Raw genomic sequence first — 144,179 nt, forward strand, 5'->3', positions numbered from 1 at the left:
CCAGAGCAAAGCAATAGTTGAATTCCAATGACTAAATATAGGAACTTCCATTTGATAATAGGTAAAATAGCACCTGCTACAGCAAACTCTCTGCAATGCTGGAATGCACTTACCTGAACACTGCACTGTTTATTAGTGTGTTGGAGTCAATTATGACCAATTTCCATAAACAATCAGGTAAGTTAGATTAGTCCTACACAAAGAAAGTGTATAAAGAAAGCAAAGACCCTAGCAATGGAATATACAGAATGTCAAAAATGCAAAAAAGCATATAACGGAACTCTACTGTAGTTAAAGTATTAAACCCATCAATCTACCCATTTTCTAAATCCGCTTATCAAAAGCAGTTTTGAGGGGACGCTGGAGTCTAACCCAGCAAGCTTTAAGCATCTGCCCTTCACAGTATCAATGAATACACGCACACACTGCTTATTTACCTAACCTGCGTGCCTTTGGACTGTGCTAGAAAACCAGGGAACCTGGAGAAAGCCTATGAAGGACATGGGGGAGGGGATCATGTAGAATTCATGCAGGGAGCATCCATGGCTTGAATTCCAGCCTCCTCGTTGCAAGGTGGCAGCAGGACTACTGTGCCATTGCGCCACCCATGTACTTAACCTCATAAAACACAAATCCATTTACAGAATATGACCATAACTGTAACTTATGAAGCAGAGGGTTGCTCTGCTGCTGTTAAACTGTTCAAGAAGCTAAAATATGACACATGTAATTGTCATTGCTATTAGAAAATAATCTGAATATAAACTTTAAGTACAAACAGAGGACAAAAAGGAATATAATCTTTGTTATTCCTAATACAGTACTGTATTACTTACAAAATGTACAATTACATCTAACTGTGCATAATGTAAGTAGTAAATAAATAGGGAATTGCTACATAGTATTTATACTACCTAAGATTTTAAAAGTAATCTACCCTTATTTTTTTGAAGTTTTATTAATTTTATTGCAATCATTCCATACAAATCAATCCATTTTTATAAAAAGTAAAATTGAGTTAAGAACAAGTCGAAAGTGGAACAAGTGTAATCTACACTTTTCTGACTATACATTATATTTATAATCTAAACAGCTACATTAAATTTTCAACCAAATGTAAATGATGAGTTGCAAAAACCACACACACACATTTTCCAATTTTATTTACTTGAATAAACATACAGTGCTACTGGAAAACAGACTACAGTTTGTGATTAACTGGAGTCAAATTAAAGGCACTTAATTGAGTTAAAACAAAACATATACTTTGTTTGATAAAACAACATTCTTGTGTTGCTATTAATATTTGTAATATTTTGATGATATGAAGTAAAAATCAGGAAAAAAAAAACACTTAGCTTTGGTTTAGGTTTCAAAAAAATATTTTTCTTTAGATCATGTAATACAAGGTAGGCAAATGTTCTCATTTCTGTTAAAGATGCCTGTTGTTACTGCTCAACAGCTTTGGATAAGAAGTTCCTATGTATCTTCCATGACGGTATACCACCACTTCAAGTTGGTACTCATCCACCCGGACAATTTCAGCTGTATATTTATCTTGGGACTTCAGGAAGATAATGGTGAAAAGTGCAAATTCAAATTCAGGACTGACCCCAATGAAACTACTGCCCACAGGCTTCACTAGGCCTTTCCAACTAAATTGTAAGTTCAGAACATGATCATCTTCATCAGGCTGAAAATAACAACATAATAATCATATAACTGAATTACAAAAGTACCACTTTATTTCATGCATTATTTTGAACAAAGTAGCCATTTCAAGTACAAAAGCACAAAGCCACTAATGTTAAAGTATAAACCTGCCAAAACTGGCAGGTTTCTTTCTTTAACCTGTGCTACCCTCAGTTACCTCAACATCTTCACTATAGATATCATTGGTCTTTGCTTAAGATTCCCAAAATCGCCTAAATTAAACACCTAGAAATATTTCTAGGCCATTAATTGAATTGCCACATAGACAGTTCCATTGACACCCTCAGAGGAAAGCATGAAAAATATACAGATGGTTGCTAATATAGACTCTGCCAAATTAGAAAAATACATGAAATTCCACTTACTGTGTCTTTGTTATCTCTTGCTTTATATCCTTTGTAATCAACATTGTTCAGTTTTTCTTGTAAGTAAAATTGAATCCAGTTGTGGAATCCAATTATTTCTTTGCCAAATTTTGTTTCTCCAACAAAAACATGTTCAAATCCACAAGAGTCAGCTCTAGGGGAGAAAAAAACACACACACACACACTCAAACAGTGATCTTAATTTTCAAAAAATGTAAATTAAATGCAAAAACCAAGACATTTTACAAACTGTAAAGTTCAGTTTAAGTTATCTTTAAAAGATTATTTTTATACAAACATTGCTGTGTTACTGAAAAACTGCATGATACACATTCAGACAAAAGAGTTTTGAAAGTGTAGCCCCTTCTCAATTTGTAAGATTACATGTGAGTTTTGTAATGAACAGTCAAATCTGACACGGTTTCCAATTACTTTTAATCTTTATTAAACATCCAATGACTTAAATGATGGGATGAACAGCTGTCATTAGTCAAATCTAAATAATGTTTCAATTTGAATGTGTAATATGTTTGAGTTAATGTTATACAATAAGCATTATGCTTACTGCTAAAATATATTAATTTGTACTTCTTTGCAAAACATTTTTAATTTTACATTGTCTCTGTATAAAATCTGCCAACAGACAAATTTTCCCCTTGTGCCTAAAAATTGAATTTAACAAATGATATTTCACAGCTAAAGTATGTGGACTCCTTAAAGCTACCAGTTTAGTTCACTTAAATATATTAAATATTTGTAATGAAATTTCTCATTAAAAAAATACAAGTTAATTAAGAAACAATAAAATCAAGACATTGTTTTACAATACATACCCACTTCTCCTGTCTCTGTTATAAAGTCGAAACCATATGTCATGGAGTTGAGTTTTGAAATCCTTGAGACTTGGTTTTGCTTGATTCTTACTAACCAAATACTGGTGAGTAAGCTATATGAAAGAAATATAAAGTTATTTTACTTACAATAAAAAAATTCAAAATTGTCACAATATACACTTTTTCCCAGATGTTCCAGAAGTGAGTTTCTTTTGTTTTTTCTTTGAATATAAAAAGCTTTGTAATAAAAGTACAAAATTCCACACAACTACCACTGTTTATTTCTCTTAGATGGTGGAGAATACTATGCAATGAATGTACAGTACAAAAGTTTCATGGTGCTAGTCCTTATAACTTAAGCATATTGTACAGAAAAACGTGCATCTGTCTTACTCTATCTATTCTAATGCAGCCAGGAACATAAATACTAAGGTTGACAATTTTAATGGCCAACATTGCAGTCCCTGGAAAAAAACAAAAAACGACTGCAGCTGTTACCTGGAAGAGAAAGGCAATCTGAAAACTTAAAAGGGAATGTTGTAAGGCTGAGTGTAAATAGAGAAAACCTAATTAATGATCCACTTTGAAATGCTAAAGCCTCACATTAACAAATATATCTTACTTTGATTTGCAAGATTATCCTGTTTTTTCAAATTTATAAGAAAATTCTAGAATCTTGTTTACATCCAGTGACTGGTTTTTCCACCCATCCAATTTTTTTATTTTATTGATCTATTATCCAACCAGCTATATCCTAACTACAGTGTCACAGTGGTCTACTGGAGCCAATCCCTGCCAACACAGGGTGGAAACAAACCCCGGGCAGGGCACCAGCCCACCGCAGGGCGTGCACACACACACACACACACACACAAGCACACACCAGGACAAGTTAGAATCGCCAATGCACCTAATCTGCATGTCTTTGGACTGTGGGAGGAAACCGGAGCACCCGGAGTAAATCCACGCAGACACAGGGAGAATATGCAAACTCCATGCAGGGAGGACCCTGGAAGCGAACCTGGGTCCCCTAACTGCGAGGCAGCAGCACCACCAATGCTCCACCATGCCGCCTATAACTCAAGTTTGGCCCGAACATCTTTACATGGATCAAACTACTGTATACTAATCCAGAAGCTTCAGTTTGTATTAACATTTGTTCAGACTACTTTAAACTAGAATGTGGTACCAGACAAGGATGCCCCTTGTCACCACTGCTGTTTGTAATCGCCACTGAACCACTGGCAGTTCACTGTCAAAATGCATATCAGAAAAAGGGGATTATCAGAGAAGGACTGGAATAGAAAATTTCTCTATATGCAGATGATATGGTACTGTATATAACAGACCCAGAAAATACTGTGCCTGCAGTCTTAACAGCACTTACAGAATTTCTAAAGATCTCTGGTCTCAGAATTAATTTGAATAAAAGTGTACTCTTTCCAGTGAATTCTCAAGCATATAATATTAGATTGCACACCCTACCTTTTATCATTGCAGATCAATTTAAATACCTTGGGGTAAATATCACAAGTACACATAAAACTCTTTATCAACGAAATTTTGCCATCTGTATGGAAAAAATTAAGCAAGACTTGCACAGATGGTCAACCCTTCATCTCACTTTAGCTGGAAGAATTAACGTTGTTAAGATGAATATCCTTCCTAAGCTTCTTTTTTTATCTCAAAACATTCCAATATACATCAACAAATCATTTTTTAAGCAATCAGATTCAACCATAACCTCATTTATCTGGAACTCAAAACATCCACGTATCCAAAGAGCGACTCTACAAAGACATAAAGCAGAAGGCCCTACCTAACTTTCAGTTTTATTACTGGGCAGCAAACATACAAGCTATACAAACCTAGACACAAATAGATTAAAATACACAGGCTTGTCCGCAATAGAAGTAAAATCCTGCAGTACTTCTTTATATTCCCTGCTTTGCGCCCAATAAATGCAAGCTTCCGCCAATATACTAATAACCCAATTGTGCTTCACTCACTCAGAACATGGAACCAATGTAGAAAGCATTTCAAGATGTAGAATCTTTTATCTGTGGCCCCTCTGAAAGAGAACCACCTCTTTCAACCCTTGCAAACATATGCAGTTTTTAATATCTGGAAAAGATTTGGGATTAAATTGCTTAGAGATCTTTATATAGACAATATTTTTGCATCCTATGAACAATTACATTCCAACTTTCCAGGTACACATTTCTTTCACGATTTTCAAATTAGGAACTTTGTTAAACAGAACCTGGCCGATTTTCTACATCTCGCACCCTCCTCCATGCTGTAAAAAATATTGCTCAATTTCGAGGACACCATTTCTGCAATATATAAAATTATTTTACAGTCTCTCCCTTTCAAAGATCCAAGAGAACAATGGGACAAAGACCTCTCAATTAATATATCAGATAAGGAGTGGAAGGTAGCAATGCAGAGAATTCACTCGAGCTCCATATGCGCAAAGCATACAATTATTCAACTCAAAATTATATAATCGAGCACATCTGTCTCATTTAAAATTGTCCAAAATGTTTCCAGGGCAAGATCCAACCTGCGAAGGCTGCAATCAAGTCCCAGTCTCACAGGGTCACATGTTTTGGGCCTGCACCAAATTAACACAATTTTGGACCAAAATTTTTAAGTGCCTTTCAAACAGCCTCGGTGTCACAGTCCCTCCTAACCCATTAACAGCTGTGTTTGGTGTTCTTCCAGATGTGTTTAAAGTGGAGAAGGACAAACAAACAGTGATTGCATTCACTACACTTTTGGCACGCAGACTTATTTTGCTAAATTGGAAGAATCCTAACTCTCCTCTTTTAAGTCAGTGGGAAACCAATGTTTTATACCATTTGAAATTGGAAAAAATCTAATTCTCAGTTAGAGGATCTGTACAGAACTTTTTCAAAACCTGACAGGATTTAATCAATAATATTTTAGAATTAAAATTAAAATAAAAAATAAAATAAACAGTGTAAAGCTGTACGCCAGTAAGGATAAGTGAATAGATAAATTAATAAATGAATAAAGATAAATTGCATAAAAGAGGGGAGAGAACCGGCTTCCTCAGTTTAAATGCTTATTCCAAAATGTTATTGATTAGATCCTACCAGGTTTTGAAAAACTTTTGTACAGATTATCTAAGTGTGAATTTGATTTTTCCCTCCAATTTCAAATAGTATATAACATCAGTTACTCACTGACATAGAATAGGTGAGTTAGCATTCTTCCAGTTGAGCAAGATAAGTCTACGTGCCAGTAGTGTAGTAACGGCAATTACAGTTTGTTTATACTTCTCTGCTTTAAGCCCATCTGGAAGTAACCGAAACACAAATGTTGCATCGTGTGAACAGTCATTAGAACACTCGAGACGAGAACAGGCCATTCAGCCCAACAAAGCTCGCCAGTCCTATCCACTTATTTTTTCCAAAAAAAGTCGAGTTTTGAAAGTCCCTAAAGTCTTACTGTCTACCACACTACTTGGTCGCTTATTCCAAGTGTCTATTGTTCTTTAGCAATAATAAATGGTCAACTATTAACTAAATTTCCAATTATATTTTAATGTACAAAACCCACAGCTTTATTCACATTATCATTCATTAATCAGATTTAGAGTGTACCCAACACTGTTTTAGTTACTGCTGAACAATTTTAAAGTTAGGGGATTAGGAGGGATTGTGACAACCCAACTAATTCTATGTAAAAAATCTTTAAATTGTCAGTGCCTAAATGTGAGGCTCCTGCAGCCTTCCTTTAAGATAAAGTAAACAACCTAAGATATAAAATAGCACAGACCTCAAGCACAAACCCAGCATAACCTTAACATAGTGAACATATTTAAATAAATTCCTTCACTAAAAAAATTCCAAATTGATGTTCATAAAACAATTACTCATTTAATACCACATACATGTCCTTGATTCAACTCCTGAAGGTTGTTTTTTTTAAGATATCTTTAAAAGTGTCACAGTGTATTTGATATAGTTAACATGTTCACTGGATGTGGACATTTTCCCTCGGTTCTCTGAAAACCGCTGTAGTTAATCCACTACTTAAAGATAATCTTGATGCTTCTGTCTTGGACAATTTTAGACCTTGTGTACCCCTAATCTATCTTTAGTAAAACTTATTAAAATTATAGCAAAAGTTGTTTTTCCAGCAATTAAATGACAAATTGGATAAACATTTAAAAAAATACCTGTTCTTTAGTTTTTACTTTCTTTTCTAACTCTGTTAACCTATTATTATTGTAAAACACTTTCAACTACTTTATGTATGAAAATGTAGTATAAATAAATGTTATGTTTATCAAAAGAAAATAATATCTACAAGATGAGTGTTTTTCATTTCAACTGTGACAATGTCATTATCTCTGGCTCTTCCCCATATAAAAACAAATTTAGCCCTACTTTCATATCAGTGGCTTACTTTAAGATTTAATGAAGGTATAAAGGTATACAAAGTTAAATGCAGCTCAAACCACACAAGAATTATTGTTTGTGCAGTGAAACACTGTTCCTTAGCAATTAGTGTTATTTTTTTCTCATTTAAAAGACAGAACAGAGAGCTATGGAAAAACATGAATCACATGCCTCTGTGTTATTCTCCCTCCAGCAAAGTCTTCTCCTTAGAATGCATTACATATACGATTTTTTGCACTTGATACAAAACAGACTGATGTTAGATTTAACTTATTTTTCTTCTCGTGTCTAGCATCATGTATTTGTGAAATGAAATAACAGACTACAAAAGAGAGTTCACTTGTTTGTATTAACTGAAAATATGCCAAAAATTTTGTGACCATTTATGACTCAATGTGTCTCTTTTTTACTGCTGTATGAGTTGTTGATAATCGTTATTGCCTAACACCTAGCTGACACAAGACATTCAGAATTTGGGAGTAGATTATTTAGTGTTTTAAGAAATGTATTATAAAACACTAAAAACAATATTACATATTGTCAAGAGTATGCAGAAACTAATAAAAAGTGGACACAGGACAAGATTGTAAGGGATCCCAAAGTAGTCTGTCAAGTGCCCATCTTCTTCATAGACAGTCTGGAACTTAAAATTTTGACCCAAATTTTATAAAATTAAACAGTAACACTTTGCACAGCATTAATATTAAGTGTTATAGGTTAGGTCATAACAGAAGAAAAGATTGCAAATCTATCAGATGCCTTACTCAATTATATAATACATACCTTCATAATTTTGGTTTCTAAAAGTGCATCAAGAAAAGAATTACTTTCTTCCAATTCTTCTTGTGTAACAGTCTCTGCAACACCAGTGGACATTTCATAGTTGTCTAGCAATCGAATAAAGGCTGGACATCAAAATAAATAAATAAAATAAAATAAGCAGACACAATATCTTTCAAAATACTGAATTTGCAAAACAGAGAATTCTGAACTGATTGAAAAACAACATTCTATAAGTGGAAAAACTAAGAAGGATAATTTGAGCCTAGATTACTCCATGAATTTTCCTTGCTTACATTCAGTGAGATCTGTTTTACGTTTAATGTTTACAAAATATCAGTTAGTTATGGTAGTTTTCTAATTCATTCATTCATTAAAATACTAATAATGCTTAATTTTATGCTTAAGAGCATTGATGGTGTCACACACATGCGACTACGAAGACATTGTATGGACCAAGCAAAGGTAATTCCACGCCAGACCAGGGGGTGGCGGGGTGCACTAAACCTCCCGTTATCTCTACAGACCAGCCGCCGGAAAACCTGTCTGGGTTAGAACAGATGATGTCACTTCCAGTTCCGGTGCCCAGAAGAATATCACTTCCGGCACCTACTCTGACATCTGAAGAACATCACTTCCGGTTCCCTTACATCACTTCCTGTTCAATCCCTTAAAACCACCATCTTGACAAACCATCGACAGTTCTGTTTGGAACTTGGTATTGAGAATACAATCTATACTAATAAAAGGCAAAGCCCTCACTGACTCACTCACTCATCACTAATTCTCCAACTTCCCGTGTAGGTAGAAGGCTGAAATTTGGCAGGCTCATTTCTTACAGCTTACTTACAAAAGTTGGCCAGGTTTCATTTCGAAATTCTACGCGTAATGGTCATAACTGGAACCTATTTTTTCTCCATATACTGTAATAGACTGCAGCTCGATGGCCGTGGGAGGCGGAGTTGCATCTCACGTCATCACGCCTCCCACATAATTGAGTGCCTGCCCATATAAGGTAAAGTAAACTAAATTTTTTACTCCTTTCCCTGAGCTATAGCCTAGACAACTGCAAACAAGGGATTCCATTTCTAGACCGCGGCAAACTAATATTAAGGCACTTCGCACTTTCTTTTGCATGTATACGATTATTAGGTCGTCAGGTCGGATTATGAAGACACACACAGTAGTGGAGGGCCGACAGTGCCATCCCGGCCAGTTAATAGCAGGGCTGTCTCTCCAGTCTACACGAGACCCGCCACGATGCTTCCAAAAAGGCGCTCATATCGTCAGTGAAGATGTCTCTCTACACTATATAAAAGAAAAAGGCAAATTTCCTTTCTTTACACCTTTTTTCCTTTTATCCCAAACCAAAGCCTTTCTCTCTTAACACTGCTGAGGACACAAAACTAAATTTTCTTTAATTGCTGGTAATGCCGGTAAGGCACATTACCACATGCAGAAATTTGGACGTTCACATAGAAAATGTAATTTCAGTACCACAGCTGTGTAGCGCCTTTCAAAAGGGATCTACAGTAATCCCTCGCTATATCGCGCTTCGACTTTTGCGGATTCACTCTATCGCGGATTTTAAATGTAAGCATATCTAAATATATATCACGGATTTTTCGCTGGTTCGCGGATTTCTGCAGACAATGGGTCTTTTAATTTGTGGTACATGCTTCCTCAGTTTGTTTGCCCAGTTGATTTCATACAAGGGACGCAATTGGCGGATGGCTTGGAAGCTAATCAGAGCACGTATTACATATTAACTAAAACTCCTCAATGATATAAGATATGCATCCCGCGCGATGCTTGATTGTTTGCTTGTCTCTGCCTCTATCTCACCCTCTCTGACATTCTCTGCGCCTGACGGAGGGGGTGTGAGCAGAGGGGCTGTTTGACTAGTGGATACGGACGCTTCTCTAAGAAATGCCGCTTTATCGCAGTGCTTCGGCATATTTAAAAGCACACGTATTGATTTTTTGATTGTTTGCTTTAATCTCGCGCTCTCTCTCTCTCTCTCTCTCTGACGTTCTCTGCGCCTGACAGAGGAGATGTGAGCAGAGGGGCTGTTTGCACAGAGGCTGTTTGCTTAGAAGATACTGACGCTCCTCTAAAAAATGGCGCTTTATTGCGGTGCTTCGGAATACTTAAAAGCACACGTATTAATTTTTTGATTGTTTGCTTTTCTTTGCGAGCGCTCTCTCTCTCACTCTGAAATTCTCTGCTCCTGATGCGGGCACTCCTTTGAAGAGAAGATATATTTGCATTCTTTTAATTGTGAGAAAGAAGATCTCTGTCTTGTCATGAAGCACAGTTTAAACTTTTGACTAAAGGGTGTTATTTCATGTCTAGAGGGCTCTAATAATGTTAACAGTGTGGGAGAGTTTATAAGGGCTTAAAATATATAATAATAACCATACAAACATATGGTTTCTACTTCGTGGATTTCCAAGTGGAACACAACCCCCGCGATCGAGGAGGGATTACTGTACTACCGAGAGATGATCGATATACATTGTAGCAGCTGTTAGTACTACTTACCTGTTGTGTTATACCGTCTTTAAAATGTAGCTTACCCGAAACCACTCCAGTAGTGCTCAATGTATCTTTACTTCTTAAAACGTTAATGTTTTACTGTTTAGTAACTTATAGACTACATTTTATTTTTTCCCTATATATATATATATATATATATATATATATATATATATATATATATATATATATATATATATATATCCGTTTGCTCCACAATCCAAAGACATGCAGATTAGGTGGATTGGTGATTCTAAATTGGCCCTAGTGTGTGTGTGTATATTATTATATATATATATATATATATATATATATAGATAGATAGATAGATAGATAGATAGATAGATAGATAGATAGATAGAAAAAATGTAGATAGGTGTGTGTGTATATATATATATATATATATATATATGTATGTACAGTATATGTATATGTATCGCGGTACATTTTCTGATGCAGCTAGACGAAAACAACTTCGTGACACTGCCGCCAAATACTCACAGAAAAATTCACAACTTAATAGAGATGCTGCCGCTAAATGCTCACGTAGCGATTAGGGTATTGAACAATTCGATGAATGAAACCGGTTATCTTTACAACGGTTGACAAACACGGAATGTAACTTGAACACAACACGTCCTCCAAATACGAACCTGACTGAAAGAAATAATGATAATCAAATCTTTGATGATATCAACACTCATAACAGTGACAAAACAATTACTTTGACAATCATGTTACGTTATTTTTAAAAATGTTTCCTTTTCTTTTTCATTACTTCTTTAACACACTACTTCTCCGCTGCAAGTTTTCTCAGACTAATAATTTCTCTTTTTTTGTGCTAATGCGATGTTTACTTTCTTTGTTTTGACACTGTCGTTTTTTCTGCTTTCATATTCTGTATCTTGCTCTACATGTGTTGCCCCTACTTTTTTTTTTTTTTTGTTTTTCTTGAGTCTTTTGAATTCCAGTTTTAATTATCTCTAACCTGCTCTGCATGTGTTTGGTCCCCTTGTTTTTTAACCTCTTTATGACGTTTTACTTTGTTTTCTACTGTGTCTTTTATTTTTGACCTCGCTTTGTCCCGCTTTTTTTAAATGACACCTGGTCCGTGGTGATTATTTTCCATTTTTCGAGTAATAATTTCCATTTGTTTGCGCTACTGCGATCTTTACTTTCTTTTTGTATACAGTACTTTCTAAGTCCACTGCTTTCATAATCTCTAACCTTCTCTGCTTGTGTATAGCGCCAACGTTTGTGAATGTCTTTATGAAGTTCTACTTTGTCTTTTAATTCTGAGCCCGATTGGATGTGCTTTTTTTTCCAATTCCACTTGTTCTGGGCTGATAATTACTTTCCTTATATTCTGAATTTGCATCTTGATTATTCTTTTTCGCATTTTTCTTCTCTCCAACGCTTTTGAGTCTCTTTTTTTTACGCTACTTTTTCTTCTTCGCTTAGTCATCAACGTTTCATCCATAACGTATTCTTCTTATATTCTTCTTATATGCTTTATATGCGCTGAGAGCCCTGGATCTGTGTGTGCTCAAAGCCTTACACTCACACGATTGAGTGTTTACTGCCCGTTCTCTTATTTGATACTGGTTTTAAGTAGGGCATGTCTTGCAAGAATCTCATTGTCCTGGGTCAATCTCTTGGCACATAGTCTCATGTTTAAGGTCCCCGCGAGATGCTCCGTGGCCATTCTCTTTCGTTTCACGGGTCTTTAAAGTGTCTTCCGTGATCTTAACGTGAAGAGCACGTCTCATCTCCAGTCTCTCTCCCAGGATTTTTTTTTTATGATACAGAGAAATGTTAAAATGTACAATTGTGTAACACACTCAAAATTTATATTTCTTGAAATGAATACTAGTTTTGCTGTCTTTTACAGAAACACTTTACAAAGCTAAAGTTACTCTCTATTCATTCATGCATGTTCTCATTTGCTATCCCAATTTTAAAATTAAACAAAAATTTAAAGTACATTTGACTCACCTGCATATGTTTTTATGCTTTTTAGCTTGTCCTCATTAACGTAAGTAAACAAAGGAGATGAAGCCTTATCTGCCGCATTGTTGCTGCCAGGAGCTACATATCCTGCCTTTCCCTTACGTAAAAGAAAAAAAAAAAACCAATACATTATAGCTTTTAAGATAGTTAACATTTAACAAATATAAACTGGTATGCTATCAAATCTTCCGCATTTGCTCTATTTACTGTGTTAGTCATCTTCCAGTTATGAATATTACCAGAAATGATGAGACCTCCTCTTGGGAGAAAGTGAAACTTCTCACTGAATCTTGCAGTGACAATAATTATGTCTCTCAAGCTCAACAAAATTACACAGTGTTGATAATGGCCTTCAGGAGACATTCACTTATTTACATTAATGAGACGGTTGTGGAAAAAAGTGAGCTTCTCTAAGTTCTTATGGTTATAGACCACTTAATATCGTTCAACACTAACTAGCTAATTGTTCCTTCAGTTTTTAGGAAAATGGAAGATTTTTTTTGTCCTCAGCAACCCCCGCGTCGAGGAGGGATTACTGTATATTTTTTTTTCCATTAAGACTAGAAAATAAAAAAAGAAAATTTTGTACCAATTAAATATAGTTTTCTTTAAAATAAAAAGTCTTCAAGTGATTGACATTTTTCTATGTGGCCTATTTTTTGGCCTGAAGTTTGGAGTGAAGTTGAGAGAGACTCACAAATCTGCGTACACTATGTATAAACTTCATGACACATATAGGATGTATTGGGGGATATGGGACAATGGCTCTAAAGATCCCCACTCAACTATTGAAGTAAACTAATCTTACCCTTCAAAGACATTCTTTCACTTTAGACACCATTTTTTAAAATTAATTACAGCATATAGCATGTATGCCCAACAAAGAACAATAAAATATTTATTTAAAGGTAAAAACACTAACCCATTATTTCAGAAATTTGAGACAAAAGTAGGTTTGACCAGTATGGAAAACTTTTGGCTTTGTGGATTATGCTATCACTGAACAAACAAGCAAGTCTACTTACTGTGACCACACAATTTAAAAAAAAAAAAAAAACAGAAATCCAAAATATCAGATTAAAAAATAATACCACAATACAGGTATGTTTCATTTATATTTGTATCGTTAAGATAACAAAGGGTGATTAAAAATCTGCTGTATTGCAAATTTACTTATCTTAGTGTGCATCTATATATTGGCAATTTTTTTTAACTCTAAGAATTGGTAAATATAATAAATATAAAAGAAAACATTTCATTACCCATGAATTCCAAATAAATACACATATATTTTAGAATGGTAAAATTCTTAAAAGCTGCGATTAGCAAATTTATACAGGTACTGTACAGGTATATGTTTAGCACATTTACATGCACACAAAAAACTTAGTATATGCTTCAAAAAACAGGCGTTTACATGTTTTTCTACAAAGCATTAGTGTTGTAATTATGTCTGTTAGTCTGTGGTTCAACGTGTTTTTGTAAACAAATGTCTCTTTTGTCAAAGTCATTCTTTAGGCTCTTTTTATTAACTGCAACACTTTTAGTATGAAAATATATACAATTCCAAAACTCAGTATAATTTGTGTGCACACACACACACACACACACGCACAAACTCAAGGAACAGCTCAAGAGAATAAACAGCTGATGAAACTATGATATTAACGCCCCTTTGAAAACACTGCATAACAACTTCATCATCGGAAATATGCTCTCTTGCTACATCCTGCACTTTGCCTCCTGCAAATGGATACCAATGAGATCGGATTTAAATAATGCATTTGAGTATGGCAGAGAGTGGATAGAATAATGCCTAGGGCAGTGTGTAGAAGCCAGTTTCTACCAGGGCCAAACTAACAGGTAGATTCAACAGTTGTTTGAGTAGGAGAGGTTCAGTAGCATGAAGCAGGTTAAAAAGAAAAAGGAGAGGCTACTATTGCAGTAAGAAACAAGGTGTGCCAGGCATTAGAGGGGAAGAAAGAGGATATTGTTATTTAATGCCCTTTATGAGGTAGTCAGGGCAATTTCTGTCTGAAAACTGGGTGGTGTTGGGACACTATGTACATAAAAAATAGTACTATGATTTTTTTCAAAGAAAAAAAAAAAAGGTAACTCTAACCCTGAAAAAAGAAAAGGTTAGGTTTACCCATATTTCTTTCTGCAAACCTCACATTAATACAGGCTAATAACTTATATTAAATTTTTAGGCAAGCAATGTGGAGTAATGGCTATAGCTCTGGATTGCAAAGCAAGGTGGATGTTTCAATTGCTGCTTCTGAGTCACTGTGTGACATTGTGCAAGCTACTGTGGCAGTACTATAAGGAGCTTAGGAAATATGTTTACTGTACAGTAATAATTAAAAAAAAAAAGTTGTTTTTGCAAGATAAGAATATAAGGACGAGCTATAATACTCAAGAATAATTTTGCATGGTAATTTTCTAAACAATGACAGTAAACACGAACATATTCTCCACCCAACTTAAATATTACTAGATGACTCACACCTGGAGACAAATCCTGTAATCCACACCAGGTTTCAAACGGTTTTCATCAGCAGCCCAAAGCTGATTCAGGATTTTAGATAATTCTTGATTTACACCGTGTCTATTAAAATGAACAAAAGCAAATTTCTAGAGTTATTGTTTTTTACTTTACCAAATAAATCATTTAGTACAGTAGTTAGTGTTTGTTCACATTGTCGGTTTGTACAGATAAAGTAAAATAAAAACATGTAATATGTCTATTTGTACTGATTAAGTTAAAAAATAAAAATATATACAGCAGTCTGTGTGTTTTTGCTTTGGTAAGGAGAAAAACAGCAGTATTGTGGTTTAATAACAGGAAGTGAGAAACTTAAAAAATAAATAGCAGAATCTAATTTCAATAACAAAATCTGAATTCAATGCATAGTAATATAAATAAAAGTTTAAATAAAAAAATTGCAAGCTTAATATACAATACTGCACATTGAGAATAAATATGAAAAAAAGTTTATCATTTAAACTAGGACATTTAAAAGAAAGAAAAACATGCAAACTCACCCACGCAAACTCAGAGCACAGTCAGGAAGTGAAACCATTTTTTTTTCTTTGTTAAATGTTCTTCACTCTTTGTTATACATTCCCAAGACAGATTTTAAATATAATAAATATAAAATCATCTAAGCACTTCTAAAATTAACAGCCATTTTGCTGAACTTTGCATACGTGTTCACTCATCCCCTATATGCCAACAGGTTTCCTCTAAAAGGCTCTATTTCTACTCATGAAACAAAGAAATAATGTCAGATCTATTGAAAACTCTTAACTGTTGTAAATGTGTGAGTGAGTAAGGTTTGAAGTAGCCTGGCATCCCATTTGGGTTTGTTCTTGTCATGCTGCTGCCAGGACAGGCTGGTGTTACTAGCAATGCTAAACCTGTAAGAATTTCAAGTGTAAGGTAAGTAACAGAATTCTGTGTAGAAAACACATGTAAACCAAGTGGAGATTAGGTTTCCAAATCAAAAATAAACTTTTATTGTTGAGAGTGCAGATATTAAAAAGTCATTCCATTTAAACATTTTTCAAATCTGCTTTAACCCATTTTTATGCGGTATCTTTTGCATGCTTTGACGATTCATTTTATACAAATATAAAATACAGAAGTCTGAATTGAATTTTGAGCAAAAGTTTTTTTTTTAACGAGGCTGTACTTAAAACGCTCAATTAGCATATACATTAGACTGTCACAACTTCATCAAGAGTAAGCACTACTTTATAGTAAATGAGTTAACCAACAATTTCTGAAGATACTCGAGTAACATTATTTGTGAACCTTTAACTGGTTCGTCCGCAATCTTGTCTTATTATTATGGTCGTTGGCAGCCTGAAACATCGGGGGGCAAGACAGCCGCAATGGGAAGCCAATCCAGTGCAGGGCACCGGTACGCAAACCGGATTACCTAAACTATAGACGAGGAGAACACAATTTTGTACAGCTCCTCAAAATACATTTCTCTGGACCTTCCAAGACACTCCCAGCTACTGTGCCGTCCTGCAGCCCATACATAACCTTGAATTTTAAGAAATAACATAAACTCATGATGGATGCAATAACGCTTAAACTAAAAAAAGAATGACAGTCTGAATTTCAGATATCTTTCTTCGCGTACTTTTTGAAAATCAGACAAGTTTATAAAGTCTACTCGCGACCCCCTTGTCTTTTTCAAGAACTCCATTGTTTACAACTACTGCTCTATAATTTAGTTAGAGTGAAGTAAACCAAGTTTGGATGTTTTCGCTCTGCTACACTGTATGAAAACGATATTCCACTTCAGAGTATGCATTCACTTTGATACAAGCCAATTTAATATCTCCAATAACATTAAAGAAATCAATTTATCTTACCCTTTAGCCATTTTATGTTGCTGCTAACCGCGGCTTTGGAGTGGAGCTACTACGCAGGAAGATTACATGCAAAAGATAGCCGTTTTTTTACTGAGTGATGGGCGTTGCGGGGGCGGTGACGACTTGCCTCTTTGGTCTAAACCTTGTCCAATTACATCCAGACATGGGCAAGGGTACATCTGTCACTCTTCTGCAGTTATTGTTAGCCCCTACAAAGCATATACATAGAATTACTAGACGCCGCATAACCAGCAGAATCGTATGTGTACGTCAACGTCGCCGCCATATTGCGAGTGGCACTGCTGTGGGGTGAAGTAATGGATAAAAGATGCCTCACGCATGTGCTGCTTGGGATTGTACAAACCGCTGTACGCTCCAAACCAGATCCCTGGGGATTACATTTTATAGGTACGGCTGAACAATTGTTTTGGTTATATTTGGCCATTAGACAATCCCGTTTTATAATATTAACTTTAGCTATGTCAGGCTAAGCTAGAAAAACTATGTATTTATGTGCTCAAGCGAGCCTCCAAACAACGTTTTGGCTAAACGTATTTAATCACTATGTAGATTGTTGTTAGCCAGAGGTGTGACCAGAACATAATGTGTGGGTGGGTATTTGGTTTGTCTGGGGGGGGCAAAAAATATCCATCCATCCATCCCCATTTTTGTAGGGGGGTCAAATAATAATAACAACATAGTTTTATATACCATATAAAAGCAAAAATTGTGGCATAAATCATAACCTATTGTTCAATAAAATTAACAGAGGCAATGGAACTTGTATTATTATTTTTTGTGAACAAATATAGAACTACATCTACAAGGTAAATATCAATAAAGTCAAATGTATACAACATATGAGAGCAAGAACAGAAACGTGGCTCATTGTAGTCATTAGGGAGGCTATGGGATATCAGTTTCCAGTGTTTAACCTGGATATTATCTACAGGACCAGTCTGCAGTTACTCTTGGCAAATTCTGAAATAAATTCATTCATGTCTAGATTTTCTGTGATGTTTTCCTCATGTGCCAGAATGACTACATTTCTCTTCCTTGAATGCAGCATTGCTCGGCAGAGTGAAGTAAGAATGCGGTTCAAAGTAGAGAAAGTAGAGAAAGAGGTTTCGCATGCAGCTGAAGACACACCAATGATGAGTGCTGTGACATATCGTGAATGAAACATAGGGAAGGCCTCTTTGTACTGCTGAATGCATTTGCGTGCTTCAGAGAGATTAGCATCAGCTGGCAGTTTATTGATCAATACTGCTTTTGCCACAGTAATTTCATTTTGCAAGCTCATGCTGTTTTGCTCTGTGCCTGCAAGTGCCTGAAGTGGTTTCAGGAGAGAATGATCAAGAAATAATTCTGATTTTGGCAGGAGAAGCGATGTGGCCCTCAATAATTCAAAATTTCTCTGAGAGAATCTTGTCACCATTTCTACAATAGCTCTATCAAGAATGCTGAACATAGCCCTTTTAAAAGTTTGATAAGGAGCAATTTGTTCATTACAGTCAACATGACCAAGCGAGATGGGTGTGCTCTAGGTGACGTCAGACGCCAGAGACTTGGCGGAAAAATTTTGAATGAACAGCGAGGAGAATTTGGAAACTCTCCAGGAATACATTGACAGATACTTCGAGGCTATAGTCATGAAAAAACACCAAAATACATCATCCCCAGCCAAAGACGGGACCCCGTCCTCCAAAAGAACTCGTCCAGCAGACTCCCTGGATCAACATCCCCGACGGGTAAAGACTTTGCCGACATTCTGGATTCAATCGACCAACGGTTGTCCAGCTTCGACGCAAGGTTGTCTCTGGTCAAGATCTTACATCGTGAATTCAAATCCCTGAGGGAATCATTGGAATTCAGCCAGCAGCAGGTGGAAACACTGGCTGCAGAAAACGCTTCACTACGGGACTCGGTCAAGTCTCTAACTGAGCATATGACTCATCTGAATGAAGAAAATAAAAAAATTAAAGAGACTATTATAGATCTCCAGGCCCGCAGTATGAGAGATAATCTGGTGTTTTCAGGTATCCCCGAATCTGCTGAAGAGGACACAGAAGCTACGGTTAAAACCTTTATCAAGACTCACCTGAAAATACAGGAGGACTCCATGAAAAAAAATCCGCTTCGAAAGAATCCATCGGCTGGGAGCCAAGAGGCCTGGAGCCCAGAGGCCGCGTCCAATCGTGGCTAAATTTGGATATTTCAAGCAGAAGGAGCAGGTGAAGAGCCGCGGCAGGGAGCTGAAAGGAACAGACTTTAGTGTAAAGCGATCAGTTCCCCAGCGAGATCCTGGAGCGACGCAGAGTTCTGTTCCCGATCCGACGCAGCTTCATCCAGAAGGGCTCCCGAGCTGTCATCGCCGTGGACCGGCTCTACGTGGACGGGCAGCTCTACCGCGACCTCAACACCACTCCCTGGTTATATTAACACCAGTCCAGATAAGATATACTATTATTATTATTATTATTATTATTATAATTATTAGTATTATTATTAGTATAATTTCTTTTTACTCCTCTCCTTCTATTACGCTAATCTAGTTTATCCATGTCATTTCGCTAAGTTACTGCGATACATTACCGTCAGTCTCCACAGCGTTCAAGTGCTGATAATAATGATGTTTTCGTTTCTTTCTAGTTTTTTTTTTCCTTCATCATTCCCCACTTGCCCCTTTGTACGTTCCTCTTACTTCTCCTTTCTTTCACTGCACCGATCACCTGATTTCCTACTCAGTCACACACAACATCCTATGTATTTACAAATCTGCAAGGCACGACCACGAACATATACACCCAGCGTCAACGCATCCACTCCGACCTCACAGCGCACACAATCATACAGGACATACACGCACACTCGCTCATATCTCATTCAGTTGAACATCACACGCAGCGTGCAACATTAGCTACACACACACATCTATGGGCAAGCCTAAGGTTCGTCACATGGAATGTGAATGGAGCTGGCTCCAGAGAGAAGAGGTTAAAAATGTTTAGCCAACTTAGAAACCTACAGGCAGACGTTGCTTTATTACAAGAGACTCATAGACCTACCTCAGCTGCAGATGAACTTAAAACACCTGAGTTTCCTAATGTGTTCTCAGCCTGCTATAACTCTAGGCAAAGGGGGGTAGCAATCTTAATACATAAAAATGTTAATTTCAAAGTACTCAACACAGTCACAGATCCAGAGGGTAGATTTCTAATCATTAAATTATCTATTCTTAACAAAAAATTATGTATTGTCAGTATATATGGTCCAAATGTTGATGATCCCTCATTTTTCCACGCTTTTTTCACTGCACTCTCTGAACACCTAGATTGCGCACTTGTTCTTGGGGGTGACCTCAACTTTGGGCTACATAAAGAAATGGACAGGCTCAGTACAGTTGGAACTCAGCGCAATTGGGAATCTATTAATATATTTAAACAGTACATGAGCGACTATGGACTTTGCGATGCATGGCGTTCTCTTCACCCCAACCGTAGGGAATATACTTTCTTCTCACATGTCCATCACTCTTACTCTCGTCTGGATTATTTCTTAGTCAGCAGCTCACTGCTGAGTGACATTTCAGACACAGAGATACACACTATAGCTATCAGCGATCATGCTCCTGTATCTCTAACTCTAATAAATAAGAAGGCCATTCCACCAAGTAAAACTGGAGATTTAATACATCATTGCTTAAAGATGTAGATTTTATTAACTATTTCAAAAAAGAGTGGGCTCTGTATTTAGACTATAATGACCTGCCTGGAACATCAGCATCAGTTCTCTGGGAAGCAGGCAAAGCTGTGATGAGAGGTAGAATAATTTCATTCTCATCACATAAAAAGAAAAGAGAAAGTAAACGTATTCAGGAATTGGAAGAAACCATCAAATTCTTAGAAGAAGCCTACGTATCCTCTCAGAAACGGGAAATGCTGAACAAAATATGTAAAGCAAAACTAGAATTAAATGAAATTATCAATAAAAAAACTCAATTCTTAGCACAAAGACTTCGGTGGCAAAACTTCGAACATAGTAATAAGTCAGGTAAATTTCTAGCTAATCAGTTAAAAATAAATAAAGAAAAAACAACTATATGTGCTGTTAAAGATTTATCTGGGGAAACAGTATATGACCCTGAAGGAATTAACATCACTTTCAGGGACTTTTACAAATCTTTATATTCACCACAGATAAACCCATCTAAATATGAAATTGACCAGTTTCTTGATAATATAACTATTCCAAAATTATCAGATTTACAAGCAATGGCATTGGATTCACCTCTGACCTCAGATGAACTCCAGGAAGCCCTGAATAGTATGCCCAATACAAAGGCTCCAGGTCCAGATGGTTTTCCAGCAGAATTCTATAAAGAATTCTGGACAATTCTGGCACCAATATTCTACAGGATGCTGCAAGAAGCCAAGAGGGATGGCATTCTACCACCAAATATGAATTCTGCCAGCATTAATCTCTTGCTAAAACCAGGAAAAGACCCACTATTACCTACCAGCTATTGACCAATATCCCTTATTAACGTTGACCTTAAAATAATCTGCAAAGCTCTGTCAAAAAGAATAGAGAAGATAATGCCTCACATAATTCATCCTGATCAAACTGGTTTTATAAAAGGGAGGCACTCCTCAACAAATACATGTAGATTACTTAATTTGATCGACTATTCGTATAATAAAAACCTTCAAACTACAATATTATCTCTAGATGCAGAAAAAGCATTTGATAGAGTCAACTGGAATTTTCTATTTGCAACTTTACAAAATTTGGTTTTGGAAACTCTTTCTTAAATTGGTTAAAAATAATATATAATGCTCCAACAGCATGCGTCAGGACAAATGACCAATCATCTTCCAGCTTCTGTCTCAAGAGGGGCACCAGGCAGGGATGCCCTCTCTCTCCCTCATTGTTTGCAATTTTTATTGAACCACTAGCAGCAGCGATTAGACAGGCGGCAATGATTAAAGGCATTAAATGTAAAAATATAGAACATAAAATCAGTCTTTACGCAGATGATGTGTTACTTTTTCTCCAACATTCACAAACCACGCTCTCTGAGGTAATCACATTAATAAATTCTTTCTCAAGTGTCTCAGATTATTCGATAAACTGGTTAAAATCTACAGTTCTTCCAATTAACTGCTCCTTCCAGAACTCTTCTTCCACTGCACTTCAATCTGGAAATCTATACTAATAAAAGGCAAAGCCCTCACTCACTCACTCACTCACTCACTCACTCACTCACTCACTGACTCATCACTAATTCTCCAACTTCCCGTGTGGGTGGAAGGCTGAAATTTGGCAGGTTCATTCCTTACAGCTTCCTTACAAAAGTTGGGCAGGTTTTATATCGAAATTCTACGCGTAATGGTCATAACTGGAAGCAGTTTTTCTCCATTTACTGTAATGGAGATGAGCTTCAACGCCGTGGGGGCGGAGTTTCGTGTGACATCATCACGCCTCCCACGTAATCACGCAGTCCATAGAAAACCAGGAAGACCTAAAAAAAGCGCTGAAGAAAACATGCATTATATAATTGAGAAGGCAGCGAAACAATAAGAAGCGAGCGAGTGACATATACAACCATATTCATGAGTTCTGCTACTGAAACAAAGCACGATGTAAACCTACACTTTAAATTAAGTTCATAGACAGGCTGTCGCTGGCGTTTGTAATTTAGTGCCTGCCCATATAAGGCCGTCCGTCCGCGGCAATCCAATAGCAAACTCCCACTAAATATTCACGGGTTAAGGACTGTGCTTATGCAGAGGAAGATGAGATGGTCAGGGTGGTGTTTGGTACAAACTCAGCGAAACTGCGACAGAAAGTTTTAAGTGCCAGGACTAAGGTAACATTAAATACAGCCATGGACATAGCACGAGATGGCACCAGCACAGCTGGGAAACTTCGATGCATGTACACCGAACGGCTCACGTGAACTGAGGCAGTGCACAGATAAAAAGCAACAGTTCCAAAGAGCCTGAACAAAAACCGAATTACACAATTGAAAAGGCAGCAAAAAATATGAAGCGTCACATACATACAAGCATATTCATAAATCCAAAACAAAGCACACGTTGGAAAAAGTCAATGTCCCGCTAAAGGAAGACAGTGTAAAAAATACCGTGCATGCAGTGTGTCAGGTCTCAGATAAAGAAGACGAGCTGTTTATTGATGCAGTAAGAAACGAATCGATGAATGAAACCTGTCATCTTTACAACGATTGACAAACACGGAATGTAACTTGAACACAACACAACCTACAAATACGAACCTGATTGAAAGAAATAATGATAATCAAATCCTTGATGACAGCAACACTCAGTAACACTCACAAAACAAATACTGTATATTGACAGTCATGTTACGTTATTTTTAAAATGTTCCGTTTTCTTTTTCATAGCTTTTTAACACACTACTTCTCCGCTGCGATACGCGGGTATATATATATATATGTATATATATATAACCCGATCTACATACTCGAATAATGGATACTTAATTCGCCATCAATGATTGTTTTGGTAAAGCCATACTCAGTGTATTCATTAGATGAACGGTAAAAAGTAAGAGCGAGGGGAGGATGACTTATTGAGGCATGCAGGCTGTAGTGCGCGTCAACTCTATCTGAATTGCGCGATCACATTTGAAAAAATATATCTTTTCAAGTTCTATTTAGTCCATATGTGTCAAACTCAAGGGCCGCGGGCCACATCCGGCCCGGCGTGTAATTATATCCGGCCCGCGAGATCATTTTATATACTGTATTATTGTTATTAAAGCCCGGGTATATGAAGCTGGTAACACAATAAACTACAGATCCCATAATGCAGCGCTTCAGCTGCCTTGCCGAACACTTACCGAGTTAATCAAGTTATTGCCAAGCTAGCTCACACGATGCTGGAGAGAAAAGTTGATTATGAAAATAGAGCCTTTAAAAACCGATGGGAGGCTGAGTATATGTTTACTAAACCCGTGTGTCTCATTTGTGGAGCTAATGTGGCTGTAATTACAGAATTTAATCTAAGACGGCACTATGAGACAAAACATCAGGTTAACCTGAATGCAATGCAGAAGATACAGAAAGCAGCATAATTAAATAAGAATCTGACACTTCAGCGGACGTTTTAACCCGTGCACAATCACAAAGTGATTTCAAGTGAAGCTGCTTTTATGGGAGACACAAATGCACCAGTGCACCTTGCCTCACTTTCCCTGTTGCCAAGTAATGTTGAACCAAGTCGTCACTACGGTGTTCCCAAATACGCACTTTGCTGATAAACTGAGCGCACTGAGTTTGCACGGCGCTTTGGTGACTTCGAAGAACAAAAAAAGTCCGTCTACATGCGGCTCGAACCTTATGCATTCATTATGTTCATAATATCCACGCAGACTTGCACGTAAGAGCGGGAGTTATCCGTTTTAACAAGCAGCGTATTGCACTGATACGAAATAGCTGTGTGTGTATATATGTAGATATGTATGTATATGTATATATATGTTTATATATGTGTGTGTGTGTATGTATATATATATGTATTTGTGTGTGTATGTATGTATATATATATGTATTTGTGTGTGTATATGTATGTGTATATATGTAGATATATATATGTATATATATATATGTGTATATGTATAGATATATATATATATATGTTTATGTATGTGTGTGTAAATATATATATTGTAGCGACCCGTGGAGGAGTCTTTTAAGATTTCGAGCCGAACTCTGCCGTGCACCTCTCCGAAGCTGTCGGCTAGCGGCTTGCCAGCGTCATGCACGCAACTGCACCCAGCTCTTTAAGAAAGAGAACACTCGTGCCCCATACACCGCACGACTCGAGTGTCTCGGTAGTTTGCTTAGATAACATCTTAGCAAATAAACAGCTCTGTCCTGTTGTATCTTTTTATTACAGAAGATAGTCAGAAACAAAAGCTCAACATTATTGCGGCCATTGCCAAGGTCAAGCACGAAGACACATTTCAATAAATTGGTACTTTTTACAAAATAAATAACCCCCGGACGGCGATAACCCAAACCCACCCAACCAATTAAATACAAACACACCATTATTTACAACACAAATGACAATACGTAAATTCCGACATACAATAAGCTTTTTATAAATTACCCATAATTTCCCCAAACTATTTACATAAATTACCCATGAGGCGTCACTCCGCCAGCGCTTGCTGCCGGGTTGTTACACAGCCCCCTCCTAAGAGGGTTAGTGTCCCCACAACCCTACTCATCACAGATAAAATCACGTAAATGTCCTGGCCGTCGACGGACACGCTTTGTCCTGCCGGAGGTGCCATCACTGGTGTCGGGCTCAGTCCTGTCACTGTCTGACTCGGTGCCGGGGGTGGAGGTTGGAGAACCGCTTATATTTTCGAGTTGTTGTTGCTCTGGGGCCAGTGGGTGGTATGGTGCTAAACGGTCCTTGTGCAGCACCACCCGCCTGCCTCGTCCAGGCATTCGGACTCGGAAAACTACCTCCGATATTTTGTCCAATATTTCTCCCGGTCCTTGCCAATGGTGGGCTAGTTTTGGGGACAATCCCGTTTCCGCGGGCAAAATACCCACACTTTGTCCCCTGGCTTCAGCGCCGGGCCATGAGCCCGCGAGTCATAAGCCCGTTTTTGGCGTGCTCCAGCTCCCTCCAGGGCCTCCCTGGCCAGTCGATGAACGGTGTCCAGCCGCTCTTTTAGCCGTCTAAAATAATCCATTTCGGGCCCACCAATAATCTCAGGCTCAGGGGGTGAGCCAAACACTAAATCCACCGGCGCGCAAGTTCCCTTCCAAACATCAGCCCGCTGGCGTGCATTGGCTCGACTCCTGCACTGCTGTCCGATATGCCCATAGGACCAAAGGCAAATGTTGGTCCCAGTCCCGCTGGTGTTGACTGGTCAGAATTGCCAGTTGAGTGGCCAGGGTGCGATTAAATCGACCGACCAATCCATCACTTTGTGGGTGAAGGGGTGGTCCGGTCTTTTCACCCCAGTCGCTGACACACCTCCTGAACAAACGGCTCTCAAAGTTCCGCCCCTGATCGCTGTGGAGCTCGTCCGCAACTCCAAATCGAGTGAACATTTCATCCACGAGTTTTTGGGCAGCTGTGGGGCACTCTGATCCGGAACTGCATACGCCTCTGGCCATTTGGTAAAGTAGTCCATTGCTACCAAAACGTAGCGATTTCCGGCTTCCGTTACAGGAAAAGGACCCAGTATGTCCACGCCAATTCTCTCCATGGGTGCCCGACCAGGTATCGTTGCAATGGCGCGTGAGAACGTTGACCAGGTCCTTTTTGTGCAGTGCAGACGTCACAGCAGTGGACGTGTAGCTCTGCGTCTTGCCGACACCGGCCAATAAAACCGCTGCCGTAGTCGACGACTGTCTTAGCGTTCCGTAATGTCCGGATCCAGCCGCTCCGTGGACCCATCGGAGGACCTCGCGCGCAAAGCCTGGGGAACCAGAGTTGTAGCCGGTCAATTCCTCCCCGGTGCGTGCCACCGCCTGTAGATTACGCCATCGCAACTCCAAGTTGCCCAACTGAGAGTGGAGTATTTTGAGTTCAGGCCCCTGTGACGACACGGTTTGCCAGTCGGGACGTTCTTGTGTCTCCAACCAGCCCTTTACCTTTTCTAGTGCTTGATCGTTCGCCTGTAACTGCCTCAATTGGTCAATAGTGTACGGCTCCCCTACTCCAACAGTGTCATCTATCCTTGCGGATGCGGACGATGGCCCCAGCCCCCTTTCTTCCTGTCGGCGGCAATATCGACATTCATTGCTGAGGCATGGACGCCTGGAGAGGGCATCAGCGTTGGCATGCTGCCGTCCCGGTCGGTGCTGTATCTCAAAGTCATATTCTTGTAGAATCTCCATCCACCTTGCCACCTGGCCCTCTGGTTGCCTGAAATTCAACATCCAGGTGAGGCTAGCATGGTCAGTCCGCAGTGTGAACCTAGTGCCCAATAGGTAGGGCCGAAAGTGCCGTCCCGCTAGGATCACTGCCAACAGTTCCCGCCGAGTGACACAGTAATTCCTCTCCGTCGACTGAGGCTGCAGCTGTAATAAGCTATCACTCTTTCTCCAGCCTCCCCCTTCTGTGAGAGCACGGCCCCAATCCCCACATTGCTAGCGTCAGTGTCCACCACAAAAGGTTGGTTGGGGTCAGGGTACGCCAGGACGGCGCTGACGAGGGCAGCCTTTAACTGTTGGAAGGCGGCTGTGCAATCCTCCGTCCACCCAAACTGTTGGCCCTTACTCGTTAGTCGGTGCAAAGGGCTGGCAATGGTCGCAAAGTTTTTTACGAATCTTCGTAGTAGGAGGCTAAACCCAAAAGCTCCGCAGTTCAGTGATATTGGCTGGTGGGGCCAGTTGCTCACGGCAGTCACCTTCGCGGGTCTGTAGCCACCCCACTCGCTGATTACGTGCCCTAGAAACTGAGTCTGTCGGGCGAGAAGATTGCATTTCTCAGGGTTTAACCGCAACCCGGCGCTACTGAATGGCGGTCAGGACCTCCCTTAAATTGTGCACCGCCTGGTCAAAGTCTCTGGCATGAATCAGCAGGTCATCTAAATAGACCACACAACGGGTTCGGGGAATGTCTTTAGGACCCGCTCCATTAGTCTTTCAAACGTGGCCGGCGCATTACAAAGTCCAAACGGCATTACCTTAAACTGCCACAGCCCTTGTCCGATGGTGAATGCAGTTTTGGGTCGGTCCTCTGCTGCCAGTTCTACCTGCCAATATCCACTGCGCAAGTCCAAAGTGCTGAACCAACGGGATCCAGCCACATAGTCCAATGCATCATCGATGCGAGGCAATGGGTAAGAGTCTTTTCAGTGACTGCATTTAATTTACGAAAGTCCACACAAGGCGCCAACCCCGTTTTCTTCCGCACCATGACCATGGGTGCGCCCAGGACTGTCAGAAGGCTCAATGATGTCGTTGGTTACCATCTCGCGAATCAATTCTTCGGCAGCTTGGCGTTTTGCAAGAGGCAATCTGTGGGGGCGCAACCGAATGGGGGCGGCGTGGCCAGTGTCAATGTGGTGTTTGACTAACGAGGTTCTGGTGCAGTCCTCTTCTCGAGCCGCAAAATGTCCACAAAGTCGCTCAATACTTTCTGGAGTTGCTCCTGCTGTGGCGTGCTCAGCTGTTCACCACTTCGATGGCCCAATTCCTCCACAGCAGCAACCGCCTCAGTGGATGGGTGGTCGTGTGAGGAAAACCGTTGGGGAGCACTGGTCTGAGCTGCAATACTCTCCTGGGGGTCCTCTTCAGTCCCTGCATCTTCCGAACAACGGTCGGGAGCCGGTGAGCCGTGGTGTCCAGGCAAATCCAAGCTAACAGCCCTTCCAGGATGATTCCAGCCCGATTGGAGCGACACAGTCTCATTACCTACGCAGAGGATGGCCCTGGACACATCAACACATGCTCCCCAGTGGGCCAGCAAGTCTAACCCAATTATGCATTTGTCTTTAATGTCCATGAGCCAGAATTCGTGGCTGGTCTGGCTCGTCCCTACTACTACAGTCAATAGTTTCTTTCCGGCATTTTTGTCCGCTCACCCGTAACCGCGCAGTTCGATGTTAGAAGGAGTCCAGTCTTTTGGAAGAGGACCAGCTGTTTCGGGCAACACTCCTCTCTGTAATAGACAAATAGTGGACCCCGTGTCCACTAAGGCACTGCATGGCCGTCCGTCTATAATGCAGTCTAGGTACAGTCCACCTGAAAACCCACAGCCCCACTTTAGGGCAGTCATTGCGGAGGGATGATGATGGCTGGGCGCGACTGACCTCCACACCCTCAGGTTGGTCCCTTTCTACCACTCGCCAACTGCTCGTTAGCGGCTTGGGCGTGATGATTGACGTGCCGGAGACCCAAGCTGTAGTACCTCTTCAGCCCGTTCAGCCTCCCGTAGTGCCTCACTCAAATGTCTGGGCGACAGCAGACAGACATGCTGGACGGAGACGCTCTGGTGTAAGGCCCCGCAGGAAAGCATGAACACTGAGTTCTTCCCTTGCTGCTGTCGAGAAAGTAGGGTAACCTTTCCGTACATAGACCCTGATGTCAGCTGCAAATGCTCCCACACTCTCACCTTCACGCCGATGTCGGTTTGTCAGCTCCTCCCTGTTGTGTTCCGCTGAGGTTCTCTGTCCAAACGACGGGTGAGAGCATCGGTGAGGGCCTGAAGATCACGACACTCCTCAGGCGGCAGGTCGATGAGTACCTGAAGTGCGGGACCCTCCAAGGCAAGGGCCAAGTGTGTTGCAGCTTCCTCGCAGCTCCAACCATTGTGAAGAGCAGCCAGATCCACTTGTGCAAGGTATGGCTCTAGGGCGCCAACCCGCTGTATCGTGGCAGCTTAGCGGGTGACCGTGGGGAGGACCGGCCGACTGGTGATTTGGGGTGTCGCGGCAGCTACAGGTTCATTCCGCCGTGCCTAGAAGATCGCAACACTGTCCGGGGAATACTGGCACCCTCAGGCCAGTTTGTCCTTTTTCTCCGTGCAGTTCTGCTGATCAGGCGCTCCAACATAACGCTATTTTCCGAGATGGCACGCTCTATTTCTTCAAGACTCTGTTCCATGACGGCGTCTTCTTAACAGCCTGGTCTCCCACTTCTGACACCAATGTAGCGACCCGTGGAGGAGTCTTTTAAGATTTCGAGCCGAACTCTGCCGTGCACCTCTCCGGCTGTCGGCTAGCGGCTTGCCAGCGCCATGCACGCAACTGCACCCAGCTCTTTAAGAAAGAGAACACTCGTGCCCCATACACCGCACGACTCCGAGTGTCTCGGTAGTTTGCTTAGATAACATCTTAGCAAATAAACAGCTCTGTCCTGTTGTATCTTTTATTACAGAAGATAGTCAGAAACAAAAGCTCAACATTATTGCGCGGCCATTGCCAAGGTCAAGCACGAAGACACATTTCAATAAATTGGTACTTTTACAAAATAAATAACCCCCGGACGGCGATAACCCAAACCCACCCAACCAATTAAATACAAACACACCATTATTTACAACACAAATGACAATACGTAAATTCCGACATACAATAAGCTTTTTATAAATTACCCATAATTTCCCCGCAAACTATTTACATAAATTACCCATGAGGCGTCACTCCGCCAGCGCTTGCTGCCGGGTTGTTACAATATATATATGACAACAACACTCATCACTCACAATAGTGACAAAACAATTACATTGACAATCATGTTACGTTATTTTCAAAATGTTTCCTTTTCTTTTTCATTGCTTCTTTAACACACTACTTCTCCGCTGCGAAGCGCGGGTATTTTGCTAGTATTAAATATTTAGGTATTAATATTTCACCTAGGCTAGCGGATTTAACTAAATTAAACCACATCCCACTCTTAAAGAAGGTGGAAGATGATTTGGCTAGATGGAAGTCTCTACCCATATCACTCATGGGAAGAGTAGCCTCAATAAAAATGATGATTTTACCAAGAATTAATTATGTATTTGCAATGATCCCAAGCAAACCAACACCGGACTGGTTTAGATCTCTGGACTCCTCCATCTCTAAATTCCTTTGGAAAGATAAACCCCCCTCGTATTAGCTTAAAAACACTACAAAAGACTAAAGATAAAGGAGGACTAGATTTGCCTAACTTTAACCACTATTTCTTAGCCAACAGGCTTCAGCACATCTCAGGGTGGTTTAAACATACCCTCTTAGATGAACCTTGGCTAGACATAGAAAAGGCACTATGCAATAAGATAGAGATCTCTGATCTGCCATTCTTTAGCATAAACATTAAACGACACATATGTTTCAAAAGCATCAGCATCAGCTCCTCTCTGATGGCTTGGTGGGAGTTTCTAAAATTGACTAAGTCTTCATTAATCCCATGCAAACGCACCCCCATCTGGAACAACCCTGACCTACTACAAAACAATAATATGATAAACTTCCCAGATTGGAGTTGTAAAGGTATTAAGTACTTAGAACATATATTCGAAGGAACAGACTTTATTTCGTTTGACAGATTAGTAAAACAATATGGGATTAACAAGAATAGATTTTAGAATATCAACAAGTAAAATCTATAGTAAAAGGAAATATAAGTTTAATCAAATCAATTGCAAATACCATCAGGTGTGGCAGAACTATTAAATTTCAAACCCCCTAAATTACTGTCTAAAATATACAGGACACTCTCCAAAATAGATGAATCGGTATCCCTTCCTATTGAAATGGGAGGCAGATTTATCAATCAGCTGGGACCATAATTTCTGGTCCAGATAAGTTTAAAAGTCTTTAAACTGATTAGAAATCCCAGTTTACAATTAATACAATACAAAATCCTACATAGAGTGCACTATACAGGTCAACGGATGTTCAGGATGGGTTATATGTCTTCTAACAACTGCTCTCACTGTCAAGGCGACACACCTGACATCTACATCCACACTCTTTGGTTCTGTCCACCTGTTCAGAGGTTCTGGAACAGGATTTGTGAAGACTTATCAAAGTGTCTGAAATGCACCATTCCAACCTCTTCTTCAGTCTGCTTGTTGGGCGACCTAGACTGTGTCACCATGGAGATTAATACAATCCATATGGCTTATATCGCCTTATGCATTGCTAAGAAGACTGTTCTCATGAACTGGAAAAATAAAACAATCTTAATATCAACCAATATAGAGACCGTTTGTTGGACTATATTAGTCTTGATACAGCTTCTGCCACCACAATCTCCCTGGGCTCCTTTGATCGGTTCCATTACTTAGTGGGGGTGGGGATCGCGGCTCTGTCCCACTTTAGTCTTTGTTGTTGATGTGGGGGGGACATACAGGCCTGGGGCATCTGGGGGCTCACGGGGGCAGGTTTCTTGGGGTGTCAGCGCTGGGGCTGTGGTCCTGGCCTGGACGGGCATAGGGGCTCTTGGATGGTGCGCCTCTGGTAGCTGCATGCTTCGCACTGGCGGAGCCTGTGCTGGTGGACGGGCTGCCAGCCTGGTAGCCGCCGCACCCGGGAGGCTCCGGGCGGCCTGGGGTTCTGGGGCTGCTCCGCCTCTGGGCTGGGGTTCTGGCTGGGGCGGGGGGGCTTGGGTCCTGTGGGGTGTGTCGCCGGGGTTGTGGGTCAGTGAATATACTTGGGCCCGGCCCTGGCGCGGGGGCTCTCAGCGCATCGGCGGAACTGGGGGCCTCGTTAGCTGGCGGGGAAGTTGTTGCCATCTGTCTGCAGGTGGTCCCTGCTTATGAGGTGCCCACTCTGCAGGCGGGGGGAGCCAACAGAGGTGGAGGATGGACTCGCCTGGGTTTCTATTGTCATATGTAGTTTGGGAGTTGACTGAATGTTGGGATGGGCATAGTTTTTGCATGGTGGTGGGGGCCGGAGGGCTGCGCCGTTCTCCGGGTCGCCTGGTGGTACCGCTGGCGTGGGCCCTGGTCTCTGGGCCTGGGCCCCCTGCCCTGGATGGTTTCTGGGGAGCGGGGGTGCCTATGGGGGTCAGCAGGGGAGCTGGCACCGGGGTGGGGGTGGCATTCCCCCCCATTCTTCCTTTCCTTCCCATCCCTTAATGCTCCCCTTCTCCCGCTCCATCACACCAACACTCATGTAGGGCCTGGAGGTGCAGGTGAGTTGCTGGGGTGCAGGGAGGTATTCCTCCTTTGTCCCCTAGTGACCACCTGTATCTCTATTTTAATTCACAAATTAGACATTCCCATTACCTACCCTTTCATGACACATACATATAGGGCCTTGGGGGTGGACACACTGAATGGTGTCAAGAGGGCGGTCTGTTCATTCATCCTTACCTCTGGCCAGTGTCTACTTCTCAATTTTAAATCACACATAGACAGTGAGGGTTCTCGGGAGGAGAGGTGTTCAGAGCCATATCCTCCTCCTGTTTTAAAAGCACTTCAGAACAACACTCACCAACATCATATTAGAGCGGAGAGGCGGGCCCGCTCTTTCTGTTCGCCGGCTGGGGCTGGGGGCTGAGAGGAGGAGCTGGCCGTCGAGTCAGGTTCTGGGCTGGTGGGCCTCCGGACTACTGCGGGAGCTGGGGCGGTCCTCCTGGTCTACACCCCAGAGGTAAAGTATACATGGGGAGTGGGAGTGTGTGTACAGTGTTCATTTTTGTATGTCTCCATGTTGGATGAGTGTGTGAGCGATTGTATACGTGCACATGAAGGTGGGAACGTATGCTTGTGTATACGTGTGCCTGTATGTCTATGTCTTTGTGTCAGGTCAGATCTTAGACTCCACCTCACTCAAAACATCGCAAGCTCCCTCAGGGAGGGGCCTTACTCTTCCAATCCCCCACTCCCTGCCGGTGGATGATCCCCCCAACCGCTGTTGTGTTGGCGGTTCTCAATGTCCTGGGCTGGATACACGGGTGGGTGCTGGCTCACTCCCGGCGATTGCTTGGCGGGACCTGGACCTCACAGCAGTGTCAGGCCCCTGCTGGTGGGCGGGGGGCTCTTGGATCCGACTGCCGACGGGGCCCGCGGGCTCGCCACCATGGCCCCCCAGGGCTTTGGCACAGTGGCTGCTGGATGACCTTTCTCCGGGGCTCTCCTCTGCTCTTTTCTGAGTGGGGGCTGCAGTCATCCCTGCGTGGATCCACCTAGGACTCCTGTGTCAGGGAGTTTCTCTGGATGTCTGGGGCACGGGTCTCCTACATATCTGCTTCGGGTCCTGGGGAGCGGGCTGCTGTTCCCACACACACTATTACACTATTAGACATTTACATGGAAGAACCTTATGAATACAAGTGCGCTCACATATACGGGTGTGCACACAGGTGAACACGTGTGTATAATCAGGTAATCACAGACACACACTGTCTTGCCTAGTGGCTCCCTCTAATCCTATCTTGTAATATTAGTACTATGTGCTGTTCAATAACATTTAATATTTATTAATCACTGTGATTGATACAGATGTTGGTTGCTGTGTTTTTGCCTGTTTTTTTTTTCTCCTCTCAACAGGTATTGAAGCAGATTGTCGTGTTTTGTTTTGTCTCCCCCTCTCTCTCTATCCTCCTTTTTATCTTTTCTTCCATTGTCCACCATCTGACTCTTTCCCCACTTTCTTCCTTTTTCTTTTGTTTTTGTTTTCCCACGGTCCTGTCTGTGACTATAACAAACCTATTTAAAAGAAAAATAAATATATATATATTTAAAAAAAAAAGCCATGAATGATGACAGCACAGCTACACATACATTACATATGCATGTGTCATCTGTGTTACTGACAGGCTGGTAAAAAAAAAAAAAAAAAAAACATGAATAAGCGTAGACACGACAATACTATCATCAAGCTGTGAATTAATTTTCCATTTCCTTTTGAGCGAATTGGTAGGCCTACTTTCACACTGAAAGAAATGCTCAATTGCATTGGCTGGTTTCAGCACACCAAGCACATGAAGGGGGAATTTTCCTGTATTGAAGAAATTCTGCTTTTTTAATTGGGTCAAAAGACCACATGCCTATATGCAAATGTTAAAAATGGGCAGTGTCAGCCTCTGCTACCTCTGAGAGAAGCCCCCTTAAAGCTTCCTCATTGTTGACAATGGACTTTGTGACATCATAATGACTGGTCCATCGTATTTCTAGAAGTCTTTTCAGTGTGGGTGTATCGTATGTGTGTGAAACATAATGTCTGTGACAAAATGTGTTCAATGAATTTGACCAGTCAAAGAACTTCTTAGCCAGAGGTTCTGATTCCATTGCATGTATCACCGCTAAATGGAGCTGGTGGTTGTAGCAGTGTACATATGGAATGTACTTACCAACTTTGTTTTGTAATAAAGCCTGGGCACCACGCCTTGCCCCAGACATGACAGAAGCACCATCAAAACACTGACACACTAAATTGTATGGGTTGTAACCTAGCTCAGAGAGATGTGACATAATTTGGTTACAAATATATTCAGCATGAAGCTTATTTAGTTCAATTAAGCCAATCAGGTGTTATTCAGGGATGGAGTTGTGGACGAATCTAATCACTACAGACAAATTCTCAATGTTACAGTGATCCCTGGTACCATCACTTTTAATGCAAAGTCCAGGATATTTCATATTTGGTCCTGATATGTTTTACCACCATTTTGGCAAGAGTCTCAATTATTTCATTTTGAATTACATTGGATGTGTATTTTGCGTTGTCTGGGATGTATTTTACAGTTTCTGCAAGTCTGGCATGTTTTTTGATTGTGTAATCAAAGAAGTTAAGGAAAAGTCCCTCCTCCTCACCTACGTGATTGTGACCACGCAGAACCAGTTCATTGACTGCAAGGAACTGAACGGCCTCCCCAATGCTTTTCACATAATATCTATTCTTTTCTATCTGGGCTGGACCCAGTAGTTGAACTATGCTTTCACCCGTCTCTGCCCGGCGCCGATACTTTTGCCATGTGTAGTGACTTTAGAATGGTTGCTGATGCTTTAAGGGAAGACAGACACAGCAATACTGTATTCGGATTGTGCCATTTATTCTACAAAACAAGCAGTAAGGGGCACAGTCAGCACACGCAACTTCAGGTGCTTTCTCAGTCTCCTATAGCAAGGCAAACAATATGCTAATGAGGCTGGATCTCCGTTAAACCAAACACTTTTAAAATCCATTTCTGCCGACCAAAAGTGACGACAGAACATCAAAATACATCAATAACGCTATTACGTGATGTTTCCATGCAGTTTCAGACAGAAAACACTAATTCAAAACTTGTCAGCTTACACGAGAGACGGAGAGTATTGAGAAGCGCCTTACCTGCAAAGGCATCATCAAACTTTTGCCAGGAGTCTGCTGTACACTGCATGTGTGTCCTATGGGTGTTGCATTAATTAAAGCCCCCCCCGGCTACAACAGGCAAACAGGAACTATATACAAAAGATACAATGATTGCATTCACATTAAACAAAATTCACAATATATAAAACAGAAGAATTTCAGTATATAAAAAAATAGTTTTGAGAATGTTCACAAAAATATCTATATATATAATTCACTAAGGCAATACAACCATGGAAAGCACGCCGGAAGGGGCATGGATTCACTAAGCCGCCAACAAGTGAGACACCTATGGCGCATGCAGGAAGGAGCCACGCCCACCAACTCCAAGACCATTGGATACGACGACAATTCGCAGGGCCACGCCCACCAACTCGGACGCAACAAGACAGAAAAAATGGCGTCATTTATATTCGTCTAACATAGAGGCCACATGCAGTGCAGGTCAGGTTAATGTCATGTGCATGTCATGCACCTCCAAGCTACGTTGACTGTTCATCGAAGTAGTGATGGGCGGAGTGAAGCCTCATGAAGCATCAAAACGTTTGAAGCAATTGTGTCGGAAATCGTATCGAAGCTTCGAAGCATTTGACACTCACCTCTCTAGTGACCCCTCCTGGCTATTTTCATTAACATTACACAAACTCATGATCCACTTCAATGACGTCTGTTATAACTCTTATTGCTTTTATTTTTTCGCTGCTACAGACTGACAACGAAGAGAAGGGTTCGTCAGCAACTTATAGTGTCTGATCTCTAAAAAATATAAATATATATATAACTAACGCCGACAAGCAGAATGCAATATACGATAGCAAGAGTTAAACAAAATAAGACGCCTCACTCATGGATTCCCGGCTCTTTCAATTAGTATTTACTTTTGCACTGTATCATTATAATCGCTCCTGTTATTAGTATTAGAATTAACCTTCATCTTTTCTTGAGATCACATTTAATAGCCTTAAATGTTTTCTTTGGTTTGACTTAATTAAAATGGAGTAAACGGAAAATAAAGGTTTATCCCTGTACTTTGCAATGATATAGGTAAGCACATTTGAGAAAGAAAAGGTGAAATCCTTAAATCAGTTGTTATTATTCGATCAAGTATTGAAATATTTCATTTATTAATACTTTACAATATTTTGTGGAGCACAAAAGTAACGAATTAGCTACAAAGAAATGACGCTGTCAATGGCTCAACTAACTAAGGTAGTTGCTTTTCAAATTCTGAGCATAGTGCTAGCCCGCGTTTGATCCGACTTAAAGACTCATCAAAATTAACAATAATAAAAAAAATGATCAGAATTTAAATCTTTATAACCAATTTGAACTAAATAATTTTGAGAGATACTGTGGAAGGATCACATAAGAGATCTGTTCGGGAATCACCAAAATCGCCATCAAAATGCGATGTCTAATTGCAGATGGCAGCTCACTTATTTACATTAATCCATTTCTATTCATTGCCATTTGACGTCCATGAACCCCTCCATTGAATAAGGCAGTGGTTCTCAACCTGTGGGGCGTGAAGTAACAAAAAGGGGGCGCGAAGATGTGAAAAAAAGAAAACATCTGCTGGAACCAAAACAAATTAACTTAAACTACATTCTGATAATAGAACAATAAATACTGTACTGTATAGAGTTAGATAAATGTCGATAAAAGTTAAGTAGGTATAATCAAATATGCATCTACATTTCAAAAAAATGTTAGGGTTGGCGCGATTAAAACTGTTATGAAAACTCGGGTCGCAAATACTTAAAGGTTGAGAAAAGCTGGAATAAGGTGATAAGAAACCCACTGTGGTAGATCAGGTTGAATTTGCTCTGCTGCACCAAACATTCAAAGGTGTCAATCCAGAGCACATCAGAGAGGCTGAGAGACACGGCGCAGATCAGTCACCGGCACACAGACACACACGGGGCACTCCAATGTGAGCAGTGCACATATCAAGGTCGGCATTAGAGATTGAGTGCTGAGGCAACAAAAAGCAGCGGGTAAAAACATCTGGATCTGATGTTGAAAAAACATTTGCTTTTAACAACAGCATCCCTCCCTCGTGAACACATCTTCAAGGTCCGGACAGGTGATCAGTAAAAAGTTTTTTAGTCACAGAACAGTACAATAATAAAACATTTCCTAAAACATATAGTTGTCCAGTCTGTATCATTCCTAAGCAATCTTCCAGTAATAGAGGCACAATCCCAGTTACTAACACATTAACACTCAAAGTAAGAACACATTCCACCTTATCAATTTAATATTTAAAAATTTAAACTGCTAAACCTGCCATCAACAACTACAAAAACAGTTGAAATCGTTACTCAAATATATTTTTTGTTATAGACATAAAACAAGATGCACATTTCCATTTGATATATCTTTACTAGTGTTCTCGCCTTGCTTGCTTCCGGTCCACGCTGGAATTTGCTGTTTAATAAAAAAAAAAAAAAGAAAATCAGACTCTTTTGGGTCATAATTCACAGGGGGTGGACGTGGAACCCGAACCCACGTATGTTTTATTATGAAGCGGTAACGCTACCGCTGCACCACCACTATTTTCAGGAGGATGGTATATAATGTATGTTTTTTAATGTATACATGAATGTATGTACTGAAGATGAAAACAATTATATATAGATGTATACTATATGACATACCTTCAGTGTTGTATGAAAACGTTGCATGAGGCGAAGAATGGATATTTCTGAGAGTATTATAGTGAGAGATGTGTCGTCACCTGTATTGCTAAAGCTCTTTGCAGCATTATGCATTCAACAAGTCAGTGTTTGTATGATGTATAATTTATAATTTTATTTTTTGCCACAACGTATTATCGGGCACGATCATTTAACATGTATTGATCATCTACAAAATTTAATTTCAATGGGAATTCTGTTGAGTTTTTTAACTCTGTTGATTCCATATGTACTTCAAACAGGAGCTCGATGAATAAATAATGAGTCGAAGCTTTGTGCAGAGTACTGAGATTGCGTCATGACGGGCTTTGAACGGGGCTCCGAAGCCTCAGACATGCGTACTACTGAGATCATGATGGGGCTACTGAAGCCTCAGACATGCGTACTACTGAGATTGCGTCATAACGGGCTTCGAATGGGGCTCCGAAGCCTCAGACATGCGTACTAATGAGATCATGACGGGGCTACTGAAGCCTCAGACATGCGTAGTACCGAAACTGGATCATGACAGGGCTTCGAGCAGACATGGTCACTGGTTACTGAATCTTTGTGAAGCCTCAGCACACTGAAAGGCATTGACCTCTATATTTTGAGAGTCTATCTGACACTTAACTCTCTAGTTACATTTTGTAATTCGTATTGACATTACACATTTCAGTTGATATGGTTAAGCTACAATTCAGGTAGTTGCTGAGAATTAATTATTGTTCTTGTGGATTGCTGTGATTTCCTTTGTCTGATACATAGTGTCAAAGATATATTGTCATATATCAACTTTATATATATATATATGAAAAGATTAGGTAAATCGTTCAACCTTTTTATGGAACACTTAATTTTGTTCAAAACCTTACGTCATATAGTATACATCTATAAATATAATTTTTTCGTCTTCATTAGGAGAATACAACAATGATACTCTCGTATCAATTAAACCATTTTAACGTGCATATGTTAAACAACATATTTCATCCGCCGCAGTAAGAACAGTAGTAGTAGTTCAGTTGTGCAGAGCTCGTTAATTATCCGGATTAGGGAGAAGGGTCTGGCTGCAGCCTGCAATACCTAAGAATTTAGACACGGAACGCCCTTCATATCACGGAATGCCCCCCAGCACTAGTCACGGAACGCCCTCTGATGTCAGTTTCGAGACGTCATCATTGTTTTTGTCGGAGTCCAGAGGAATGGTGGACTTAGAATATATCTTTCTAAAAGAGTTTCGAGGAAAGAAGAAGAGTTTGTGTTGGAAATTAAGATGGCAGTGAGTTTGTTGCAAGTTGTACTAGTATTAGGTAATATACTTTACTGCTAGGGTACGAATTATACCACAGTGTAATAAAGATGTTGAATCAACTTTCAGGTTCCGTGCAGTACTAAGCGCTCTAAGAAAGTATTAACAGTTAAACAACAAACAGAATGGTTTGTGTAGCTAATTGTTACAGGGCTAATCGGAATACTCGATTCTGAGTAGTAAATCGACGGATTCAGCAGTCAATAATTTTTTATAACAATTGTTATAATATGCAATTGACCGTTGTTGAGTATAATTAACCATAGCGCAGTGTAACGGACTGTAATCAAATATAAGTGACCGTGATTAAGTACTTATAATTGGCAGAATATCATTCACCATTTGTCCTGTATATCACGTATATGCAAGTTAATCAGAAGCAAAACCAGTAACCAGTAACCTGTTATTTTAGATATCAAAATATATTTCAGAAAGACAATACAGAGAGATTGAGCCATTATAAGGTAATGTTCCACAGAAAGTTTATTGTTTGCATAATTTTCTAAGACAAATACAGTTAATAGTGGATAAACTGGTTTTTCAATTATAGTAATGTTGGTAGTCTGAAGTTTGAATATACTTAGGTCACTTTAGATTATCTTTTTTCATAGTTCTGTATATATATTTACAGTACATAACTGAACATTTTAATAAGTAGCTACAAACAAAGGGCAAGTGTGAATGCAATATTCAATTTCCTTCAGTTCAAGAAAGTTCAAATTAGATTGTAGACAATAATGAGGAAAAGAACAGCCAGGATAGAATCATGTTGTTATTGTTGTTATTATTATTATTATTATTATTATTTATTTTATAAAATTCTTTCAATGATAGTACAGTTTGTTTGAACTCTTAAAACAATATTAAATGTTTCATGCCCACCTCTCCTGCATTCTTCAAAAATACTGCTTTTGAAGTTTTTTTTTCAATTGAAATAAAATAAAGTGATTGTCCTCGTGCATGTTTGTCAGTTTTAAGAACTTTATATTTATTTTATATTCACCAGAGACACATAAGTATATTGAAGACCACAGAGGAACCTCCAGTTGTGTTTGGTGCTCAGGAGTTTGCTTGTCTGTTTTGCTATAAAAGATCAGATCATGTAGGCATCATCAGCCACTTACAGAGCCACAAAAGGACAGTAGTTGTTCATGGAGGTATGTGAAGTGCTCTAGAAGATATCTTGTAACTTGTAAATTTTGATTAATTGACACTTTTAATACACTTTAATGCAGCTAGATATTCACCTTAACAACATGATTTTATTTGACAAAATAGTATACTGTGTACTTTTTAACCTTTTGAAAAGCTAGCTTTGAATAATTTTATATTAATTCATGACTGTGTATTAACAATTTTCTCTTTTAAAATATTTAGTAGAATATGACAAAGATCATACTACAAATACTTTAATTTTTCAGAATGTAAGTGTGGAATTACATTGCCTACAATTGACAGGCAACATATAGTATATTTTCATAAATTTTTAAAAGCATCATTGACAGAATCTTTAATTAGTTTGTTCTGTTTAAAAGAATAGTAGGACAGGATTTGCTTGTTTTAACTCTATTAAATTTAAGGATTATCTGAATTTCTTTCGTTAAGTTTTAAATGTTTAGCAAAATAATTCTGAATATTAACCTTTTTTTTCTTTGTACTGTTTCAGGTTTTAAAATATACAAGTGTTAACTGAACTGCCAGGGATCAGGCCACTACCATTGCTGTTATTGTCAGAAAACAGTAGTTCATAAAGATCAGTTCCTCAGGCACTTGTCAGATTGTGGTAAAGGTCCTAAAGTGCTCCCTCTGCCCTCCATGCCTATGGCACCGGTCACCACCCAGCCTCTTCCCTCCATGCCCACAGCACCGGTCACCACCCAGTCTCTGTCCTCTGTGCCCACTGCACCAGTCACCACCCAGTCTCTGTAATCTGTGCCCATGGCACCGGTCGCCACCCAGTCTCTGCCCTCCGTGCCCACTGCACCAGTCACTGCCCAGTCTCTGCCATCTGAGTTCTAGTTCGTTGTTCTTGATCTTTGTTCAACTGTTCAGTCCCAGCGTTCAAAAGTTTTAATGTTCTTTTTTATATCTTTGTTCATATGTTCAGTTCACTCAGTTTGAACCTCAGCCCAAATCTCCCAAAATTAGCATTTTAGCAGGACTGTTCCTTATTTACTCTGTTATTTCTGTTACCTAGTGATGACTGCTGCCCATTTGAACTATTCTTCTTTAAATAATTTGATCCTAATAGTTTTCACTAGGCGGCACGGTGGCGCAGTGGTAGCGCTGCCCCTGCGTGGAGTTTGCATGTTCTCCCCGTGTCTGCATGGGTTTCCTCCCACAGTCCAAAGACATGCAGGTTAGGTGGATTGGCGATTCTAAATTGGCCCTAGTGTGTGCTTGGTGTGTGGGTATGTTTGTGTGTGTCCTGCGGTGGGTTGGCACCCTGCCCGGGATTGGTTCCTGCCTTGTGCCCTGTGTTGGCTGGGATTGGCTCCAGCAGACCCCCGTGACAGTGTGTTCAGATTCAGCGGGTTGGAAAATGGATGAATGGATAGTTTTCACTAAGCTATTTTGGAAGAGCTGTGTAAATAATTCATAACGGCACAGCAGTAAAACATCCTCAAGGTTCTAAAATATTTGTAATAGTGTGCTGTGGTCTCATGTGTGAAGCCAAAGTCACTCCCTTTATAAATTATTTGTTCATTTAAAAGTTGCTAGAGATTCTATTATCTGATGTTCACTATTTCTCTACCTGTTCTATTACTAATAATTCTACTCTTGTAATCTGAAATGAATATCATTATCATAAAAAGTGATGAAAGGCTCCAGCTACATTTTGGTTAAGTAAATGTTTCTTCTGTGTGATAAAATTATTAATTGGCACATTTTCAGAATTAAATATTATTAATCCAGTTCTACAATGATATTCCATCTGCAAAGTTCATATCAACTTTGTTTTTAATATACATTAATATAATATAAATCAATTTTGACAAAACAAATTTTATCTGTAGGAAAATTGACTCTAAAATAATGGCAGGTAGCTGGAAAGAACCACAGAAGAAGGTAATGTAAATATAAATATGTGCTGCTAGTATAAGACAGAAAACACAAACAGATATCTCCTTTACTAATCACCTCTTCATATGATCGAATCTACACACACAGACTGACAGCCTGGACTGCTCAGGGTAAGTGGAGGACACTCTGTCAGTAGTAAGATGTAAATGTTGATTTAAAATAATAACGTGCTTTGTCAGCTTACAGTATTTCTAAAATTTTTTTATCTTCCAGCCAAGACTTCGGTCTTCACTTTCCACACGAGAAGAAGGACATTCTGTGTACCATGGACAGTGCTTCGTAATTATCAGTTGAAAAGTTTTCTGACACTAATTTTATATATTAGAACTTCACAAAAAGACTTTGACCAACTGGTCACACAGCAGGTCTCCGGTGAGGCTGTCAGTAACTTGTGTCTCTCGTCAGCCCTGTGGTGTGTCAGTGGCATTATGGGGGCAGAGAATGGTGGTCTTAAAAATGAGTGTTTTGTGTGCTTGTGCTCTAACTGATTTATTAAATGGCAATTATTTCTGCTTCCAGCAATTCCAGACAAGATAGGAAAGAGCGAGGACTTTTCTCCCCCACCCTTCTTTTCCATTACTAAAGAATATGAAAATGTTGACTGAATTATTTATGCCAGTACAATCATATTAAGCATATTTATGGTTACATTTAGTTAGCAAATTGTACCTCACAAAGGCACAGTCCTGTCAGGTATGTAGTGAAATGATTCTTACGGCACAGCAAATGCCTTAAAGGTGATGACTTTCTGTTTCCTTTTCAATATCATTCAGAAATCAACCAAGCTAGAATGGAGTGATCATTTGCTTCAGGTAAACACTTTCCATTATGTATAACTTTTTAGATGTAGCATTTCTATTGTAATATGTTTGGGTGAATGTTTCAGCAGTTTTTAAAGCATGCTTACTAAAATGGGAACAATTAAATTACATATTATTTGAAATGATGATATTTGAAATGATGAATTTGGCCTTCACAAGTGACAATGCTGTGGTATTTGGACTCTTTGTCTTTCAGGGACTCACTACAGTACAATTCCAGTAGACGTTCAGATTGAACTGAAATGGGTCTTACAGCAATGTATTAGTAAATAAAAATGAATGCTTTTTTCACTACAGAGCACTTAGTCATTTTGAATTATTTGTGCACTTTCTGAATGGTTTCTAACTGGACATGACATTCCCTTGAAGATGAACTGCTATGGTTGTACACTGGAGTTTATTTTTTTATTTTTCACTCTACCTCATGCCTACAGGCAGTAGAGACAAAAAGCGAGAGAAATCAATTGAGCTAAGCATTCCTATGACATGCTGTGGTCATATTGGTGTGTTCATTTAATAAGCCAATTTGATTGTTCTTTGGGTAAAAGTGGAGTTAATATATTGATATTCCTAATAAAGTACTTGGCAGTATTTTTTTTTCTTTTTCATAAAAAAAGTCTTCATTGATCCAAAACATCCTAACTGCTTGTGACTGGCTGGATGCCAACAAAGACCAACTTGTTAGGACAGTCCTCCGGCCAAGAATTCTGGAAATGGACGAGGATGAAGTTACATACACAATTGAAAAATAAGAACAAAGGAGAGACGATGAAGAGACTGAAGAAGTCATGTCCACCTTCTTATTTACTTTTGAATGCCTGAAGGACATGAACTTTTTTCTTGATGAGATACGGGTTAAAAAAATTCCCATCAGTTGCTGCTGTTCGACGAATTAGATTTTTGTGTTTTATTTTTTTTCATGTGGAAAAAACCTACCATGATGTCATTTTGTTCAGTGGATTTGATCAGTGATTCACTGTAAAGAAAAGTGGGGATGGACTGGCTTTCTGACCTGCTTCAATAGTTCATTGTCTACTGAAATGACCAATGTAATGGATGGAGGACACAGATGGATGTCCCAACTGGGATTGTGTGCTTTATTTCTTTAAAATAAATTCATATTTGAACCTGGATCTTATGTGTGTGTGTGTGTGGTTGTGTGAAGGGTTTGGGTGCTAAAATGCCCCCCACAGGTTACACTCCCCTATGTGGTTAATTATAACAGTGTGTTTTGATACATCACTTTAATTTTCAAAACCTATACTGTTGGCTTGCAAGTTCAAGAAGGGAGTCTAATTAAAAGCAAAAATTAGTTGGGGAAAAAATGTACAGCCCCTGGGACTGAATATGGGAACTACTGTATGAAACAATGCCATGTTACAAATCAGGATTATTATATATATATATATATATATATATATATATATATATATATATATATATATATATATATATATATATATATATATATATATATATATATATATATATGATAATGTGTGTGTCCGGACACCACACCAGCTCCATCATTAAAAATGCTGCTGACATCACCATCATAGGCCTGATCACCACCAATGATTAAATGGCTTACAGACAAGAGGTCTACCTGCTGACTCGGTGGTCCCAGGACAATCTGACCTTTCATGTCCAAAATTTAAGGAGCAGGTCATAGACTTCAGAGAATGGATTAAGCTGTGGTTTGTTTTTGTGGGGTGCTGTGGAAATGGTGAGCTTGTTTAAATTTTGTACACTAACAATCACTGATGAATTGAGGAGGGAACAGCATGGTTTGCCTATTGCCAAGTTCACCAATGCCTTCCTGATATGTCTCACATGTGCTGTCTGGAGTCCATCTTCACTGGCGGCATCACATCCTGGTAGGGCAGACACGCGAGGGTGGTGAATGCCACAAACTGTTACTGGCACCCAGCTGCCTTCTGTCCAGGATATCTAGAAGACATTCTGCTAAGATTATTACACACTCGGCCATCCTGCACAAGTGTTTTTCTTAATCCTCCCTTCTGGCAAATAGTAAAGAACCAATGGCGCTAAGTATGGCTTGAAAGAAGGTGTTTAGTTAAAGAGTTACTGAACAGCCAATCATAATAAGAAACATTGTAAGAAAAAGACGAGGTATAAATATTTGTAATATCTCTACTGTAAATTGTATTCTATATATTTGTTGTGTTTTATTATATTATTACTGTTCTGGAGAGGCATGTACAGTAAATAACAATATTATTGTACTGTATGCACAAGACAATAAATACTGTATGTTTAATGATGAGATCACCTCGGGATGATACACTACTGAATGCACACTGTAACTGATCCACTATTTATTATTATTAGTAGTTGTAACAGTTTTTGATATTTATAAAAATTTTACAAAGACGACGACTAAAACACAGTTTGAGTTTATGTTGGTATAAGTTGGGTCTTTGCAATCAACTTAAATGTTGCACAAATAAGGTTTAAGAACAATCACGATTGTCTCAAACTGAAAAGTTAAAAAATGGAAAATTATATAAAATCTACTGGCTGTCACATGCCTTTCAATTGATATGGACATGACATCCAGTATTTCACACATGCAGCTTTTAGTAATGAAAACGTTGATGGATCAAATCAATAAATAAATGACTGTTTCCTAAAATGTTTCCTTGTCAGTTTTAAAACTAATTTTATATGTAGCGCTGTTTTTGAAAACCTTCTAAAAATAATGAAGCTGTATTATTGTTTCACATGTGTATAATTTGCTAGTGGGAATATAAAATACATTTATAGATTGAAAATCTATAGGTATGAGTTTCATGAGGCACATTCCGTTTGAAACACTGGATAGTAATAAGATTTGTTACTTTTACTATAATGTAACACTTCAGGGGAAAACGTAATGAACAACCATTCAAAATAGTAAAAAGAAAAAAAAAACATAAAACTGTACTTTATATCGGCGAAGTGTTAGAATCATGAAAGAGCTTAGAATGATTTGATAGCATAAGTATGAAACTGGAAGTCATTTATGTTTGACCAGATAGAAAACTGTTGTAATTTGTACAACTACAGCATCTACAGCATTCTGTACAACGAGCGCGTCAACACTGTCTCGCAGAGGGCATGATACGAGTGACGCTGGGAAAGGGCGTTATGATAAATTGCGTCATTACATGCGTGTGTACTACTGGATGTTGTGCTCTAAAGGGCGTTCCGTGACTGAACCTATGGGCATTCCGTGATATGGAGGGCGTTCCGTGAGGTATTGCAGTCTGCAGCGTGACTCTGTTGGGATTAGGTGGCTCAGTGGTGTTGTTGCTCAGGTGCTGATCCTCCTCTTATGAATTTTTTTTTTCTTTTCCTCCATTGAACAAGCTTGGACGGATAGCGAGCGAATCGAGCTATCGAGGGAAGGTTGGGCCACCGTAGTCGGGCTGGGGTCACACGCCCCTAATTATATTGTGTAAGTAAAGAATTTCACTGTAAAACGTAATAAACTTCATATTTGTGTGTTTGGATACCCTGTTGTCGTACTGAATTTGTATTGTAGAAAAACAAACTACTGTCCAGCATGCCTAAATGTGTCTTTTCGTGTCTGATCGCTATACGGCACTTCCAACTTGGGACAATTCGCTATAAACAGTTTCAGCCAACCAGCGCCTTCTAAACATGCAGAATGACAGTGTGAACCTTAATTGTTGCGGCGCAGCATCTTCGTTTCAGTCAGTCATTGTCCTGTTAGACTATTTACTGTTAAGTTCTGCTTGAGCTACCGTTTATAGTACAACAGGTGGCATACGTAGTTCTTAAATCGATATTGAAATGCACACACAAGTCTCCTAAATTATTTATTGAAATACCTACATTTACAGTGTCCGTTTTAGGAAGTCGTGGTTTTTACTTGTTCCCGTTATTAGGAATTATAATTTCTCAGTGTCACATATTATTCGTTACTACTCGCGAGTCCCGTATCATTTAGATTCTGTTTTATATTCTGTATAAGGAAACTTTTTAAAAGGAGCGTTGATTAAACTGACTATAGCAGACTTGTCATCTTCTTAAAATTACTTTATTGATTTGATATTGACAATCATAAGGTCAAACATCAAGGAGGATTTGAGTTTGCATGGACTGCGCTGTTTCTTTTTTTTCGTGACATCGTGTCAGTAGAGAGTGCGTCACGTTAACAATGCATTCTGTCCTAAATGACAGCGCACATGCTTTTTTATAACTCCTAAAGGCCAATCTGTCTCAATTTGCTCATTAATATATTTTGACAGTTTATTTTAGTGAGAATGATTATAAACACATTACCCATGTTCATTTCGTAGATATGTAACGTTTGGTGAGTATAAATAAAAAGTAACAACACATATAATAGTTATGTTGCATTGTTTATGATTAACAAAATTCATCGTTTATCGGAAATGTTCTACTTATACAGTCGATTTATACCACTTCTGAAGGTGTACATTGTTGGTATTCTCCATTGCATTTGCCCCCCAGTGTAACGTGTGCCAGTGTAACCAAGGGATGGCAGACGAGCTCACGTAATGGGTGACAAGGAACATTCGCACCTTGATGCCCAGGCTCTTGTCATAAATATTCCCATCTTGTGCTTTTTTCTCGTTCCTGCAAGTTTACTATTATTATTGGACATGTAGAGGAAATGTGTTTTATTTTATGTCTATGAAAGGAAGGACGGTAAAACCTTAAATGAAACTGAGTGTTGATGCTTTGGGTAACAAGACAGGTTAAGGAGCAGGGAACATTGAATGTGACATTGACTGCGGGGGATTGTGTAACTGGAAGATGGTTTAAGAATACAGAAACGACAAAAACTTAGTCTTTCAGTAATTCTATTTACGTCAATTTTTTACTCTGTTGTGCTGCACTTCGGAAGATAACTTATTTACCCCCACACCCATTCTAGCGCAGCCTTTGATAAGATGAATTCACAAGTAAAGGATGTTGCTGACAAAGTCAGATGCTTTTTTGAAAGTTTGGCTCCAGATGTGCTTATCCAGCTGCTCCTTCTTCTCAGTACTTGAGTGATCTTTACGTTAACCTCTGGATAAATGCGCAAAGTTTCTTTACAACTTTTTTGTCTCATTAACGCAGAAATCCCGAGACTTTTCTAAAATTGCAGAAGACACTGTTGATGGCGCTGATTCTGTTTTAAAGACAGTTGTGATTAGTTATGCAGAACACGCTTTTACTCACATTGCTTTTTGGAAATCAATAATACAAATCAGCAACAGATCTGGGAATCACTGAATAGTAAAAACGTTTAATGAGGAATGTCTTGCGCATATACTGGTGTAATGACCACGTCGGCTTTAGTGAAGCATTTCTTAGCCTCTGTGATATGATCGATATGGGGTAGAATAGATTCTGGATTGTTATAATACGTGCTACCTTACGCAAAATATGCTCATCGATTTGTTACAGATTCTTGGTGGACACGATTCCACACCGAGGAAAAAGGTGCTCCATATAAATCGTTCATAATGTCTCCAAAATATATTTGTAAACTTTCAGACAAGTACTACTTAACTGTTTTATACAAAATCCTTATTTCAACATATGCGAGCCCCAACTCGGATTAGCGTATTTTATCAATATAGCACAGACAACCGCTTTTACGCTTTGAGCCAAAGCACTTCAGCAGACTAGTTACTGACCAAATCGACTGCTGACTGCGCAGATATCAATGACGTCATTACGCTAGCGTGCTCAAAATCACGTGACGGGCGCATTTGAAGCAAGGCTGGACAAGCTCGACACAGTGTCGAAACCTGAGTATCGAGTGGCCAATCACTACCGTGTACGCCCTGGGTTTTGTTTGTTTGTTTGTTTGTTTGTTTGTTGTTGCCGTGAAGAATCTGAAGTTACCTGCTAAGAATAGACACGGTGGTCTTATTTAAAGTGTCCAGAAACAGATCGGAAAATGGCATCTATAGTGCGTCATGTAAGTAATAACACAGCTGATATTGCAAATGTTTGCGAGTGACATCGAAGTCATATATGATACGTAGTTTTGCGAAAACTGCAACTGTTTTATTTTATATTTTTGTATAGAAAAACGCAAAGGGGAATTTATATGAATCATACACTTTAAAATATCTTAAAATGTCTGTACATTAAAGGAATGCTGTCATTGGTGGTCTTATGAAAAAAACATCGTCCACCAACAGTACATACCGTGGAGTGTATTGCAGCTAGTGCAAGTAGTCTTATTACATTGTAATAGTTGAAAACAGTTTCATGAAACTTGTGGACTGTTTTTGAATTTGCAAATACTTTATTTGTAGTTAAGATTGTAATTTTTTGAAGATATTTTGCAAGTCTTCCCAAGGGCCGTCCTGGGCTATCTGCGAACGTTGTATGTTGTCGCGCATGAAAGTAAACTAACTGGCATCTTTTTCTTTCCTGCCGAAGCATATACACACACAATATACACACACGTACCGGACACTCAAGCTCACATGGTGACAGGACTAGGCTTTATTTTGAAGTATACGAGAAACTGTTCCATTAAAGTGTGACTACTAGCAAAGGCAATACGTTTTTCATTCTTTCCACATACACAATCTGACAAAGAAAGGACCTTCAAGAAGAGAGCTGCACTTAAATTTTAATGCTGCTTTAATCTTCAGTTGCAAACATCTGTAGAAAAAGGAGTACATTATCAGAAGAAGATTCTCTAGTTCATTTTAATAATGTCAGAAATATGTAACCATTTAGATAAGTAAGCATGATAAATAAATCAATGAAAATAAATACAGTAACATATGTAAGGTTATTTATAACATATGTAAGGTTATAAACAATTTACTGTATTTGTTTTATATATTTTTCATTTCAGATGGAAACATCAAGTTTTCTTCCTCAAGATTTTAAAGGGTTCTGTTATTTAAATAAATAAAAAAAACTGCACCATAGTTTTATCAAATGATGAATTTTTCCTCATAGTAACAATAGATGCATTCAAAGATGTGGTGTCTTTCATTTTCATGATAATTCATGATCTGTGCTTATTTTACAAATTATCAACTAAACAGTTTATGGCACTGTAAACCTTTGCTAGTAGCTAATGGTACGCATCCGTTTAGAACTTAATGATTTCTGTTTTCATTTCTTCCTGTTAGATAAAGCAAAAGCATCAAATTGGACAGTTAAGTTCTTGAGTCTGCCTCTTAATTAGTCCAGCAGTGGGGAAGAGTATTGAAAGCAAAAGAATAATTTCTTTTTCTTTAACCGTTACAACTTCATGTGTTGACTCAATACTTTGCCTTCTGAGTCTTTTTGACTTGATTCTGACATGCCTTGTTAGGCGTGCTAGACATCAGGTTTTTCATCCCAAACCTATTTTATGTTGATAGACCATCGTTAGCTGTAGTAGTGATGATTCTAAATTTTAGAACATATAACATTTTGGTTGTTTTACTGGGTTGTAAACAAACAGAACCAAAAATGGAGGGTAAAATCCACTAAAGTAGATATATAATAGTACTAGGTGGTTTGATTTATTGTCAGCTTCATATTTTGAACATCTACTAATTCAAACAGTCTCTTTTCAGTGGTATGCAGTAATTCTTTTTATGGTAGACTTTGTCATACATGGCTAACATGCTTCTAAAATGCATATGTGAAATGATTTTCTTCTGTGTTTAATTCCCCATGAAGAAAAAGTTTTTATTTCTTTCAAATAGGCATCTGGTTGCTAAAAAAGATCTATAATATGACTAATACCTATCAATATTGGAAATGGATGATCTGGTTTAGTGTGGAGATACAGAGGGCCAAATTTGCCCTATAGCACAAACAACATTTTTTTCTTTATACAGTTTTCAACAAGTCATATTTTGGCAAATGTGCTACTGAGGACCATCTATTTTAGAAGTTGAAAACAACTAATGATAAAGAACTGTCCATGAAAATATCATGCATCTAGCATTAAAAGTTTAAATGTTATGGAATATTGTCATTTTTTGTAGCAGTGGTTATTTGCAGTAAAATTAGGTCCACAGTCCCTTTTTAAAGCCTCCATATGTTACAAAGTATTGAAGATATAAGCCTAAAATTTTGTACACTAGTTATTGGGTACAAAGACATTTTAAGCAAGTAAGAAGTGAATCACAGATGGTCAGTCGGGAATATTTCTTAAAATCTGTTGATTTGACATGGATTGACTCAATAATATTTTTATGTCATGTGAGTATGAGCCAGTAGCTAAGATGCTAAGTTCCATCCATTATCCAACCTGCTATATCCTAACTACAAACAAATGGTCACAGGGGTCTGCTGGAGCAAATCCCAGCCAACACAGAGCACAAGGCAGGAAACAAACCCTGGGTAGGGTACCAGCCCACTGCCGGGCACGCATGCACACACTAGGGACAATTTAGAATCGCCTGACCTGCATGTGTTTGGACTGTGGGAGGAAAACGGAGTTCCCAGAGGAAACCCACGCAGACATGTGGAGAACATGCAAACTCCACGCAGGGAGGACCCGGGAAGCGAACCCAGGTCTCCTAACTGTGAGTCAGCAGTTGTAGAGATATCTAATTATACTGTACTGTTGAAATTAATCAAATAAACCTAGGATAAAATAAGATTATCGTAGCCTGTATTAGCTGTATGATCACTAGAAATTGAATTACTTACATTTTTATGAAAATTCACGTACTGTTGTGTATTTTTAAACAATTTTTACTTTGGTAAACCTCATTATACGTATTAACTTGCGTGCAGTGACTACAATAATTTTGTTGTCAATCACCCATCCAACCCTGCTTTTCTTCCGGGTAATATGCAGGCTACTACAGTATAGTTTGGACCATCTATGTGTTTATACTGTGATATTGAATGCGATTCACATTATATGTGCTCATCCACACTTGGAGCAATGATTTTTATGTGCATGCCAGTATGCATGAATGCAGCTTACTTCACCATTACCTCACGTGAAGTGGTATGTCAATGTATAAATCTGTGTATTGACTCACTCATTGTAAGGGCATTTAAAGTTTGGTGCAAAGTTTGAGAAAAGGTTAGTTGTGATATACCTATTTCAAATCTGCATTTTCCTTATGGCCAAAAAACTAGCATATGTAATATATCATTCAGCTTTATTTTCGGCTGATGGCGCATGGCTTCTCAGCGTAGATGGATGAATCATTAACATACAAGCTTTATTAGAAATATTATATCATCTCTGTCAAATCAGTATCTTTTAACAAGTTCATTGTTGTCTGGATTTACCAAAATATTTAGCTTTTCCTGGGAAGTGTGTGACGATCTGTGCCCCAATGTCATCTTTGGCAGCTCTTGCCGAGTTAAGACAGCTCACAAGCTCTCCTAAATCAAAGTGAAGTTAAGGGCAGTTTTTTTATGTTAGGAGAATATATATAAAGATTTTACTCCTCACAGTAGTGTTACTATGAGAATTTTGAGCCAGTTAGGACCATTTTCCTACTCTGAGATGCTTGATAAATAATATGCACTGGACTAGACACTCCAGGACAAGAACTGTGTAGTTTTGGCTTTATGCTTGGGGTTGTTGCCTTGATGGAAAACAAATCTTCTCCTAAGGTGCAGGATTCTAGCAAACTGCATCGTATTACCCTTTATTTTGCTGCATTCATTTTATCCTTTTTATCTTCTGCCAGGGCTTGAAGTCCAGCTTTAGAGATCTCAGAGTCTCCATTAGGCATTTTGTCAAACTCTTTTATGTCACAAAACCAACCAGAATGTTCAAGCAAATTCTAGAAAAAAAGATCTAAATCCGTTAAGTAGTTTTCTCATTCACTAGCTAAGTAAGGATGTAAGATATGCCCAGAGGCTGGCGCGTGAGTGACGATGGCATAACTTATCCAAACCAGGTATTTCACTAATTCAATTTTATCAGTTGTTCGGGATTTTTAAAGTGTTATTTTGACTTTGATTTTGAGGGATTATAATTTGCAAATATAGCTGGAAATAGTTCATTTTAATTTCCAGAATTTAATATGACAAAAAGTAAGTATTTTGACAGGGTATTTTTAATTTTCTATAAGGCACTGTGAAGGTGGTGCTACTTCCTGGTCATCAATCAAGTGGCATGCTTGATTAGCAGTACTTGTCTCTAACTATCCTTAATTGATAAAGGAACAATGAGGGGTATACTTTTCTTTTTCACATATGATTTTTGCATATGGGTTCACTTTTTCAACTAAAGAGTTGCAAAATAAAATATTTTACTTGTCACCTGGAGTTAAGTGTATCATGTCTAAAGTTTAAACCACATAGTGAACTTTTCCCATACGAGTGCAACTGCATTTTAGTTTGGGTCATATTGCTATTATGTTTTCATCTGTACAATATACCTGTATATATTTATGCTATACATCAGGGGCAGTCAACCTTTTTTCTTGGTGCTCCACCCCCTGGAGTTGAAAGTACCCTCAGTGCATTGTACAGTACTGAACTCTTTATTATGTAAAACTAAAGGTGATATTTCTTTATTTTCCCCCCTTTTCATTTTTATTGTATGCACATATTTTTTTTTATAATTCTTTTGTTAATTTATAGTTCTGTATGTTAAAATGGAAAATATTTGAAAGACTAAATTTTCCATACATTTACATAATTTACAAAAAATATCCAGTTCAGAGCTGCAAATAGGGATTTTTTGGCTTTGGTTAATTTCAGTGTAAGGTTCATAAACAATGAAATGATCATCACAAACTACCCTGTTTATCTTACCATGTGCATGTACAAAATGTATTCACATAAAATTTATATTAACCCAATACAATACAATACAATACAATACAGTTTATTTTTGTATAGCCCAAAATCACACAGGAAGTGCCGCAATGGGCTTTAACAGGCCCTGCCTTTTGACAGCCCCCCAGCCTTGACTCTCTGAGAAGGCAAGGAAAAACTCCCAATAAAACCTTGTAGGGAAAATGGAAGAAACCTCGGAAAGGCAGTTCAAAGAGAGACCCCTTTCCAGGTAGGTTGGGTGCAGTGGGTGTCAAAAGTAGGGGTCAATACAATACAATATACAGAACAGAACAATTCCTTAAGACAGCATAATAATAAAAATTTTAGAAGTACGGTTTAACAGTAGATGATATGACATAATTAGGTTTGGATATTTTTAGAGTCCTGGAGACCTCATCCATCTAGCTGCCTCCCCATTTGGCCATGCCACGGCTGAAACGTTGCTCTGATGAAAGGACCCCTCTTTCCCATGATTCCTGTGATCCTCCATCAGGGATGAATTTACCATAGGCAGGCAAACAACTTGGCAGGTGGGCGTGGCACCAATGCCAAATTTGGGTACCGAGAAAAGAAACAGAATAGGTGAGGGTTAGTATTCAAATATAATTATCATGTTACTTATGTTATAGTGCTAATGACTAACAACAGAGATGCAGTATGTACAGTTAATCAGCAGCTCTAGTCAGGATATGCTAAACTGAAGTAGTGAGTCTTCAGCCGGGATTTAAAGGCTGAGACTGAAGGGGCATCTCTTATGGAAGCAGGAAGACCATTCCACAGTTTAGGGGCCCTGTAACTAAAAGCTCGACCTCCCACTGTTATTTTATTAATCCTTGGAATCCTAAGCAGACCGGCATCTTGAGATCTTAATGTGCTCAGGTTTGTAAGTCATGATAAGTTCAGACAAGTAAGCGGACCTTGGCCATTTAATGCTTTATATGTTAAAAGGAGGATTTTGAAATCTGCCCTAAACTTAACTGGGAGCCAGTGTAAAGATTTAAGAACTGGGGTTATGTGTTCATATTTTCTTGTTCTTGTAATAATTTTGCAGCGCATTTTGGATTAACTGGAGGCTGTATAGAGAACAGTTTGAACAGCCAGTGAACACCGCATTGCAGTAGTCAATCCTACTAGAGATAAATGCATGAATTAATTTCTCACAATCCTGTTTATTTAGAAAGCCTTAATTTCCTAACATTTTTAAGATGGAAAAACATGTTTTGGACGACTTTGTAATATGCTTTAAATGACATGCTAGAGTCAAAGATAACTCCTAGATTGCGGGCTGATTCAGTAAAATTAATTGGGATTCCAACTGAGTTAAATGACGACAAAATATTGCTGTGATCAGCGTCATTCCCTCCAACAATTAACATCTCTGTTTTATCTGTATTTAAAGACAAGTAGTTCTCATTCATCCATTCCTTTAATTCACTAACACAACTAATTAAAGACAACATCGGAGAAACTTCATTTGATTTAAATGAAAGGTATAACTGGGTGTCATCTGCATACGAGTGAAAATTAACATTATGTTTCCTAATGAGAGATCCCAGTGGAAGCATGTAAAGTGAAAACAGTAAAGGTCCCAGTACTGAGCCCTGCGGACACCATATTGAACTTCTGTGTATAATGATGGAGTACTGTCTGCACATTTCTGTACATACTGCAATCGATTTGATAAATAAGAACTGAACCAAGCGAGCACGGGCCTGTAAGCCCAACATCGCTTTCTAGCCTGTGCAGTAAAATAGAATGGTCAATGGTGTCAAATGCTGCACTTAAGTCCAACAACATAATTACAGTGGAATTTCCTTCATCAGAGGATATCAGAATGTCATTTACAACCCGTGTTAGTGCCGTTTCTGTACTATGACCAGTGCGAAAGCCAGACTGGAATTTCTCAAATAAATTGTAATGCGTAAGGTGTGACTGAAGCTGACTGGCGACTACTTTTCTAGTATTTTAGAGAGAAATGGTAAATTTGAAATAGGCCTATAGTTATTTAGTATGTGTGGGTCTAGGTCTGACTTTTTAAGTAAAGGTTTAATGACTGACACTTTTAGTGCATCAGGTACTGTGCCATGCAGTAATGAACTATTGATAATGTTAGAATAGGGCTGCAAGAACATCCATTGCACTTTTTACTAGTTTTGTTGGCACCGGATCTAGGGAACAAGTAGTGGGCTTCATTTTAGTAATTAAAGTTAAGACTTCCTGGTGAGTTACAGGATTAAAATTATTAAAGTGCTGAATGCAATGTGTGCAGGGTCTGCTAAGCTAGTATTTGGTTTGTACTGTGATGCTGAGATCTGGGATCTTATATTTTTAATTTTCTCATTGAAGAAGTTCATAAAGTCTGTACTGCTAATATCTGTTGGTATTTTGCACTGTTGATCTGAATTCCCATTTGTTAATTTAGCCACTGCTCTAAAAGTACCCTAGGATTTTTATTATTGCTATCTATTAATGTAGAATAGTATTCTGAGCGAGCTTTAAAGAGGGCTTTTTTATATTTATTTACACTCTCTGTCCATGCAATTTGAAAGACATGTAGCTTTGTTGTTCTCCATCTGCGCTCCAGTTTTCGACACTCTAATTTAAGAGCTCGAGTATTTTCATTAAACCAGGGAGAGTTTCTATGTGCTTTGATCACTTTTGTTTTAGGGGAGCCACTGTGTCCAGAGCATCTCTCAAGGTCACATTATAATGTGATATTAGCTGATCTAAATTGTTTTCCACGTTTACATTTGATGTTAACTGATCTAAATGGTTTTCCACAATTACACTCGACTTACTCAAGGTATCTATAAATTTTGAAGCAGAATTACAATCTAGATGTCGCACTGTCTTTGTTTTAATCTGCGAGCGCTGGCATGGGCAGAACTAAATCAAATGTAATTAAGAAGTGATCGGAAATAACTACATTTAATGGAGTAATATTTAAATTTTGAATTTCAACTTTGTAAGTTATAATTAAATCTAATGTATGGTTATGATTATGAGTTGGACCTTTGACAATCTGACAAAATCCTACTGAATTTAACAAATAAGTAAAACATTTGCTAAAAGTGTCAGTTTCCACATCAATGTGTACATTAAAATCCCCCATCAGAACTACGTGATCATAATTTATAGCCAAATCAGACAGAAGGTTGCTAAATTCAGTCATGAACAATGAATATGGCCCTGGTGGTCTGTAGACTAGCACTATAATTGTGTTGGAATCTGTTTTAATATTTAAAATGAATGCCTCAAAGGATGTAAAGTTGCCTAAATTTTTAGGAGTGATTTGCATTTTGTTACAATGAATTATTCCAAGGCCTCCTCCTCGACCAGAATCTCTAGACTTATGAAGGAACGAGTATCCATCTGGTGACGCCTCAGCTAGGGAACAGTGTCACATTTACTAAGCCAGGTTTCAGTAAGAAGACACAGATCAGATTTTGTACTTAATATTATATCATTTACCAAAACAGCTTTAGTGCCAAGAGAGCGAATGTTCAATAAACAGCATTTAAAACTGCATAGTTCTTTCTGAACTGCTGATATATATTTTTTGTTTTAATTTGAATTAAATTTCTATTACAGATGCCCCTGGTGGAGTGTCTGGTTTTATCCCTTGGTCTAATTATACACCTTATTTTTTGGTTATCAATTAATTTATGGTTTGTATCAAGACTAAATTTACTGGATGCCCCACAACAGGGATTATGGGTAACAGCTTCAGGAAAATAACAGGTGGGATAAAGAACAGCCTGTGATTTAAGATCACATGACTGCGGCCTGGATGGTGCTCTAATCAGTCAACCAGGCAGTTTTGCTGCCATATTTTGGGATAATACATAAGATCCCCTCCAGTTAGGATGAAGACCATCTCTTTTGAAAAATCCAGGCCTTTCCCAAAAATCATCCCAATTGTTCACAAATGCTATGCTTTTATTTGCACAGCAGTGAAAGGAATGCAATCTGCTATAAATCACATCCCCTCTATATAATCTTGGTAAGGGACCAGATACAATTAAATTCCGACATTTTGAATAACAAACGCTGCTTAAAATTAATACTAAAAATTTTGATATTGATATATCATTGTCTTGTGAATTAATGAATACCAAAATAATCAGGATATTTTAATTTACAGTCTTTTTAAAGCTGCTTTTACAGTATAATAGCATACTTTTTAAATCAGAAAATCATATCCGGCATGATCGCATTTATAGCTTCAGTGATGCGTTCCTACAGATCATCCATCGTTGCGGGTAGTGGAGGTATGTAAACTGTCTTTCACGTACCCCCAAAAGGAACAAAATGGAATTGTTAGTTGGCGGATTCACATGATATTTGTGTCTGAAAGCACACTGCACAGTTACAATACTTATAAACATATTCCAATAAGTTTTGATTTTGTAACCATTTAAAATCAAGGAGTGTTTTTGTGGGCACCCTGTACTTTGTTGTCTGTTGGCCATAGTTTAGCAATTAATTAATGAACAGATATTGTTGGTATGTATTTATGTTAGTTTTTACTTAGTTTTCAGTGTGTTTTTTTACAAATATATCTTTGTGTGCTAATTCTGTATTTAGTAATTTGTAAAATCTGTACTTGCATTAAGTTGTCACAGCAAAAATAAGGTGAATTGAATTGAATAATCTAGAGTTTGCCACTGAACTGGACGGCAATAATTTTTCTAATCCTGAGTCTGCATCCCATTCACATCCGTGCCATCCAAATATGTGTCATTGGTGCTTTCACCATGTTTGGCACATTTTGCCACAGGATTATATGCTTAAATTGTAATTACACCAGCTTCTCTTTTTCGTCTCTTCTCCCCCACCTTTGCTAGCTCATGCCTCTCCCCACATTTTTGTTCCCTCATGTACCACCAAGTGAGTCCTCGTATACAAGCTGAGAACCACTGCTGTATATCTATACTAATAAAAGGCAAAGCCCTGACTGACTCGCTCACTGATTCACTTATCACTAATTTTCCAACTTCCCATGTAGGTAGAAGGCTGAAATTTGGCAGGATTATTCTTTACAGCTTACTTAAAGTTAAGCAGGTTTTGAAATTCTACGCGTAACGGTCATAACGTTCGACAATGTCCGCCATGTTGAACTTTCTTATTTATGGCCCCATCTTCATGAAATTTGGTAGGCGGCTTCCCTGCGCTAACTGAAACCAATGTACGTACTTATTTCGGTGGTATGACACCACTGTCGGCCTCCATATTGAACTTTCCAACTGTCTTTGTTACTTATGGGCCCATCTTCAAGAAATTTGGTACACGTGTTCCCAACGCTAACTGAATCCTACTTAAGTACATATATACGTCCATAGCCTGCAGCTCGGTCACCGTGTGAGGCGGCGTTGGGTCCCCCATCCCAACGCCTCCCACGTTTGTTGGCTGCCTGCCTATATAAGGCCGTCTGTCGCTCCCGTCTCTATATTCCCTTCCATGCTTCGCCACGGAATTCACGTCTCGCTTGATATGAGTGTTGTTCTCATATCTTTCTCTCTCTCTCTCTCTCTCTCTATATATATATATATATATATATATATATATATATATATATATATATATATATATATATATATATATATCTCAGGGCTCTAGAGTGCGACCTAATTTCTCAATGGTGCGACTAAAAATAAAATCAAAAGGTTGCACCGGTGCGACCAGCCGTTCGAGGGGGAAAAAAAACGAAACTCCGTGACTCTTAAAGTTTCCCTGTTGTTCAACAACAGACACACATTAGGCCCATATCGTGGTCTAAACCAATCAGAGATAGTGAAGGGCGGATCCCGCCCCCCCCTCTGATTGGCCGTGGTCCAGATATTCCTGTACGTGTGTGTACATTTGAAAATGCATGTGATGCAGTCAGACAGAGAGAGGTGAGTAGCCCATCAGGTAAACGGTGGATGTAGCCGCGGATTATGAGAGAAGATAAAGAAAGATTGACAGCTTTTTCGTTAAGAATGTTAAGTTAGGGCCTGATCCGTCCAAAAATCATAACCAATGCTCTGACACGGAGCCATCAACCTCCCAAGTTATAGCAAGCCCTGGTCCGGAGACGGCATTAGATAATGAGCCACATACGATCGAGTCCGAGCCCACTGAAATTAAAAGGGGTAAAGTGTATACATTTCGAAAAGAGTGGCTTGACCAGTTTCCCTGGCTAAGATACAGTAAAGCCGATAATATAATGCACTGTATTTACTGTAAAGAGAATGGGAAGACCATGGCCAGCAGTAGTGCATTTGTGACTGGTTCTAATACATTTAGAATTGAAACTCTGAAAAAGCACAATGCATCTATAAAACACATTACATGCTGCGATAAATGCACTGCTCAAGTGTCCCCTCTCCCCACTGCCTTTCAGCGGCAGGCAGCAGCAAACAGATCATTGGACGAGGCCGAGATGATAATTAAGTTTAACGTTGCCTACAATATTGCAAAACAAGAACTTCCCTTCACTAAATTCAAGTCCGAAATAATTCTTATGAAGAAAAATGGCTTGAACGTAAACCCGACGTACAGCAATGATGTCGCGTGCGCCCAATTTATAGGAGTCATCGCAGATACATTGAAAAAAAAGAGAGATGTGTTTGCTGACGATATGATCGCCTTTTGGGGACAGTCGCGGTGGGTCTTGTGTAGACTGGTGAGACGTCCCTGCCATTAATCGGCTGTGATGGCACTGTCAGTCCTCCACTCCTGTGCGTGTCTTCATAATCCGAGCTGACGACCTCATAATCGCATACGTGTAAAAGAAAGTTCAAATCGCCTTAATATTACTTTGCCGCGGTGTAGAAAAGGGTTCCTGTGTTTGCACTTGTCTGGGCTATAGCTCAGGGGGAGGATGTAAAAAATTAAAAGTGCTCACTTTGACTTAAGGCAGAAGCGCAGTTAGCATCTCAAAGGCCGGCACAGCTATGCGCGCGCGCCGGCTGCTCGACTTTTGCTGTGCAGGAGACCCCAGTTTTTGCAGACACGTTCACGATATCAAAAGTCTCAGCGCTCTTTTGGAGGTCATTTATATATATATATAGCAAAATACCTGCGCCTCGCAGCGGAGAAGTAATGTGTTAAAGAAGTAATGAAAAAGAAAAGGAAACATTTTAATAATAACGTAACATGATTGACATTGTCATGAGTGTTGCTGTCATATATATGCCTGCCTAAATAAGTCGCCCTCTTTTCGCTGTTACTTTTTTACTGTTCATTTAATCATGGCTAGTGGCGGAAAAATTATTAAATGGAAGGAGGATTACAATGAGTATGGCTTTACCAAAACAATTATTGATGGCGAATCGATTATTCATAAAGCTTGAAGTGGTGATCTGTTTTTCTGTGTTAACCTCATATTTTTTCAGACTTCTTCTCAAACCAAGGTGGTGCAAGGGTAAAATGAATCGGGATGCGCTAATCAATGTAATCGTGTACCAGGAAATCATGCATTGACAAAAGTTCCCCTTTGCTTGTAATGCAAAGTGTGATTAAATGCATTATTTTTTAACGCGTTATGGAGCACATGCATCAAAGCTTCTCAGCTGGCCTTGTGCTAAGAAAAGGAAAGATTTTAAAAATAATGTAACACGATTGTCAATGTAACCTTTTGTAAATAGTGCCTGGAGGATTCAGTGTGGAGAAACTCTAGAGACAGCGTGTGTATTACTTTTGGATTTTTCTGGGAGTAATTGGTGGCAGTGTGACGAAGTTGCTTCGAAAGACGGCGTTAGCCGTGGAGCTCAGCTTAGACCGAAATGAGGTAAATGGGAGGGGAGATGATGACGTGACTCCCCCACCCGCCTTAAGTGTCAATCCCCCACAAACACAGGCTCTCAGAATTTGCATAAGCACACTTCTTCACCTGCAATTTTAACTTAGTTACAAAGTGATCAAAACTCTCGTTTATATCCTGCGTCCTCTCATTAAACTTGTATCCTGCATTACCCGTGGGCATGAGAAACACCAGCGGCAGCCTGTCTGTGAACTTAATTTAAAGTTTAGGTTTACACCTTGCTTTCTTTCAGCACTCATGAATATGGTAGTATATGTCACTCGCTCGCTTCTTATTGTTTCGCTGCCTTCTCAATTATATAATGCATGTTTTCTTCAGTGCTTTTTGGAGGTCTTCCTGGTTTTCTGCGCACTGCATTGACAATCAGTTCACGTGATTACATGGAAGGCGTGATGATGTCACACGAAACTCCGCCCCCCACGGCTTTCGAGCTCAACTCCATTACAGTAAATGGAGAAAAATACCTTTCAGTTATGACCATTACACGTAGAATTTCGAAATGAAAACTGCCCAACTTTTGTAAGTAAGCTGTAAGGAATGAGCCTGCCAAATTTCAGCCTTCTACCTACACGGGAAGTTGGAGAATTAGTGAGTTTGTGAGTGAGTCAGTCAGTGAGGGCTTTGCCTTTTATTAGTATGGATGACTGGGACAGGTTCAAGGTGTGGACTGATGATGGTACAGGAGATAATTATACTACACAGGAGCACTATAAGAGTGAAATGCTTAAGCCCTTCATCTATGGTTCTGCATGTGAGTTGATGACTGCCACTGAATTGTTCGGATGTCGCTTTCAAGTGTACCGAAATGGCCAAATATTTTACACCTTTCAACAACCACCAATGCCTCTTAAACATCTTAGATTCACAGGTGACGATTTCAGTAGTGGACACTTTGATATTTATGAATGTTTCAACTCTCAAAAGCTGGATACGAAGTTATTGATGAAACCGGTTGTATGCTTACAACGATTGACAGATGCCGAATGTCACTTCAACACAAGTCGGGCAAATACTGTTGTAATTGAAACAAACCATGAATCTCAAACCGATTATGACAGCAGCAATCCAAGCTGTGAGATTTGAAACAAGATTACTGTTCACATGGCCAACTGTACGTTGCATGCTCAAGTGCAAGTTCGGCGCACAGCTTGGTCATATTACAACCGGAGGGCCGACCCGACAATGTGGTATACAAAGAGATCCATAAATTATTATTGGTATATTTTCCCTCAGTTTAAAAATGTTTAATTTTCTTCTTAATAAAAATTTTAATGCAGTACTTCACCACTGCGAAGCGCGGGTATTTTGCTAGTCATATATACATTATATATTAAGGGTGGGCATGAGGTAAGTTTGCATTTGATTAATACAACCATGAATATTAATAAACTGTTGCTTAACTCTGATTGATGAAGAGTCTCTTGAATGGTAATGCACAAACAGAACAGCCATATCCATTTTGGCTTTGAAAATCAAACTATATCCATTTCACCGTATTGGGTACATTTTCTAAAAAATTTGTTATTTATTTTCATATTAATCATACTTGTGCCTGAAATGTGTTTTATTTCTCAAGAAAACGTAAATTGCTTGTAATTTCTTAGCTATTTTAACTTATTTGTGTGGATGTATCTGTTTGTTTTATATTCCAGTTCATTGTAAGTAAAAATTTGAACAAGTTGCAATTTTTAAAAATGCAAAATTTCCTCATGTACTTACTGTAGTAATTTTCAGTTCTTCATTAATATAATACCATTTTTTTTTTTTTAGATTGTTAAGTCTATCCAAGATGCAATTTATGCCTTCTTCAGATTTTTCTTCCCAAAGAAACAGCCTGCAATTACGCTGAAGGATCCTAATGTGAAATACCCTCTCAAACTCATAGATAAAGAGGTAAACATTTGTACATGTATTTACTGTATGTAATCAAAAGCTCAAGCAAAACAATAGGCAGTTTTTTTGCCAATAGATATTTGTATACTTCGCAATAGATACAGTTCACCTGAATCAAGTGTGTTTGTGATGAATTGGATTAAAGTGCTTAATTTTAGTAAGTACTTGTCATAGTGCAGGGGCTGGCAGTGTCGGTCCTGGAGAGCCACAATGGCTACAAGTTTTCCTTAATTAGAAACCAATCCTTGCCAATCTCAGACCTTATTTAATTGTATGGCTTTTTAGTCTGCAATGTAAAGTTCTTATATGGTAGAGTTTTTTTCCTTTCCAAGGATATTATCCAAATGATTTGAAGCCTAAAACATATACTGTATAATTTTCAGTCTGTCACTTTTATATTAAGGTTTTTATTAAATCAAACCGTGCATGATGAACACACAAATGGGGGGAAAAAAGCTAGATGGAGAACTGCTAACTGCTTTGACATTTACATCCTATTGTTAATAAGGAGCCATTCCAACACTGAATGCAGCCTTTTAAGATTGAAGTAAACAATGGTGGGGAACCTTAACAAGTGAGACCACGAAAATGAAGTACGGTATCAAAATGACACTTAAGCAATAAGTGCTTCATCAGCAATAGTTGACTTCTCATTAAGAAACTGGGTTGGAACAAAAACCTGCAGCCACAGCAGCTCTCCAGGACCAACATTGCCCACCCCTGTCATAGTGGTTATAAATCTGTACTAGGTGAGAGGTTTATTAAAACTTGATTAGATGAATTAGATGTACTATTGTTGAAATAAAACAAATATGCACACCCTTTGTTACTAGACACCTGGTACAATACGTTGATAGAAAATGAAGCACAAGCATTTTAGATTGTATCTTCTAAATGTAGCAACTGACGAAATGTTAAAACGAACTGACATTGAGAGTTTAAATTATGTATGAATATTGCAGATATTAAAATAAAGTTGAATGAAGCCAGGTCAAAACTGTTTAACTTTAAATGGTTTTGGTAAATATTTTGTGTGACATTTAAGTTTTTATAATGTATTTTATTTCATTTTCAGATTGTAAGTCATGACACTCGCAAGTTTAGGTTTGCTCTTGAAAACAAAGATCACATTTTGGGGCTTCCTATTGGTAAGATATAAATTCTTTAAAACCCATGAAGTTTATGTATATTTGAATCACATTGTATTTGTTTGTATACACAATGATATTCTGTTATTCAGAATAAGTATTCTTTATTAATTATATAACCTCTTACAAGTGCCTCTTTAAGATGAGTATTTTATGAACTGGTCAACATAATTAATAACAATAAAAATAAAAGTGTTTATATATAAACATGCACATTTATTAAATTGTTTTTAATGTGAGGGTTTTGTGAACAGTATAATTAATATGTTTTAACATAATCATCAAGCAAAACTTTTAAACTGTGCACATTGAGTTGCAACAGGGTTCAAGATGGAGACATTTGTATGACACTGCATTCATTCACAGGTGTAGTTATATACTATATATACAGTAATCCCTCGCTATATCGCACTTTCGCGGCTTCACTCTATCACGGATTTTAAATGTAAGCATATGTAAATATATATCACGGATTTTTCGCTGGTTCGTGGATTTCTGCGGACAATGGGTCTTTTAATTTATGGTACATGCTTCCTCAGTTTGTTTGCCCAGTTGATTGCATACAAGCTTAGAAGCTACCCAAACAGAGCATGTATTACATTTTAAATAAAACTCCTCAATGCTATAAGATATGCTTTCCGCGCGGTGCTTGATTGTTTGCTTGTCTCTGCCTCTATTTCACCCTCTCTGACATTCTCTGCGCCTGACGGAGGGGGTGTGAGCAGAGGTGCTGTTTGCACAGAAGCTGTTTGCCTAGTGGATACGGACGCTCCTCTAAGAAATGCCGCTTTATTGAGATGGTTCCGCATACTTAAAAGCACACTTATTGATTTTTTGCTTGTTTTGATTTGTTTACACACACATACAGTATATACATACTGTATATGCTTTTCTTTTGAGCTATATATATATATATATATATATATATATATATATATATATATACATGCTCATCCTGTTCTTCCTTGCCCAAAGGAGCAGATACTGGTCCTGCTGATGGGTTATGGGCCTTCTATGGCCCTCTCCAGCTCTCCTAGAGTAACTGCTTGTCTCCTAGAATCTCCTCCATGCCCTTGAGACTGTGCAGGGAGACACAGCAAACCTTCTGGCAATGACACGTATTGATGTGCCATCCTGGAGAAGTTGGACTACCTGTGCAACCTCTGTAGGGTCCAGGTATCGCCTCATGCTACCAGTAGTGACACTGACTGTAGCCAAATGCAAAACTAGTGAAGAAACAGTCAGAAAAGATGAGGAGGGAAAAATGTCAGTGGCCTCCACCTGTTAAACCATTCCTGTTTTGGGGGTCATCTCATTGTTGCCCCTCTAGTGCATCTGTTGTTAATTTCATTAACACCACAGCAGCTGAAACGGATTAACAACCCCCTCTGCTACTTAACTGACCAGATTAATATCCCATAAGTTTCATTGACTTTATGCTATACTCTGATTAAAAAGTGTACCTTTAATTCTTTTAAGCAGTACATATACATATATATGTATGTGTGTATATATATATATATGTATATGTGTGTATATATATAACTTCCAATAAGATCATGTATCATTGCATTACTTTTCCATTCCAGGATTTTTTTTATATATAGACAGAAATCTATATAAAAAATCATATACTAAGAGCAGCCTGTTGAGAGCTTAAAAATAGGGATACTATGGTAGGTTTGCTGTGCATAACACCCTTTATTTTATGAAAGAATGCACTCGTATACCAAAATAATGCTATGAACACCAGAAGTTGTCCACTGGAAAGAAGTCATTTAGTCAAAGAATTGTTTATTGTTCTTTAATTTGTACTATACAAATGGATAAACATAAGGCCAGAATGCATGACTCCTGTAATGTGTTATTTCAGTGCTCTCATCCACATGGAAGGAGTCATACATAGTTGTTAAGTTGAGATTGAAGAGTTTAACAGTATAAACTGTACTGGATTACCATGGCTATCACAATCAACAGACGTACACCAGATATAATACATGAGATTTATTCTGCCACCATCATCAAAATATGACAAAATGTAACAAAATTATCATGCTTCCCTACATGTTATTTTTCTGTTTTAACAGCTGCATTTATGTTTGGTATGCAGATTTACAAATTATATAACATAGAAGCCTTTTTGGAATAGTTTTAATGTGCGTAGCAAAAATGTCATTTATGGGGTTGTACTGTAGCAAAATTGCATATTTTAAACTGTACATAAACTTTTACATATTGCACTTCTTTAGTATTAATAATAACTTGTTTCATTTCACTTTTTTTAGGACAGCACATTTATCTGTCAGCAAGGATAAATGGAGAGCTTGTTGTAAGACCTTACACTCCAGTTTCAAGTGATGATGATAAAGGATACGTGGACTTGGTTATAAAGGTTTTAATTTTACAAAATTTTATATACAGTACTGTTTTTAATACTTAAAGAGAAATTTTATAATTTAACTTTTTATCCATCCATCCATCCTCTTCTGCTTCTCTGAGGTCGGGTCACGGGGTCAGCAGCTTGAGCAGAGAGGCCCTAATTTAACTTTTTAATGGAATTGAACTCCAAACATGCACTCATAGATGTAAAGTTTATTTTTCTTCATATTTTTTCCTATTGTTTCATGCTTTTTTCTTCTTATTCTGGCTGTCTTCCTTTGCTGGCATTATACAGCTTTCTAAAGCCACCTCACTGGTGTGCATGTAGATATAATGGCAGAAAAGTTTGTATGATTACCTCTGTCTGTTTTAAAGTTGCTGATTCCTGGTAAAAAAAAACTGAAGATCTCTGCCATTCAGTTATTTAATTAGCAAATATGATGCTTAATTTCTGGATACGCTAGCTGGACTGCTGCCACTCTGATCATGATTTAATGTCTGTTTTCTGTAAATCCTGAAGGAAACTACATGTGTGGAGTTGTTGTTGTTGTGTTTTGTTTTTTTTTCTCTCTCTGGTTTTTGGGTTAATTTTATGATGAAACTTTCTTTGGTTTCAAACTTCTACTTTGACCTGTAGTACTAGGGTGTTGTACCGTGTTAGCCATTATGAATGTAGAGAAAAGCCAAGCAAAATGACAGCTTTTATTGGCTAACTAAAAAGATTACAATATGCAAGCTTTCGAGGCAACTCAGGCCTCTTCTTCTGGCAAGATGTAATACAGAAACTGGAGTTCCCTGTGTTTATATACACATAGTAGGAGAAGAAACAACATTGGTAAATCTTTAAATGAAAAATCTTCAATGTAAAAAATTAATAGATTCATTCAGGTTATGATTAATTTAACAAGAGAGAGAAGAACAATGTATGGTCAAGATCTTTGGATAACTGTCCAACAAAGTCCTTTGAAGTTTGTGAGTTTTTCAAAACAATATGGGTCTGTAGACCGGTTATCTATGTCAGTCTGAGAGATGCAAACAGTCCTCATACCTGGCTATAAAACTCTTGTCTCTATTCAAGCCATGTTGTAATATATTAAATTTCAGCATCAGTTTAACTTACCACTCTTTTTTCTCTTTTGCTGTGTTTTGAAGTTGCCCATAACCACTGTGACTTTAAAGTCCCCCTCACAGTGTCCATTGCTGTTGAAGTGGGCTGCTACAGGAACATCTGTGTTGCAACATTTAATGTGGAACCTGTGCAAATTAATTCACTGGCGGAGTGTTTGTCCAGTTTCTTCCACATAGAGTACAGTGTCAGGACATTTCATGCAGAGAATTAGGTAGACCACATTAGATGATCTGCAGGAAAATGATCCCTTTATGTGATGTTCAAGTAGGCAGTGTGGTGTAACTAAATGTGGACACATGGTTGCAGGCATGACAACTTTTAAAGTATTAGTAAAGAATTGCACAATTACACTTCATATGTCTCCTGTCAGGGAAATGCCCTTGTCGCCATAATGTGACTTCAAATAGTCACCCAGTTTTTTATGTTGATTCTAACACACTTGTAGTTGCCACCGTTTTGTTCTTTTACTTTCAGGTGAAACTTTTCTTATGCCTGAAAGCTGGTGAAGGTCCAGATTACCTTAAATTAAAATTTGATCCTGCTTACTATAAATTGTAGAACAAAAAATATTTAGAGCTTTGGGATGTCTAGTCAAATTCCAGATGAAAACCTCATTGAACTTCTGTAGCGGGACACAAATTAGTTCAGTTTGAAAACACAGAGATGTTAGTTGAAGTTTTCTCAAGTAGAGATTTTCCAAGAAATCCCTTTGATAAAAGCCCTATTTGGGCAGAATTAGTTTTTCACCAGGTGGTAAGGTAAAGAAATTATTAGCAGATGACATCTGTAATTCTAGTACTGTCCAAATCGCTCATGTCAGTAACTTTTTATGGAGCAAAAGATTACAGGGCCTTTTATCGTCTATAAGAAGTCTTTAAAAACCCTGTGTTCAACTAGTCCTGTGTGAATCCATATCAGTAAAGCTCCTTAATTTGTGTGATTTGGACGAGTCTAAAATTACAAAGGTTCTCTGCGGATAATTACTTTCTCACCTTTTTGTGTAATACTGATCTCCTCTGAAAACCACTAAAGACTACATGGAATATATGCTTGCAGTTTCTGCTGCTAAAGTTGGAGTATCCAATTGATGTGACATGGAGCATTACCTAAGACAAACTAGAAGAGATCATTCAACTAGCTTATTTGGTTATCTTATAGCTAAGATGTCCCAGTGTCTCATCCAGATACTTCTTAAACCACTTCAACTACAGCAGTTCGTTCCAAATTCCGCAGCGCTTTGTATGAAGAAGTCCTACTTAGATTTTATTAGGCAATAACTAACTATATTTCAATAGCAGAAATATCATACCTAATGTCCATCCATTATCCAACCTGCTATATCTAAATTACAGGGTCACGGGGGTCTGCTGGAGCCAATCCCAGCCATCACAGGGTGCAAGGCAGGAAACAAACCCGTCTTTCATTACTTACATAGTCAGTGTTGTAACTGAATATCACTGGGCCCATGCAGTGGGCATCATTGCCTCAGATTACATTATCTATACTAATAAAAGGCAAAGCCCTCACTCACTCACTCACTCACTCATCACTAATTCTCCAAGTTCCCGTGTAGGTAGAAGGCTGAAATTTGGCAGGCTCATTCCTTACAGCTTCCTTACAAAAGTTGGGCAGGTTTCATTTTGAAATTCTACGCGTAATGGCCATAACTGGAAGCTGTTTTTCTCCATTTACTGTAATGGAGTTGAGCTCGAAAGCTGTGGGGGGGTGGAGTTTTGTGTGACATCATCACGCCTCCCACGTAATCATGTGAACTGACTGTCAACGCAGTACGTAGAAAACCATGAAGAGCTCCGAAAAGCGCTGAAGAAAACATGCACTATATAATTGAGAAGGCAGAGAAACAATAAGAAGCGAGTGAGTGACATATACAACCATAATAATGAGTGCTGTTACTTCGGGAAAACAAAGCACGGTGTAAATCTAAAGTTTAAATTAAGTTCATTGACAGGCTGCTGCTGGTGTTTGTCATGCCCACGGGTAATGCGGGATAAAAGTTTAATGAGAGGACACAGGATATAAATGAGAGATTTGATCACTTTGTAACTAAGTTAAAATTGCAGGTGAGGGGCTGTGCTTATGCAAATTCCGAGAGACTGTGTTTGTGGGGGATTGACAGTTAAATGGTGGGGGAGTCACGTCATCATCTCCCCTCCCACTCACCTCATTTCGCTCTGAGCTGAGCTCCGCAGCTAACGCAGTGTAATACGGAAGCGAGTTTGTGACGCTGCCACCAAATACTCACAGAAAAATCCACAAGTTAGTACACACGCTGCCTCTACAGTTTCTCCACACTGAATCCTCCAGGCACTACTTACAAAAGGTTACATTGACAATCGTGTTGTTATTTTTAAAATGTTTCCTTTTCTAAGCACAAGCACAGCTGAGAAGCTTCGATGCATGTGCTCCATAACAATCACACATTTAATCACACTTTGCATTACAAACAAAGGGGAACTTCTGTCAATGCATGATTTCCTGGTACACCGATTACATTGATCAGCGCTTCCCGATTCATTTTACCCTTGCACCCCCTTGGTTTGAGAAGTATGAAAAAATATGAGGTTAACACAGAAAAACAGATCACCAATTGAAGCTTTATGAATAATCGATTCGCCATCAATAATTGTTTTGGTAAAGTCATACTCAGTGTATTCATTAGATGAACGGTTATGTAAGAGCGAGGGGAGGGTGACTTATTGAGGCATGCAGGCAAAACCACAATAGCATGCGGGCTCGATGTACTGTAGTGCGCATCAACTCGATCTGAATTGCGCAATCACATTCGAAAAAATATATCTTTTCAAGTTCTATTTAGTCCATATGTGTCAAACTCAAGGCCCTCGGGCCACATCCGGCCCGGCGTGTAATTATATCCGGCCTGCAAGATCATTTTATATATTATTGTTATTCATGGCCCGGGGATATGAAGCGCTGGTAACACAATAAACTACAGATCCCATAATGCAGCGCTTCAGCTGCTTTGTCGAACACTTACTGCGTTCATCAAGTCTAGCTTATGATGCTGCAAGTTATTGCAAAGCTAGCCCACATGATGCCGAAGAGAAAAGTTGATTCTGAAAATAGAGCCTTTAAAAACCGATGGGAGGCTGTGTATATGTTTACTGACATTGCCGGTAAACCCGTGTGTCTCATTTGTGGCGCTAATGTGGCTGTAATTACAGAATTTAATCTAAGACGGCACTATGAGACAAAACATTAGGATAACCTGAAAGACCTGAATGCAATGCAGAAGATACAGAAAGCAGAAGAGTTAAAGAAGAATCTGACACTTTGGCAGACGTTTTTACCCGTGCAAAATCACAAAGTGATTTCAAGTGAAGCTGCTTTTATGGGAGACACAAATGCACCAGTGCAACTTGCCCCACTTTCCCTGTTGCCAAGTAATGTTGAACCAAGTCGGCACAACGGTGTTCCCAAATACGCATTTTGCTGATAAACTGAGCGCACTGCGCACTGAGTTCGCACGGCGGTTTGGTGACTTAGAAGAACAAAAAAAGAATTTCGAAAGAATTTCGAGTTGTTTCGCAACCCATTTGCCGTCGATGTGGAAACTGCACCTGTGCAGATTCAGATGGAGGTGATTGAGCTGCAGTGTAATGGCACACTGAAGGCAAAGTACGATACTGCAGGTCCCGCACAGTTTATTCACTCCATTCCCACAGAAATGCTCCAGCTCCGTCTACATGCGGCTCAAACCTTGTGCATGTTTGGTAGCACATATCTGTGTGAGAAGCTCTGCTCAGTGGTGAAGACTAACTAAACAGCATGTTCATATTTGAATTTGTATAATTTTGACAGGATATATTTTTATGGAGAGCAAAATCTTTTGGGATATTTAAAATTTAAGTTTATTTTTTATATAAAATTACATAAGAGTAAAGAAATTTGAATGGTTCTTTTAACGTTTTACTTTATTTCTAACTTGTATAATTTAGACAGGATATATTTTTATGGAGAGCAAAATATAAGTTATTTAAGGTTTGAGTTGATTTATTCTGGAATAATATTCCTGCCTGTTTTTATTCATATTTATGTTCAAAAAAGTTTTAAAAGTTTAGTTTTAGTGTGTTCAATAAATGTTTATCCTGTTCGACCCGCGACCTAAAGTGTGTTTTGGATTTTGGACCCCTGTGCAATTGAGTTTGATACCCCTGATTTAGTCGACACAAATATCTTTGGTTGGAATGTAAGGCGAATTTACTCTTTACATTTGTATGGTGAAGAAAAATTTATGCACTGATGCCTACATTTAACTTACATTCCTACCAAAGATATTTCTATCGACTAAATAAAAATTCCTTCTATTTAAAATTTAAATAGAACTTGAACAGATATGATAGTTCATAATATCCACACAGACTTGCACATAAGAGCGGGAGTCATCCGTTTTAACAAACCGCGTATTGCACTGATACGAAATAGCCTGCCCATTTAATTATTTAGGAATGGATAAATAAATTAAGATTTTGTACAAATAATGTTTTTCATTTTTCTTCCTTGATGGATTCTGCCACCCCCAGCAACAGTTGCTCGCACCCCAAAGAGAGAGAGTGTGTGTGTGTGTGTGTATATATATATATATATATATATATATATATATAATATACTAGCAGAATACCCGCGCTTCGCAGCAGAGAAAATTGTAAAAAATAACGTAACTTGATTGTTAATGTAATTGTTTTGTCATTGATATGAGTGTTGTTGTCATTTACTGTATGTATATATATAATATACAGTGGAACCTCAGTTTGCGAGCATAATTCGTTCCGGAAACATGCTTGCAATCCAAAACACTCACTCGTATATCAAAGCGAATTTCCCCATAAGAAATAATGGAAACTCAGATGATTCGTTCCACAACCCAAAACTATTCATATAAAAATGATTAATACAAAATATAAAGTAAAATACATAATACAGATTAACCTGCACTTTACCTTTAAAAAGAATCATGGCTGGGGTGAGTTTCTAAACTCATGTGGGATTCCACCCAACAGGACGACGCGCGGAAGAGTGTCCCAAAGCAATCGCAGTCTCCCAGCGCTGTAGCAGTTCGCCGTATAAGCGCATCCAAAAAGATCGCAGACATGGTATAAGCGCCTGTTGTCAATGGGTCATACAAGGAACATTATAAAGATCCCGCTGCAATAAATGACAGCGATGTTGCTGTTTCAAGCTGAATAAAGCTGATGTTGTTAAAGTACTGAGACTCAGCTTTGTGTTTTGGGGAGCAAGATGGGGACTCGCACTTCACAGTGCACACACACGAGCGAGATAAAGAGAGAGAGAGAGAGACGTGCTGGTCGAGCAAGCAAGCAAGATAAGGAGAGAGAGAGAGACGCTGGGCAAGCGAGCGAGATAAGGAGAGAGAGAGAAGAACCATCAGCCCAGTTGTGATCACATGACACTCAGCAAAAAAAAAGTGTATCCATACTGCTCGTATTGCAAGACATCGCTCGTTTATCAAGTCAAAATTTATTAAAAATTTTTGCTCGTCTTGCAAAACACTTGTAAAGCGAGGTTCCACTGTATATATAGCAATATATACAATATATTGCTATATATATAGCAAAATACCCGCGCTTGGCAGCGGAGAAGTAAAAAGAAAAGGAAACAATTTAATAATAACGCAACATGATTGACAATGCAATTGTTTTGTCATTGTCATGAGTGTTGCTGGTATATATATATATATATATATATATATATATATATATATAGCCCTGACTCACTCACTCATCACTAATTCTCCAACTTCCCGTGTAGGTAGAAGGCTGAAATTTGGCAGGCTCATTCCTTACAGCTAACTTACAAAAGTTTCATTTTGAAATTCTACGCGTAACGGTCGACAATGTTCGCCATGTTGAACTTTCTTATTTATGGCGCCATCTTCACGAAATTTGTTGGGCGGCTTCCCTGCACTAACCGAAACCAATGTACGTACTTATTTCGGTGGTATGATGCCACTGTCGGCCGCCATATTGAACTTTTCAACGGTCTTTGTTACTTATGGGCCGCTCTTCAAGAAATTTGGTACGTGGGTTCCCAACGCTAACTGAATCCTACTTACGTACATATATACGTCCATAGCCTACAGCTCGGTCACCGTGTGAGGCGGCGTTGGGTCCCCCAACCCAACGCCTCCTACGTTGTTGGCTGCCTGCCTATATAAGGCTGTCCATCGCTCTAGTCTCTACATTCCCTTCCTTGCTTCACCATGGAATTCACGTCTCCCTGCTGATAACTACAGCCTTTTTATTTAATCCATGGCTTCTCCGCTGTTTTATTGTTCATTTATTACGATTATAGTTATTGTGTAGGTATTTTAGACTTACTTTACATTGTTCAGGTACCCATTTCCTTTATCATTCCAACCGTACCCCCATTAACATGTCTATCGAGGTGATCACCATCGATCAAAGAACTGTCACTAACTGAGTGGTTTCCATGTCCGGAGATGGCACCTACCTTTTCCATTCTGTTTGTTACATATTGCACGGCCATATCAAGCTCACTCTTGATATCCGGAGGAACATTGTGTCTTATGTATTGAATGACTGGGACAGGTTCAAGGTGTGGACTGATGACGGTACAGGAGATAATTATACTACACAGGAGCACTATAAGAGTGAAATGCTTAAGCCCTTCATCTATGGATCTGCATGTGAGTTGATGGCTGCCGCTGAATTTTTTGGTTGTCGCTTTCAAGTGTACCGTAATGGCCAAATATTTTACACCTTTGGACAATCGCCAATGCCTCTTAAACATTTTAGATTCACAGGTGACGATGTCAGTAGTGGACACTTTGATGTTTATGAATGTTTAAACTCTTAAAAGCTGGATGTGAAGTTATCAATGAAACCGGTTGTATACTTATAACGCTTGACAGATGCTGAATGTCTCTTCAACACGTCCTACAAATACTGTCGTAATTGAAACAAACCATGAAACTCAAACCGATTATGACAGCAGCAATCCAAGCTGTGAGATTTGAAACAAGATTACTGTTCACATGGCCAACTGAACGTTGCATGCTCAAGAGTAAGCTCAGCACACAGCTTGGTCATATTACAACCGGAGGGCGAAACTCACAATGTGGTATACAAAGAGATCCTTAACAAATAATTATTGGTATATTTTCCCTCAGTTTAAAAAGGTTTAATTTTCTTCTTAATAAAAAGTTTAAGGCAGTACTTCACCGCTGCGAAGCGCAGGTATTTTGCTAGTGAATCTATATAGCATCTTGGTGGACTTTATTCATTTGGCGGTTCTTTTATCGGGAACATGTTGTAAATCTTTTGTACCAGCCAATGTCTCCGTAAGGGAATAAGAGTGGGTAAACCATAGGATCGGAATTCATATTGAGTGTGGAAATTTGCTTACAGGAGTTGCCTATGGGATAGATGCAAATTGATTTCATGTATGTGTTTGTATGATTTAGCAAAGGGATTGATGGTTATGAACATGGAATCTAGCTGGAGAAGTACATTTTCGCCTAATACAGAGTTTGCTTTATTTTGTAAGCGTACTTCAGTAGCTTGTCGAGAAATGCCGTGTCGGCTGCGTGGGGGCGCTACCGGTTTTGAAGTGGAGCCACTGGCAGCTTGGGGAAGGGTTTGGAAGTGGACGAAAAGGAATCGAGAAATGCTGTGATGGCTGCGTGGAGGCGGGACCGGTTTTGCAGTGGAAACGGGGCGAACCAGAAGAGAAATATATATAAGAGAGAATCATTTGACATACATCAAAATATGTAAACCCTCTTTACTATATTTTATATGAAGATTAGAGAAAGAAATTAGTTTAGTTTAATATAGCAACATTTAGCCTGTTTGCACTTTACAGTTATTTTTATCATTTAAACATTTTATTTAACAGAATGTTATACTCTTACACTTGCACAACTAATCAGCATGCAAGGAAATAATTCCAATAATTACTGTACAATAATCTATGATTGGTAAGCAAATATTCGCCACCCCTTGGTCAGATTATATCTAATTTCTCTGCCCAAACTTGCTGTTAAACTGTTTGTTACAGCTTGTATATAAATATGCTGTGTGTTTCATCCATTGGTCACAGGGTGTTTGCTGAATTTGGAGAAAAAGAACATCTATAGTTTTGAAGTTACATCTCTTTTATGCTTATAATACTTCATTGAAATTCAGATCTTCTTAATTGTTAACTGACCATGCTACAGGCTGTCCTTCTGCCTTCAGATAAACTTTAGCAGGTTCAATAGGTCAGCTTTATTTAAGACAGCATGTGTTGCTAGGCTTCATCAATGATATTCCAGGCTCACTGCCTAAATACAGGATGCATTACAAATACCAATTAAGTTATTCTTATGATCACTTTTGATTTTACTTGCTATAGCATTTTTTTAGATATTCACATGTATTACTAGTACAATTAAATTTGGTTATGATCCCCTATTACTATATTATTATGTGGGGGTCCCTCACCTTTAGGGTTTGCTTCACATTATTGATTAATCAGCTGACAGACAGAGAAACATAGATTTTGTAATAGACACATACTTACAAATAATGACATATAAGAGCATCTGCCACCCCAGACTCCGAATAACAGTAATTAATCTTCTTTTATTTTTCTTTACTAGATTTTATCCCACCTCGTGCCCAAGCAGTTTACTTGGCTAAAGCAGAAGTTCTTAAGATATATTCAGTACACTGAAGAAAGCACCTTTTCACAAATGATAGCCTTCACTCTTTGCACTCATTTCTACACAATTAGCAATTGCTTCATTGTTTCAGATATCATCACATGTTCTCATACTCACTCTTTTACAATTGCACTTCATTCACAGAGATCTCTATCACACGTGCTATAAACTCACTCAAGGTTGTGCTTTTATATACTGTGTATATATATATATATATATATATATATATATATACACTGCTCACAAAAATTAAAGGAACACTTTAAAGAAACACATTAGATACATCAGATCTCAATATGAAGTTGGATATCTATACAAATAACGACAGGGCAATGTCTTAGGAACAAAAGGATGCCAAGTCTTTTAATGGAAATAAAAGTTTTCTGCCTACAGAGGGCTCAATTGTGTAGACACCCTAAAATCAGAGTGAAATGAAAATGTGGCAGGCTAGTCAAATTTTTCAAAAACTTAATTTCTGCTACTCAAAATGCTTTTCAGTATCTTGTGTGGCCCCCACGAGCTTGTATGCATGCTTGACAACGCCGGGCATGCTCCTAATGAGGCGACGGATGGTGTCTTGTGGCATTTCCTCCCAGATCTGTACGAGGGCATTCCTGAGCTGTTGTACAGTCTGAGGAGCAACCTGGCGCCTAATGGACCGAAACATAACGTCCCACAGATGTTCTATTGGGTTTAAGTCAGGGGATCGTGAAGGCCATTCAATTGTTTCAATTCCTTCATCCTCCAGGTACTGCCTGCATACTCTTGCCACATGAGGCCGGGCATTGTCATGCATTAGGAGGAAACCAGGACCTACTGCACCAGCGTAGGGTCTGACAATGGGTCCAAGGATTTCATCCTGATACCTAATGGCAGTTAAGATGCCATTTTCTAGCCTGTAGAGGTCTGTGAGTCGCTCCATGGATATGCCTCCAAGATCATCACTGACCCACCACCAAACCAGTCATGCTAAACGATGTTAGAGGCAGCATAATATTCTCCACGGCTTCTCCTGACCCTTTCACATCTTTCACATATACTCAGGGTGAACTTGCTCTCATCTGTGAAAAGCACAGGACGCCAGTGGCGGACCTGCCAATTCTGGTATTCTATGGCAAATGCCAATTGAGCTCCATGGTGCTGTGCAGTGAGCACAGGGCGCAGTAGACATTTGGGCCCTTAGGCAACCCTCATGAAGTCTGTTTCTGATTGTTTGGTCAGAGACATTCACACCAGTGGCCTGCTGAAGGTCTTTTTGTAGGGCTCTGGCAGTGCTCACCCTGTTCCTCCTTGCCCAAAGGAGCAGATACTGGTCCTGCTGATGGGTTATGGACCTTCTTTGGCCCTCTCCAGCTCTCCTAGAGTAACTGCTTGTCTCCTAGAATCTCCTCCATGCCCTTGAGACTGTGCAGGGAGACACAGCAAACCTTTTGGCAATGACACGTATTGATGTGCCATCCTGGAGAAGTTGGACTACCTGTGCAACCTCTGTAGGGTCCAGGTATCGCCTTATGCTACCAGTAGTGACACTGACTGTAGCCAAATGCAAAACTAGTGAAGAAACAGTCAGAAAAGATGAGGAGGGGAAAATGTCCGTGGCCTCCACCTGTTAAACCATTCCTGTTTTGGGGGTCATCTCATTGTTGCCCCTCTAGTGCATCTGTTGTTAATTTCATTAACACCACAGCAGCTGAAACTGATTAACAACCCCCTCTGCTACTTAACTGACCAGATTAATATCCCATAAATTTCATTGACTTTATGCTATACTCTGATTAAAAAGTGTTCCTTTAATTCTTTTGAGCATTGTATGTATATATGTATGTATATATATATATATGTATGTATATATATATATGTATGTATATATATATGCCAGCAACACTCATGACAATGACAAAACAATTCCATTGTCAATCATGTTACGTTATTATTAAAATGTTTCCTTTTCTTTTTACTTCTCCGCTGCCAAACGCGGGTATTTTGCTATATATATATATATATATATATATATATATATATATATACACTAGATATATATATATATATATATATATATATATATATATATATATATATATATATATATATATAACTGCTCTAAAAAATTAAAGGAACACTGTGAAAACACATCAGATCTCAATGGGGAAAAAGAAATCCTCCTGGATATCTATACTGATATAGACTGGGTAATGTGTTAGGAACGAAAGGATGCCACATCGTTTGATGGAAATGAAAATGATCAACCTACAGAGCCTTGAATTCAAAGACGCCCCAAAAATCGGAGTGAAAAATTATGTGGCAGGCTAGTCCATTTTGCCAAAATTTAATTGCAGCAACTCAAAATTACGCAGCACTTTGTATGGCCCATGTGTTCTTGTATACATGCCTGACAACATCGGTGCATGCTTCTAATGAGATGACAGATGGTGTTGTGGGGGATCTCCTCCCAGATCTGGACCAGGGCATCACTGAGCTCCTGGACAGTCTGAGGTGCAACCTGGTGGCACTGGATGGACCAAAACATAATGTCCCAGAGGTGTTCTATTGGATTTAGGTCAGGAAAGTGTGGTGGCCAGTCAATGGTATCAATTCCTTCATCCTCCAGGAACTGCCTGCATACTCTCACCACATGAGGCCAGGAATTGTCGTGCACCAGGAGCCACTGTACCAGCATAGGGTCTGACAATGGGTCCAAGGATTTCATCCTGATACCTAATGGCAGCCAAGGTGCCTTTGTCAAGCCTGTAGCGGTCTGTGTGACCCTCCATGGATATGCCTCCCCAGACAATCATTAACCCACCACCAAACTGCTCATGCTGAATGATGTTACAGGCAGCATAATGTTCTCCATGGCTTCTCCAGACCCTTTCACTTCTGTCACATGCTCAGGGTGAACCTGCTCTCATCTGTAAAAAGCACAGGGCACCAGTGGTGCATCTGCCAATTCTGGTATTCTATGGCGAATGCCAATCGAGCTGCATGCTGCTGGGCAGTGAGCTCAGGGCCCATTAGAGGACATGGGGCCCTTGGGTCACCCTCATGAAGTCTTTCTGGTTGTTTGGTCCGAGACATTCACACCAGTGGCCTGCTGGAGGTCATTTTGTAGGGCTCTGGCAGTGCTCATCCTGTTCCTCCTTGCCCAAAGGAGCAGATACTGGTCCTGCTGATGGGTTATGGACCTTCTATGGCCCTCTCCAGCTCTCCTAGAGTAACTGCTTGTCTCCTAGAATCTCCTCCATGCCCTTGACCTCAGCTGCTTAACCAACCAGAAAATTATCAGGTTTAATTGATTTCATGCCAGGCCCAATAAAAAAGTGTGCTGCTCACAAAAATTAAAGGAACACTTTTTTTATTGGGCCTGGCATGAAATCAATTAAACCTGTTTGATAATTTTCTGGTTGGTTAAGCAGCTGAGGTCATTGTTAAACACTTTCAGCTGTATTGGTGTTCATGGACTTAACGACAGGTGCACTAAAGTGGCAACAATTAGAAAACCCTCAAAACAGGACTGGTTTTACATGTGGAGGTCATTTCAAGTTTCTCCCTCTTGATCTTTTTTGGCTGGTTTTCCACTCGTGCTAGTTTTGGCTTGAGAAATAATCTCTACTGGCAATATGAGGCGATTCCTTAACCCTACAGAAGTTGCACAGGTTGTCCATGCGCAAAAAACATGTGTAATGCCATGAAAAGTGTCTGCTGACACTTTAGTATGTAAGCAATGGTATGAGAATGCAGTTAGACATTTTTTTTTATTTTTTTTATTCAGTTTTAGTCTCTTAAATTATTTAAAGGTTTTTTGCACTGGTATTTACATTTCTGTGCTTTTTATGGTTTCTTTGATCATTTTACTTCTGTAATTGGATTATTTTTTCTGGATTTGTGTATTGGAAGATTTTTGCCTTAAGATTGCCTTAATGCAAATTCTTTCTGCTCATTTTGTTTATTGTGTTTTTATTTTTCAAATGATTTGTGTTATGTTTTGGGTCACAACCACAGTTTCTCCCTCTTGTGAACTTTAATTTAATCCTGCGTTTTTGGGCCTTATAAAGCCAGAGCTAGGGTGGTTGGTAGTTGGGAATCAGCTGGACTGGTTCTGTGGCTTGTTTGGAGGCTTTAGTCCCCTTTTCTTCACGTCTGACACAAACAGCTTTATTTTTTAAATTCTAAGAAATTATAAAAGTTACTTCCATGAAAAATATTAAATGAGATGCTAAAATCCCTTATTTGACATTCCAGAAATCATTGAAATATATTACCTCCATTTTTTATTTAGATATATTATAAGGATGTCAATCCAAAATTCCCTGAAGGTGGAAAGATGTCCCAATACTTGGAAAGCCTTCGAATTGGCGACTGCATTGACTTCAGAGGTCCTAGTGGGTTGCTTGTGTACAAAGGAAAGGGTAAGTTATTTATAGAAAGAACAACAATATTTTTTTTGTTTTGAATAAGTAATATATATGCATTGATCAGCTGATAAGAGATATATGCCTCTATTTGTGTGGGTTCCCCTCATGCTTCCAAAACGGCTCTAATTTTTCCTAAGATCTATAACAAATAAAATATTTTAAAATATGTAAAAATAAATCACAAACAATATTTTTTTGTTTATTAATTGTGAATGTTTATTTTCCTTTGAAAGTATATCTTGCCATTGCCAATTTGGTGACATTGTAAGAAAAAAAATGTTGAATACATTTTAATAAATATATACTGTATACACACACTGAGTATTTATTTTTTCATAACTCTCTTGCTTTTGATAAGCAGGTGCTGTGGGCTAGTGATTTGCATCAAAGCAAGCTGAGGGGTTGAATTTTATTTAGTGTTTTTCTGAAGTAAGAGAAAACTTAGCTTGATTTTTTTTTTTTTTTCATTTCAGTCCTGGCTGTATGAGTAAAATAGACAAAAGATGTATAGAGTAGCTATAATATTAATAAAATTAAACTGAAATAGCTTCAAAACAGGCAAGCCAGTCTCTATAATACTGTAATATGAAATAGTGTCATTGCTTGGCAGTCTATCATGATAGTGGTATTTTGCAAGGTATAAAATAAAGTAAAAAGAAATGCAGAATAATACTTTAAAATGCATTTTTCAACAAGAAGACGAGGACATAATTGCAAGAGTTTTTAGGGCAAATTTTGCATAAAACGTTTTTCTTCAAACAAGGAACAATAGATTTTAGAGACCTTCAAATCTTGACTTAATGTTATTTTAGATACTCAAGGTGAAAAGGATAGACTTTATCTTTCATATTAATACTTGAGTCTGTGATGCATACTAGAATAGTGTCACTCCTTGGGGCACTTTTTCTGATGTAAATGAAACGTCTATAGTTTATTCCTGTATCGTGGGTCATATGTAATTTATTCATGCATTCTTATTTAATTATTTTGACTTCAGCATTTTATTACAAAGCGTACGTACGTTATATCATGCAGTAGTACATCATAAACAGACCATATTCTCCTTCCCTTCACTATCTAGAGAGCAGGGAAAGAAAAATATTTAAAATGAAGTATTCACTCAAATACTGAAATATTAAAAATGTAGCAATCAACTATTCCATTTCACTATAATCCGATTTTTTTTTTCCACTAACCTCCTATATAACCAGCCATGTACAGTATATGCTTCATGTCCTATATTAAAGTGTTATCCATCTCATTTTTACAATCAAAATAAACTTTGAAATACTTATGTTATATAAATTTTAACAAAACTGAAAATCGCATATTTATTATTCAGTGACCAATTAAAAATGTGTACTAAAATAATTACCTAAATACTAAAAGGTTAATGATGCTTCACAATGTTTACTTAATTGAGAACACTGCTGATTCAGTCTGTCATATTCTTAAAAAAAAACAAAAAACTTTTGAAGTATTCATCATCAAGGTCATTTCAGTTTGTCTTCATTTTCAATAAATAGGATATTCTTTTCTAATTGTGCTGTGATAGGACTGTTAGGATTCTTTCAGTTAGGCCAAATAAGATTGGGTGCTAGTAGTTTGGGTTATACCAATAGACTATTCATATTCACTAACCAATAATGTTGCTTTTAAGTGTTATTTACAGGTAGAGCTGGCTCAGGATTAGAAATTATGTCCCTAAAACTGTATGATTAATAAGCAAAAGATTTTATTAAAACGTTCCCATAGTATGTTGCCCAAGAAAACATGTTTGACAGGGTCACTTAAAAGAGGAGCCTTGGCTCAAGTATGCTATGGCAGTGTAAAAAATAAATAAATCCTTTGCATTTATATAGTGCTTTTCTCCCTACTCAAAGCGCTCAGCAATTGCAGGTTAAAGGCCTTGCTCAAGGGCCCAGCAGAGCAGAGTCCCTATTGGCATTTACAGGATTCGAACCGGCAACCTTCTGATTGCCAGTGCAGATCCCTAGGTAAGGTCTTTACATACTATTTACAAAAGCATAAAACAATGCTGATTTAGATTGGCACAATGCATCTCTGTATTATTCTTGTTGTGAAAGCAGACTTTGGTCAGAAAGCTATCTCTAATTGGAACAGTCACTAGCAGTGGTTTCAGTGCATTGGTAAATGCAAAATGTGGCCCAGCAGGCACCTTCCACATTCATGCAGAATCTGTTGGGTTTTTTTTTTGTATCACATTTATCAAGTTTCCTTATTAGTAATTCCTTTGTGGTAGTTGATGAAAAAGGTCAAATATAGTCATCTGCAGGAATACATTCAAGTTCCAGTTAACATGATGACATAAACAGCATTTGGTAAAATAGCTGATTTGAACAGAGTGACTTTAGATCTGGAACTGATTGCCTGTGATGACTAGATGTGGCATATATGTTGGAAAGCTGTAGCAACAACAATGCTCATTCTAAAATTGATGGCTACTTCTACGCCACTAATATTCGCTAAAGCATTGGCGAGGCAGGTATAATGTTTTGATATGTTGCAGGTCAATTATGACCTGTGTTTTGCCCTTCTTTGGTGCTGTTCTGTATGGCAAACTCATTGGCAAAGTCCAGGTCTGTCAGGTACCTGTGCAATATATAGTGTTGTAGGATGCCATATGGACCTATATGTACAACTAGCAAAATACCCGCGCTTCACAGCGGAGAAGTAGTGTGTTCAAGAAGTAATTAAAAAGAAAAGGAAACATTTTGAAAATAACGTAACATGATTGTCAATTTAATTGTTTTGTTACTGTTGTGAGTTATGAGTGTTGCTGTCATATACAGTGGTGTGAAAAACTATTTGCCCCCTTCCTGATTTCTTATTCTTTTGCATGTTTGTCACACAAAATGTTTCTGATCATCAAAAACATTTAACCATTAGTCAAATATAACACAAGTAAACGCAAAATGCAGTTTTTAAATTATATTTTTTATTATTTAGGGAGAAAAAAAATCCAAACCTACATGGCCCTGTGTGAAAAAGTTATTGCCACTTTGTTAAAAAATAACCTAACTGTGGTGTATCACACCTGAGTTCAATTTCCGTAGCCAACCCCAGGCCTGATTACTGCCACACCTGTTTCAATCAAGAAATCACTTAAATAGGAGCTGCCTGACACAGAGAAGTAGACCAAAAGCACCTCAAAAGCTAGACATCATGCCAAGATCCAAAGAAATTCAGGAACAAATGAGAACAGAAGTAATTGAGATCTATCAGTCTGTTAAAGGTTATAAAGCCATTTCTAAAGCTTTGGGACTCCAGCGAACCACAGTGAGAGCCATTATCCACAAATGGCAAAAACATGGAACAGTGGTGAACCTTCCCAGGAGTGGCCGGCCGACCAAAATTACCCCAAGAGCGCAGAGACGACTCATCCGAGAGGTCACAAAAGACCCCAGGACACCGTCTAAAGAACTGCAGGGCTCACTTTCCTCAATTAAGGTCAGTGTTTACGACTCCACCATAAGAAAGAGACTGGGCAAAAACGGCCTGCATGGCAGATTTCCAAGACACAAACCACAGTTAAGCAAAAAGAACATTAGGGCTCATCTCAATTTTGCTAAGAAACATCTCAATGATTGCCAAGACTTTTGGGAAAATACCTTGTGGACTGATGAGACAAAAGTTGAACTTTTGGAAGGCAAATGTCCCGTTACATCTGGCGTAAAAGGAACACTGCATTTCAGAAAAAGAACATCATACCAACAGTAAAATATGCTGGTGGTAGTGTGATGGTCTGGGGTTGTTTTGCTGCTTCAGGACCTGGAAGGCTTACTGTGATAGATGGGACCATGAATTCTACTGTCTACCAAAAAATCCTGAAGGAGAATGTCTGGCCATCTGTTCGTCAACTCAAGCTGAAGCGATCTTGGGTGCTGCAACAGGACAATGACCCAAAACACACCAGCAAATCCACCTCTGAATGGCTGAAGAAAAACAAAATGAAGACTTTGGAGTGGCCTAGTCAAAGTCCTGACCTGAATCCAATCGAGATGCTATGGCATGACCTTAAAAAGCCGGTTCATGCTAGAAAACCCTCTAATAAAGCTGAATTACAACAATTCTGCAAAGATGAGTTGGCCAAAATTCCTCCAGAGCGCTGTAATGTGACTCATTGCAAGTTATCGCAAACGCCTGATTGCAGTTATTGCTGCTAAGGGCGGCCCAACCAGTTATTAGGTTCAGGGGGCAATTACTTTTTCACACAGGGCCATGTAGGTTTGGATTTTTTTTTCTCCCTAAATAATAAAAACCATCATTTAAAAACTGCATTTTGTGTTTACTTGTGTTATATTTGACTAATGGTTAAATGTGTTTGATGATCAGAAACATTTTGTGTGACAAACATGCAAAAGAATAAGAAATCGGAAGGGGGCAAATAGTTTTTCACACCACTGTATACACACATACATATACTGTACATACACACATACATATACACACACAAATAAATAAATATATATATATATATACACACACTAGCAGAATACCCGCGGTTTGCAGTGGAGAAGTAGTGTGTTAAAGAAGTTATGAAAAAGAAAAGGAAACATTTTAAAAGTAGCGCAAGATGATTGTTAATGTAATTGTTTTGTGACTGATATGAGTGTTGCTGTAATATATATAGACACAGACACACACACACACATATATATATATATATATATATATATATATATATATATATAGTTTTACTGTGAAATAATGCAAAGAGTACGCGACACGTGTTTTTTTCGCCCTAATTTTGGGGTCATCAGGCGTACATACTCAGTGCACCCCCTCTCGGGAATCAGACATTGGCGTTAGAGACAAAGCCTCTTCCATTGCGCCATGGCGTGTGGTTTGTCTATTTGAGAGTATGTAGATCGAGATATATACCCGCGCTTCGCAGCGGAGAAGTAGTGTGTTAAAGAAGTTATGAAAAAGAAAAGGGAACATTTTAAAAATAACGTAACATGATTGCCAATATACAGTAATTGTTTTGTGAGTGTTATGAGTGTTGCTGTCATCAAGGATTTGATTATCATTATTTGAGTTCGTTCAATCAGGTTCGTATTTGTAGGATGTGTTGTGTTCAAGTTACATTCCATGTTTGTCAATCGTTGTAAAGATAACAGGTTTCATTCATCGATTCGTTTCTTTAATGCATCAATAAACAGCTCGTCTTCCTCTTTATCTGAGACGTGATACACTGCATGCACAGGCTTTTTTTTTTTACACTGTCTTCCTTTAGCGGAACATTGACTTTTTCCACCATGTGCTTTGTTTCCGTAGTAGCTGCACTTATGAATATGTTTGTATGTGTCACACGCTTCATATTTTTTTTGCTGCCTTCTCAATTGTGTAATTCGGTTTTTGTTCAGCACTCTTTGGAACTCTTGCTTTTTGTCTGTGCACTCGCGCCAGTTCACGTGAGCCGCTCGGTGTACATGCATCGAAGGTTCCCAGCTGTGCTGGTGCCATCTCATGCGATGTCCACGGCTGTATTTAATGTTAGCTAAGACGCGGCACTTAAAACTTTCTCTCGCAGTTTCGCTGAGTTTGTGCCAAACACCACCCTAACCATCTCATCTTCGTCTGCATCAGCACAGTCCTTCACCCGTGAATATTTAGCGGCAGTGTTTCTATTGGATTGCCGCTGATGTACGGCCTTATATGGGCAGGCACTAAATTACGTGGGAGGCGTAACTCCGCCTCCCACGGCCATCGAGCAGAAGTCTATTATAGTATATGGACGAAAAAATAGGTTCCAGTTATGACCATTACGCGTAGAAGTTCGAAATGAAACCTGCCCAACTTTTGTAAGTAAGCTGTAAGGAATGAGCCTGCCAAATTTCAGCCTTCTACCTACACGGGAAGTTGGAGAATTAGTGATGAATCAGTGAGTGAGTGAGTGAGTTAGTGAGGGTTTTACCTTTTATTAGTATAGATATGTAGTGTTGTAGGATGCCATATGACCTAAAGTCATGCCATTGTGAATCCTTATGGATACTATCCAAACACTTTTTTGAAACTAACAAAGCAGTTTCGCAGGGTTCTTCTGAATTCCAGACATTGTTCAATAATGTTTCATATACAGTGGACGACTGTAATTCGTTCCAAGACTCTGGTCGCAACCGGATTTGGTCGTGACTCGAAGTAATTTCCCCCATAGGATTGTATGTAAATACAGTTAACCCGTTCCGGACCGTACGAGCTGTATGTAAATATGTTTTGTAAAGGTTTTTAAGCACAAAAATAGGTAATTATACCATAGAATGCACAGTGTAATAGTAAACTAAATATAAAAACATTGAATAACACTGAGAAAACCTTGAACACAGAAAACTAACTTTGCAAGAGTTCATGGTACAGCCTTATGAACCGCTCACTGTAAACACTTTTTTTAAATGAGTTTTAAGCATGGGGAAAAAAATGAAATTTGAAAAATCTGTAATTTATACAAAAACTAACCATAACCAAGAAAACTAATCTTGCATGAGTCGAGTTATGGCATGAAGGAAGTGAGGAGGAACTGGGTGGAGAGGAGATTGCAGTTCTGAGGTAAAGTCCCTCTGCGCAATGCACGTCTGACCGAGAAAAATGTACAGGGAGAGACTGAACACTTGTGTAAATCACTGGCGCGTACAAACCGGAAGGGAAATGAAATAGAGTACAAAGAGTTCACAGTGAATACACAGGGATAGACTGATCAAGTGCGGAAATCATCGGCGCGTACAAACCGGAAGGGAAACTGGCTTATTCATCACCAGAGTGTGTGGTTGTGAACAGATGCAAAAGTTTGCTGAACTTTTTGGTTGTAAACCGATTTGTACGTGTTCTGAGATGTTCGTGACCCGAGGTTCCACTGTATTAAATATTTGTTCAATACACGTTCACAATGGACACAAAGCTTGCCATTCATTAACTGCCTTAAGTGGTTGTCACAGCATCACCATGCAGAATGCTTTTCCAGCGATGGAGAAGAGTGTTATGCTGTGCCACATGTTACAATCTGTGAAGTCTATCCACTCATGTCCCCAGTCGTAGACACATTCCTGATTACAGCATCTGTTTGGTATAAATGAACTGGTGTCACTATTCTTAAGGTGTTCTGCTGAAATCTCATTGTTTTGGATGACCTTGTTATTACTCTTATTGCATTTGGAATCTCTTCCTCCATAATTGCATTCATGTTCATGTCCAGACCTTTGGGAGATAAGTTGATTCATTGGAACTAAGTGGAATGAGGGACTGCTTAAGTGGTTTTTAAAATATTCTGTTCAGGATGCTTTTTGTTCTTCAGCTCTTATATTATGTTACGTTGCTCTTTTTTCTAGTTATTTCAACAAATATTTGATGAAACATCTTTAAATCATTATGTATTGCAGCTTATTGGGCGTCAGCTCATTTCTGTTGTATCTACCTCCTCTTGTTGGTCCAACAACTGTGTTTAACCTTATCATGCAGCGTCTGGAATCTAACATGGGTTTTTGCCTGCTTTCGCAACGTCTCACTTGTTTTGTTTGGTCTCTCAGGGCTTGAAAATTTATATTTTTAATATATTAAAACCTAACTTAAAGTAACCTGGGTACTTCATTGTCTCTTACTTTTAACAGTACTTTAACTTTGAGTGCTTGTTTGGACAACTCTGCCTTTTACCTGTGAGGTTATGTCAAGAGACTACTTTCAGTGTGTGATAAAATTACTTTTCACAAGACCTGTCAAACAGATGAACTGGAAGAGTTTTTTTTATTTTATTTTTTAAAATAGCCATTTTGTTTATCTTATTGCAAGTTTAAGTAACAAGTGACAGCACAACAAAATAGTTATTTGATTCTTGCCTGTTGATTAAGGAGGAAGCTTTTCACTGTTACTTTATCTTGAGAAAATGTAATGTTTAATGTATTCGATGTATTACATTGCCCAGTATACAAGGAATTTGACAAGTGTAAAGAAAACTGTTTTTAGACTAGCAAAACAATGTCTGTTGTATAATTTTCGGTGAGTAAAACAATTGTCATGTGTCAAGAACTAAAAACCTTAAGCTTAATTGCCAAAAAACAGCTTATGGAATGACAGGGGGCCGGCTAGGTGCATCTTGAACGAAGCCAAAGCGGACAGGCAGCATGGGAGTTGGTTGATGACAATGGCAGTTATCAGCGTTGCTGCCAGATGAGCGGACCCACTGGGGTGAGCTGGAGAGACCAGGAGAGAGCCGTACTGAGGAGTCTTTTACCTGATCCCTGGGAGTATTTCACTTTAGCATTTCACTTTAAGAATTTCTTTATGTGAGCACTGACTTTTATCTGTATTATTTAATCACTTATTTATTACTTTCTGCACTGCACTTTCTTATTTTGAATTTGTTTAAATAAAATTGCAATGTGTGCTTTAGCTATTTAAAACTGGTTGTTGTCTCTGTGTCCATCTTTGTTTATGCGCATGGTTTAATGACATGTATGCTAGTTGGACTTTGACCCCTGACAAAGTGTCTAAATGAGAATTAAGGCAACTTAATTGTAATCAACGAGCTTGGCTTCTTATTTATTAATTTAACCATTTTCTCTGTTGTTTTGAGGAGCTTATTTTGACATTCCCAGTGATGGCAGCAGACTTCCTATTGTTTCCTTTTGCTTTTGCAGTTTCAATGCTTTTTTTTTTTTTTGCTTTACGTTTATGTTCAGATATAAGCCTGTTTTCTCCTTTTTAAAGCATTCATAATGCATCTATCAATCCTAAGTGAAATATAAACAGTAGGTTACATTTTTATTTACTTAATGTTTTTCAGGAAAATTTGCCATTCGTCCTGACAAAAAATCTGAACCAGAAATAAAAATGATCAAACATCTTGGAATGATTGCTGGAGGAACTGGTAAGAATTTGAACATTTCTGTTAGAGTAAAAAGTTTTGTATATGTTAAGGACAAAAACAAAAATAGGCTCCTCTTCTGTTTTATTGTTGAATCTTTAAGAAACAAGTCTGAAAACATAACACACTTTAGAATATTGGAAAACTGTATCAGTATATTTTCCACAATGTTAAATGAAGAATATTACACATATATGCACCTAAATTTCTACACTTGTGCAACAAAAATATAATTAAGCATAATCAATAATTTGCAACAGTTTGCATTTAGCTTGAGTTTCTGATATACGTAACATTCCTTCAAATACCACCAGTGTACAAATAACTTGTATAATAATAATAAAAAAAAAAACTCAATCATATTTACCAAAGTAATGTTTTAACCTGTATGATTTCATGCATTTTAAAGATTGTGGGCAGATACTGTTCTAAAACCCAGTAGTCCTTGTAGATTGTAAAAAGCGGATGGGTGTGGTGCTATGAGTCTGACATTTCTGTGAGTAAACAGAAAAACAGAGTGGACAATGATTCATGATTTTGAAAAGCAGAGAATGCCATTCTCTCCAGCTGTTTGTTGTGTTGCATAGGGTAAAGCTGAAAGATTACATCTTCTAAGCTCTTCACTCCATATACAAGTGCTCTAGCAGGCTTGTGTCTTGTGATCAATCGTTTTTTTATTCAATATTCTTTTTGTTGTTTTATTCCTTTTATTTCGAATCAAAACATTGTAACAGAACACTACTCAGTTAAACAAATGAAAACAGCATAGCAAGTCCAACACTGCTTTGAAAGCAATCTTTGAAACTAAGCATTTAATTAAAGATTTCAATGGATTGATAATTTGCTAATAAAAACAACTCTTGTAAGGCTTATCAAAAATATGATGATTATTCATAAAAATAATGGGATAACCAAAGCGATCCGCTGTTGTCTAAGTAATGCAGAACTAGATGTAAATAAAACAAAAGAATCTCTCTCATTTATACAAGCTCACATGAGGATGTTTTTTTTTTTATTCTGAGACAGTTTAAAAGGCAGAGGTCCCAAGGAAACAATGATTGTTTTCTATGTATCTCTTTTTATTCTATTAAATATTTTGGTATTTTCCTTAAAACTTGTACCACCACACATTTTTTCAGTACTATAATTGCCAAGGCTATGCCAAGTGGACGGAGCATGCTGCACGTAAAGTCCACATTGCTGGAAGGCAGCTTTGTCATGTTTCTGCAGACCCTGAATACTTAACAATGTAAGCTAGTGCACGAATAAGCATTTGGCTTTCTTTCATTGTGTACCAATCTGCTGTAAAACAACACGTGTATGTGATTCAGTACATTTGTTGGCATTTCAATATAGTTGTACTCAAATTATATATTTTTGTCATGGCCAATACCATATTCTATTGGTGCTTTTGTCTTCATTAAGAAAGACCATCATTTATTCTTATATTTGCATGCACCTGCTGCTACTATGGATTTACTGATAGCAAGCTTCCTTTGTCCACAATGTGCCCTGTGAAATGTTCTCTTTTCCACATGTCAAAGTGATATTAAGGGTGTTTGAAAAAATTGCAATACAATTTAAGATGAGTTTATATGCTGATTTTGTTTCAGGCCTTATCTGGGGCCTTTTTGCTTAGTTTTTTGAGGTAAAGACCCATTTTGAGTTCTGTGAGCCTCCAATCATAAAAGTGTCCTTCAGTCTATCACTGATTAAGGTAGACAACTTAATGGAGGGTCTTTTTGTGTTCCCTGGGAATTTAAAAATCCATGACATCCAACTAATATGTATTAGGTGAAGGAAGTGGTAGCATAGCACGTGTGGTATAAGTTTAAAGTGTATATTCATTTTGACAATTGCTAGCCTGGAGCGGAAAGACATTAGAAGAGGTGACTATAAAGAGACACCCATTTCTATGTCCATATAAAATATGTCCAGCTTAATTGCTTCCTGCAACAGAGAGTACAATCGTATGGATAGGTGTCACTTGTAGAAATGTTACGAAGGATTGCACAGCAAGGGTTCTTTTTTTATTTAAATGGGTTTGTGGTCCCCTTTCATTTGTGTTATGTGTATAAGAGTACTTTTCAAATTGTATCTTTTGTTATACTACATTTTCATCTCATGCATATTCTTAAAATAATATGATTTTCTGGTAAATAAAACAAAAAAGGGGGGGTTACAAGATACAATCATTTGTTTCAAGCATTTGTCAATGCATTGCTTTGCTGGCACTTATTTGTCAACACAATTTTGCCTAGCACACAAAGTACATGTGTACTAAAGTGACTTTAGCTGTAGGTGGAAGCTCCATGCAACTGTTGTTACGGTTCTGCCTTTGTCCAGAAACGGTTTCATAAGCTTTATGACCATAGTCTTGGAAAGTCTTTCTCCAGTGGGGCGACTGAGATCTTTTCTTGAATAAGATCAAACACAGTTGTGTAGAGTGCTACAGGAGCTTCCATCTGCAGCTAAAGTCAATTCAGTAACACATGTACTGCGTCAGAATGGCCGTGTCGATCAAACAGAGGAAGCTGTGCAGTCTACTTGTGACTTCATGCTGTAGGAAGATAAGTAAATGAATCAAGGTAAATACCATTCAATCTGGATTTTATACAAGTAACATATAAATGTTTTTATATAAAGACCATCACAATACATAATCAGAAACAGAACTTTGCATGATACCTTGGCGAGCTCTGTAAGTCCTGCTTTTTCTTTGAAGGACAGGTATGGGCCAACCTGTTGCTGCATCCTAATGGTACCATCTTTAACTGTTACACCTGGTGCAGCTGCGTTGTTCTTATGTGTGAGTGGACATTTCTTGCGGGTAGGGCTTCTGTTCTCTTTCTCCGATGTAGAACCCTCATCCTCATCTGAGTTCACCTCTGTTATAGCACATCTTTATTTGAAAACATTCAGTGTCAGATCGGGGTAAATGTGAACGTGACTGAGAGGTTTTTTATTTTTTTTTTAAATTCAGTTTTATTCTAACCTTTACAAGCACCATAAATTTATACCAGCTGTTACAGACTCAAATCAAATGTATGTTTTTATTGTACAATAGTAACAATAAGAGCAGCTCCTACTCAAAATGGTAATTCTGGAGAGCACCTGGATTCAATCCTGAGATCTCTTGATTATGGGTCAGCAGTTCTTAACGCTGCGCCACCCAAAAGGTGGTATCCACCTCATAGCCTAACCCGATTTCTTTTTCTTCGGTTATATTCTTGAATAAAAGCGCACTTGTTTTGTTATACCTTTTGTTAAAGTGTTTGATATTTGGACTTCAGTCTTCACACATTTATATACTCCATGTCAAAATTTTGTCATTAGTACTATAACATGAAAAAAGTTTCTATTTTAGGTGTTTGTTCAACATTTCTTGCATTTCTCGCATTTCCTGTCACCCTACACTTACCCAGATCATTGTAAACACGGAACACACATGAAATGCATGTGTTCCAAATAACGATATATTACTTACCCTATGTAACTCAAGGACCTTGCACGCAGATAAAGAAGTCTTGAGCTGGGAGACCTTTTTGCCTGAGATGAGCTCTGGCAGTGGGTGGGATGGGATAGCAGGCTGCTTGTGCTGATTGACACATTTATAAAACAAAAAGATGCTGATGGAGAGGTGCAAAGGGATTTAAGGTGGGCCGGGATTATGAGTTTTTTCTTGGGCTTCAGGTATTCTAGTGTTAACAACCTGCTAAAATTTCAGCAAGATCTTCCCTAAAGTCAACCTTTAAAGTTTAAAGTTAAGACACACTTCTTACTGGATAGCATCTCTGGATAGCCCAGTGAAAGGTGAGTTAAATGCAATATAATAATTTTATTTATGCAAGTAAAATTAGAGTAAAACATGACAAAAAATGCAGGTGTCCCAGGGCAGCTGATCAACCTAGCATTCATCCACCACACAGAGCCATGTGATGTCTCTTTCTGGTTCAATTATTAGAAGAATGGCCTGTCATTTGGCAGCTCAGTTTATCACTTTCAAAGTCTGTCTCCTTTTAATTTGTTATACTTGCTTGTGTGGCACTTAATATATTAACAGTATCAAAATGTACTTTGCATGGCAGATGTGCTACTTAAAAATGTTTTTTTTACTTATCACATCCAATATAGATTTTGATTTGTGTTTGAGATCATTATCTTGTTTATAGGGCCCATCCTCTTTTTAACTTGAACTTTTTTACAAATGGTGTGATGTATGCTTCCTGAATTTGCTGGTATTTATTTAAAACCATTCTTCCCTCTACCAATGACATTTTCCCTGTGTCACTGGCTGCAACCCAAGCCCAAAGCATGATCGATCCACCCCCATACTTGACAGTTAAAGAGGTGTTCTCTTCCTGGATTTTGGCATCCTTCTTTCTCCAAACATACCTTCACACATTGTAACCAAAAAGTTCTGTTTTGACTTCATCAGTCAAGGACTTGTTTCTAAAATGCAGCAAGCTTGTAAAGATGTTTTCTGATGACTCTACCATGAAGGTCACTCTGCACATTTGAACAGTGCACCACCATTTCAGATACTGCTGAAGGTGTTTTGCAGCCAAACTGGGTTTTGGTTTGCCTTTCTAGCAATCCAACAAGTTCTTTCAGAACGTTTTCTTGGTCTTCCAGACCTCAACTTTGTAGCAAATGTGTAGCTAGTAATCCACAAAGGGAGAAAATGAATCATGTATTTAAAATAGTTTATATATATATATATACCTGTATGTATGTGTGTGTGTATGTGCATTTTTTATTTTTTTTCTCTTTTCAAAAACGAGAACATTATAATGGCATTCTACTCAAACAAATAACAGATATAAACATTTACTTCAGTATCAATATAGAGCAAACAAATGAAAAAGGAAAAAAATCAAGAGAAGATTTGACCACTTTATTTTTTTATCTTACAACTTTTAAAAAATCATTCTTTATACATTGTTTGATGTAATGTGAAATCATTTTCTTTGCACGAGTTAAATGATTTATACAGTATATGATTATGTGTATAATGCAAAATAAATCCATATGGGTTATGTCATTGGAACATATTAATTGCATATTAATGACAATTTTGAGTAGTAAACCTTGGTAGCAGTCCTTCCTTTAACTGTCATATTTTTGTTTTTTAGGAATTACTCCTATGCTTCAGATCATCAGGGCAATCTTGAAGGATCGAGAAGACAAAACAATGTGCAACTTGTTGTTTGCAAATCAAGTAAATTCTTTAAAAATGCCTTTCTTATGTTTGCAGTTAGCGAATAAAATTTTAGTTTACAAGGAACACCTGTTTTAGCAAATGTCATAATTAAAGTACTCCTATCAAAATATTTGAAGATTTGCCATTGAAAAGATAGTAAATGACAAAGTCCAATATTTCATAGTTCATAGGATATTCATTCGCTAATATGAGCATTTGGGTGCATTGGCCAGCTATTCTGTCTTATAACATCCAAGTTCTAGGTCCAAATCTTGGAATGGGCACTGTAAGTGTTAATTATGCACGTTTGTCTGCCAGTGCACATCTTCTCAAGAATATTTAATTCAATTCAGTTTATTTTTGCATAGTGATCTTTACTAAATGCAAAGTCAAATTGTTGAAACTAGTTCACCAGTAAAGTGCAATTATCATTTTACACATTACTAATTATATAATGCATAAAGATACAAAGGAAGCTCCAAAAAACATAAATTGATCCTGATAGTAAATGTACATTAAAGTTATTGTTGAGCAATGGCTAATGGACAGTGGAGAAAAGAAAAAAAGATTACATTCATTAGCATTCTTTGAGAAAATAAATTTTGAGGGGCTCCACGGTCAGTTACAACATAAACTCAAAAGACAATTTCAGATATGGTCACAGACCTGAAGCCTTTTGCATAATGGCATGCTTAGAATTCACACTAAAACATGGCGTACGGACAAAAGTGGAAATTTGCATATGTACAAAAAAATCCAGATGCTTAAATCTGTGCGTACGCCAACTTCCACTTTCTTCCGCTACATAAATCCCAGTCAGCGTGAAAACTAACGCACATGCCTGATGCCACTCCCCAACTCCTCCCAGAATTATGCCTCTTTGAATATGCAAATCAATATAAATAGCCCTTAAGCTCAGCTTTGTATGAAAAGACAATGGCAAAAGCACGGGGGGAAATAGAAGAATTTCAGCGAATACCAAGTGGAGGCAAGGAAAAACGTACTATTTGTTGGTTTAGTGCTGCAACACCATGTCCTCACATGTTTAATTATTAGCAATATACAAGTATAGATTAAATGTTAACATTTTATCTGTATAATGTAATACACATATTTTGCTGCATTTCATCTTAAAAATGATATCGTCATCATATGTAAATATGTGCTTTATAAAGTGGCTCAGGTTGTGCAATATTATAACTGTATCGCAAGTTTACAGTGAGGTAATTGTACTTATAAGTACAAACACTTCTTCTATAAGGAGCACTTGATGGACTGACTGAGTGTGTTTATAGTTCTTGGGATGAAACTGTTTTTGAATTGCGATGTCACTACAGGAAAGGCTGTGAAGCGTTTGTCGTATGAGAGCAGTTCAATAGACTGCGCATGGCTGAGGCAGCGTGTGCTTGATGCTGTATACCGATAATTCTCTTTCCGATCAGCTGCTGTACAACTGTGATTCCACACTTGGATACAGTGTAAATACTTGATATTAACAACTCAAAAGCATCTATGATATTTGGAATAGTTTGGCCATTCCGTGGACCATTATATTGTTACAGGTTAATTACAGTCAGGTGCCTTAACCTAATAAATAATATGCGATTACTTTCAGTGTATTTGATAAAGCCGCATTAGAAATGTGGATCTAAAAAAGAAAGGGAAACCACACTGGAAGAAAAGCTCTGCTTTGACGCTGGGTGCCACCAATTTGCAACACCAAGCGTAGAAATTGCTTGTGCCAGGGATTGAGCTGGCGTGAAAATGTGCATGGCTTTATGCCACGTTTAGCTTTTATACATCGCGATGTAAGCATGGAAACGGGCATACACAACATTTTTGTGCATACGCATCGTTTATACATGAAGCACCTGGAGATTTTTGTAAATTTGCTGTGCATAACCCTCCTGTGCATTCTACAGTGTACATCTGTGTTGAGCCGTTGAATATGGCAACGGAGTCTTTCCATCCTTTGGTTCCATGGCTGCAAGTATTTCAGATGTCTTTACTATGAATAGGAAAACAGTTGGGAGAAGAGCAGTGGCATCAAGTGTCACAGCAGAACACCGAGAGAGAGAGAGTAATGATTGTTAAGTATGGTAGTATTGAATATTTTTAAACAAATGGCTAACACTACTTGCTAGAGCCAACCCTCTTGAGTTTGACAAGTGAAAATGACAGTTTTCATTTCAAGGCAAATTTAATGCTTCATGTGGTGTCACTGAAATAAATAAATAAATTCTTTGGGAAGTAAGCATCAGAAAACACATTTCATGTCACGTAGTTATTTCAGCACACATATAAAGGTTTTATTATATATTGTCACATTCCACAATACTTTTCCATATTTACATATTTGATTTTGTGAGAAATATTCCTCCATACTAGCAATTTACATACATATATAGTATAATTGTGTGTACTTGAATATATATTATTTATATAAAACCTTTTCAGACACACCTTTTCCGAGGTAGAATAGAAAAGCACACCTCACATCCATAGTCGCACTTCCACTAAAGCCAATTTAGAGTGACCAGTGAACATAACCTACACATCTTTAAGGAAGTGGAAGTAAAAGTGAGGTACCTTGGAAAAAAAAAAAACCTACTGTATGTGGAAACCATGGGGTGTACGTGCCGACTCCACATAGACGACATTCAGGTGCTGGATTTGAATATAGGATGCTGGACTTGTGAAGCAACAGGGCGAGCAACTGCACTGACATAAGTGGTTACTTCAGAAGACATAAATCAATATAATGCAGTATGGCACACAACAAAATGGGTCAAGTTAACTGTTGCATTATTTTTTTCTGCAGTCCGAAAAAGACATTTTGCTGCGAGCAGAGCTTGATGAAATCGATGATAAGCGATTCAAAGTTTGGTACACCCTTGATAAGGCTCCCAAAGGTAATAAACATCCTATGAAACAGAGAGCACTGACAAGCCTATTTGCCTAACTGTACATTATCAATTTTCAGAAAATATTTTGTTAGCTGTTAAAGTTTTTACAGTTTTTTACTACTGAGTTTAACAAAATATGTAATTTAGCCAGGATTGTCCAAACCTTTGCATGGCACTTTAGTTTTCAGCTGTGTGGTTTGTTCTTGTACCATGTCAAGTGATCTGTTACTGTCAAGTGCTGAGGTGAGGAAGAAAATACAGAAGGTTTTAAGTAAGTTTTTGATTTGATCCTGGTAAATAATATCACATGTTCCTTGCTTAGCATCTAGATTTGCTGTGTGCCATTTTATTTTTATGTTAATACTTTATATTAATGAATCACTTTACACTAAATTAGACGCAAGAATTCAATTAATGCTACTTTTATGTTACATTTGAAAAAGCAAGCCAAACCAATATCTGAGAAATATATATAAAACAAGGCATAAACATATGAGCTATATTTTGTCCTGTTTATTTAAGAATCACCTTTACCATGTATGATTTTTAGTATATTTTAATTTTGCTACATCCTGTTTGGCAGTAACAACATTAATGTAACAGCACTTGTCTTGACTGGAAATGGAAAACTAAATTTTAAAAAGAAATTAAAAAGAACCACCAAATGCTGCATCATTGTCATTGTTATAGTTTTTTTAATTATTAAATGGGATAGGCAGCAATGCTACCCACTTTATTTTTAGTTTTACATGAATATAAAGATGTGAAGTATATAATTGTGTAAAAAATCACAAACTGTACAGATAATCTCATTTCAGCATGGGTTCTATTTGTTTGTTAATTAAAATCTTTTATTTTTCTTATTAATCCAGACTGGGAATACAGTGAAGGCTTTGTCAATGAAGAAATGATCAGAGATCATTTGCCACCACCAGGAGAAGACACTCTGATTCTCATGTGTGGGCCTCCCCCCATGATTCAGTATGCCTGCAACCCTAATCTGGAAAAGCTCAAATACGATAAGACCATGACTTTTACCTTTTAATTTACATTTGTAGTGCGGAAGAATTTTGCAGTATTCATATAATACCAGCTATAGATCACTCTTAAATAAACAGCAGTGAAAATATATACATTTATGCGTGTGGCTGATTTTTGTAATTTTTGAACAAACAACAAATTTAAAATTTTATATATATATATATATATATATATATATATATATATATATATATATATATATACACATATAGTTGCATATACAACCAACTCATCACTTTTATGGAAGATAAAATGTTCTCAGAATCATGCACAACAATATACAAAGATTAATCTATGTAAATTAAAATCTGAATTATTTTATTTTGCCCTTGCATCCATTTTACTGGTTTTCTGTAATTGAGAATACAATGATGAACTCTTTTGGCAACAAATGATTAAAGTGGAATTCGGAAAAACTATGCAAGATTTGTTTTGATCGGCATTTAAATGTTCTCAGAATTGTGCATAACAATATACAGGGTGAGGCAGAAAGGATGGACGTCTTTGAAATGGCTAGAACTCCCCACTAGGTGGAGTGACAGATGTGTGGTAGGTGGCGTTAGGTTCGCAAAGTCTTAGCATTTTTTTATTTTCTTTTTAGTTGAAGCCATGGAGCTGTGGACGATAGAACACCGCGTTTTTGAGTACGACTGTTTTGTCAAGAACAACCAATCTATTACCGCAGTTCAGCGTTAGTTTCGTTGCCATTTCAATATCCACAGAAATAAAGCTGTTCCTGCTCGTAACACTATCCTGCGTTGGGTTAAAGCACTTCGTACACGAGGTACACTAATGAACAAAAGACCGCCGGGGGCTACACGAACAGCACGTACCCCTGAAAATGTGGGAAGCATACGACTAGCCCTGCTGCGCAGTCCAAGTCGATTTGCTCAGAAGCATTCTTCTGAACTTGGCCTCAGTAATTGTTTGGTAAGGCGTATTTTGTATTTAGACCTGCATTTCCATCCCTACAAATTGTCAAATGCTATTTCAATATGAACTCAAATCTTTCAGTAAATTTCTTTGTAAGAAAACATTAACAATTTTGTGATTTTGTAAAAAAAAAAAAAGTCCATCCTTTCTGCCTCACCCTATACAAAAATTAAATATGAATAGTTTTATTTTTCCCTTGGCAATCTATATCAAATAAAACCTGTTCAGTGTGTTACAGTAGCACTTTTGTATACCTTTTTGACCCTGGTGTGCATAAGGGGAGCCAAAATTTCAAGGCACAAGCAAATATTATAAATAAGACCAAAGATGTACCAATCGTGTGATTTAAAATAAGAAAACTATAGCATAAGTGCAAACTGCAGTGTAATTCTATCTTGATTGTACAGATTGTCTTTATTTGGGAGATGCCATAAGTCAAGAATTAGAAGTAATTTGAGGTGGTTTTTTTATTCATAAGTTTTAAATGGTTGTTTCTGTATGCTGCGTTTTGCTATAACATCATTCCACATTGTTTTGCACTTTAGAATTTTTATTAACTGTGGACCAGAAAAATTTTCATGTTAGTGAGTTGAAATCAGACCTTCAAGGAAAATATACTGCTGAACCTAATCTGATTTTTATGCATTTTATGTAATTGACTTTTTATTGCCTGTAACCATTTTAATTGTTAATGTCATTCTATCGGTCTGAGCAAACTGGTGCAACAGTTTGTTTCCTTTTGAATTATAACATACCCAAGGATGTTTTGTATACTGTATTATGTAGTTAATCTAATGTGGGAAAGTAGTTTACAAAAACTGGCCTCGACAGTGTCGTCTTCAGAATTATTGTAATGCAAAACAACATAAGTCATTTAATGTGCATAGTCATACAGCATGTAAAACCAACTCTTTGTGTTTATGGAAGTTTAAATGTTCTCAGAATCTTGTAAAAGTTATCAATGCACACTCAAAAGGGGGCTGAAAGGGCTACCACACTTCTCCCACTGTGATGTCGCCCTCTAATGAATTAAAAACATACTTATGCACTTTAATTAGCATCTGAAAAAAATGAGCATGAGCATTGTGGGGTCAGTGCTTATCCTGGGAGAATGCTATGCATTATTTAAGTTAAGTAAATAAAATTTGTAATGTCATCTGTGGATGTAGATTTAAGTGAATTAGAGAAAGGAGCAATAAATAATGTTGACATTTTGATAAGTTGTACTTTATTAATAACATGATTTAATGATATTGTGCTTAAATTACAAAACTTTGTAAAACTTCAGTTTAACATGGTGGTAGCAATTGAATGTGTTAAGGAAAGTGTGGAACAAACTACAGAAGAAGCTAGTGATGGAATTTGTACATAGTTGTGCCGAGTTGCACTGCATGGTATTTATGTGTGCAGTTGTGGCCAAAAAATTTGAGAATGACACAAGTATTGGTTTTCACAATTTTTTCTCCTTCAGTGTTTTTAGATCTTTTTGTTAGATGTTTCTATGGTATGCTGAAGTATAATAAGTTTCAAAGGTTTTAATTGACAATTACATTAAGATTATGCAAAGAGACAATATTTGCAGTGTTGGCCCTTCTTTTTCAAGACAACATATTTTGGGTCCATGGTCAGGAAACTCCCCAGACCTTAATTCCATTGAGACAATCCTCAAGAGGTGGGTGGGCAAAGAAAAACCCACAAATTCTGACAAACTCCAAGCATGCATTATGCAAGAATAGGCTGCCATCAGTAAGGATTTGGCCCAAAAGTTAATTGACAGCATGCCAGGGCAAATTGCAGAGGTCTTGAAAAAGAAGAGCCAACACTGCAAATATTAATTCTTTGCATAAACGTAATTGTCAATAAAAGCCTTTGAAACTTAAAAAAATGCAAACTTTGTGAAAACCAATCCTCAAAACTTTTGGCACGAATGTATGTTGGGCGCCTTGTTTTGGCATTCCAATGTCCTTTTTTGAGATGAACAGAGCACACAGTAATGCCATAAGTTTATACAACATGCCTATAAAGAACAGGCTCTTCACATACCCAGTTTACTCTTATGTTTAATGTATTGCTTTCAAAAATCTGGAATCTAGTATTTATGATTTTCTTGCTATAAAGTGACAGTATATTGTTCACTATTACTTATTTTCTAACCTAGCATTTCCCACAGTAGTGCAGAGTGAGCCTAAGAGCTATGTAACATGTAAATATCCATCATAACCAACATCCTGTATGTTAATGTACTTCTGTTGGCTCCGGGGCCTCTCAGTTCTTCACAAAGCTGAAGATCATACAACTCTGAACCGTCTGAGGCTTGTGCTGCACAAATCGTATGTGCTTAGCAGTGCAGGACCTTTGTAGTGTACACTGCACATGAGCTTGTTGGCAAACGTCCATCCCTGGATATTAGTGCTTATTTTACAGTCCTGTAAATATACTGGACAAGAAAACTACAAAGTGTTATCTTACAGTAATTGTCAGAATTTTTTTTTGTGATTAATGTAATCGATTTACAAATCACATTGAATAGTCCCCAAGATAAGAAAAATTCACAAGTATTGAATGTACTTCTAATGCAAGCAAACTAAATAAAAACTATATACATTTTGTTTATTACAGCTTTTCAAACATTTTTCCCTTCTTTAGATATTTTTGGATCTTTAGAATATTTTCATCTGCTATATCTTTATGTATTAAAAGTGCCAATGCAGTGATATTCTGTGCTTAAAAAACAAGCTCATATATATTGTGGGGCACTTGTGGAATGGTGCATTAGCAGAACGGACTATTACTTTATCATTATAAATGCAGTAGTTAGTAGTCTTGTATTTAACTGGCAGGTGCATACTGTGTAGTTTTGCTGAGCAACTACAATAGACAACCATTCCATAAGGACTCTTTCATATTGCTTTAAAAATGTAAAGCTTTTTATGATTATTTTTGAACTTATTCTATACTATGTATTTTACAACTGAAGTATGAAAAGAAGTATATACCCAGAGCCTCACAAATAGATCAAATAAATTATCATAATTAGCTCCCCATCTGAATCTTATTTCTGTATTAACAGCAGAATTTAAACTTTTTTGTTTTGTCTCGCAGTACTTGGTATCATTTTTGAAGTAATCTTTTTTATGACAATAATATATGAGATAATCAGAAATATTAGAAACATTAGATTAATCATGTTTGCTGGTCCTAAAGGTTTATTACATTATTGGCTATGGATTCTTATTGTTAAAGATCATAAGGTGCATGCGTGTGAAAAAGTAGCTTTTCTTTACTTTTCAAAGATGTATTCATGGTTTTCTTGGGTATTCTCGGGACAATATCAATACTTTTTGAAATATGCTTTGTATTTTATTTCATTTTAAAAATAAAATCTATATGAATGCATAAAACATCATGTGCCTCTTTTTTTTTAAATGTTACCAAATGAAATAGTCAATGGTCACCAAAACTCAAAAATTCAGAAACAGGCTAATTTTGTCTTTATTGTGAGTTATTCTTCCTAGTTACATATGTTATTTAGCTTTTTAATTGGCCCTCTGGTTTTCTACAAACTATTCACAAGGTGGGTGCCGCCATGCTACACGCCAAGAAGATTGCATTCAAGTCCCAGCACTGTTGCCATCTCGTGTCAGTGTTAAAATGCTGTCAGTTTGCTTTGCACATCGACTGTCCCCAGACCACTAGGATTGGTTCCAGCACCTTCTCCCATGACCCTAACAGTGGACTGGGTGGGATCAGTAAGCAGATGGCTGCCCATCCACTGGACCAGATCTTAATCAAGCTGGTTTACAGGTATATCCAACTGTCACAGATTTGCAGTCCGATCCTTTACTGGTTATAAGTTAAACACCTTTAAACGCTTTAGCTTTGTGCACTAGATCTGGAACTTCCATGTTGAAGGTATTTTCTGAACTCTGATTATCCTGTGTCATTTCAAAGTTATTTGTCAATCCATTCATTTTCTAAATTTACTAATGTCAAGGTTTAGTTTGTGGCATACCAGAGCTCGTCCAGGCATCATCATTCACTGCATGATGCACTTGTGAATACACCAACGCTCAAATCGGGTCAATTAAGCGTCGCCAGTTAACCTAACGTACATGTCTTCAGGATGTGGTAAACATGCCACACACTGACATGCCGAGAACATGGAAATTGCAGAGGTTGACGACTATGGCCAACATTTAAGCCCAGGCTGTGTGGTTCTAGTGCTAGCTCACTCTGACTCCATGACATCTGATTTGACAAATACAGAAATGGGAGAGAAAACTACAGCAAAAGAATTTTAGCTTAAGAAAAGTATGTAAATTAAATCTATTGCGTGAATGTGTGACACTCGTTCCAAAAACATGTTCATGCTTTTAAGTGGGTTTTGCACAGAAAAATAAAACATAATACATTTTCAGTGTGGATTTGCTGTTGTAAATTTAGTGAATGTTGTCATTATAATTTCCTAAAATATGCAACATGAGGTTTCATTTCCTGCATAGGAGGGCTACAAACACCATTGTACTGAAAAGGTGCCTAGTATAGTCAAACCTCCAGTAAATCGCATTTACCTACTGATGTGTTTGTTACACTGATAACTAATTTGAAAGCAACCTTCTGTTCCAAAATCATATTATTTGATAGGGTGAAGAAGAAGTGGACGCAATCAGTGGTACAACAAGTGTAGGGGAGATAAGTGGTATGGACACTTGATGAGGAAAGACCATGAGTATGTGAGCAAAAGAGTGATGGGAATAGAAGTACAAGGGAAGCGAAAGCATGGGAGGCCAAAGCAGAGGTTGGTGGATAAAGTAAAAGAACTCTGGACAAAAACTGATCAAGCACATTGACCCCACTTAGCAGTGGGAAAAGATGGAGAAATTGGATTTGTTTGTTTGTTTTGTGCTAATCTTTACCATCTTGGAATTATATAGTATGGACTATTCAATATACTGTTACATCTTTTTCATCTTTTATCCTCAATCAGGCGGAGTGGTGGCTCTGAAGCTAGGGATCTGCACTGGCAATCTGAAGGTTGCCGGTTCGAATCCTGTTAATGCCAAAAGGGACTCTGCTCTGTTGGGCCCTTGAGCAAGGCCCTTAACCTGCAATTGCTCCATCTTGGGTATGACGTTAATCTGCAACCATCCCTGCATGTAGGCCCTCCAACCTGCAGGGAAAAACTTGGGGGTTGGTGGCAGAATTGGCACTCCAGCCACCGTAAAAAAAAAACCTCACACTGTTCCACTCCATCTGAACTAGTGTGGTGCTGAGGTGTCACCCATCGCATGGCTGCACCCGGGTCCTAATCTGGATCCTGAGTTGGTTTGTCTTATGGTGAGTGTGGCAATGTGCTGTATCAGTGCGTGCTCCTCACATCCTCCTCCTTCTATTACATCTATAATTTTGTGATAAAGTTAGGGGAACATAAACTAACCAATAACAAGCCGTCTCTCCCTCGTTGTGTTCTAAAATATCTTAGACAACTGGGTCTGTTGGTGTAGATGGAAATCAACCCAACCTTGAACCAGGACGGGTCCTACAATAGGAGGCTATTCCTGGAAGAGCAAGGGGGAGGTTGGGCTCTACTTATTCATGGACGCCAACACCAGCCTCTCACAGCTTTTTTGAGGGATGTACATAAAGGAGATTTTACTGCTCCAGCTGCCCTTGCATAAAAAAAACACACACACATGGAAAACATGTGAGCCCTGCACCATGAGAGAGAGAAAAATCAGCATCACATGCCACAAATGTGAGCAATTTTGACAAAAACAGCCTATTCAGCTCAACCAGCTCCTCGGTCCTACTCACATATCTATTTGTCACACACACATTTGTGCCTGCGACACTAAATGGGACTTTGTTTTATCATGTATGAAGACTAAATGTGTGATGTTTACTGTATACTATACATGTTCATTTCAACATAAATTTCTGTCGTGACTTTTATTTGCAAATAAAAATCACACCGGTCAGTTCTGACCAGAAATACAGGAGATATCATTATGTGGCATCAGTAAAATACTTTGAAACAGGTTTGAAACAAGTATCTTGCCAAAATTTGGAAGTATGGTTATTTATCTATCTATATATATATAATTCACTAAGGCAAGACAACCATAAAAAGCTTCACTAAGCTGCCGACAAGTGAGACACCTATGGCGCACACAGGAAGGAGCCATGCCCACCAACTCCAAGACCATTGGATACGACAACTCGCAGGGCCACGCCCACCAACTCGGACGCGATGACACAGAAAAAATGGCGTCATTTATGTTCGTTTGTCGTAGAGGCCACATGCAGTGCAGGTCAGGTTAATGTCATGTACCTCCGAGCTACGTTGACTGTTCATAGAAGCATGTTTCTCGCGGAGGTGAATCGCCATATGCAGCGTGTGAAACGGTTTGCGAGGGGTATCCCATGGGATCCTTAAAACAATCCTTTAAAACTGAGGTTAAAGCACAATGAAGGAATCTGTCTTTAAAAACCAATAAGCTCTGTGCCTCTGTTTCATTACCGTCTCACCTGCTTCACCAATGCAGGCCCTGCAACAGTCGAGACGCTCTGTCAGCAGCTGACCTTCTCTGTGCCTGACCGGTTCACACAGAGGCAGCGCAAGAGAAAGCCGCCAGAGACAGACAGAGGCACACACACAGGCAGCTGGTGGGCGGCTCTCCGTGAGTTTCTCTTGCGAGCGGACACATGACCAGGCGGTGTGTATGCTTCGAGAACGAGGCTGGACGCGGCTTGCGACCAGGCACATGAGCAGGCAGTGTGTATGCTTCGAAAAGAGGGTGGACGCGACAGGACCATCTAGGAAAAATCATGTTGCGGATGTGATTCGCTGTTTGCAGTGTGTAAAACAGTTTGTCGCAGATGTGAATTGCTGTATGCGGCGTGTAGAACAGTTTGCGAGGGTGTCCCTGTGTCTTTCCAGAAGTGTTCAACCATCAATAAATAATTATGCGCGCTTGTTATGCCGCGGGTTCACTATTGTGTTGTATTTTGCTCTCTCCAGAGTTCCATCTTTTCATTCACTTACTGTTGTATTCTCACACTAACCTGTTTTAGACAACCGTGTCTTTCCAGAAGTGTTTACCATTCAATAAATCATTATCCATGAGATTGAGCGTGTGTCTACGCGTGGGTAAGCCGTTGAACCCCATTCGGGCTGCAAACTGTGGAATTGCCACTGTGCGACTCATACGCCCCACTGTTTTCGCCCCTACCCTTTGTACACACCCCCCTCCCACACGTTGACTGTTAATAGAGGCATGTTTCTTGCGGAGGTGAATCGCCATATGCAGCGTGTAAAACTGTTTGCGAGAGGTATCCCATGGGATCATTAAAACATTCCTTTACAACTGAGGTTAAAATAAAATGAAGTGAGCAGTCTTTAAAAAACGAGTTTTCGGTTACGACGCACGACCGCATGCAGCATAGCAAAGTGTTGTACACGCTACATACAGCAATTCGCATCTGCAACAAACATGCGTCGTCTTAGATGCTCCTGCACTTTGTACACACCCCCCTCCCACCTCGCTACGCCGCACGGACGATTGTGTGTTGGTTCGTTCCGTGCATTGTTACAATGTTGCTTTTCTTGCTGATTTATAACATTACCGATTTTGCAAATGTTAAATTTTCTCCCTGTGCTTAAAAATTATTAAAAAACCGGCCTGATTATGCGGCATATGGTACGCTGCGGGTTGGCTAGTGATTTATAATTGATTTAGAAACAGATACACCAAACCTTAGAAAATGGTCTGCCATGCACCCTAAGGAACGGCTATTCAATTACAAATTCATTTGGGCCAGATTTTCACACCAAAAAAGTTAGCTGGGCCAGACATTTTCAGTAGCAGGTAAGCAACGGGTAATGACAAATTTTAAATCAACACCAATGTACTTAAAAATAAGTATTGTTTATCCAGTGTTTCCCTTTTACATTTGGTCACATCTGACACAGCCACATCAAAAAATGTTTAAAAAAACCCAAGCTATTACTGAGCAGAATCTGAGGTAGTAACATTACATTTTTTCAACTTTTGAAAGAAAAAATAAACATTTTGATCATGACAGGCAAGGGATTTTTTCATATAACTTAAAACTGTTTCATTCACACGGTTTTAATCACTCATATAACACGAGGTTAAACTGGAGTTCAACAATTCGCCCTTCCCGTGGATTTTTTTTCCAGAAAAAAAAAAAACTATCGAAGTAAATGTTTAAGAGCAAGGCTGCACATATGGCGTGGAAGTGGATTAGTACATTTATTTTACTGTACAGAGTTCTTGGGTGTCATTAATTATAATTATTACGATTATCCATCCATTCCAACCCGCTATATCCTAACTACAAGGTCACGGGGCTCTGCTGGAGCCAATCGCCAACTGTGGGAGATAACCCATGTTGACCATGCAAACTCTACGCAGGGAGGACGCGGGAAGTGAACCCAGATCTCCTTACTGCGAGGCAGCAGCGCTACCACTGCGCCACCTATTACGATTATTATTTTTACTAAATCATTTTGTTTCTTCGTTGATGAGCTCCTGTTGAAGATTTTATTTGTAAAAGAATATGTTGTGCGCACGCCAAAACGACCGATGTGGCATTTTTTATACCATTTTACCAAAGTTTACCGTCCGCCGTCAATCGCAGAGCAGCCCAGTAAAGCGACTGTAATACACCTGAAACATTAAAACACAGACTTCATCACATTGCTATTTGTGACGAAACAGCGGGCAGGTGACTACTCATATACACTGACGGACAGCTGGCATTTTGCATGGAGTATGTGTTAAAATAAAAGAGAAACGGCATGCAAAGATGCGCGAACACAAGGAGATCGGTGGCCATCACATCTTAGTGTACTGTGCGAAATCAAAAGGGAAAACTGCATTTCACGGGACACAGATATCTTCATAATATGGGGACCTATATGATGGGCAGAGGAATTTAAAACGTTTTGCACGCCTACCTTTTCGTTTGATGACCGTTTGCGTCATATTCATCCCTTCGTTCATTATTCCGGCACCAGCATAATCTTCCTCTCGTTGTAACTTAATGAGGGGTGATGCATGCCAAAATTAAGACTCACAATGCGGGCAAACTCAGTCGGCATTAAGACTTGAAAGTCCTCATTCGTGTACTAGTGTTGCCACGGAAACCAATTCCCATAATGCACCTTACACAAAATGGCGGCGCGTGAAGGGTATATGTGAGTGTTTTTGTCATTACTAGTTTACACATTTTGTAGCAATTTTGGCAGCGTATTATACAATCCTGAAGTACAAACACATGTAATAAGTAAACGCACAGCATTCCACTTGTCTATTTTGATATTTAGGCTAGCAAAACAGAAGTAGTATTTGCTTGTTTGTGCATTAGCTGCAAACTATTCATTTTCAAAAATTACTGTCGCATGTACACGCTATTTGTTTATCTATCCTGCAAACAGGGAATTATGTCTTTTTATAAATGCTGTCAGGTGCATTGTGTTATTTGCACGATATTTTTTATTTAATAAAAATGTAATTATTTTCTTTTTCAGTGACGAGCCTTTGCTTTTATAGGTTACTACAGCCAGACTGACAAAACATATACTACGATTAGATGCAGATGATAGAGTTGAGGTCCCCTATGTAATACACCCACATGATATGACCTTATCATATTTACTACTAAAGATCAAAGCCTTAACCATATTGCCAATTATTGTCATTGAATATTTTTTTTGTTTGTGCTTTTTTTTTTAAGTGATGAGCCTGCCAACTTTGAAGCAGCCCGGTTGCTACAGGAAGCTGCAAGAATTTTGAGAAGGGAATCGGAAAGTCGATCAACAACATGTTCAGAAGAGTCAAATAATAGTTTAACTTCGATACAAAGAGAACAAAAAACTCCTAGTGTGCTTGCACAATCCACAGCTACAAGACAGGACCGAATTCAAAGGAATCTTGTCCAGCTTTTCCAACCATAAGACCGTTCAAGGGGACAAAGAAACCAGTACCCCAAGATCAAAAAGAAAATTACTTATGCAGCAGAAACCTTTTACACATGTCTAGCAGAAAAAAACGTTAACACTGTGCCTGGTCCTGAAGGACGTCCTCTTTTGCAAAATTGTGGCCTTAGTCGGAAAAGAATAATATTTCCAGACAAAAATGGAAGTTCTGAAGAGATCACAGGTCATTTGTTTTTTTAAGTTATCCAACACTAAAATCAGCAGGAGGGTTTGAAATATTGAGGAGCTTTAGGTGCAAAACGTTACACCCTATTCCAATACCAGCCAGTGGGCACAGTGTCAGATTTCTTCGACCTGAAAGTGGCCTCAACCAAGCAGTGGCATATATAAGACCACTTCAGGCTAACCTAGACACCAACAGTGGCTGTGAACAAGAGGTAATTGCTAAAATTAATGGTGATATTTCTGATAAGACTTACTTTTGTAATACATATAATTTAAAATTTGACAGATCATGTGCGCTTTTAAATGTAAATGCTATAAATCAAATGTAATTGTTTAATGATGTTACATTAATTTTCAACAACATGAATATAAACCTAATGCTTTGAAAAAAAAAATGATTTCAGTCAGATAATCCGACATTCATCTCCACCACTAAGTTGACTTTCCTTGTGACTTCTAACTTCAAACTTAAGACAGCAAACTGACAAAATATTAATTATAATATTAATAATTAAAATAACTTACACAGAATTACACATTTTATCCTTATAAAATCAAACCTTTATTTCTTGGGAAACAAAAATTGTCAATTCTGAAATTTTGTTAATGCAGATATGAAAATCCACACATAACCACTATAACACAGGAATTGTCCATGATTATTTTTTAAATCAACCAACAAACAGTGTAAAATTTTAATTTTAGATTCAAGAAGTGGCTTTAGAGAAATGCCAGACATGTGAACAAATGATTCCTCTGCAATCAATTCGTCAACACATGAGACAGTGCACAAGGTAATAATTGTTAATATTTTGCACTTTGTAATATTTATTTTATTTTTACTATTCCAAATACAAGTACCATATTCACGTGCACATATTTTCCCGAAAATTAGCATGAGAAAATCAGGTGTGCGTCATACACGAGGAAATGTAATTCTGTAATGTTTACTTCTTCTGCTTGGGCTCGCTGTCTCTCTCGCTCTCTCTCTATAAACGCTTCCTATACAATCACAACACGTGTCGTACACGGGGCAAAACGATTTTCGCGATTTTCTTTGTAAAAATTAGGGTGCACGTCTTACACGAGGGCGCGTGGTACACGAGTAAATACGGGTATTTCCTTTCTAGTTTAACTGACAACCTTAGATTTATTTCCTAGTTCAAGTGAGTTTGGATCTGTGAGTAAGCAACCTCCTCTACAAGGTGCTGCTGCTTCTGTAAGCTTTAACCTTTTGTGACCGTATAAATTTAGACCATACAATTTCTGAAAATGAATGGGTGGATAAAGATATAACATATATTTGATTTATTGTAGATTCCTAGATGGGCTGCATTCTTGTGGACTTCTTGATGCAGTAAGGAGTCACCCAGCCATATTCAAGCCCATTTTCACAAATACCAACCTGAAGCTGACAGCGGAGATGATAGAACAGTTATTTAAAGAAAATCGTTTGTAGAGAAGGAGCAACTGATATGAAGTAGAAAATGAAACCATCAGCTATTGGAGAGATTATCTACTGGATACAGAGAGTATGGTTTCTTCATTATTTTCATATGTTTCATGGACAGCCAGGCTAGGGTTTATAGATAGGTTATACACTAAATATCAGGGGTGTCAAACTCCAATCCCAGAAGATACACAGTGGGTGCAGGTTTTCACTCCAGGCACTTTCATAATTAGTAACGAGTAACCGCTGCAAATTTAACTTAATGAATATGCCTTAACTATGACTGACTTGCCTATTTTTTTTTTTCTTTTTTCTTAACCAGCAGCCACACAGTAAAGCGATACAAAGCAAGCCAGCAGATAACCAACTAATTCAGGGTGTTACAATCAGTCCTAGAAGGCCACCATTTTAATCAACCAACTTCCTATTTAGCTGTTAATGAAAAACTTTAACTGTATGGCTCGTTAGTATTCTCATTCTGTCACACCAATGAAGATCCAAATATTTTGTGGACCAGAGCAGATCGTTATTTCTCAGATCTTAATATTTAATTTTCAGATATATTATTGAGACACACGGAGTCATTCTAATTAACATTATAAGGAACATTTTACACTAAGCCTAAAATCCATATGCCTTGTATGGTGACACTATAAATTTAAATCCACCCAAGGACTATTATACCCTTAATTAGTGGATTTCAACTGTTCTCCTTGACATATAGGAGGTGGTAAGTATTATTTAAAAATGTCTCATGTCTGCCCTCTTGACTATTCACACACAATCTACATAAGTCAAACTTATTATGCACTGAGAGAATGTAGCATTTTAATGGATCTATTTTTGTCCTCCCCAGTGGGAATTTGTGGAGTAACACTTGAAAAAATCCTTATATTTGCAACGGGAAGTGACTGTATACCAGCACTAGGATTTAGCCCATGTCCCACTCTGGAGTTTCTTCATGATGACACCAAGTTCCCACAAGCAAACACTTGCTCTTGTACTTTACGAATTCCATGCAAGAGTTCCTACAACTCTTTCAAAGAGGACATGAAATTTGGGATAAAAAATTCTCCTGGGTTTGGTATGGCCTAATTTATACCTTTTGGTATAGATGTTTAGGTATAGAAGCCATGTTTCAAAACAGGGAAGGCATTTTATAGTGTTTTGTTCTAGTGTTCAGTTTTTTCACTAATTTTGTATATTTCCAAAAACAATTTTGTACATTAACTGAATGCCTTCTGATTCAAACTAACATTTTTTTCTTTCTTTATCACAGTTGTTTACATTAGTAATTCCATTATTTTAAAAAGAATGCTTTATTTTGTGTATTTTACATCAGTAAGTGAATTTCATATTTTGACATGTTATAAATTAGGAGATTGGAATAAATATTTTGTTTGTTGAATTAATTTTTTTGCCTTTAATTGATATTTGAATGTCACAATTGAATGTTACAACACTGACAGCTTAAAGAAAAATATCAACACCAAAACAGGTGCTCCCTCTCAGTGGATTTATGGTCTGTGACAGGGTAGCAACAGCAGTATTTTGAATTGAAATTGAGGATTCTGGAGTTTCTACTGTTGCATGCATTTCATGATGAGGAACTGGTCCATCCCAATCAATTCCATATTCTGTGAAATCCATCTAAAAAAAAATAGTATATGAAAAAGTAATTGCACAGGGGGATGACATGACGCCTGTCTGTACAAAACATTGTGCTCTTTGTATGTTTTCTACAGTTAAAAAAGCACCAATGTTTTAGTTTTACATGCGAAGAACTTACCAGGTTTGATCCTAACATTTCAGTTGCAGTTGTGTGGTTATTGTAATTGGACAGAAGGCCTTGAATCCAAAGTTGCTGTGGTGATCTCATTTGCTCTGATGAAAGAGGATGCCAATCCCAACCCCTAGCAAACATTTCAAGGTGCTGATTGAGTCGTGGGATCATAACATAGTGCAGGCAAATGAGATGAAGCTCATTGTTGGGGTCCAGAGCTTGCATTTCCTGGAGGTACTGGAATGCTGAATACCAAGTACTGGTAACTGTAAACCACATATCTCTCCATAAATGCTCGCTTCTATGATTGTGAACGCTTCTGCCTGCAATATGACTGCCTCTGTCTTATAAAAAGATTTAAGATAAGCTACAGTGAATTAATTCAAGTTAACATTACAAAGCCATTTTAACACAACAAGCTGTAAATGAAAACATAATTTATAATAATTAAAGAATGTTAAACTACCTGGACCACGAAGTGGGTGTGCTAGCTTAAATCTCGCCACTCCAATATTTTCTAAACCTTTGTCTCTTTTGACACGAGATGGCAAACCAAATATGTTCACAGCCTCAATAAAATTCCTCAGAACTGTAGAAGTGTTGTTGTTGTTATTACTGGCTTTAAGATAAATTATTTTTCTACTGTAGCGATGGCACACATCCATGGATTATAATCCTCCATCTAACACAAAATAACCATTTGGTGATGCCATATTCTTAAATTTGACTTGAATAACACAAGTATTAATAAAATTACATATTATTCAATACATTACGTGCAAGACTACACATCAATAATAAAGTGCACTTCCTGAATTAACTTGTGGTTGCCATCAATGTGCCACAGTGCTAAAGGTGATGGGACACTATAACACTTTAGCTGGACCATATTACTGCGGAGACCCCGGAGAAATGTGCCAATTGGATCAACAGCTCGCACTGCTGCCCGTACTCTTTTCCGCTGCACTCTAAATGTTAGATAATCTGATAGATACTTTATTAATCCCAAAGGGAAATTCACATAATCCAGCAGCAGCATACTGATACAAAAAAACAATATTAAATTAAAGAGTGATTAAAATGAATGTAAAACAGACAATAACTTTGTATAATGTTAACGTTCACCCCCCCGGATGGAATTGAAGAGTCGCATAGTGTGGGGGAGGATCTATCTCTTCAGTCTGTCGCTGAAGCTGCTCCTCTGTCTGGAGATGATACTGTTCAGGGGATGCAGTGGATTTTCCATGATTGACAGGAGCCTGCTTAGTGCCCGTTGCTCTGCCACGGATGTCAAACTGTCCAGCTCCATGCCTACAATAGAGCCTGCCTTCCTTACCAGTTTGTCGAGGCGTGAGGCGTCCTTCTTCTTTATGCTGCCTCCCCAGCACACCACTATGTAGAAGAGGGCACAACCAGCATCTTATTGCAGATGTTGAAGGACACCAGCCTTCTAAGGAAGTATTGTTGGCTCTGACCTTTCTTACACAGAGCATCAGTATGTTAGAGACAGTATGTAATTAAAAATGCATGTATTTTTCAGGAGCTTCATTAACTAGTCTAAATAGTAAAAAAAAAAAAAAAAAATTGAGTTATAGCACACAATAACCTGATTCCAACACTTCTTAGGAAGCCTGTCACTTTTTTATAGCCTGAATCTGGATATTCTGTGACAAAGTCTTTAACTTTTTAAATAATTCATCATCAGATATATTACTGTAGGTGTTGCTGATTGAAAGGCCGTACTTATCCATTCTTCTGTGGATTGTTCTAACACTTACTCCCAGCATCTGTGCTATTTGCGGAACAGTGAAGTCATATTCTAAAAAGAATTCAAGCTGGTCTTCAGCCACATTTACTTTGGGGCAGCCCCTGCTACCACTGCAAATTATTTCTGGGTCAAACCCAATAGCGAAAGTTCTGGGCTGGGGACCCAGCAATTCAAGGGCTCTTTCAAGATTCTGTATGGCTAAATCGATTCCATGCACCATGATATTTTGGAAACATCTTACAGTGGTTCAACATTTGCTCTGTTCTGAAATTAATAAAATCACTGTCACTCTGTTGAAAATGTATACTTTGCAGTTGTCGAGCTGTGTTTTTCAAGACATTTGCGACATAATTCAGAAAATCCCTAGGAACACTTGAAAATCTGTAACAGTAACAAGGTTATATTACCTGGTTGAAGTTAAATCACTCAAAATATACAAATGAATTAACAAGTTTCTGTTTAAGCACCTTAGCAATATGTGAATGTGGTTTTTAAAAAAATATTAATAGTTAACTTTAATTCAGTTAATCAATAATTCAGATTATTACAATGGATAATGTCTATAACAATATTAAAAACTATTCCCAGGATTGGTTCCTGCCTTGTGCCCTGTGTTGGCTGGGATTGGCTCCAACAGACCCCCGTGACCCTGTATTCGGATTCAGCGGGTTAGAAAATGGATGGATGGATTGATTCTCATACAATATTTCTCCATAATCAAAGAGAAACGAAAACTTTGCAAATTAAAGTCATCATTGGTAATAACATTTACGTTTGTTTTTTCATCTTAAAACACAAAACTGATGCAATGTGGAATACTCCAAGTTTACTTTTGTAAATGCGTTTGTATTTCGACATTGCACAATACACTGCAAAGTTTGTTATAAAATGTGTAAACTGGTAATGACACAAACACTTGCATTCCCGCATTGTGAGTCTTAATTTTGGCATGCATCGCCCCTCATTATATGGGGGGTGCCGTCCCCTTAGCAGCACCGTGTACTTATGAATATTTTAACGCACGCGTCCCCACCTCTGATGTCATTTTCGTCGCGACTCTCCCTCGCACCCAGCGTGATATATATGCTATATGCGGTTCAAGAATATGCAAGGGGGAGCCCACCCCGTACCAGCATATATGTTAACAGCACATACGCTCAGCAATAAAAAAAATGGCCTTTTGCATCTGCTACAATAGAATTACTTTAATGTTTCAGTTATTTCATTCGCCAGTGGCGAACTAAGTAGAAATTATAATCGCAAGAGCCTGTTTTTGGTCGCATTTGCGGTCATTTTAGTTGCAGTCTGGAGCCCTGGCATGACCATGGGCAGGGCCACTCGGAGGTTGGTTCTGGGCCGCATGTGGCCCGCGGGCTGCCATTTGAATAGGCCTGCCCTAAAGGTTACGAAACAGTAATACCTAAAAAGAGTCTTGGGGCGGCATTTTAGCTTTTTACAGAAAAGAACAGGATGAAATCTCAGGATGAACAAGAAAACTGATTTCAATTATTTTCAAAAGATTAAGTCCTAAACCGCAGACAGGTGCACAAGAATGAACAGAAATTTAACGTTGCAACCTAGCAGAGTTAGAAATTACAAGTAATGAGACCGCTGCTATACATAGACTTAGTAAAAGTACAGTGAAAATCTATCATACTTGGGAAGATATCGAACGTCTTGCTGACATGCACAACGGTATAAACACTAAAAAGATTCAATGCATTGGCAAAATGCTAAAACACAATACACGCTCATTTCAGCAGGTCTGGTAGATTATTCATATTCAATCAGATGTAAACTTCAAGATCTGACCACTCATACAGTGAAGTGCTGATCCCAGTGTAGTATCTTTGCATTAGAAATATCAATATTAGAACACTCCCCATGGGCTCACCACCTATGGGAGGGGCCAAGGAGGTTGGGTGCAGTGTGAGTTGGGTGGTGGCCGAAGGCGGGGACCTTGGCGGTCTGATCCTCGGCTACAGAAACTGGCTCTTGGGACGTGGAATGTCACCTCTCTGAAGGGGAAGGAGCCTGAGCTAGTGCGCGAGGTCGAGAGGTTCCGGCTAGATATAGTCAGACTCACCTCGATGCACAGCTTGGACTCTGGAACCAATCTTCTTGAGAGGGGCTGGACTCTCTACCACTCTGGAGTTGCCCCCGGTGAGAGGCGCCGAGCAGGTGTGGGCATACTTATTGCCCCCCGACTCGGAGCCTGTGCATTGGGGTTTACCCCGGTGGACGAGAGGGTGGCCTCCCTCCGCCTTCGGGTGGGGGGAAGGGTCCTGACTGTTGTTTGTGCGTATGCGCTGAACAGCAGTTTGGAGTATCCACCCTTTTGGAGTCTCTGGAGGGGTTGCTAGAGGGCATACCTTCTGGGATTCCCTCGTTTTGCTGGGAGACTTCAATGCTCACGTGGGCAATGACAGTGAGACCTGGAAGGGCGTGATTGGGAGGAATGGCCCCGATCTGAACCCGCGCGGTGTTTTGTTATTGGACTTCTGTGCTCGTCATGGATTGTCCATAACGAACACCATGTTCAAGCATAAGGATGTTCATATGTGCACTTGGCACCAGGTCGATGATCGACTTTGTGGTCGTGTCGTCCGACTTGCGGCCATATGTCTTGGACACTCGGGGGAAGAGAGGGGCGGAGCTGTCAACTGATCACCACCTGGTGGTGAGTTGGCTTCGATGGTGGGGGAAGATGCCGGTCAGACCTGGTAGGCCCAAACGTGTTGTGAGGGTCTGCTGGGAACGGCTGGCAGAGTCCCCTGTCAGAAGTAGCTTCAACTCCCACCTCCGCAGAACTTCAACCACGCCCCGAGGGAGGTGGGGACATTGAGTCCGAATGGGCCATGTTCCGTGCCTCTATTGTTGAGGCGGCTGACCGGAGCTGTGGCCGCAAGGTGGTCGGTGCCTGTCGTGGCGGCAATCCCCGAACCCGTTGGCGGACACCGGCGGTGAGGGATGCCGTCAAGCTGAAGAAGGAGTCCTATAGGACTTTTTGTCCTGTGGGTCTCTGGAGGCAGCTGATAGGTACCGCAGGCCAAGCGAACGCTGCTCGGTTGTTGCTGAGGCAAAACTCGGGCATGGGAGGAGTTTGAGAGGCCATGGAGAACGACTTTGGACGGCTTCGAGGAGATTCTGGTCCACCGTCCGCGCCTCAGGAGGGGGAAGCAGTGCAGTGTCAACACCATATATGGTGGGGATGGTGCGCTGCTGACCTTGACTCGGGACGTTGTGGGTCGGTGGGAGGAGTACTTCGAAGACCTCCTCAATCCCACTAACATGCCTTCCACGAGGAAGCAGAGCCTGGGGACTCTGAGGTGGGCTCTCCCATCTCTGGGACTGAAGTCACCGAGGTGGTCAAAAAACTCCTTGGTGGCAGGGCCCGGGGTGGATGAGATACCGAGTTCCTTAAGGCTCTGGATGTTGTAGGACTGTCTTGGTTGACACGCCTCTGCAACATCGCATGGACATCGGGACAGTGCCTCTGGATTGGCAGACCGGGTGGTGGTCCCCTCTTTAAAAGGGGACCGGAGGGTGTGTTCCAACTATAGAGGGATCACACTCCTCAGCCTCCCTGGAAAAGTCTATTCGGGGTTCTGGAGAGGAGGGTCCGCCGGATAGTGAACCTCGGATTCAGGAGGAACAGTGTGGTTTTCGTCCTGGTCGGAACAGTGGACCAGCTCTTCACCCTTAGCAGAGTCCTGGAGGGTGCATGGGAGTTTGCCCGACGGTCTACATGTGTTTTGTGGACTTGGAAAAGGCATTCGACCGTGTCCCTCGGGAATCCTGTGGGGGTGCTCGGGAGTATGGGGTACCGGACCCCTGATAAGAGCTGTTCGGTCTCTGTACAACCGTGTCAGAGCTTGGTCCGCATTGCCGCAGTAAGTCGAGCCCGCTTCCAGTGAGAGTTGGACTCGCCAGGGCTGCCCTTTGTCACCGATTCTGTTCATAACTTTTATGGACAGAATTTCTAGGCGCAGCCAGGGTGTTGAAGGGGTCCGTTTGGTGGACTCAGGATTGGGTCACTGCTTTTGCAGATGATGTTGTCCTGTTTGCTTCATCAGGCCGTGATCTTCAGCTCTCTCTGGATCGGTTCGCAGCTGAGTGTGAAGCGGCTGGGGTGAGAATCAGCACCTCCAAATCCGAGAGCATGGTCCTCAGCCGGAAAAGGGTGGAGTGCCCTCTCAGGGTTGGGGAGAGATCCTGCCCCAAGTGGAGGAGTTCAAGTATCTCGGGGTCTTGTTCACGAGTGAGGGAAGAATGGAGCGTGAGATCGACAGGCGGATCGGTGCGGCATCCGCAGTGATGCGGCTCTGCATCGGTCTGTCGTGGTGAAAAAGGAGCTGAGCCGTAAGGCAAAGCTCTCAATTTACCAGTCCATCTACGCTCCTACCCTCATCTATGGTCATGAGCTATGGGTAGTGACCGAAAGAACGAGATCGCGAATACAAGCGGCTGAAATGAGTTTCCTCCGCAGGGTGTCTGGGCTTTCCCTTAAAGATAGGGTGAGAAGCTCAGTCATCCGGGAGGGGCTCAGAGTAGAGCCGCTGCTCCTCCGCATCGAGAGGAGTCAGATGAGGTGGCTCGGGCATCTGATCAGGATGCCTCCTGGACGCCTCCCTGGTGAGGTGTTCCGGGCACGTCCAACCGGGAGGAGGCCCCGGGGAAGACCCAGGACACGCTGGAGGGACTATGTCTCCGGCTGGCCTGGGAACGCCTTTGGGATTCTCCCGAAGAGCTGGAAGAAGTGGCCGGGGAGAGGGAAGTCTGGGCTTCTCTGCTTAAGCTGCTGCCCCCGCGACCCGACCTTGGATAAGCAGAAGAGGATGGATGGATGAATATTAGAACACTAATGTCCAGCCTAATGAATGATAGGACGAAGTTGAAACTAAAGCCGACACATTTTGAGGGTTTCACTTGGCAATGGGACAGTATAAATGAAACATAAAATTCCTGGAAAACAAAGTATAAAAGAGAGGAAGTTATTTATACATAACTGAAATCATATTTAAACACAAAGCAGTTACCACAGATCAAGATCAGAATAAAGGAAAGATAATAGCAGCTCACCTTACAACAAAAGGTATCTACACCTGGCAAAAAACAACCAAAAATAAAGACACAGATTTAAAAAGAGGTCTGAGGACAAAGAAAAACGTATAGAAAACAACTCACATCAATTAATTAATTTGTGTCAGGACGGGAGCAAGCTTTAAGTTTAAAAGCCTTGCTTTATGCTTTAATATTTCATCAAATCTGATACCTTATAATGAGTATTCTCCACAATAACAGGAAACCAAGTATTTTGAGAAGAGCGCTGATCTTATATTCAGAAATTCACATAGTGTATTCACTACCACATTAGTTGTGTATTCAATCAATATCAGCAAGTACTATTTTTTTTCTAGGCAACTACTCACTACAAATGCTACAGCTTAAAGAGAAGTAATGTCTCAGTTTTCTTGCTTGCTTTACTTTCTCTCTTTCTATATCAAATAACCCCTGCTTTGTACTGTCCTACAATTAAATTTGGGATCAATGATTGAGTATGCCGACCAGATGATAATTATTTTACTTCTTTGTTGTTTTGCAACTGGCTCTCTACAGGGCCATGCTAATTGATATCTTAAAGAGCTTTTACAGCTTCTGATCTGATGCAGCTCTAACCTAATGAATATCATTACGCAACTGAACACACCTTCACAGATATCCTAACAAAAAGAAACCTACAGTAATTACTCCACTTCACCAAGCAATACAAACTTTAAATGAGAAGTCAGTGTATAAAATCTTCCAAGACAAAAATATTACTTAAAATATGCATTCAAATGAATGATTCCACAAACATGTAGTGTTCTAATTCACTTCTAATGATTGTGCTAAGTTCTTAAGAAAGATCTGCAAGATCTAAAGCAGTATATCTGGCACACTCACAACAGTGTGCAAATAAGAATTGCAAGGGAAGTTGAGCTCAAATGAGCATAACATTGCTCTTGCATTTAGGAAAACCGAAACAAACACATTTAAGAGGTAAATTAAATTTATGTTACCAATTTACAATACTTTTAAATGGCAATTAGAATAAAGTGAGCACAAACAGCAGAGAGGTGGGTGCGGGGAGGTTCAGCTAACAGAAACAATACAAAGCATACAAATTTAGACTATAGCATTGTTTTTGACTGTATTATGTGACTACAGTATTCTTTACAACCATGGGTCATAAAATGTATACTGATATCATAGTATCCTTGTAGGCATTTTTCTCATTGGTCTATAAATTTCACAACCAATGCAGTATTTACTTAACATAACTGTGCAACATTTAAATATGGTAAACTTTATGAGATAAAATAAAAGAAATCATTTGCTCACAGTCTATCATTAAAACTTTGCTGACCCAATTACCCTAGGTGACTCCATACCATACAATTGTTGTATACACTGACATACTGCAGGGATGGAAAGCTGACTTCTCTCAGTTCACACAGAAAGTTGCAGGACCTTGTGGATTATGGTTTAATTCCTTAGTTACCACAACAGACCACAGTAGCATGTAAGCCTACAGTTCTGCTATATTGATTTGGCAGTAACTATGTGTCTGTGTCCAAGTGGTTGCTATGCCTATGTCATTCCAACAGATGGTGCATCACAAACATTAAAACCATTTTTACAAATCTAATTCCAAATGGCATGTAACAGAGACATATGCATTACATGGTGCACTGCAAACGACAATGCAAAGGTATATGTTAATTACTTAAATTTCAACATGTTTTAGACAGGCAGCATAGTTACTGTATATGTGTGTGTGTTATATATGTAGCTGGAAATCCACAAAGGGAGCAAATAAATCATGTATCTTAAAATAGTTTTTTTATTCCTAAGCTTTCAATTCCTACCAGGAATCATCATCAGAGGAAAATTATTTTGAACCTAAGACAATATATAGCAAATAAGAAGGGGAGGACAGATGGATGTGGTAGGGGGGGTGGATTGATGAGGTGGGGTGTGGAGGGTGTTGGTCAAAAAAGTTTGCATGGTCTTCTTTTCAAGCTTGCATATGCTGGGCGCATGTCCAAATGTCTGTTAATAGCGTTTTCATTGGATAGCCATAATTCAGCCAGTTCTCAGACACTTTTCGTATTAGCCTTGAATTTTACTTATACCGAGACACATTTAAATGTGTGTCCGGTAGAACTTGTATGTGTGTAAATCAGAGATTGTGGGTCCTTTCTTCTGACTGCGTTGTGATGTTCCTATATATGTGTGGCAAGTGTTTTTGATGTCTGCCGCACGTGTACCGCTGGATACGCATTACATGATATGCTATAAACCTCGTTCCATGTTTCTGCTGCTGATTTCTTGCTTTTAGCCGTAAACAAACTTTACGCAGCATGTTTCTAAGCTTGTACGCTAATTTAATGGATCATTTGCTCACTTTGTGGATTTCCAGCTACAACTATGCAAACCGTTCCACAGACCTTTGCCTCCATATATATATATATATATATATACACACACACACACATTGTATATATCACACTCATATTAAGAATTTACCAAATGTTCTGGAAGTGAGCAACATTAATGTACATTAGGGAGATCATTTATTTTTGGTTTTCAATTTTATTTTTGGTTTTCATCGACCAACTTCTATATCAGAAAATAACTTTTGCTCTAAACAAAATATGCCACTTAATGGGAGGGCTTGCTGTTTCTTCCAGTCTGCAACATTTATTGGAACTAATATTTTAAACAAAAAAAATATGTTTTTGCAATAGTGAGGTTTAGTAAGTGTCAAGCTTTATTCTTTTATTTGATCAGAGCAGATATTTTATTATCAACACGCAAGCGCAAATAGCATCAGTCTACAAGTTTTGCTGGTGTTCATGATTGTTTGACATCTTATTGAAATTTATCTAGTGGTAAAAAGAATTAAGCTTTCATTCTTAAATAGCATTAGTTTATTTTACAGAACAACTTATTTTAATGAGCAGAAAGGTGCACACTGGAGCCTGCTAGTAAAGTCAAGGACAAAACAGACATGAATAGTGACAGGGACACCAGTCTGATACAGGACACATTCACTCACAAAACTACCATAGCTCATATTGGATCACTTTTAATTTGAAATAATAAATGGCCCCACATCTTTTGGAGAAACCTGAGAGAACCCACATAAAAATGGAGTGATTTTTAAATCCCATACAAAATGTGAACTTTAGACATCTAGAGCTAAAGCAACAACCATAAGCCACTCTCTCAAACAGAAAGTGAGCAAATAAAAAAAAAAGTCTAAACAAAGAATGTAGTGTAGGTGTGGCTGTAACCTGCCTGTCTGAAGAAAAGTGATTTGAGTAAACCTGCAGCCTGAACACAGTAAAATCACTAAATAAAGGTTACTATGGGATTTCTCCTTTTGAAGTCATTGCTCATTTTTAGTACTTTCAGGTTATGTTTTCTTGAATGTTTCCTTAGAAAGCAGTGAATTTTTGATAGGCAGTCACTGGTGGCATGCATGAAAACGTCAATTAATATGTTTTACTCACACTGGTGAATGATCATCACAAATGACTTACATCATAGAAATGTGAGCTTTTGCCACAACCAAGGAGAGTAAATATGGCAAGGCCTAATGGTTAAGGCCTTAATGCGCGTCAGCTGAATCCCTATCACTGCATTTACTTTAAATTGTGTTTATTTCAAACAGGGTATGTCACTGAAACTATCAGTAGTAGAAATATGTAAAGCAAAACCAAAAAAAAAAAAAATTCTATAAATACATGCAAACATAACATATGCACACACACTGTCAGAACAGTGCAAATCTGAAGTTAAATTCTGGAAGAAGACAAAACTAAACCTAACAGGTTCATAGAAAAAAAAAACAAGTTACACAATTTGGTCAAAATGTAAACATTTAAAATCTGCTGTCACATTTGCCATTTTCCCTGCATGAAACTGTATAAACACCTCATCAGCAATAGGTTATAAAAAAGGTTGTCTGTCTGAATTTCATAGAAAAGTGAAAAATACATTCTTGATAAGTAAATCTGAAGTTCCATTAGCAGAAGGAATTCACAGTTCAAAAAGATATTATTTAAAACAAATGTCTGAAACTTTTAAAGTCCCTCAGGAATGAAGTTTGAGGTCCTTCCTTCCGGCCAGTGGTTCAGAGTACTGCATATGAAGGATGCCTTCAGTGACATATTTTATTACAGCATATTTCTAAAACAAAAGATCAACTACTTTCAAATAAACGTTACTGATTAATGTTCATTTTCTTTTTTTAAATGTGGTAGTCCCTTGAAAAAGTGGCTGCTTTATTTATATCCATATAGTACCAACTGAGGAAGATCATTAAAATGGTTCAGGTTCTTTTTAGGTGGGGGTGAATCCTGTTTTACCTTTTTATTAACTTTGTATTTCTATTTTTCCTCTTGTTTTCTAAGTTCTGATTGTGATGTAAATGGTTTGTATTGGTTAAGTTACTATTAGTTGTTTGATCGAATAGTGAGCCATGGTAATGTTCTCCTTTTGAAAATAAAATAAACATTTACAAGAAAGAAAGCTTCTTTGGTTATACTTCCACTTGTGTACTCATAAGCCTGGAACTTCTTAACTAAACATTTAAGACTGTCAAACAAAATCTGAATAAAGTAAACATTCCATTTCTATTATATACACACACATTCATTATTTACATGCATATGTATGAATTGTTTCTCAGTACATCCACTTTAAAAAAAGAAATTACACTGAGAACTGATTGAAACAGAAATCTTTAGCCACAGGTCTCTGAATGACTAAGGCTGGAACTGGAGAATCATTGCCAAAAATAAATAGGGCGCTTAATACCGGCAAAGGCAATTCCGAAAACAGTGGTTCTATTGACAGATGATTAAACAGTGATTAAATATCCTCAGAAATGTCAACATATTGTGTTCAGTATTTCAAATACTGTACTGAATGGTGACAGTCCTATGGATGCCCCAATTCTGTGGTTAACTTGGCAACTCTCAAAGCTTGTCACTAACATTTCTTTGTCATTCATTGTCTTTTGTTTTTATTTAGTGAACCCCAAGTTCGTTTGGCGTAATACGTCCGAGAATCCTTAAAGGGCAGCATTGGAAATTATGCCCCAAAAGTTCGATAATCCTACAGACATCTCATATATCACCACTTAACAACTAGAAAAAGCTAAACGATGCCAGAAACTGTTTCCTTCCTTCCTACGCTCGTCAAATGAAACTAATGTACACATTTCCAATGTCCCTGCGCCCGCTTTTCTGGTTCAAGCAGCGTTCCAGCATCTCCAGTGTGGACAGGAAGGTGTCCGTGTTCATGAAGTAGTCTCGCACCGCGCTCTCGTCCGTACTTGCCTTTTTCCGCCGATATTTACGGATGCTCTCCAAAAGTGCCCCTCTCATTTCTCTTGGTTTACCTGGGAGACCATACGCTATAAAGAGTCCCACGCAGTCCTCCCCAATCAAGGAACAAAACTCCTCGAGTTTCTCAACTTTGCCCTTGTCGCGGAAAAGTGCGTCCTCGACGCTCGTTGGCGTCCGGTCGTTTGTGGCAGGAGGAAGCGCGGGCGGCTGCGCGTTTTCCTTCAGCGCCGAATCGGACAACTGAGTCGTCTGCACCGTGAACTGCAGCCTGACGCTCTTATCCGGTCCAAAAAGGGTCCAGATCCAGTCGACCCCAAACAACAGAGACTGCTGCTTTGTCATCTTGCTTGTGGTGATGTGCTCCTCGACGCCCTTCTCGACACAGAAAGTGATGAAATTCACGAGAAAGATTTCGTTCAGAGTGTCCGTGCTGGGTTGAAGTTTACTCTGTGGGTCCTCGAAGCCCAGGTATTCTTTCAGTTTCTGCGCGGCGTACGCGATACCCTGCCCGAATACATCACACACTGCGTCAGTTTTTCGCTCTTGTTGTACAGGCTCCCGATCTTGCACTTGTCCCATTCTAATACCAGAACAGTGGAATCGGTATGCCAGCACATCCAGCCGACGGAGTACAACTCGAAGAGGCAGGTGAGTCAGATGCACCTGCGCGCGACGTCGCCCTAGTCGAGGGCGTGGCCTCAGCCCGGCCAGTGCAGCCCGCTCACCACGCCTTCCAGCGTCGAGCTAACGTAGCTGAAAGTAGAGCTTCCCAGACTTGTTTCTTTATGTAAGTAAACATTTCAAACATTAGTTTCCACTGTCACCTGAAAAACGCTACAAATTGGTTCTTTAAATTTTACAGGTATTAAAGGTTTTTGATTCGTTGTCTTTACGGAGGTGCATTTTCAAAGTTAAAAGCCCAAAACAGGTGTGAGCAGGTGCTGAAAAGGGTAGGCGGAAAGTCGCTTATTTGCTGGAATTTGCAATTAAAAGTAGCAGTGCGCGTCATTCTTACCCTTTACACGACGTGTTGTACGTGTTGTAGGTAGTTTTACCTTTGGGATGCTCATAGCTCAACATGTAAAGGTAAATGTGTTCCAGCAAAGTATCTCTGAAAATGACTTTGGCGAGAGAAAGTCGCCTGTTTCATCCCAAACACCACAGTACTCCTGTACTTTTAATCAAATGTTAATTGTTTTAACTATGTATAGTTCTTTTTAATTTGCATGCATAAACACACAGCGTTTCCATTTCGTCACATTTAAGTGCAAAATGGACAAAAAAAGTACTTAAAATTGAACGCATTACACAATTTATTTAGGTATACAGTATTGTTCTTAATTGATTTAACATGAAAATATTTATTCAAAAGTAATATTTTTAACAATATGTAAGTTGAATTGAATAATAATTTGCCTAATTTTTGCCACGTTAGCTTTTTTGATCCAAAACTTCATTTGCTGGTCCGTCGCTGGTAAACTTTTTCTGGTGTGTCCCTATGAATCAGTCAGCAGTCTGTCTCTGGGACCTTCTTTCCATGTCCTTGATATCCTGATGGAATCTTTCACCCTGCTCTTCACTCCCTGCGCCAAAAAAGGAATCCAAAAGGTAAACTTTGAGACTTGTGTTGTAACCCAGTTTCTTAAACTTAGTACATTTTTTTTATAGTTTGTTTATAATCTTTTTTTATTGTTACCTAAAAACTTAGGAATTACCTCTCTGAATAATACCCAAGATTCAAAAAAGAAACAAATTCTGCATCAGAAATCAGTTTTCTAATGTCAGGCTCGGCAAAAATTCCCTCTTTCAATTTAGAGTCACAAATCCAGAGACCTCCTGCACAAATGCATAAAAGAGGCTTCATCCTTTGATATGACTTTGACAAACTGCTTCATTAAACAAAAGCCTAATATAAATCACTGGTAGCAGCTCTTTAGCTGGGACCACCAAGCCAAGCCTGATAATGCTTTTGTGATTAAGGTGTAACATTTATTTCTAGCTGTCCATTCCTTCTAAACCCAATATAATTGTTGACTCTGCTGTCCCACGTCCCATGGGAATTTTGTATACCTTGATTGCTTGCCAAGCAAGATACACTGAACGTTTGGGGCTCTACATATGGACCAGTGGTGCTAAAAATACTTTAAATTAGATTGTAATAGTAGAAAATATGAAATTCAAACAAATTGTCATTGAAATATTAATGTTTAAATATAATGTGAAAACAAAAAAAAATGCAACTGACAGCTAAAAATGTTTTGTGAAAAAATGTTATGTGATAGAGAAAACTTTTTCATTTTTTAACTCAGTGCTCAGAAATAGAGTATATAAAAATCACATGAAATAATCCAAACAATTTTTTTCAGTGTATACTTGTATAATTTTGATTCCTTTTAACTGCAGGTTAAGTAGACTGGTGATTTTAAATTAGCCTTAATATGTTTGTGCACGTGTATGTTCTCCATGCAGTGGACAGGCGTCCTGCCCAGTGATTGTTTCTGCCTTGTGCCCTGTGCTTGCTGGGGTAGGCTCCAGCTTTCCTGCGATCCTACTCAGAATAAAACAGATTTGGAAGATGGATGGATTGATACAAATATTGCTGTGTATTTGCATACCTACATAATCCAATTCGGGGTTCACTTCAAGGGCACACGTTTGCTGACAATATGCCAAATTTAAAGTTGCTAATGATAATACAAATGAATTTTTAGGAGGAGGCAGCTCCAAAGAGACACGGAGAGAATGTGCAAATTGTACACGGATGGACTGCCTGAAGCTTGATTCATTTTATGTTCACTTTTCCGGTTGAGGTTTTTTCGCTAGTAGACTGAGCTTCTCTTACCCCTGTAATAGTCTGCAGTTCCTTTTTGAGGATTCATAGTCCAGTGGAGAGATGATCACTCCTGGTTCTTCTCCAATGGTGGGTGCATTTGTAGTAGATATCTCTGGTGAAGCAACAGCCCTATTCTGATGGCCACCCTAATTGTCAAGTACCTGATTCTGGACGTGGAGAGGCAGTACAGCAACCCCATACAAAAAACCTAATGTCACCTACATCTTTCTGCATTCTCATTCTTCATCAGGTCACAGTCCTAAGCTGGTGATATATTTTAATTTAGACAGTATTTTCCAAACTAACGATAATTAAATGCTTTGCAAAATATATTCATACCATTGCATTATGTTACTTTTGAACATATATGTCATGATATATAAGTTAATGCCAGTGAAAGCATTTTGTTTAAATACATTTTTATATTGGTTAATAAGGATAATAAGGTTAGTTAATGAAGAAGTTTTATAAACAAATGTGTTGTTAAATCTGAAAAATACGGAACTAGTCTAATCCAATATACACAGTTTTACAATACAGTTTATTTTTGTATAGCCCATACACAGTTTTACAATACAGTTTATTTTTGTATAGCCCAAAATCACACAGGAAGTGCTGCAATGGGCTTTAACAGGCCCTGCCTCTTGACAGCCCCCCAGCCTTGACTCTGAGAAGACAAGGAAAAACTCCTAAAAAACCTTGTAGGGAAAATGGAAGAAACCTTGGGAAAGGAAGTTCAAAGAGAGACCCCTTTCCAGGTAGGTTGGGCGTGCAGTGGGTGTCAAAAGAAGGGGGTCAATACAATACACAGAACAGAACAAATCCTCAATACAGCATAAAAATAAAAATTTTAGAAGTAATGGAGCAGAATTTAACAGTAGATGATATCATATAATAAGATTTGGATATTTTTAGAGTCCTGGAGACCTCATCCATCAAGCTGCCTCCCCCATTTGGCCATTCCACGGCTGAAACAGTGCTGGGCCAGCCAATCCGATGAAAGGACCCTTCTTTCTCATGATTCCTGCGATCCTCCATCAGGGATGACTTTACCATAGGCAGGCAAGCAACTTGGCAGGTGGGCGTGGCACCAATTGCCACATTTGAGTACCGAGAAGAGAAAAAGAATAGGTGAGGGTAAGTATCCAATTTATTATCATGTTACTTATGTTTTAGTGCTAATGACTAACAACAGAGATGCAGTATGTACAGTTAATCAGCAGCTCTAGTCAGGATATGCTAAACTGAAGTAGTGAGTCTTCAGCCGGGATTTAAAGGCTGAGACTGAAGGGGCATCTCTTATGGAAGCAGGAAGACCATTCCACAGTTTAGGGGCCCTGTAACTAAAAGCTCGACCTCCCACTGTTATTTTATTAATCCTTGGAATCCTAAGCAGACCGGCATCTTGAGATCTTAATGTGCGCTCAGGTTTGTAAGTCATGATAAGTTCAGACAAGTAAGTCGGACCTTGGCCATTTAATGCTTTATATGTTAAAAGGAGGATTTTGAAATCTGCCCTAAACTGAACCGGGAGCCAGTGTAAGTATTTAAGAACTGGAGTTATGTGTTCATATTTTTTTGTTCTTGTAATAATTCTTGCAGCGGCATTTTGGATTAACTGGAGGCTGTATAGAGAACAGTTTGAACAGCCAGTGAACACCGCATTGCAGTAGTCAATCCTACTAGAGATAAATGCATGAATTAATTTCTCACAATCCTGTTTATTTAGAAAGCGCCTTAATTTCCTAACATTTTTAAGATGGAAGAAACATGTTTTGGACAACTTTGTAATATGTGCTTTAAATGACATGCTAGAGTCAAAGATAACTCCTAGATTGCGGGCTGATTCAGTAAAATTAATTGGGATTCCAACTGAGTTAAATGATGACAAAATATTGCTGTGATCAGCGTCATTCCCTCCAACAATTAACATCTCTGTTTTATCTGTATTTAAAGACAAGTAGTTCTCATTCATCCATTCCTTTAATTCACTAACACAACTAATTAAAGACAACATCGGAGAAACTTCATTTGATTTAAATGAAAGGTATAACTGGGTGTCATCTGCATACGAGTGAAAATTAACATTACGTTTCCTAATGAGAGATCCCAGTGGAAGCATGTAAAGTGAAAACAGTAAAGGTCCCAGTATTGAGCCCTGTGTATAATGATGGAGTACTGTCAGCACATTTCTGTACATATTGGAATCGATTTGATAAATAAGAACTAAACCAAGCGAGCATGGGGCCTGTAAGCCCAACATCGTTTTCTAGCCTGTGCAGTAAAATAGAATGGTCAATGGTGTCAAATGCTGCACTTAAGTCCAACAACATAATTACAGTGGAGTTTCCTTCATCAGAGGATATCAGAATGTCATTTACAACCCGTGTTAGTGCCGTTTCTGTACTATGACCAGTGCGAAAACCAGACTGGAATTTCTCAAATAAATTGTAATGCGTAAGGTGTGACTGAAGCTGACTGGCGACTACTTTTTCTAGTATTTTAGAGAGAAAGGTAAATTTGAAATAGGCCTATAATTATTTAGTATGTGTGGGTCTAGGTCTGACTTTTTAAGTAATGGTTTAATGACTGACACTTTTAGTGCATCAGGTACTGTGCCATGCAATAATGAACTATTGATAACGGTTAGAATAGGCGCTGCAAGAACATCCATTGCACTTTTTACTAGTTTTGTTGGCACTGGATCTAGGGAACAAGTAGTGGGCTTCATTTTAGAAATTAAAGTTAAGACTTCCTGCTCAGTTACAGGATTAAAATTATTAAAGTGCTGAATGCAATGTGAGACAGGGTCTGCTAAGCTAGTATTTGGTTTGTACTGTGATGCTGAGATCTGGGATCTTATATTTTTAATTTTCTCATTGAAGAAGTTCATAAAGTCTGTACTGCTAATATCTGTTGGTATTTTGCACTGTTGATCTGAATTCCATTTGTTAATTTAGCCACTGTTCTAAACAGTACCCGAGGATTTTTATTATTGCTATCTATTAATGTAGAATAGTATTCTGAGCGAGCTTTAAAGAGGGCTTTTTTATATTTATTAACACTCTCTGTCCATGCAATTTGAAAGACATGTAGCTTTGTTGTTCTCCATCTGCGCTCCAGTTTTCGACACTCTAATTTAAGAGCTCGAGTATTTTCATTAAACCAGGGAGAGTTTCTATGTGCTTTGATCACTTTTGTTTTAAGGGGAGCCACTGTGTCCAGAGCATCTCTCAAGGTCACATTATAATGTGATGTTAGCTGATCTAAATTGTTTTCCACGTTTACATTTAATGTTAACTGATCTAAGTGGTTTTCCACAATTACACTCGACCTACTCAGGGTATCTATGAATTTTGAAGCAGAATTACAATCTAGATGTCGCACTGTCTTTGTTTTAATCTGTGAGTGCATTGGCAAGGGCAGAACTAAATCAAATGTAATTAAGAAGTGATCGGAAATAACTACATTTAATGGAGTAATATTTAAATTTTGAATTTCAACTTTGTAAGTTATAATTAAATCTAATGTGTGGTTATGATTATGAGTTGGACCTTTGACAATCTGACAAAATCCTACTGAATTTAACAAATAAGTAAAACATTTGCTAAAAGTGTCAGTTTCCACATCAATGTGTACATTAAAATCAGTACTAGTACCCATCAGTACTATGTGATCATAATTTATAGCCAATATCAGCTCATTACCCAAAGAAAAATATCATTAAATTGATTTAAGATAAAGCAATGATATAACTAGTGTTTAAAGTGAGAAAAGCAACCAGCACAATTGTCTGTTTCCGTCACACACTCCTTCCAATGACTGTTGAGCCCTGTGTGCTAACTGCTGCTTTGTCCTTGGGCGCTTCTGTCACAGAATGTCAGGCTGCTTAAGGCTTAATCTGCACTTCCCAACTAGCACTCACCTGCAGCTTTAACTTGCTCCAGTGTATTAGTGCTTGTCCTTTTCACAATCAAACCAGTGAGAAAGTTTTGTGCCAATTAACCTCACTTTACACCAGGACCAGCTGCTTTTTAATTTTGTTTGTTACACAGAATGCCACACCTTTTTTCAGCTTTAATCTTTGTTTTTTAAGAACTTTGGCATTTTTTAAAGGATTTAGATTTGTGGTTTATACAGTATACTGGCTGTTTTTGCTTAAGGTTTGCCTTTTTGGCACACCATTTTTTCTCTTGGCTACAAGCCTGCTTGCTGGGTGTTGGGTTTAGGCTCATTTTCACTGCAACCTGGAAGGCTAGTTTTGGAAGCAAAAGTTTGTTTTGAGTTTAATGGACAGTACTTTTGCTACTTTAATACTAAGGTCCCAGTCTTCTTGCACTAAGCACTCCAATGATGTACTGGTTAGGTTGTTTTTTGATTTCTAATAGGATATGTGTGTGTGAGTGAGTGAATGGACAATGTAATGATGCTGGTATATAAGGCTCCATCCGAGGCACCAGCACCATCTCCCATGTGCTTTGTAAGGTGCAAGTAAATCCTGCAGACAACATTCATCCCCTTTTTTCCATCCCCAAAGATTCAATGTAGGAACACTAGTTACTGCTGTGCTATCAGATCACATTAGTTCAAAATATCTTATATCAAATAATTGATTCAAAGCTAACCCAATACATTACTTATATGTTTCTGATACTGGATTGCACACAGCATCCTTTTCTCTGATTGGCTGTGCGGTTGTGCTCTGCAAAGGACCGATGTATGATCCACCACATTTGCTTCTTGCCTTACACCCAGTGCTGCTTGGATAATCTAGGCAGATTAGCCCCTATTTACCCCTTAGCACATGCAGGATTAAATGTACACTGTACACCAATACAGGTGTCCAAAATGAAAAAAACAAAATAAACAACATTTATTTGTATAGCATGTTTTCATACAAATGATGTAGCTCAAAGTGCTTTACAAGATGAAGATTAAAAAAAATATATAATAATTAGGCTATACTAATTAACAAAGAATAAGGCTTTAATAACAAAACCAAAATAAGCAATATAGGTGAACAGCAAAGTACATAAAAAAACAGAGAATAATAAACACCTCTTCCCCCAGGGCCAAACTAAATAGTGGTAATCTCTGTTATATATTTTCCCCTGCTGTGTCACATGGATTAGCCTTCATTCTGCAAAATAAATAAATCAATAAATAAACTGACATGTTTCTTGAGAAAGAAGTTCCATTTTGAACCCAGAACTGGACTTTAGGAATGTCAAGACCTTGCAACACAAGTTAACAGAATAACAGGTTTCAGGGGTGCTAATGCAATTACAAATGTTTCTTTTATAACCAATTAGCATTAACACATAACTAATTAAGGATATGCAATTCTATCAAAAACATGAAAATTTCTGGGTGACCCCAAAGTTTTGAATGTTGGTGTTTTCGGTGAAGCTCATGAAACATCTGCTAAATCTCTGCTCCAAAAAAGACTTTAGCTCAAATGAGACATCTGTCTGCTAGTAGAAGTATTTGCAGTTCCTTTTTTACTTTGAGTACACTACCTGTGGCACAAACTGGTAGTGTTGCTGAATCAGTATTTTGCAAAAGAAGATTTTAGAGTGTGAGCAATAACAGTATCACCCTCAGTAATGTGAAGGTACACTTACATTTAAAAAATTCTCAGCAAATAAAGTAAAGCCCAACATTAAGTACATGATATGTGGCAGAACTTGCAGTACCATCCCTAGAGATATTTGTATGTAGCCACCCAAAAATTGGAATGCTCTCTTTTGAATAGATAACTAGTTTCACACTTGGCTGAGTAAACTGGCATGTATAAAATAATAGTGGTTCTAGTTTTCTGGCACAATTAATGCAGAACCACAATCTACAATTAATTATACCAAAGAACACTGCCTTCTTTTGGCCTTAATTTGCACTGCATAGAGAATTTAATCAACGGAGGACTTATCATCATTTTAGCTGGCACAGCCAGTTCATGTACATTTTTTGTGTACTACTTCTAGTCTGTCTAACAACATTTGTGTAAAAAAAATAAAGACTTACCACTTCAAATGTTACTTTTTTACCACTAGGTTTGTATCGAACGCTTATTGACAAACTTTGGTGGATTAGTAACTTTTTCTGATTCTGTTGGTGCTGCCTCCTGCTCCAGAAGCCACCTTCTGGAATTTATTAGCCATTTTACCAGTGTCTGTACATCTCTTAGGTTCACTGTCAACATATAGGCCACAATTCTGTCATTCCTTGGTATCTGTCTTTCTGTCAGCTTTCCAGGACTTAATATGTTCTGTACAGCTCCTTCCATGCTTGGAACACTAAATAACCCCTTTTTCTTTTTCACAATTCCTCATACTCTTGCATCCCTGCAGTGATGAAGCACTTCCAATATTCTTCACTAATAGATGATACCCTTCTCATATTGTGAATAAGACCCTCAACCAAGCCAGAAGGAGCAGCAGCCTTTGCAAAATCCACCTATAAAGATGTACCAGAAGTGAAACCCGCATCCCACTCATCCTCCCATTCCAGTTTAATACTCTGTCTCTCTCATCTGTATTAATCAAAATTTCCCCATATTTCAAATTAATCCTTACACAGGTGCCATTTTTGTTTTTCTTCATCCTTTTCTCTCTCCTACAATCCACTCCTGATTTATTTTCTTTGACCACATAACGTGTATAAAATGCTTGTCCTCTGGCCTTTTCACAAGGTACAACCACCTTCCCCTCGAAGCACTTTCTGCTTTATGTACCGTGCAGCAACCATCTTATAGGTTTTGTCTACACTGCACTTTTTACTGTGTACGTAGGGTGTTTGTGGGGGAGCAAATATCTTTTGTAACTATAAGCTTAGACTGTTACCTCAAAGAGATGACATTTTTTTATGATTGCCATCCATACTGGGAAGAAACTGAAGTCTCATACTTCCTTGTTCTTACAGATTGTTTTGTGCTCTCTACTTGAGCTGATAACTGTGGGTGAAGGAAATAATTTACTTGATTTGTACCTATAATATTTCACAGCAGAGTCATCCATGTGCAGTCAAATGCTATCCTTGTTCCAGAGTCACATGCAATCTCTCCCTGCTCTAAATCAGATTCAGTGACAACACTAAGGTTTGAACTATGATCTTTGGAGCAAGTAAACATCTAGAACACTTGATGTGGAGGCAGAAGTCCATGGGAAAGAACTGTGGAAGACTTCAGTTTTGGCCTTAACTAATCTACAGGGTGGTCCAGATCGTCTGGATGACTTTGATTTATGCGGGGATGATTCCTGTTCAGCGCGGACTATTCTTCATGTCGTCAGTTTGCACACTACTTGATGGTCCGGAATTTTTTGGGATGATTTTCTATGTAATAAACATAGTAAGTTATAGCGTAATGAAAATTGCATAATTAGATCTGGACCACCCAATGTTTGTATATAAGACAAGGAAAAGAAGACATAACTCATCGCGAGCATTGCTCGATGATACTCCTTCCTTTTAGAGCTCATTATTAGGATCCCTCAATGACCTGTAGGGACAACTCATCAAAAGGCTCATTATCTAGTACTACATAAAATGACAAATAAAAAGTTTACACTTAGGAATTTTGTATTATCTCAGTCTACATAATAGGATTTTTGGATTGGGCGCTGAGAGGTTGGAGATTTAAATCATGGATTTTTTGATTTAGATCAAACAACTAATTTCACAGCTTCACTGCCTTTGATTCTCTCTGTCTGTGTTAGTTTATTCCCTGCATAGTTTCATGTTATGGTTATTTTTTTCTTCCAAGACTTGCTGCAAGTCATTCTTGTCATTATCTGGGTCCTCAGCTTGAGTGTCCATTTACATTATTGCCTGATGACAATACCAGTGTGTTCCTAGCATGGAAGAGTGCCCATGTTTTATACCCTTCCTTAACCATTTGGCTTTTTTTTTTAAATAGGGGTATGGCTTTCAAAGATGGGTCAGTGCAGATTTGCAGTTTGTTACATGCTGTCTTTGCATGTAACTACTTCTTTGGCATGTTGTAAAGCACTTTGATTTCATGCCTTGTACGTCCACACAGCATAATCAAAACTACAATGAAGTTAGGCTGTTGGATTGATGAGGAGGATTCATTGGGGATGTCATTCTCTCATATTTCTTTTTTTTTTCCAATAATCATGGTTGACCCTATTTTCCCATTTTATACTTATTAATATGTAGACTTTACCAGACTGTCTTAAATCCCACACGCTTACCATACTAACTGGTACCGTACGTAGTTCAGCATGTACTCAGGTAGGCTCCCTATCTGTAACATCAGATAAATAGACAGAGTGGGACAACAAGCAGGAATTATGTTACACATTTTTTGTATTATATGATAATATGCCCAAAAATAATGAGTGCAAGGTAGTTCCCTTGGTTCATCTTTTTACCAGGACTTGAAACAATGGGTACAAGGCAATTCCCATGGTACAAACCTGTCCTCCAGTCTCGGCTTTCTTCCTGGGAATATAGATTTGTAAGGTCATACAAATAAAAAAATTAAAAAAAAGTCCAATTAGTTAACACATCCATCCGCACCGCAGATGGCTCAACAATAATGTTATCTAATCTAGTAGGGTCATAAATGTGCTTAAGCTATAACTGGCTACACAGCTTTCTTCCCTTTAAACATTTTACAAGTATAACACTAATTTTAAAAGTTAATACACAAAATGTTTATCAATCAATATGCTAGATATTGCTCAATTTTTTTACACTCCACTGCACCATTACAAGCCCTGCATGTGCACAAGCAGTACTCACATTTTATGGGAAGATTAACGGAGATACAGGGGACTTTTTTTCTAAGACTAAACATTAGTGGTGGTCATGTGTAGAATTCCTGGTTGTATAATCCAACTCTGTTAAGCCGGAGGCAGTAGGGACTCTGAAAATTCCTGTTTGTACTTTATATTGACAGTTGTGATCCAGATGATGCCTTTCCCTTAAACTTTCAGAATACTTAACAGTTCCATTCAAAACATCAGTAAGTTTGTCAGTCCTTGACCCTGAAGCTCTTGGTAAAGTGTATCCAACACTCAGTCCTCTCCAAATCATGCCATCCAAAATAATTAGCAGCTACCAAACATAGGTTTCCTCATCATTTTTTTTTTTTTAATAACCCAAGCACAATGGGGCATTAATGACAATCCAGAATCACACACTTTCAACAAAATTTGTATTCCTTGTTTACATAGTGTATACTATTTATTGTTACTGTCTTTTAGAAGATTGTAAAATGTGAAGTGCTCCGAGCTTTTCATTAGTCATATAGTTAAAAAAAATAAATAAAATGAATTTGAAGTCCTGTACTCTAGCATACTAAAAAGGGTGGATAACAGCTTGGGTGCTTGTATTTGTTCAGACTAATTTTTATGAAGAGTCTGTATTTAGTCAACATAAAGCTTGGACTATTTTTATGTATATTAGGCAGTGTAGCTTAGTGGCTGCAGCACCCAACCATGAATTCCACATGTGCTAGGTTTTGTTCCTCCAGTGTATTACTTGAAATGTGTCACTTAACTGCATGCTAGAAGTAAATATATAATGAACACACAGAAAAAAGGCAAGTAATATAAGTAACAGCAAGACAAAATGTTATAGAAGAAACCTCTAATATGCAACATATTTAATCAGGCTGTGAAATGGTATAGATATACTACATTGACTACAACCATTGTTTCTCAAACTCTGCCCTGGGTTGTGGCTGCAGGTTTGTGTTCCAGCCAGCTTCTGTGACTTGGGGTTGATGTAAAATTTCCAAACTAAGTTTTGGTAAATTATCAGAAAGTGCCAAACATTTATGTATTTTGCATGTGGGTTATTGAATGGTTTCTTTAACTTTATTTCATAAGATGTTTATTCTGTTTTCCAGGTGTTCTGGTTATTTAATCCATTAATTACTAGCGAGTACATTAGTGGGCCTGATCTTGATGTAGCCTTTCTGTGTTCAGTGTGATTTGCTCTGATGTCTGCTCAGTTTCAACTATTAGGATACAATTAAGGGAGCAAACTATGCCAAAAAAAAAACAAAACAAAAATAAAACAAAGATGTTATGTAAATATAAATATCACACTGCTATGTTTTTATGAATGCAGAATAAGAGAAAAAAAGACATGCTAATTAAATTAGATTAAACAAAGGTAAAATGCTTGACTGATCATGAAACTGGTCAGTACAAAACATGTAGCTACAGTATGAGAATGATTGCTCTATCCTACTTTAAAATTATGTGAACTGCACAAGTGATTATTGATATTTGCACAATGGTACCACATTACAAGTCTTCAAACACTGATTGTTAACTCAGATGTGTCAACCATAGTTGAAAATTCATAATCTATTCATCAATAATGCAGCTTGAGGAAGAAAAGGCAAGCGTGATTAAACAAAAAAAAAAACTTTAAAATAAATAAAATGTAACAAGGTAGTACATAAAAAGCCTCACGTAAAAAATTTTTTTAATATTTTAGTACATAGGCTACTTTAAACTTGAAATTTACCTAACATTATAAAGCAAGTATTAATTTCTTAAAATTTATTATAAACAATAATTTCTTTGCCAAGGTAGTTAAAAAAGCAATAAGTACAAATCTGTCAGTAGTTTTATAAATAAGAATTTGTAAATATTTTGCTTTATTAAGACATCACAGTGAATATACAACAGGAGTTCTGTGTCTTAAGGTTTTTACAGAACAGCTACAGTCAGGCACTGTAATAAGAAAGTATAAATAACATGCAAAAATAAAATACAAATATTTCTGCTCATACATGAATTACATCCGCATGGTGGTGCATTTGAAAAAAGTGTTGATGTTTTTAGTAATAAATACATGCACAAATACAGCAGTAAGTTTAATGCTCTGCTGGTGAAAGGGCCTTTGTTGACAAAAATAAAAAATTTTATTTCAATACAACAAAATTCTTATAAAAATCTGTAATATGCAAAGCAGACCATTATAGAAGATGTGGCTTACTGACAATTCTATCCTCACATATAATGCAGTGATTTACTTTGAAAGACTGCATTCTATAGTAAATTCTAAGTATCACTTTTCCTTTAAGTCTATATGTTAATGTTTATTAGTCCAAATATTCATGAAAAATAGTCATACTTGAAATTTGGCACGCAACTTCCATTCTGCACAGCATTTGACCCCTGAAATGATCATTTTGCAAACTAAACAGACATCATGTAGTTGAATACTTTATTATGACAACAGAAGGAAAAAAAAAGGATGACAGCCTCAATTATGATATACACAGCATCTAAAATGTACTTTTCTGTTCAAAATGATTCCGTTGTTGCTCCAGTTACACTTAAGTGCAGGTGAATTAGCTGTCAGTAGCTGGTTAAGTAAGTAGTTTTCTTCATAGTCGTATATATATATAAAAAAAAAAAAAGTATAAAAAGTTGTATATCCAGAAACCAGCTGGCACATAAACAGATCTTGCTGTATTAAAATCTTGATTTTGTTGTATACCAAGCATTCATCCATTTTACTTGTTGGTTTATGATGTTATTAAAAAATAATATCCCATTTTATCGTTGTAGCAAGTCAATACAGCAAATAAGTATTTAAGCAGGTCAAAATTCCTTCTTGCATATATATATTTCCCCACCAGGAAAAACATCTTAACCATATTACAAATGAGAATAAAGACATTAGATGCTCCACTTTTAAATACAATCCGGTATTTGTAACATGCAACGCCTGTTTTTACAGTCTGTACAGGGGGCACTATAATAGTGAGGACTAATTTACATTTAAATAATTTTCATTCACAGCCATTTTTGTTTTTTTATTAGTAATTGCAATTCACTGAATTTCTTTGTCACACATTTGAGTCTTCATCCATTACACTGGAACTTGGAGAACACGTAGAAAGCTCTTTGAAAAACTCGTCTTCTTTCAGCATGCTCTGAAATAAGAATAAATCCATGATGTAAAACATTCTGTGCTCAAATCAACCCACTGATTTTTTTACTGTAAATTATACATTAATACTAAAAATTATCACAGGAACATGTCAGACACCAATTAACAATATACAGCACCTAGACAACAAATGTAGCGTGTGATAATCAAGAAGTAGGAATGAAGAATATCAAAGGAATGTTCCAGATCAGTAAGGGGGATTTAAGACGCTTTCATCTTGGGTTAAAATGTGGCATACAACAGCTTTATAGATCCAGATTCCTGGGTTTGAATCATGGACTTGGTCATGGTTTATGTGGAGTTAAGACATTTTTTCTCCAAGCACTTTCTATAGTATTTCCATCCACTTATAATAAAAGTTGAATAAACATTATCCTGGGCCAGTGATTTAATTCATTTAACTTCTTTCTTTAGTATATGAATTCCCTGTTGATATGGGTAAGTACTTGTCTTCTTCATGGTTAAAAATGACAGAAAATATAAACTGAGAGAATCTGCTATTTCCATTTCAGTATATTTTACTTCTCCACTTAACCTTGATTTTTATTTTATTTTATTTTTTTTAAACAACTCTAATGCTGAAAGATACTTCTAAATAAGCATTTCATTTTCTGACTAAGCCAAAAATCATTATAAATTCTGCTTGGCAGGCAAGATGGAGCCATTGCTAGTACTATAAAAAGTAAAACCTGTTACTAGTCAGGCCCTACTGAATAAGCTGCATATTTGTAAAAGGAAGAGTCCTTAGAAGTACATGAATAGGAAGGAGTCAAAAATGTGCATGTGTATGATCTACTAATTAATAGTCATCTAACCACTACCAGCAAAAATATTAATATTGTATATAGCATATTGCAATGAAATGTCACCAGGTTCACGAGATGTTTACAGGTACTTGCAGCCTGTCATACAGTTTAGCTTTTGCTGCCAAATCCAATATATTAAAAAAAACTAAACTTACTGTCAAGTTATTAATGCCTTCAGAAAATGCTCCAATTTGTCTGACTGTACCTTCAGAGTCTTCCATCTAAATGAGAAAATGTGAATTTTGACCAAGTTGTTAATGTTATTGCTGTTACAAAAGAGTGAAAAGTAAACTGAACTTTACATACTTTCAGCCATGACAACTGTGACAAAAAAAATCGTAGTTGTTTGCAGCAAGGAATCCCAAGATGCCTGGGTCTCTTTATTGGTCCCACCCATTCAGCTGTTTTGATATAGCCATACAAGACCATGATCACTCTACCATTGGGGTTTTCTTTAAATGATTCCTTGCTTGGATTCTTTCCACTGACTTGTAGTAAGTCCAAATCAACACTTTTATTTATTTTTTTAAATTTTCTACATTTGAAATGGGATGGAAAACCTTTTTCTTTTTGTTACCTGTTCCAGACGGTCTAGGTCGTCATCATATAAACGAAGCTCCATGCCACGCTTATATCCTTTATGAAAACTACTTTGTACAGGTGAGGCCAAATCCATTGGGCAAACATACTCTTCACCATCATCTTGCTTCTTTTTCCGGAGACTCCCAAATGTTCCAAATGCAAGCTTTCTGGGCTAAAAGAAGGAAAACAAAAGCTTTTCACACAAATTTTGAAACCGGTTGCTTTCAATAACCCAGCCAGCATACTCAAGTCTTTAAACTATTATTACTTTAGTTGTAATGACACCAGGTGCATTTGATGAAGCCCATAAAAAAAGAAAACACAATTCATATATAAAACATATGGGCAAAAACACTGACATATTTATTAAATCACTGCAAAAAACACTAAGGTCAATATGTCAAGTTCAGATATATGACAATTTGGCAGTAAGAGCAGTTATGAAGCCTGGCAATCCTGTTCTTGGGGAGTCCTAAGAAAAGGATGGAGAGGAAACTGGGGTGGGGGCGCATAAAAGACCTACCATACACCTTCTAGGGTACATTTGCATAGAGGCAGGAAATCCAGTGCTACTGACAACATTACAAACATTTGCTGTATCAAACAACTCATATTTAGATTTCAGGCAAGAGTAAAGGGATACAACAAATAGGAACTCAGATTCACATTTATTATGGCAATAGTCTAGGCCCAAAAAAAGTATGGAACAAATACATGGAATTTAAATGACAAGCCATATTGTGCAGCACTGAAGGTTTGTGAAAAGTCCCATTTTTAAGACTGTAGTTCTTACCTTAACCTTTGCAGTAGCTGTGAGCAGAGTGTAATCAGGAGACTCCATGCACTCCTGTTTCTGTTTTTGGGCTTCAGAGCCAATAAGCAAATTGAAATGAGTGGCCAGGTGACGTCTAAGCAGAGTTTTGGTAGGTGGAATGTTTAAGAGCAGAGCCAAAGTTTCAACATTGAATCGAGGCTCCAGCACCTAAAGGGAATAAAAACACAACTTATTGAATTGTTTGTACAAAAAAAAAAACTCTTCAACTCTGACACATTTTCAAATTCAAAAGCAAACTGCTTGAAAAGATTTTTTTTATTTTACCACTCCTTCCTTAAGCAAAGAAAATGTTACAGATGCTGCTTCACTGATTTCACAACACATTCAATACCACTGATATTATGTATTTGCAAAGTTTTAATGTAATAAAAAGTTTACCTTGTGGGTGGTACCACAAGATAAAAAAGGTAAAGCAATTCTTTATTATAACAGTCACCAATAACTATGAGAATTCATGTAATTTACATTTAGAAATTAAGACATGTATGAATAATCCATTACAAAGAACAGGTGTAGTACTAGGGTGTTGTACCATGTTAACCATTATGATTGTAGCGACAAGTCAAGCAAAATAACACCTTTTATTTGGCTAAACTA

The 144,179-nt window shown here is 38.3% G+C and overlaps 4 protein-coding genes and 2 long non-coding RNA genes across 21 annotated transcripts in view; 3 read left to right on the plus strand and 3 right to left on the minus strand.

Moving 5' to 3' along the window:
• Window positions 1–1,146: 1,146 nt before the first annotated feature.
• Window positions 1,147–17,171, minus strand: endouc (endonuclease, polyU-specific C). Its single transcript, XM_039761642.1, has 7 exons — window positions 17,062–17,171; window positions 15,181–15,280; window positions 12,658–12,769; window positions 8,128–8,249; window positions 2,912–3,024; window positions 2,079–2,232; window positions 1,147–1,693 (listed from the first exon to the last, which is right to left on the minus strand). The coding sequence occupies exons 1-7, from the start codon at window positions 17,070–17,072 to the stop codon at window positions 1,433–1,435; spliced, it is 873 nt and encodes a 290-aa protein (XP_039617576.1). The 5' UTR covers window positions 17,073–17,171; the 3' UTR covers window positions 1,147–1,432.
• Window positions 17,172–40,960: 23,789 nt separating this feature from the next.
• Window positions 40,961–41,594, plus strand: LOC120533625. Its single transcript, XR_005634578.1, has 2 exons — window positions 40,961–41,018; window positions 41,528–41,594. It is a non-coding gene; the product is annotated as an uncharacterized LOC120533625 (long non-coding RNA).
• A 7,918-nt stretch (window positions 41,595–49,512) lies between these two features.
• Window positions 49,513–100,149, plus strand: LOC120534231 (NADH-cytochrome b5 reductase 3-like). Its single transcript, XM_039761643.1, has 9 exons — window positions 49,513–49,734; window positions 64,114–64,236; window positions 65,312–65,384; window positions 67,670–67,776; window positions 81,894–82,023; window positions 90,827–90,910; window positions 96,043–96,128; window positions 98,932–99,022; window positions 99,889–100,149. The coding sequence occupies exons 1-9, from the start codon at window positions 49,714–49,716 to the stop codon at window positions 100,059–100,061; spliced, it is 888 nt and encodes a 295-aa protein (XP_039617577.1). The 5' UTR covers window positions 49,513–49,713; the 3' UTR covers window positions 100,062–100,149.
• A 9,380-nt stretch (window positions 100,150–109,529) lies between these two features.
• LOC120534232 lies at window positions 109,530–114,985 on the plus strand. Its single transcript, XR_005634704.1, has 4 exons — window positions 109,530–110,213; window positions 110,753–111,391; window positions 111,885–111,973; window positions 112,497–114,985. It is a non-coding gene; the product is annotated as an uncharacterized LOC120534232 (long non-coding RNA).
• An 8,992-nt stretch (window positions 114,986–123,977) lies between these two features.
• Window positions 123,978–127,436, minus strand: LOC120534235 (rab15 effector protein-like). Its single transcript, XM_039761661.1, has one exon. The coding sequence runs from the start codon at window positions 127,160–127,162 to the stop codon at window positions 126,434–126,436; it is 729 nt and encodes a 242-aa protein (XP_039617595.1). The 5' UTR covers window positions 127,163–127,436; the 3' UTR covers window positions 123,978–126,433.
• A 12,584-nt stretch (window positions 127,437–140,020) lies between these two features.
• ppfibp1b (PPFIA binding protein 1b) overlaps window positions 140,021–144,179 on the minus strand; it is a 197,045-nt gene continuing 192,886 nt past the window's right edge. For all 16 annotated transcript variants that reach the window (XM_039761651.1, XM_039761655.1, XM_039761659.1 and 13 more), the window contains 4 exons: window positions 143,541–143,729; window positions 142,743–142,919; window positions 142,321–142,386; window positions 140,021–141,342 (listed from right to left, as the gene is read on the minus strand). In XM_039761651.1, coding sequence (XP_039617585.1) covers window positions 141,256–141,342; window positions 142,321–142,386; window positions 142,743–142,919; window positions 143,541–143,729 — 519 coding nt within the window. In that variant the 3' untranslated portion in view covers window positions 140,021–141,255. The remainder of the gene's footprint in view (window positions 141,343–142,320; window positions 142,387–142,742; window positions 142,920–143,540; window positions 143,730–144,179) is intronic.

This window comes from Polypterus senegalus, chromosome 8, assembly GCF_016835505.1.
Source record: "Polypterus senegalus isolate Bchr_013 chromosome 8, ASM1683550v1, whole genome shotgun sequence".
Lineage (NCBI taxonomy): Eukaryota > Metazoa > Chordata > Cladistia > Polypteriformes > Polypteridae > Polypterus > Polypterus senegalus.

What these genes read in the sequence shown, in the direction of transcription:
- endouc (XM_039761642.1), bottom strand. An exon ending in AAGCATAAAAACATATGCAG is followed by an intron (nt 8,250 to 12,657) that starts GTGAGTCAAATG and finishes TTTGATGTCCAG; the next exon opens with CCTTTATTCGATTGCTAGAC. An exon ending in TAGAAACCAAAATTATGAAG is followed by an intron (nt 3,025 to 8,127) that starts GTATGTATTATA and finishes TCTTTCATATAG; the next exon opens with CTTACTCACCAGTATTTGGT.
- LOC120534231 (XM_039761643.1), top strand. Translation starts at nt 49,714, where the DNA reads ATGGCATCTATAGTGCGTCAT. An exon ending in ACGTGGACTTGGTTATAAAG is followed by an intron (nt 67,777 to 81,893) that starts GTTTTAATTTTA and finishes TTTTTTATTTAG; the next exon opens with ATATATTATAAGGATGTCAA. An exon ending in ACTTGTTGTTTGCAAATCAA is followed by an intron (nt 96,129 to 98,931) that starts GTAAATTCTTTA and finishes TTTTTTCTGCAG; the next exon opens with TCCGAAAAAGACATTTTGCT.
- LOC120534235 (XM_039761661.1), bottom strand. Translation starts at nt 127,162, where the DNA reads ATGGGACAAGTGCAAGATCGGGAGCCTGTACAACAAGAGCGAAAAACT.